This window comes from Hakea prostrata, chromosome 8 (genome assembly GCF_041222555.1).
Source record: "Hakea prostrata isolate BN-2017 chromosome 8, UWA_Hpros_2, whole genome shotgun sequence".
In the NCBI taxonomy this organism is placed as follows: domain Eukaryota; kingdom Viridiplantae; phylum Streptophyta; class Magnoliopsida; order Proteales; family Proteaceae; genus Hakea; species Hakea prostrata.
Window position 1 is genome coordinate 44307368 of NC_142607.1, and position 109015 is coordinate 44416382.

A 109015-nucleotide genomic window follows, 5' to 3' on the forward strand; every position below is an offset into this window, starting at 1 on the left:
TTTAATCAACTCATAGTTTGCTATATATTTTGGACGTCTTTAAAATTTTTCCTAGAATTTATTTATTTCGATAAAAACTTCAAATAACAATAATAATTGTTGTTCCATTGGCTGATTGTATGTGTTGTCATTGTTAGCAACCAAAATACAGTGTGTTCGAAGAGTACATGGCTTGCACTGAAGTGTAGGTCCCATAAAAGGCTTTGGCCATTCACTATATTTTTAGAGGTGATGAACACTCATACAATGGTTTTGGGTACATATGAGAAGATTTAAGTCTTTTTGTGTAAAGCGAAGATTCCTTAAGATGGTGGATTTCATAGGTCACCGCACAAGGATCATGTTAGATGAATTTTTAGATAATTATGCAATTATTTTCTGGGTTCATTCAACTGAAGAAACTTAGTTTATGAAGTCTTCTTTCTGACGCACTTTTTGGATTGTGATTCCTAAATCAAATGAGAAAGTTATGATGTTTATCATGAGAGTGTGTGATATAGAAACAAATATAGGCAATGTAGATATCTGATTAAATTTGCTCTCTGTGATGTTATCTATATTCAGGGGTTCAAAAATTATTTTTAAAGAGTTTGGGGGTCTTTTCCAAAAAAGTTTTATTCTCAGGGAGGAACGTATAATTTTGATAGATTGAATGATGCGAATCTAATGGTTACTAGAAGGACATGGATGAAGATTTGATTTTAAGGGGCGAGATTGATGCGCTTGGTTTTCAAGTGTCCATGACGGAAAAGATTCCATCGCTAGGTGTTTGGTTGGCTGGGAGTATGCATATGTGGTAGAGTGTGAAGTATGACCATAATGATATATCCAGTGTGTTGCATGTTTAAGATAGAATAAAAAAAATTATACTTGAAATAATCTTGTGAGGCCTCGTAAAACTTAAGACATCCAACGGTTCTGATCTCACCCACCATTTTAAAGTGGATATCCAACAATTGTTTGATTAGATTCTTAACAATGTGCTGCAAACCCAGTCTTTCACGAGTGCACCAAGCACATTGAGATTGATTGTCATGTGGTTCGTGATCAAGTTCGACATGGTCTTATTCAACCCACCTCCACCACTAGTGCTGCTCAAGTTACTGACATTTTCACCAAGGCCCTTGGAAAAGATTTATGTCTCAGTCATAGAGGCAAGCTGGGAGTTCTTGACACGTGATGAGGATGATTTTTCATCTTTTCCCTAATTGTCTCTAATTTGAATTCTTTCCATATCATTTCATCCTCTCATTTGAATTTTTTCCATTCATCACTCATCTCATTTGAATTCCTTCAATTCATCATTCTTTACATTTGAATTCTTTCCATACCATCTCATCCTTCCATTTCATCAATATCCTAATTTGGCTTTGGCTTGATTAGGTTTCTCTATTAAATCATTTCCATACAAATATTTCCATGTATTATATTTACATGCAAACATTTCCATGTATTGTATTTCTATGTTTTATATCTTTCTTTTATTGTTCATAATTGCCTAACAACATGGGATATATGCTTTCTATATATTTGAGGTTCTCTCATATGAAATCATTCAACTATTTTTCCCATTGAGATTGTTTCTTAATAGAGTTTGGCCATGCGGTGAAGTAAAGCATTGAAAAAACTGAGTCTGAAATTTGATTATGGCATTTCTAATCATTCTTTGAATATTCAACGATCAGAATTGGCGCATCAGCTTTCACAGTGGAGAAAATACATAATTCTTCATGGAGATATAACATAATCCCGTTGTCAGCTACAGATTGCTACTTGAGGTGTAACTGATAATCCCCGGATCAGTTTCATTGCAGAGGGAAAAGAAGGCTTTCTGGTTGCTAGGTATCTGTGAAAGTCATCACCTTTTCTCATGCAGAAGTGAATGTTCTTTTGGCATTTGGTTGTTCTTCCTTTCCCCCGAAAAGGCAAGCGACAAATCTCAAACTGCTATCTTTTTATGTTTCCATCTAGAAATCTCAAAAATAGTCTTGAATTGAAAATTATATTAATATTAATTAGAAAAGAGTATAACTTAGAAGCCTCTTCTACCATCTACAAGCAAAGTGGCAGGTATCTATGATGATCAGCCCATGGCGAGAACCTTATCACTCTTCTCAGTGATAATTCTTTTAATCGGTTAGATGCTTCAAAAGAGACCCTCTGGTGTTATTACATAAGCTTGTGGAACATGGGACAGCTTTGCAACATCATCTAAAATTTCATGTTAAAATCCTTTCCTTCACCAAATCTTCTGGCTCCCATGATTCTTAAAAAACTTTCAAAGATTTTTCATGAAAATGTTTCAAATTAGAGATAAAATCTGTTCAGAAACCACTGTAAGAATCAGAAACACTTGAGTTCTGTATTCGTGCAGAGATTGCCAATGAGTGAAAAATCGAAAACCCTTTGGAAGTTTCTAACAGTAACCCAAATCTAATTAACTGTGGGACCTAAGGGTGGAGCTGGGCTGGTTTGTCTTGTCCTTGTTGCTTCGCTTCTCTTTCCGAACAAAGAATTAAAGAAATGAAAAACAAAAAACAAAATAAGTAAAATTATATTGGTGGGTGGCCTGTGGTTAGCGGATCAAAAAGTGAAGCATGTGAAAGGTGTGCACTCAAATATTAACACAAAAAAGAGACACTCACCAACCACTATATAGTGGGAAAGGTTAGAATTTGATTCCGCCAAGATTGCTGTCATTTACGGCCGCAACTAGGGCCAGGCTTTTGCAATCTCAAGCCCAATCCTATATGTTTTAATCTGAGCTCATTTCTACCCTAACCCTAATTCAGGGCCAATAATTATTGTCCCTAATCCTAAGTCCTATAGGGCCAAGCCAAGCACATTCCCGCCCTAATTGGGCCGAGTTGAGATGGGTTGACCCTGATTGACCCTATCTTGGCCTTAGCCTTAATTAGTCATATCATTGGACCTAAAATATTGAATGTAAATTCATAAAAAAAAATTAAATAAAAAATAAAAGTATCATAAGTAAACTAAAAATAAAATTTATAGAAATATAAGATGATTCAAGCTCATACAAAATGATAAAAAAGTCAATAAGTTGATAGTGTTGCTTTAAACATAAATAAATTCATACTCCATAATTCTATATTGAGCTCTGAAAGTCTCCCATTGCTTTGGTGATGGAAATTGAAAACCTCTCCCGTTACTTTGGTGATGAAATTGAAAACCACTCCCATTGATATTCTTATTCAATAGAAAAAATCATATTCAAAATTTTATTAATAAGTAACAATAAGTTTTTTTTTTCCTCCTCCAGAAATATCACATTGAAGGCAAAAGAAAGATGTCCATATTCATGATGAGAAGTTGGGTGTAGATTTGTTAGATATTAATTCTCTATATACTATCTTTTATTATTTATAATATATTATCTCGCCTTAGTAAACAAAAAAAAAAAAAAAATCAATGAATTCTTGGAACTAAAAATGCTTAGTTCGAAAAATAAAAATTATCTTAGAAATAATATAAAAAGCGAACTCATAGTCTAATATGATCAAAATGACTGAAGGTCAAAGTCGAGACTTATAGTTATATCAATGTTAATATGAAGATTAGGTAAAAATTAAGTACATGATCAGGGTCAAATTAACATTAAGACTAGAGCCAAAATTAGGTCAGGATCGGGCCAAAATCAGATGGATGCTTACTACATTGGTAATAGGGGTGTCAATTTGTAGCCCGAACCGTTAAAACCGAACCGAATCGGCCCGTTATAGCCCAAACCGAACCTTAATGGGCCATAATTGGGTTGAGGGTAATGGAGCCCGCACCAACCCGAAACCGAACCGCAACCCATTATAACCCGTTTTGTAATTTTACATTAAATAATATTTGAATTGTTATATTACCATTAGGTAGTTGGTATAGACAATTAAAGAAAATAAAGATTAAATAGTCATTTTACTACTTAATGTCAAGGTTATTGATTTCTACATAATGGGTGGTTTTTTTTAATGGAAATTGACCAATAGCAAGTTTGGTTTTCATATAATTTTCGCTTTTGTTGTAGGGATACTCAATTGTTTCTTCTTGTTATTTTTACACACCATAAACCGTTAGTCAACTCGAGTTTAAACCGTTAACTCAAACGCATCAAACCGAAACCGGCCCGAAACCGTTATTTTGCTAATATGCCGTGTTTGGGCTAGGTGTTTTTCAGCCCGAAACCGCTCCAAACCGCACCGTTGACACCCCTAATTGATAATAAATATATAATTTATTTTTATTAATTTTTTACAAAACATGATCATGTTTTTAAAATTTGACACCTGTTAAGTATTCACCCATGTGGATTATAATTAATTCTTCTCTAAGGGTCCAGACTCAAATCAGGGCTAGAATCAAAGCCAAAATCATGGGCCTCTAGATCAAGGCCAACATTAGGCCAAAATTAGGGTCAAGATCGGGTCGATATCAGGGCCAAAATCAGGGCTAGAATTAGAGCCAGAATCAGGGCCAAAATTAAGGACGGGATGGGATGGGCTGGGCGGACCAGAGAGTAATCCCAGGCCGGCCTTGGCCCTAGATCAGGGCCAGAATATTTTGGCCTTAACCCGCCCTTAGGGCCAAAATCTTTAGCCCAAGCCCTATTCAGGCTCAGGGCGGGTCAAGGCCACCAGGGCCAAACTTGCACCCAGGGGCGGACCTATGAAGGGGCCGGAGGGGGCCATGGCCCCCCCCCCCGCGATTTTTTAAAATTTTATGCATATTCCCCAATCCCTTTAATTTTTCCGGTTTTTTCTCTTCCCACATGTGAAATGTCACTATTTGGCCCCCCCCAATATTGTGAACAATTTTTAAAGGTAAAATGATGGGTATAAATGCCATTCCTAATAAAAAAAACTAATTCATCAATCCCTATTTATTTTCCCATCTCTTCTCTCTCATCTTTTCTTCCTATTTATTCTCTTATGTTTCTATAAATGTGGGTTAAAAATCTTATTAGGTATTCAAAAATCAAAATGTTATTTCTAATTAAAAACTAACCTTTAGTCCCTATTTATTCTCTTATCTCCTCTCCTCTATCATCTGTTTTTCCTATTTATTCTCTTCCCTTTCTATAAGCGTGGCTTAAGAAAATTTGGAAAAAAAATCTACTCCACAATTAAATCTCTTTCTCTTTCTCAATTTATTTATTTTTTCTTTTTTTCTCTTTTCTTTTGTTATTCTTTTTAATTTGATTTTATATTTTATATATGTTTCTTTATTTCTTCGGCAATTTTTGTTATTTGATTTTGTATTGTGAATAAAATGTCTATAGTTAGTAGGTAACTAACTACCATTGATTTGCATCTCTTACCTAAAAAAATTTTTTAGTTTACATCTCTTACGAAAGAAAATTTTGGTTTGCATTTAACTTTTTAGGGTTGAAGTCAAGTGTATATTTTTTTATATTGTTGCTTTAATTTTACTTATATTTTGTCGGAAAAAAAAGTATATCATTTTCAATAAGTTATCATTTTTTTCAAATATGTGTGGACCCCACAAAATATATGTGGGTATTTAACTTTTTAGGGTTGAAGTCAAGTGTATATTTTTTTATATTGTTGCTTTAATTTTACTTATATTTTGTCAAAAAAAAAAATATCATTATCAATAAGTTATCATTTTTTTCAAATACGTGTGGGCCCCATAAAATATATGTGGTTCTATTATTTAATTTAATAAAATAATTTAACGGTGGGACCCCAAATAGGAAGGTTACTGGCTTTCATTCTTCGCCCCCCCCCCATATTGCATCCTGGGTCCGCCATTGCCGACGAATCATCAAAAGTATCGCCTTCTAAACCTCTATCCACAGAGGTAGCAAAAGTGATGTCTACATTACGCGTTGGATTTGATTTGGTTTCTTTATAAATTGCATTTTGCACTCTTTCTAAAACTTTTGCGTTCTTTGAATTGACATGTTTGTTCTTCTATTGGTTCCGAATTCTGGACTTTAGTTGATATGGCTAGTGGAACGTACCTTTGGAGAAATTTGGTCTCTTCAAAGCGTTCTAGATCACATTTTCTCCTAACTTTAATCATACTTGTACATGTAGTGTTTGCTAAAGTAAGATCTTCCACAAGTGGTCCAACTTCTAAAGTGAAAGAAAAACAAGTAATAGGAAGCTTCAATAGACGTGAATTGACTGACTTATCAACCACCACAAATCCAAAATAGGTCTTGCCGTGTATGTACATCAGTTGACTCCAATTCAATCAAAACAAAACCAAAGTAGGTCTTCGCCGTGTAAGGGATGCCTAACTGGTTCTACTTATACTTCCATTTGTTTTAGCATTGAGAAGTATGAGTTTTTTTTGTGATCTATCTAGCTTGAAAAAAAATGAAGTGGTGTTTGGCGAAGTGTTTCTGGGTTCTTGTAGTTTTGTTACTCCAATATCATTGGCGTTGTCTTGGATGCTTGGAAGAGGAGCGGATTGCTCTCTCAAAATTCAAAGCTTCTTGCAATTGGAACTGGGATCTTACAGATCCCTTTCCATCATGGGTTTTGGAGAAAAAGAATAATAATAACAGTGGTAGGGGCGATTGTTGTTCGTGGGAGAGAGTCCAATGTAATGCTACCACTGGACGAGTCATCCAACTCTCCCTTGAAGATATAGGCAGAGCACATGGTGAATTATCTCCTCGTGAAGGCATTTGTTACATAAATGTCACCATATTTTCTACCTTCAAAGAACTGCGACACCTCGACTTATCATACAATTGGTTTGATGGTTGGATGGAGAATGAAGGTATACTTTACAGTTGCAGAGATGATGCATGCATGCACACATTGATGGTTAATTAAGTTCACAGATATATATATACACGTAATCTTGTAGGTTTTGAAAGACTGGCTGGGTTGAGAAAGCTAGAAGTCCTTGACCTGTCAAATAATTTCTTCAACAAAAGCATCCTTCCATCGTTGACTGAACTCAAGTCCCTTAAGACTTTGTCCCTTCAAAGTAACAACTTGCAAGGTTCACAGGTGGAAGGTAAACAATCTTGCATGAAGAGAGCATAACAGTTTATCTGGTATTATTCCTAACTTCATTTGTCATGTCATTGTGTGCAGAAATTCTATCTACTTTGCATAACTTGAAATCACTGGATCTGTCTGATAATGCTCTAGAGACCTCTTTGCGAATAATAAAAGGTAGTAACCATATATATCATATACCCTTTTTTTTTTTTTCATTTGGTGGAATAATAGGGCTTAAGAACTTATCGTAATAACTATTAGCACTTGTTTAGCTAATCTATTCACCTCTGAACTCACATAATTTTTTGTAGGCTCGGCAAGTTCAGTTGGAGTGGGTAAGCTTGAGGCTTTATACCTAGATGATAACCTATTTGACAACACTATACTTCCATTTTTGGGTACATTGACATCCCTTAAGACCCTATCCGTTAATAACAATTACTTGGAAGGATCACGTCATATAGAAGGTAAATTAATTAATGTCTCTAGATGTTTTGTTGATCGTAAAACAATATTAATTAAATAATACTAGTTACGTACATGCATTAATTATCCAGAATTGAATAATGAGCAGTACCTAGGGGTACAAAGGGGCTTTTATTAAGCCAAGAGATGGGGATATTAATATACATCAGCAAGAGTCGAACCCACGACCTCTTCACTAAGAGGTGTTGGTTTTACCACTAGAACAGCTCTGCGTTGGCGTACCTATATATGTTAAACGTGCAATAATTACAACACCTAACAATCGTACAATGATTTTGATGGTTCTGTTTAATTTTCTCAATTGGTTCAGCATTAGGTAAGCTGCATCACTTGCAATCATTGGATTTGAGTTCGAATGATTTGAACTGCTCCTCCCTACTTGAAGGTAAAATGATTAGCAATGGATATCATTATTAAAGGTGCAGTACTTATATCAACCATTATTTTGATTATTGTGTTTCTCTGACCTTATGGTGCAAAATCAGCAAATCTTAGTGACTCGCAATCATTGGATTTGAGTCGAAGTTACTACGAGTGCTCCTCCCTAGCAATATTTCAAGGTAAAATTAAATGAATAGTAATGGATATCATTATTAAAGGTGTACTACTTACATCAACTGTTATTTTGATTATTGTGTTTCTCTGGACTTATGGTGCAGAATCAGCTAATCTGAGTGATTTGCAATCATTGGATTTGAGTTGGAATTACATGAGTTGTTCCTCCCAAGCAATTCGAGGTAGGATTAATCTCCCCTCTTCAAAACCAAGTCAACAAAAAAGTGATACTTTATGGTTGCTGTAGTGGTAGAGGTAACTTATTTCATTTACTTTTGCAGCACTATGTGGACTGAAGAGGCTTCAAAAGTTGGACCTCAGTCATAACAATTTTGAAGGGGAACTTCCTCTATGTCTCAAAAATCTGACATCCCTTACAACATTAGATTTTTCTCATAACCAATTCAAAGGAAACATCCCATCATCTCTCATAACCAGTCTCTCATTACTTTCAAATATTAATTTGGGACACAATGACTTTGAGGGCACATTCACATTCCAATCTTTTGCTAACCTTTCAAAACTTGAGGTAATTGACCTTACCAATGCTGGAGACAAATTAGAGATAGGAAGTGATCAACATCTTCCTTGGCCTCCTCTTTTCCAATTGAAGCATCTGTACTTGTCGAATTGCAAGTTTAGCAAACAAATGTCTGATGCTATACAAGGATTCCTCTCTAGCCAATACCAATTAAGAGAAGTCCATCTATCAGGTTGCAACTTGGTTGGTTCTTTCCCGAGTTGGTTACTTGAGAATAATAGAAGGTTAACAGTTTTGTGCCTAGACCATAACTCATTGAGGGGTAATTTTGTCTTACCATCCCATGTCCACACTGCTGCTGCATTGATAGACGTTTCAAACAATTGCATCGACGGACTACTTCAAGAGAACATTGGTAACATTCTTCCTTCTATACAAGGATTGAATTTATCGATGAATAGTTTTGAAGGTGGAATTCCTGCATCAATTGGTAATATGAGTCAACTGCTTACTTTAGATTTGTCTAGTAATAAGTTTACAGGTGAAATTCCAAAGCAGATGGCTTTAGGTTGCAACCAATTATACTTATTAGCCATTTCCAATAATAGATTGCATGGTCAAGTTTCTCCTCCGCATTTTAACTTCACTTCCTTGGAAGTTTTGAAGTTGGATAACAACTCATTCTCAGGAAATATCTTGAGTGGATTATCCAATTCCAAGTATTTACAGGTGTTAGATATCAGCAACAACCGAATAGCAGGAAGAATTCCTAGTTGGATGGGTAACCTTACAATTCTATGTGTACTTGACATGGGAGGCAACCTTTTACAAGGAAACATACCAATGGAATTTCAAACACTCAAGTTATTGCTATTGGTAGATCTTTCTCAAAACCATCTTTCGGGATCCATGGTATCAATTTTGAATTCAACAAGTCTAAAGCATCTCCATTTGCAAGGAAATGATGGATTCGTTAGCTTGCCATCACATTATTCTATTGTCAACAACTCAAACTTGAGGACGTTGGACATAAGAAACAATGATCTATGTGGTGGTATTCCTGATTGGATAGGTGTTGGCCTTACGAATTTGAGGAACCTTTTGTTGCAAGGGAATCAATTCAATGGTACAATTCCAAATCATTTCTGTCAATTGAATCACATACGTTTAATGGATCTTTCCCACAATAGTTTATCTGGATCCATACCACAATGTCTTAATAATATTTCATTTGGGAGGATGCAAGAGATCGAATATCTGTCCGAAACAACAATTGAAATGCTCATCCCTACAGGCTATCGTAGTCATATATTAGAAGAAATAGTATTCACGACAAAGAGTTGGTCTAGGGAATACAAGGGTGACATAATTAATTATATGTCTGGGTTGGATTTAGCACACAATGATTTGACTGGTGATATCCCACATGAAGTTGGAACCTTAAATAAACTTCATGCCTTGAATTTGTCCCACAACGAACTATCTGGTTCCATACCGAAAACCTTTTCCAACCTAAAGCAAATTGAAAGCCTTGACCTGTCCTACAACAGATTGAGTGGAGAAATCCCTTCAGAATTGGTTGTACTGAATACATTGGAGGTCTTCATAGTGGCATATAACAATTTGTCTGGCAAGACACTGGAAATGAAGGAACAATTTTCAACTTTCGACTGTACAAGTTATGAGGGAAATCCATCCCTTTGTGTTCAACTTTCAATGGATGCCTCTTCCGGCTGCTCCAATTGCTCCAATACCTACGGAGAATCAACCAATAACACATCCACAATATCTTTAGCTGCTGTGGACAATGAGTCGGGAATTGACATGAGTGTTTTCATTGCTAGCTTTGTTGCTTCATATTTGATTTGCTTGTTGGGAATTGCCACTATTTTCTATATCAATCCTTATTGGAGAAGGATATGGTTTCACTTCATTGAAGAATGCTTATACTCATCTTATGATATTCTTTCTGATGTTTATCGTAAGTTATATATCTATGTACATAGATTCTGTTTGTCTATCTGGAAAGTCTTATCCAGGTAAATGTTGTTGTAGAACAGGTTATATACAAGTCAAGTTGGAAGACGTTCAATGTAAATACAAATAAGGGATATACTTTACTTTATTTACAACATGTTATTTGTATTACTATGATTGATTGTTAGTATCAACTATTATCCGTAAAAGAATTTGTTAGTATCTAGTTTGCAACCATCAGGTGTTCATTCTCTTCTATTTTTTTCCTAACGTGATGACCTTGTCTGACCTTATGGAACTTAGAGACAAATGTTTCATAAGAATTTAAGAAAGGAGATAAAATGAAGAAAAAATTAATTAGCTAAAACAAAATTTGTGATTTGAACAACCAATGCTGGGAGATCACTTGGTTGGATCTCATATTTGATTTAAGTAGAATGAAGGTTGTGAACAAATTAAGGAGCTGCTTTCTTGTTGGTTTTGTAGTACCCTTCTAACATTGGCAGTTTACTTACCCGATTATGAAAATAGGATTGGACCATAAATTTAAAATGTTCCAGCGATTTAATGCAAAAATGATGCTCTATGATACGAGACCAGAGGAGAAAGTTTTCACTTTTGGCTGCGAAAAGTTACAAAATGCTGATTTTTTTTCTTTCTTTCTTTTAAAGGAGAATCACAAGCATAAGGGGATTCAACTTTAAGGGAGAAACAATCTACACATACCAATAAAGAAAACAGTTGACAAAACTACGTTTACAATTGTGGATGTGCTTCTAGCACAATGGTGGTAACCTCATAGGTAGACGTAGTAAGTCTAAGGAGGTCTTGGGTTTGAACTTTCGTTGTCACACCCCACCCACCGATTCTTGGTTTACCTGAAATAACCGTGGGGTGATAACACTAAGGGATCCGGTTCGAGTTCCATTCCATAACAGAAATACAACATAGCATAATTTAAGAGCAAGAGTGTACAAAAGAGTAGTTCAAGAGTTATTACAGTCTTCCACAAAAGCACACAACAAGATAGTCTACGATACGAGAAAATGTACACAGGAGTTATACAACGGAAGTTATGTTATACGATGTTTTACAGAAGAAAGGAAACAAAGTCTTCCAATCCCATAGAGCAAAAGTTATGTTATATGATGTTTTATAGAAGAAAGGAAACAAAGTCTTCCAATCCCAAAAAGAGTCCCCAAGTCTCAAAGAGACTAGCCTCCGTATGCACAGTCGGCACATACTCACGATGCGTCTTGTAATCGATATACTAGATGCCAGTCCTACGTATGACTCTATCGGCGGCGGACTCTCCAAGTAATATGAGTCGTCCAACTTGCAACAGAGTCTAAAGAAAAGGAAATATACACAGAGGATGAGTTCCACAGAACTTAGTGAGTCTAACATATCATACATCATGCATTCATCATGTACACCATATCAACATGTACAGTCGATAAATAAAGGAATGAACATGAAAACATGAATCTAACACCTACCATGCAGTCTCTATAGTAGACACACTTTAAGATAACACACCAGCCTCCTCTGAGTAGTCTCATCACTCTCCCTCATGGCACTTAAGTTCATTTGTTGGGTTCTCCGCGGTAGTTGGGTCTTGTCATATCAACCATGGCTGGGAATTAGGTCAATACTCTCTCACATCACCATTGGTCTAAGAGCTGGCGTGTGTCAAGGATTTACTCTAGCCCAATGCAAAGTCACTATGTCTCGTGCTACATGTGATCCAAATACCTTTCCTCATGCCTAAGCTCCCTTTTGGTCCGGTATTGTTCTCACCTAGGAATGGTGTTCCTAATGCCGCCTAACCGTCGTCTTTTAGTCTACCATTCCTTAACCCTGTAGTAATCTACATATGCTAGGGTGGATGCCGTCATGTCACCTCACGCCGCCTAACCGCTGTCTGTTGGGCAATCACGAGGCCCGTTCTAACACATGTCACTATACCACTGCATGATACCGTGGGTCTGTTTGATGCACACAGAACCCCATACACTAATATCATGGGTCACTCGGCTTCAATACCCCTGCTGAAAGGGTAGTAACACTCACAGGATTCCTAACCAATGAATCTAGACAACACACCGACCATGAAAAGTGCTGGGGGCATCAGAGGACGGTGTCCCATACCACAACCCCTGATAACCTGAGCCAAGAATACCAAGATAGGTAAACCCCATTTCACAGTCACATACATTTATATGCATCAATCAAGTGAAGTAACCAATCACATAATACATACGATTCACAGTTAATCATTCAATCAGAAATACAATATGATACGCAGGATTATCGAGATTATAAAAGGTAACGACAATTATCATGCAATACTACATTATTCACAGTCCAAACACACAATGATATTACATAATATATGTGATGCTATCCTCACCTGTTAATCAAGAACTCACACGTAAAGCCCCACAAATTTACAAAATTAACAAATGCCCAATACTCAATTAACCTAGCAAATAAACAGGTTAAATTAGATTTAATTCAAGATTCAATTTGAACACAGATCAAATGTGGGTTAACCAAGTATTAATTCTAGTCCAACAAGGTGGGTCAACTCAGCCCCAATCAACATGATTAACTCGACGGCAGCTCACCGAGTAGACTAGGTCGAAAGTGCTCGGTTTCGCACAAGGTTCGACATAGACGTGCACAACGGTAGTGCGAATCTTTCTACGGAGTCGAAAAACTTACCCCTTTACCTAGGCCCTCCAATATCACATTTAAATAAAAATACCCATAATACCTCATGAAATTGGGCCAAAATTAGGTAAGTTGAAGCAGACTTACCTCTTTACGCGATCAAGTCTGCATATTGTGATTTGGCACTATCGATTTGCTCCAACACTTCTTCCCCAAGCTTCTTCTCCTCCTCTCTCTCCTCTCCCACAAGTTCTCTCTCCTTTAAATCCAAAATTCCCGAATTTGGTTCAATTGGGAAAGTTAAAAAGCAGATAGGAGGCGAAATGACCATTTTGCGCCTCCATCCGACCGCCCCAATATCTTCTTCATCCGAAGGCCAATCGTGATGAGCTTCGGAGGGTAGGCACCTTACACCATTACCTACTCAATGGTATATTTTACTTGAGATTTGAAATCCTCTTTCATAGCTTTCTAAGCATACCAAAATTTCACTCTAATGCCTTTAGGAGTAATTTTCTCTCTCCTCTTGAAATCAAATAAGGCGGCCGGGTCTTTCCCTCGATCATCCAAGTCCATAGGTTCAATTTTCGAACTTTCGAGCTCAACTAGGGTGGTCCAAAGGTAACCTCATCATAAACTCCGGGTACACGGACCTGAAATGCTGGGTTATCAAGTTAGGATATTTAGGGATTTCACATTCATCACTTCACAACTTCCCCTCTCCCCCCCCCCCTCCCATTTCCCCTCCCCATTGCCTACTACACTTTAAAAAGTATTTTGGTAATTTTGTATTATAAGAGGTAGAATTGAACATAGTACTACTAAGAGTATATATATATATTCCTTATTTAATCAACTCATAGTTTGCTATATATTTTGGACATCTTTAAATTTTTCCTTAGAATTTATTTATTTTGATAAAAACTTTAAATAACAATGGATAATAACTACTCTCTCAAGCTCATTATATGGAAAATATGCTTAAGAGATTTGGTTTTTTATAATTTAGAAAGTAGTTTGATAGAAATGCTAGAGAACTATGGATATTCACAAATTATCAGATTCGTGACTTATCTAATGAACTGTATTAGGCCTAATATTGCTCTAGCTATTGGAAAATTGAGCCAACATACTCATAATCTTAATAAAGAGCATTGGCTTGGAGTTTAAAGGCTATTTCAATATCTCCCTCAAGGGTACTATGGTTTCACTATAGAGGAAATCCCTTGGTCTTGGATGGACATTATGATGCTAATTGGATTTCAAATTCAAGAGAAACACTAGCTACTAGCTAGTGGATATGTATTTATGCTAGATGGAGGTGCAATCTCTTCAAAATTAATTAAATAATCATTAGGAACTTTTTCTACAATGGAAGCAGAATTCATAGTAACAAAAAAGGTTGGATGTTAAGAAGCTGAATGACTTAGAAACTTGTTTGCAGATATACCTCCGTGGTCCAAACCGATATCACCTATATCACTCCACTCGACAAGTAAAGCTAATATAGGAAGGGATAAGAATAAAGAATATAATTGGAAAAGAAGACACGTCAGCCTTCAAAACAATCTTGTAAGGCAATACATTGATGAATGAACAATTGCAGTTGATTACATGAAATCAAAAAAGAATTTGGCTGATACATTCACTAAAGTTATGCCTACATGATCTTTTAATTAAGTGTCTATGGGAATAGGATTAAGACCTGTGACATAAGTATGTGATGGATATTGAAGCTATATAAAGAAGTTAAATTCTGAATTAGATTCAAAAAGCAAGTAACGAAGTCACTAGATGATTTTTTTGTATTACTATACCCATTTTGGATAAATATAAACTAGTACCACCGTATCGTTGATAGAGTGAGTAAATTACTCTTAATCAAGCATAATTCACGAACTGTGGGGGTGTGCTAGGTATGGTGCACACCTAGTATTGATCCAAACAGATATAGGAAGAGAAGCCACCTTCCATTAGAAGAAATTTTGCATAGGCAAATTTTCTTAAATATCTGTGAGACCAAGATTCAAGACGAGGCCAATAAAAGGCCTACTATCATTTTACAAAGGGTGTGTCAAGAAGTTCAACTAGTTGGATATGAATGGTGGAGTAACCAACTACACCAAAGAGGATAGCTTCAAGAAGTCTGACTTCACCAGTACCATGTATTGTGCCTCATTAGATCTAGAGTAGATTCAAGTCTGAAAGACATTTACAACAAAGTGTCCTATTATGTCTAATATGTTTATTGCTGCTTGGGCCTTTATTCTTTGTATTGAAGTTTTAACCTGTTGGTGTCAAATCTTCCGAGATAGTCGATCACACCAAGCGAGTTTGTTCTTATCGAAACTGGTTGGATCTTTGCTGGCCTGCTTGTAACTTGAAGAAGAACGTTAGAAACGGAGCCGATCATTGTGATCGACGATTCATCTCCGACGGTTAAGTCAGTGAACTTGGATTGAAAGAGCTCTAGAGTTTCAAGGAACCCTAGATTTGAAAGGCTTCGCAAAGAAGGAAAAGTTGGCACTCCAACTTGTGTAAAAATGAAGTGTCTTACTTATGTGTCAATCTTTCTTGTATTTATAGACATTGGACTCTGTCTTGGTTTCATCTGATCCATCGGATATTTTAGTTCTCATTTGATGGTCATGATTCAATTTGGGCATGATATGTAACCCAATACTGACAAATGACTGGACCGCTGGCTGGCCCAGTATGATCTGGTGGATGGGTAAATTTACCCTTAACATGAGCCCCCCCCCCCCCCCCCTCCCCCATCTTGCTGACCAGGGAGGCTTACATCATGCTTTTGATTCAATGTAACGAATCCTTAACCAATTCTATTTAAAAGAATCTTGACTAGCATTTCTTTATAGAGCTCTGTTCTTCCAACAACAAGAAGAAAAATCGAAAACATTGATCTCTCTCTTTGTTTTTGTACCGCTTCTGGGTTGTATTTTTCCTCTAGCTTTGTAATTCATGTGATTACTTTGCTTAGTGCCATTAGGCTTTGTTGGGCTTAGCCCTTCTCCTTGTATCTCTTTCCCTTCCCTCTTTTTTTTCCCTTTTGGTTAATGAATTTTTTCATTTATTCAAAAGAAAAAAAATGCCAATTTTACTGATAAATCGATTGAATTTATCAAGATTTCTCAGATTCCCCCACGTTTTGAAGTAATTTTGAGTTTTAACTTGAATATAAGTCCTTGGGCAAAACATAAAGGAAGTAGAGGAAATATAATGTTCAACTTGATTTTATTTTGGGTGATACCAAGAACCAAGAGTTTGCAACATGTCTCTGAAAGATCAAGGTCCTCTACTTTGTGATTTTTTGTTCTCGCTTTACACCCAGTGAGTATGGGTGTACCACCACAAAAAGTTGGCCTGTACTAATGATCAACTCCTCTTAAGCTGTGTTTGTTTGTTGGAATAAAGGTGGGGTGGGAAAAAATGAGAGAAAATTCTTAAAAAATCAAAATTTTCTTTTAAATCTTAAATGTGTAATTTGTTTGATTGTTTGGGGTGAAAAAATTAGAAACAAACTTTTTAAAATTAAGGAAACTTATCTGTAGCAAGTTAACTTTTTCACTCCAAACCTTTTTAAAATTCTCACAAAATGTGTGGGACTTTGTGAAAAAGTGTGAAAAATCAAAAAGTGAATCTCACAATTAACATTTTTCCACAAAATTCATTCATTTCCTTCTCCCTCACCCCACTACATATAAGACTCACATGTTTTTTTTTTTTTTTCCACTCTACCTTTGCAAACAAACACAACCTTAATAAAGAGGTTAGGGCTCGATTCTCCTTGATGGCACACTTAAATTATAGAAGTTTTTGCATGAGCCCCCTTCGTTACCATTGGAAATTCGACACGGCCCCTTAAAAATTGAAGCCTTATTGAGCCGCCGTCCACATTTAACATAGTCAAGTTTCCATTAGTTTTAACTTTGATTTACAAATTTTACTTTCATTTGATAAATTTATTAGAAATTCTAAAGAATTTTTACATGAGCATCCTCCATTTCTATTGTAAACACTCCACACCTCCCCATAATCCTATAAGCCCCCTCCTCACTCCACACAGTAAGTCTTTTAACTATAAATATGAATTTACTCTTTTACCCACACTTAATAAATTTATAAAAAAAAATCCTAAATAATATTTTTATAATTAATTTAAAAATCCTAAATAATATTTTTAGGGGTAAATATCACTTACCTCCCCTATTAGCTGGACAAATAGCACTTACAAGTGACACCCCCTCTTAGTTGGATAATATCACTTATCTTCACTCTTACCTAATAAATATATCAAACACATTCCCTTTGTTAATTTTTTCGGTTAAATTTAATTTTTACAGTTAATATTTTTCTAAAACCCCAAACTACCCTTAGCTAAAATATTTTTTTATTTTAAAACCTAAATTACCATAATCACCCTAATAGTTAAAATTCAAATTATCTTTAATTATTAAAAGCCCAACATACCTTTTTTTTTTTTTAATAATCATACAATTAAATAACACGTACTACTACCAAGTAAAATTAAAAATGCAATTAAAAAAAAAAAGGTATGTTGACACGTACTACTATTTTGGGTTTTTTGTTAAAAAAAAAAAATGGAATGGCTTAAAAAGAAAGGGTCAGGGTTTAGTTTAATTATAGGAAATATATCCGGGCGGGGGTATATATATTTTAACTAAAGGTAGTTTGGGGTTTAAAAAAAATATTTAACGATAAAAGTTAAATTTAACCGAGAATGTTAACAGAGAGGAGGTGTTTGATATTTTTTAAATTTTTTTTTTGTGAAAAAGTGTTTGATATATTTACTAGGTAAGAGGGGAGGTAAGTAATATTATCCAACTAAAAGGGGGTATAAGTGCTGTTTGTCCAGCTAAGAGGGGAGGTAAGTACTATTCATCCTATTTTTAATGTCACCATATTAATATAGATTAAATGACTGGAATTTTCTCCAATTAAAAAACTCTTTATGATCATTTTATCATCCTATGGTTAATAAGATCATATTAATAAATTAATTTGACTTTAATCAATTAACTACTTATCTTTACTAAAGGTGTGAAGTCATGAAGGGCATTTTGTAAAGTTTTTAATCTTGGAAGGGTGCTGTCATGTTTCCAATGAAAACAATAGAAGCTTATGTAAAAAAAAAATTCTTACAAATATTATTTAGGATTTCAAATAAATTTGTGAAGTTTCAATTTTGAAGGGTTTCACCGAGTTTCCAATTGATTTGAAGGGGTTCATCTAAAAAATTTTCAATAATATATAAAAACCATCTTTAAGATGTAGTTGAGAGGGCATAAAGTGGCCCAGATGAACCGAACCTCAGATTTAAAAAGAACAGTGTGGTCCACCATGTTAGGAAGTATATCAATCTAATGGTAGCAGTTGATATTGATTTTTGAATTTGAGATTAGTTGCCAACTATTAAAATTGACAAATGTAGGAACCAGTTAGCGGCGTATGTTAGTAGAGTCCTGTTTCAGAATTCATAATTTGAAAATCTAACGGTCATTTGGGGATAGGGTTTAACGTAACGATCAAAGTTTCTCAGAACTCAGCCCGTAACGCATCGTCGGAGAGATGAGACAAAGAAAAGATCGAGTCAGATTAGATCAAGCTGCGGAAGAGCAAGGAGAAGGAAATGAAAGAGGGATAGCAGGGAAAGAGTTCTACGCTTGTTACCTCCTCTGCTCCTTGAGCCCAAGACACAAAGGCCAGACCTACATAGGGTTCGTTCTCATCTCATTTCTCTTTTCTTTATTCTCTCCAGAAAACGGATGCTGTTTATTTTTCTTTCTCTTACGCTTCCTCCTGCTTTATTGTGAATAATGAATCTCAGATCATAGTTTCATTGGCATAGGTCTCCGGTTGCTAACCCCCACTTAACCCATAATAAAGGAAAAAAAAGAAAGAAAGCATTGATCACCATGAATTCTTTGGTCTAGATCTGTGGAGTCTGCAATCTGCAATCGAGTCTCCCCCATCTACTTAAATATCTCTTTTTTTTTTTTGTAGCAATCTTTTTTCCGATCACTGCTCTGATTGTTACTGGGTTTTCTTGTCTACGTCTATCTATCCAAAAGCACCATACATTACAGATTTGATAACAGGGAATCAGAAAAATGAATTTATTTGCATGATCTGAAACTTTCTACAGGGAATAGTGTTATCAATAACAAAGAGATCATATTGGGCTACTTTCCACAAATAAGCAGCCATTTTCCTGTACTGGGTTCGGAGGTGGGGTGGGGGAGGGGTTTGCAAGAATCATCTGATCAATGATTTCATCCTAGATGCTCTTGGAAGATTATGTTTATGATTGTTTATTTATTTTTGCTCTTCGGATTTGGTCCATATCAGATATTTTCTATCCGTTTAATGTCTGGTTTTATTGATAACATCGAGTTGTGAAGCTATAGCTCGTAAGTGTGTTCTCCTTTTCTGCTATAAGCAGGTAGACACCTTTTCTAATTAAAAATTGTTGGGGATATTATGTTTTATATTGCGTTGGTTGCTTTAATCTGCTGAATCCTTAAGGCAATTAAAAAGAGGCTGTTGGAATCACAGGTTAATTTGCTATATTACCTACATAGTGCTTCTTAATATTCTTTTAGTGAGGATTCTTATGTAATGAAAGTGAGAGAGGTGTAAGCAATTTTGCTGAATCACATAAATCCTTGTGTGTATTGTGTGATCGCTTGTCTGTTATTCTTTCCCCCCTTTTTTCTTTTGGCATCATTTTGGAATCTTGTTTTCTAGAAAATGGTCTATGAGACAGTTCAACAATGATTTAACTAACAAAACATGCTTATTTGCTCAATTATATAGGTTTACAATCAACCCTCGTCGTCGGATTAGGCAGCATAATGGTGAAATAAACTGTGGCGCATGGAGGACAAAGACAAAGCGCCCGTGGGAAATGGTATTCTGCATATACGGTTTCCCATCACAAGTATCTGCACTCCAGGTTATACATGCTAAAGCCCTAAACTGTTATTGGAAATACTTTGATTTAGTTTGTTTTTAAGCTGTTTCTACTACTTCTGGCAAAACTATCTTTTGCTTCTGTGATCAAAGTGATCCGTACTACTGTTTCCTTTTACAGTATATAAGAGATTTGTGCCATCTATCTACCCATAGATTCAAACTATTCAATCAGTAGTCAGCTGGTTGTTTTATTGGTAGCAAAACAGTAGTTGTATTGATGGGTCAATCCAAATATTTCACTGGATGGATTTCTATTTTGATAGTGAGTGTTGTTATAGTTCCTGCTTGGGTCGATAATCATGATAATAAAACTCACTTTTTGCTGGAGTTTCGATGGTAATTTGTCAAGGAGTGTGAGGAAGAGATGTTATATTTCATTAAGCCACCCAAATCATCTAATGCTCTGCTGTAATTTGATAAGACTACAGTTTCATTGTTTGAAAAACTGAAGTACGTATCTGCTGAAATTCCAGTTTGAGTGGGCTTGGCAGCATCCAAAGGAGTCTTTGGCCGTTAGAAAAGCAGCTGCAGAATTCAAATCCTTATCTGGGGTTGCCAATAAAATCAAGCTTGCCTACACAATGCTAAATCTTCCTGAATGGCAGAGGTAAAATATCCACCAGAAGCTGTATCTCCTGACAACTTATCTATCCAATGCCTAAATTTTCTTTTCTTTCCAACAGCTTGAACCTCATTGTAAACTTCTTCTCAACAAAATACATGAAACACACTGCTGGTTGCCCAAGCTTGCCAGTGCATATGAAAGCTCAAATTTGCCCAATGGAAGAACTTCCCTGCTACATGGAAGCTGGACAAATTTTAGAGGATAATGAAGATGACTGGGAAGCTGAAAATGGATCTGATTCTGCATCAGTAGTAACACTGATGGGTAAAGAAGTTCACAATTTTGCCAAACATCATTGTGGAATTGAAACAACTGCTGCTTATATAGAAACAAGAAGGATAGAAGAAGATAATCATTTTGGAGAGCCCAGAAGCTCCTTCACTTTAAAAGGAGATTACAGATTCCCTGTTTGTTCCGGTGATTTTAGCAGAACCAGATCCCCGAGCACTAAAGAATCAGTTGGAGACGGAAGTCTCAATGAGTGGATTCAAGAGTTTGATGGTAAATCAGATCAGCCAAGCAAGCTGTTAACAGCAGAAGCCGCAGATAATGACCAATCACCATCAACTGATGGTCTTATCTCCTCTGAAGTTGAGATGATAAATTTGTTGACTCCCTCTCCTGTCTCCATTCTTCGATCTTGTCATAAGAGAGCTTCCTCAGTTTTTCCAAAATTTATTGACCTAACAGAGTCACCTGTTTCAATTCACTTATGAAATGTTGGCTATAAGCCTGCTGTTCAAAGAAAAAAATGCAATTTCTGGCTCTGAAATAAGCATTTGTTCCTACTATGTATCGTGTCTAAATTATGAATTCATTTTCCTAATAAAAGAAGTTTATCACCTGATTGCGCTGTTTGGACTGAACAGTTTGAATGGAAATACTTTGTGTTTTAGTTTGCAAGCAATTAAGGAAAGAATGCAGTCAGGGCCTCAAAAAAGTATAGCAGCTTTATGGTAGATTATCTTGGGTGAACAATGTATTCAATGTATGAGTAGATCCGATCTAGATTATCATGGAATAAAAAGGAGAGCCAAAAGAGAAAAGAAATGTAAAAAGAAGCATGCCGAGTCATTTGGTTGAGTTGGAATTATCTAGAAAGAGGAAAGAGAGTGAAAGTTCTAGACAATCCAGGTCACCTGCTTTGCTATTTACCTGTCTACGAAAATTTATCCAGTCCATTTCCTTACAAGGAAATAGATGGAGATTCCCTTCACTCTGCTTTGTTAGGGTAATTTTCATATGGACCCTTGAGGTTTGGTCCATGTCATTTTTGGTCCAGAAAAATAGACACTTTGCATCTGCCACCCCTAAGGTATTCAACAAGATCAATTAAGGACAATTTTTAATTTTTATGACCGAAATACCCTCACATCTTTGCATTTGTTTTCCTCTTCAACTCCGGCTACAATTGATGGGCGAAGTGAAAAGCCAGAGGTAAGCATTGATTGTCAGTTGTTTGATTGTTGTTTCCTCATGAACCAAACCCAACAGCATCTACAACTGCTTCTCTCTCATCTCCTTTGTCGCCGCCATGCCTTTTTAATTCTTCAACTCCGGCGACAGTGAATAGATTTGCAACACCTTTTTTTCCTCTTCATCCGTTTTTGCTCTTTCAGTAACAGTCCTCAACTTTTCAGTTCGCCTCGTCAACAACACCTGAGAGGAGAGCATTGGGGGCGATAGCTATAACAATTTACACAGGCGACTTTCAAAGTGTTCGTCAATCTCGACGTTTCATACTTTGCAACTGTAAAGATCGAGGTTTCTCCTCTTCCGTTTCAATTGCCCATTAAGCTTTCTTTCCCAATTCCCAGTTGGCTTGTTTAAAATTTGGATACCCAGTTATTTATAAGTGCAGGAAGAAGTAGAGATTGAAGCTAAGGTGGTCGCACACAGAGGAAAGCTCTCATTGACCAAAGTAGAATTTAGGAAAAAGAAGAATGCATAGGTGATTGCTTTGGGTAAGCTTTGGGTCTTTGAAGTTAACACCATTCCAGGTTTTCGAACGAGGCTCTGATTTGGGGGTTGACCTGAAAATCACAAATCACTGTAGCATCTTCTGTGATATGTTACCTCTGTCCACACTAATTTTCATGTTTGGGGTTGAGGTTGGACTTGGGATTGAGAATTAATTTGAGTTTGAAGTGTGGATTGGGGTTGAGTTTGCTCGCCCATGGAAGAGAGTGAAACTGAGAGCAAAGATTGAAAGGGGTGTTGCAGGTGGTGAGGGAGAGTTGAAACTTGAGACGATTGATGAAAATTGGGTGTTGGTACTGTTGCTGCGGATGCAGTTGCAGTTGCTGTTGGGTTTGGTTCATGAGGAAACAACAATCAAACAACCAGACGATCAACGCTTACCTCTGCTTTTCACTTCGCCCGGTCAATTGTAGCCGGAGTTGAAGAGGAAAAAAAAAGGCAAAGATGTGAGGGTATGAGGGTATTTTGGTCATAAAAACACAAATTGTCCTAATTGATCTTATTGAATACCTCAGGGGAGGTAGATGCAAAGTGTCTATTTTTTTGGACTAAAAATGACATGAACCAAACCTCGGGGGTCCAGATGAAAATTACCCGCTTTGTTATTACCTGTCTACAAAAATTTATCCAGTCCATTTCTATCCTAGTAGATGTATGACATATGTCCCAACATCACATCAAATGATTGAAATCCATTTATAAATCACATCAAAGTATTGTGATTAAATTTACAAAAAAAAATGATGTGACTTATAATGTGATGTTGGGACACATGTCACACTTCTACTATCAGAAATGGACTGAATATTGGTCTATTGGTCCACCTGGCTACATCATCAATATGGTTGGGTTAGAACTTCTTACCATTTCCTTGCCTATATTTAATAGAGTTTTTTTTTTTTTTTTTTTTTTTTTGGTAATCGCCTATATTTAATCTGGTGATTCAGACTGCTCCCAGAGTTCGTACAATCAAACTTAGAAACTAATTCCAAAGGTTCTTAAAAGATATAAACACGATACACAATTCAAGGTTTTATTGCATAACTCAAGTCCCATGGGTGTTTGGTATTTGATAGATCCTCCCAAGATTGAAGAAAACTAATTCCACCAACCAAAGCAGGATAGAAGTGAACCTTCCAAAAGAAAAACACAATAGGGTTTGGAGAAAGCTAAAATCATAATATACAAAATAAAATAGCATGGGTCTTTGGAGACAAAAGGACAAGTACACACAAAGTCCACATAAATACTATGATCCCAATAAGATAAACATAAATAAACACCACCACTTAAACATAGACCAAGTAACAGAGATAAGAGAAAAAGAAAAGGCCAAAAAAGGGATTAACAGACTCTAGGAAGGCACGAATAACAGAGAAAAGATTCTTCTCCAAATTAGGATGTGCCATGGTGAGAAGTCCTGAAAAATGCTGCTGTAACTGTTGCTGCTCCCACCTCTTCAGAGCATCTTGCCAAATACAAAAACAGAAGTCCTTGCAAAGACAAAGCTGAAAAAATGAAGAGAAAAGCAAAAAGTCAGCTGCTTTTGTTACTGTTGCTGCTGTGGATCACAATGCCAAGCCAAAACCATGTCATTAAGAGCTGGCTTTATCTCCTGTGTTAGCATCTTCTGGTAGTCCAGTGTACATCCACCAGTCTTCTTTAGCTCCACCAAATGAAAAGATGGAGTAACCTCAAAAATCTCTGCATCAATTGAAAGATCACCTTCCGTTCCTTCCTTCAATCTCTCCAATTTCAACAAGCCTCCACTTTTCTTCTTCACCTTCAATTTAAGTGACCTAGCAACTTCCTCCAGCTTAGATATGATAGTTGAGGCAGGCTGCATGGATGTAAATCGTGCTTCCCTCTTATGGGCATTTTCATCAAACAAGCCAGAGAGGTCAAACCCTGCTGAAAGAGCAATAATATCAAAAGCATTCAGATTATTAGGTTTGGACAGCAGTTGCTTGGGCTCAACAGCAACATTACTATTCTTAGATGGGCTGAAAGCTGAATCCACGTCTATTTTAGCCTGTTCATTAATTTCTACTTCAGCAGTTGATATGGATTCCAAACCCTTTTTGAACCAAGAAGTCTCCTTAATCTTTGCAATGGAAATCCTGGTATCTGGGTTGGGATCCAAAATCTTAGACAGCAGCCTGCGTACTTCTGGAGGGAACCAACTGGGGCATCTAAAGTCTCCTTTTCCAATCTTTCTATACATCTCCATCAAATTTGTATCATGGAATGGAAGAAAACCAGCAAGCAGAACATATAAGATCACCCCACAAGACCAAATGTCAGCTTTGGATCCATCATACCCTTTTCTATTGATAACTTCTGGAGCAACATAGGCAGGCGTCCCACAAGCCGTGTGGAGTAACCCATCTTGGCGCCTAGAATCAGCAAGTGCACTCAGCCCAAAGTCGGAAACCTTCAGATTTCCATCCTCATCCAGAAGTAGATTTTCAGGTTTCAAATCTCGGTGGTAAACACCTTTGCTGTGGCAAAAATCCACAGCATTAATCAGCTGCTGAAAATACATCCTTGCTACATCTTCCTTAAGTTTACCCTTGGCAACCTTATCGAAGAGCTCACCACCTTTGGCATATTCCATGACAAAGTAAATCTTGGTTTTGCTAGCCATAACCTCATATAGCTGCACAATGTTTGGGTGTTTAACCAGTCTCATTACAGATATCTCTCGCTTGACCTGGTCAACCAGCCCAACCTTTAAAACTTTCTCTTTATCAGTTACCTTAATGGCTACACTCTCACCAGTTTTAAGGCTCCTCCCATGGTAGACCTTAGCAAAAGTGCCTTGCCCTAGTAATCTCCCTAATTCATACCTTTGTTGTAACACACCCCCTTTCCTTTCCATCCCAAATACAAACACTACAACGTAAGTAGTTATAACCTCCTGCTAACACAACTATACACACAAAGCAGGAGTTACTAGGAGTAAAGAAGTTCAACCATCTTCACAATGATCGTGTTTAAACACGATAAGCTTTCTACGGCTTGCAGCCCCATTGGGCATTCTGGCATGGACAATTTGGATTTCATCGTGGATGAATGAGGAGCGCTCAAGCAGAGCTGCAGGCTCATTGAGCTCACAGAAAGAATTCTTGACGCTCAAGCACATCTTTCAGCATTCCCAGGTGTTTTTCTTTCAAGAAGACTCGTACTGTAAAGAAAACAGAAACAAGTTAAAATTTGACATTCAACTCACCAGCATAACAACCTAAGACCAGCTGCAGATGGTCTACGTTTCAACTTAGCAAACAACATGGACCTGAATGAAGAATAAAAAGTTGATATTCATGTTTCCAGACTAAAAATAAAAAGTATGTACCCAGTACATGAAGCTCCCAACACTGCAGGGTTTGGGTAATGCGTGCAGCATTAACCCCTTCTTTGAGGGGAAGCTGTTTCTTGGTTTACAGATGTAACATCAAAACTTAAACTAGAAGTTATTGTAACCACAGAAGCCTTAACCCCTGCTTTGAGGGGAAGTTGTTTCTCGGTTTACAAATGTAACGTCAAAACTAAAAGTTATGGTAACCACAGCAACCTTAACCCCTGCTTTGAGGGGAAGCTGTTTCTTGGTTTACAAATGTAACATCAAAACTAAAAGAAGTTATTGTAGCCACAGCAGCCTTAACCCCTGCTTTGAGGGGAAGCTGTTTCTTGGTTTACAAATGTAACATCAAAACTAAAATAGAAGTTAATGTCCACAGCAGCCTTAACCCCTGCTTTGAGGGGAAGCTTTTTCTCTGTTTACAAATGTAACATCAAAACTAAAACTAGAAGTTATTGTAACCACAGCAGCCTTAACCCCTGCTTTGAAGAGAAGCTGTTTCTTGGTTTGCAAATGCAACATGAAAATTAAAAATAGAAGTTATTGTAACCGCAGATAAAAGGTGAAATTTATAAATGGAGGAAAAAGAATGAAGAATCCAATAACATCCCAAGTTCAGGATCTAGGGAATAACCTAAATTACAGAAGGAAAAAAAATAGCAAATCAGCTAAAAACATGCCAACAGTTGGATGTACATATTTAAGACCACATAGAACAGGTAATAATGACAGTTTCCTTACAAATCAAGAATATAATCATCGTGGATAGGAAAAAACAAAAGGGTTATGTCGATCGTAGATCAAGATCATGGTTCAGACTCCAGGAAAGGTAATCTGCATTTACATACAAGATGAAACATATTCATCAAAGCATATAGACAGCAAAGAAATATCAAAAAACAGAAGAATAAAAGCAAGAGGAACATGTGAGAAAATCACCAACATTCTCAGCCAATGGACAGAAATTAACGGAAAATCAAGCACGAAATCCAACACAAGCTAATATTCCAGGAATGCAGAATCAAAACTAGTAACCAAGTCAGACTACCAATCCAGTCGAAAATAGGTCAGGATTCCAAATTCATTTTTATGGCAAAAAGTGGAACTTTTAGCAACTAATACAACAATCAAATGGGCTCAGCACAGACACCCACTGCCATGATTGTATGATACCATTCAAAAAGAGTAGAAAAATCTAAACTTGAATATATATGACACATCAGAATATCAGAAATGAACACAAGCTAGCTGAACAAAAATCTAATCTGAAAAAGAAAGCAGAATTAATTCATTCATTTTACAGAATTCAATTAAAAACTCTGGAAACAAACCAGATCAAAGAAATGAAAAGAGAAGATCGAGAAATTGTCAAGCAAAACCCTAAAACCAGAGCACAAGAATTATAAAAAATAAAAACAACAACATATATCCATCCACTCAAAGTTCCATCAGAATAAAATCACAGAATCCACGGGCTGTATACCTTTTTTTTCTGATGGAAGTAACGAAGATCGATCAGGAGAAATTCTTTGAACAAAGCGAGAACTACGAAGAAGTACTTAAAAAGATTCAAAACGCGTGAGCAGAACACAGCTACAGATAAGAAGAAGAAACAACAGCAACGGCTTCCAACAACGACTCTAGAAAATGTGAAATTTCCTTGCCGGATCCTACGTCGGACAGTTTTTATTTCTTATAGAATCTTTCTTTACAAAAGAAAATCAAAAAAAAAAATTTACTTTTTTTTAATTTTAAGAAAAGAATAAAATTAAAAAGGAATATTCCAAAGACAGGATTAGAACGGCACGTAATGCGGTCCCCACACAATGCTTTAAACCAAACGGTCCAAAACTCGAGACCTTTTTTTCAAACAAAAAATAAATAAAAGGAAAATACGGATTACCGTTAGGTCCGGTAAAGACAGTTCTCAGAAACCTCTTCAACCGGTAACACTGGCATCTGTTGATAAGATTCTGTTTTACCGACCTACTTTGGACCTCACAGAACCAATCCATGCTTATAATAAAGATTTTAGGTCTTCATCGACAAATTATTGTATCATTCTTGTTTTGGGTCCTATAATATAATAGTGTTTGGATTTGATTACAAAAATAAATTTGAGTCATTCATTGGCTAATGGTTTTGAATATTTGGATTTGCAACAGATGAACTTATTGGCATTGATCTGGCTTTGAATTAGAAATTATTAGAGAATCGGTCTTAGATCCCACCCCAGAAAACCCCTAGATTTTTAAGATACCTTCATGAGTTGAGGTTTGAGTTTAGGTATATACTAGTGCTTGAAGAGCATGGTTTGGTATCAGAAAGATTCATCTTTTAATATTTTTTTTAAAATTAAAATTTTATATTTTCTTATCCCTTGTTAGTATCGTGTAACCTTATATGATATTGCTCTATATGCGCGAGAAGGTACTGATACTTTGAACCAGGGGGGGGGGGGGGGGGGTGTCCGCCTTTGTCCGTCGCTCCCCCTGCCGGGTTGGTTTTTGTTTTTTTTTGTTGTTGTTTTGTTGCCTTTTTTCTTTTTGGCTGGGGGGCGCCCCCGGCGGCGCGCCCCCCTTTCCCCCCCCCCCCCCCCCCCCTTTTTTTGTGTGTTTTTTGGGGGGTTTTGGGTTTTTGTTCCCCCTTCTATGAAAATCAGTTTCAAAAAAAAATAAGAACGTGATGAATCTTATCTTTTATGAGAATACATGTTATTCTGCATTTGCATATCGAGACAAAGTTAAAAATGGTAGGATGGTGATGGGTTTGATGTCAGAAAATAGAAAAATTCTGGAGATTTCTGGCAATGCGAAACTTCTTCTAAAAGTGAAATCTAGAATTATTAAGACAGATATAGAAATCCTAGTAAGTAGTAACCTTCCAGAGTCAAATATAGAACCCTAAACCAAAAATATAACTACGAAAAATTGTTTGAAATATATTTTATTAGAATTAGAAATGCCAATGATATCTCGCATAATGTAATCTTCAAGACGATGAATTTAAAGTTGTAAGCCATCAGCTGTATAGAAAAAATTTTGAACAAAAAATTGGGATAGATATGTCTCATTTTTTAAAACTTGAGAAAGAGCAAAATATTTTTTAATAAGAACATAAAAAAAATAAATGGATAATTACGGTTGCTCCCTTGTACTTTGATTTTACTACTACTTTATTTCCTTGACTTTTTAAAATTTCTAATCTAACCTTTAACTTTGTCTACAATTACTAATGCCCCCTACCGTTAAACTCCGTTAGTTTATTGATGATGTGGCATCTATATATTTATTCAAAATCACAAAAATAATCCCGCAATTATCTTTTTATTTATTTACACTTTTGTCAAATTATAGTACTACCCTTAATTAACTATGGGAAACAATTAACTTTAAATTCACTTTTCTTTTTAAAAATAAACCACCGAATAAAGAAAAGATGTGATTTTTCTTCTCTAAAAAGAAATCACCAAATAAAGAAATGTAATTAAATAAAACTTAAAATGGAAACTAAAATATTAAGAAATATCAAATTTAATTCAAAGTTGGAAATTGAAAATCACATAATATATGCTGACCATTAATATATATTACCAAATTTTCTATCAATTAGCATTTTATATGCTAATTTGTTGTAAAATTTCCATCATGGTGATAATGAAAATTTTAAGTGGAATGTGAAAGTTTCAACAACCATAAGTATGTGGTCCCACCAAATCCAAAACTAATACTAAAATATAAGATTTTAAAGATATAATTGACATTCAATATAGTTTCTATAAATGAGGGTAATGCAATATTTTTGACTTCTTAATTCTAAGGGCAAAATAGACATTTCATATTTGATGTTAACAGCCACTTAACACCGTTAAAAATGAGGGGGGCAATAGTAATTTCACAAAAAATAGGATTTGATTAGTAATAAAACAAAAGTATAAGGGGGCAATAGTAATTATCCCAAAAATAAATGATAAATATATGAGTCCTATGAAGATAATGCACTGATCTTTTTCTTTCTTTGAACTTGATGATTTATATAGGTTGGTGCGGGAGCTATTAGCAAATCATCATTGCCAACTGAACTAACCCTTTGGTGATATCATTATAATGAATATCGAGTTTTGATGAAAAAAAACTTTCTTTAATAAATTGTGCAGTTAAGAAATTTTGAAACAAAAGATAACATGCATATAATCAAGGTTTAAAGTATTCTATGTTGAAACTTGTTGAGGAATCCGTACAAACACTTAAACGGTTGTTGTAATCACAATACTTGTTTAGAGCTAAAACATATCAAAGGTATTTTCTTTAAGGTATTTAGACACATCAAAATGTGCAATACATGTTCTAATTTGGTCTTCACCCCAAGATCAGTCAGCCCAAACCTTTAAGGTTGCACCCCAGAAATGTTACTTAAGGTGTAATCAGGTTATGTTCACTGCTTAACATAATTACAACAGGTAGAGAGAGAAAGAAAGAGGAGGAGGAAATTTGGTGTCCAAAATGAACTCGAAAATATGTTTATATAGAGCCCCAAAGGCTGTAGGTGAAAGGATAAAGTTGCCTCTCTTTGTAATGGTACCTATTCAGCTCAACTCCCTATAGAAATGTACCTATCTAGCTGACCTCTCTAAAAGAAAGCACTTCTATAATGGCATCTCCACGTCTTCACCCAGCAGTGTACTTCCAGATTAGGGCCCATGACAAAATATATATCTATATAACCATGGCTAGGTCACAATAGGGTATAGGTTTGGTTCATGTCGCACATGGTCCCAAAGTAAATTACATAGGTCCTTACTATATATATAAACGAGATAATCAGCTCTTCTCAGCCCTAATATAGAACTAAAGTTTCCGTTATAAAAACCATAGGATAAAAGACACGATTAAAATATTTATTTATATAAAAATATAAAATAATATTAATTTAAGTTTTAAACATATTTACAACATTCTACAATACAATTTTAATTTATATACATATTGATATGTCTCTCTATTGAATTACACTAAAATATATTGACCAATACGATGCAGTACTCAATACGAGACGATAGGTCTCTTAAAATCACATGCCCATACAATACTTGATATTGATATTTTAAACCTTGCACATATAATCAAGAATGAGAGTTTGAACATGTTTCATGTGTGTATATTGGCATGTCATTTGTCAAGCTAATAGTACATGGGAACGTATACGTGATTCATAAATCATACAAAAAAGTATTGCTTTTTTATAACAGAAGTAATTAATGAGTAATAATCAATGCTACTCAAGAGGGCCTGACATGATTGTGGATTTGTAGCAAAAGGAGAGTTTCATTTGAATAGCATATGTGAAGAGATCTGAGAGGATATCTTGCTTTAACTTTTAACTTTTAGTCTGCTTATCTTATCGTATAAACTTTGCAAAAAAATTTGTCAACATGGATTTAATAGTTATAATTCATCAAGTTTGAAAATTTGAAGAGTTCTCTGGATTTGGAGTTACAGCCTAGCACATCCAACCTTTTTTTCCTAGTCCATGGTGGTAATAATAAATTTATAGTTAAGTTTGAAAATGATAGTATTAGCTAGAAGGTTAAAAGGAAGAAACTTTCAAATCTTACCAATAAAGTTGGAAATGTAATGATATGGAAATCTAACCTACCATATCCAACCCTTCTTTATCTGTTGATTTCACCTGATTGACTATGTAAACGTAATTAGTTCACCACAAAATTAGCATAAAACCTACATCAAGAACTCTTCAATTATCTTCATCAAATAAAGACATAGTATGAAAAAATGATGGTTTATCATAGTCAACCAAAAAAACAGAAGATGGTTTGCATTCGAATATCATTTAAGCAAAAACAGCAAGAAAAAAAAAGAATCTAGATAATGCCCATGAAAAAATTCTACCTATTCCAGATTAATCATAATCGACATGAATTGTCCATTTCAAATTCTCAATGGATCTGCTTTTAGGTTTAATCTGGCTTCTTTAATTAGAAGAAGAAAATTTACAAAATGGATGAAGATGAAAAACTCATACATCATTTATGTTTGTATGTTGTTTTTGAAGTTTTTATCTGAACGTTGATAGCTAACCAACCATATCCAACCTTTATATTGTTTTTAGAACTGTAGGTTTCTTATGCTAATTTAATATTTATTAGTTTTAGGCAATTAAGCTCCACCAAATGTCCTTCCATCATTATCACAAAACAAAGACTCATAATATAGGAAAATGATAATATTTTTCTAGGTGTAAACTGTTGAACTTCAATTTTACTTTCATCTAAAAAAAAAATGTATTTCTTAAGGTTTTTCTCTCCTATTTTATTTGTAGGCTCTATGCAAATGATCCAACATAGAGCTGGTTAGCAACCATTAATATGAACAACTGAATTTTTGAGCTTTTATTCATGGGGATTGATTTTTACTAATTGAGTCACTCCCTTTAGGGTTTCTATGAATTTCTACTCTACCCATTTGGATACTCTTTGCTAAATTCAAAATCCACACTTGACCCATTGGTGACACAACATCAAAGAAGGCTCCTCCCCCATCAAAATCACGATAATCTGATCAACACTAACGAAGCAAAAGAAAATGATCCATGTTGACCAAGAGATTGGGACAGCAAGCAAAAGATCAATGTTTTCAAATTTTCTTATGATCAAAAGGCAAAAAAAAGATAAGAAATATTTAAATTTTATATAAAAACTATCTTGAGAATATAGTCGAAATGCGTATAAACAGGCCTAAATGAACCTCAAACCCCACAAAAAGAAAAATCTACCTCTCTCACGACTATGCTCCAAGTCTACTGGGGTGCTGCACAAAAAATGCACAGCACCATATAACTTATGACCCAGATCGAAACTTGTGTGTAGTTAAATTTTATTGAAAAAATCACTTTCACGACCACAAGTTTTGATTTAGACCATAAAATTTCGCCCCACTTGCCCTAATTTTATATTTGCCACTTGACTTGACTAGGGCTGCAGTGGGGCTTTTTGTTGGTAAGTGTGCTGATTGAAACAAATCATTTCTGATGGTGGTGGTGGGCCCTGTTTTGTACGCCACTCTTCAATTATATTTTTGTCATTTTGTATGCCCCATATATAAGCGCCTCCTAACTGGGGAAGGTACGTCTAGGGTGACCCACCCCTTGAAAATGATTTCTTAATATGGAAACCCACAGATTGGAATGGTTTCCATGTCCCGCCTATTTTAATGTATCAAATCTAACACACTTTTTACCCAAAAAATAATCTGAATTATTGATGGATTTTTTATGCTTTTAGTGGCTTATATTTATTCCAAGAGTTGATTATGATTGGATTTTTTTTGTGGCTTTATTCTTATGAAACTTGGTGGTTGGGCTTGATGGAACTCAAGTTGACCCCTTAACTAGAGTATTGTGGGACCCCATTGTACCTGGACCAACCATGATAGGCTGTTGTGGGTCCACCCAACTAGTCATAATGCATATGAATGATCAGTGCCTCATGCCACTCTTGACATCATATCTAAGAAAATGATGGTTAAATTTTAAGTTTTTGGAAAAAAAAAACTTGTATACAATTTTGTAATAAATTCATAAATTGTAATGCATTATATATATTTTTTAACTTTAAACATCAAGAATAATTAGGTCCACCACCTCTCTTTTTCTACTTATTTCTTGATGAAAACATATTGGAATAAGGGAGAGAATCCTGGAGAATGTCATAACTTAGAAAATGTAACAATAGTATCCAATTCAAACTTAGAAAAGTATAAGAAATCATTTTAAGTTAGTGTTGCGTCCTTAGTTAGGGTATCTGCAGCAAAGTTTGATTCCCTAAGTACATGTTTGAAATGAATCGAGAAAACAGATGCGGCCAACCTATTGAAATCATTGAGTGTATCATATAGATTTCTAAGAGCTGGTGACTTACCTTTAAGCGTGACTTAAGGCTTGATTATCAGTTGCGATCTAGATATGTGGGATATTAAAACTTAAACTCCACTGTAATCCTCTTTTAATAACCAATGTTTATGTAGTGATAGATTCCTAGCCCCCACATCCTTTACCAAAAGCAAACAAAAACTGACTAGAAACATCTCTGGCTATTCCACCAAATCCAAACAGTTTTCGTTCTTTGAAGGAAGAGCCATTAACATTCAACTTAGTGTGTGATTGCCAGTTTATCTCCTGAGCAACATTTTTAGTTAAATTGAAAAAAAAGAAAAAAAACATAATGTGTAGGATAGTTAAAAGAGTCAGAGTCATTTTGTGAGACAAAATTAAGGCAAAAAACTACAATAACAAATCTACGACTTTAGAGTTTTACTTTTTTAAAAACTTTTTTGAAGTTCATTTGAGAGTTTTTTTTTTTTTTTTCCATCAGCAACTGACCTCTCAGCTAGCAGAAGTGCAGAACTTCTACCTCAACTTAGAAGTCTTATTTATTAGTATTGCATAGAAGACTATTTTTTAAAGGACTGTTGAATTTACTGCATCATTTTCTACCTGAATTAACATTCTAGAGACATTATTTATTAGAAATACCTAGAAGACTAATTTTAAGTCCATGTTCAAAGTCTTACAAAATATAAGTGAAAAAAAAAAAAAGAGGAAAGCATGATTATGTAATAACTGTTTGTATGCTTCTCTTTCTCTTGAAACTCAAAAGAGAACTATATTTCAACTTTTCAGATTGCAGTTTAATAAAAGGCCAAAAAAAATAAAAACTTCAGCCTGTAACAGAAATTATTATTCCGCAGAAGATCTCATCTAATGGAGTTAAGACTTCAATGCCACGAATTCGAGATTGAGATTTCAACCAAGATTTAGATCTCAACCGTCAGTTAAACACTTTTAAAAAACGGACGGTCTACGCATTAATTGCATATCACCCAAGCAATTTCCCATGTAATGTAAGCCCAAAAAAAAAAAAGGAAAAAAAAAATTGTGAATAATTCATATCCATAAGATCAAGTGGCAACCAGGATGGCAACTACAGATACCACCAACCTCGTCCCACCCCGACAAAAAATATGGGACAGTTGAGTTCTCACGCACCGCAGAGAGAAAACACATATTTGGAGATAATACAAAATTTGGAAACTGAAAAAGAAATCATTTCATTCAAACAAAACAAAAAAAAAAAAAAAAAAGAAACTGGATAAGGAAAGTTCAGAAGTAAACATCACATCAGCTGAGGCCCTGAGGGTCCGTTCTAATACCTGATTCCCTTGGCAACCTCAAAGAAGTGAGCAACATTTTCTTCAGGTGTCCCTACTTTTATCCCATGGCCGAGATTCAAAATATGTTTACTCTTCCCTGCTTTTCTCACTGTATCATTTATCCTATTGGTGATGAATTCTTTTGAACCAAATAGGACACCAGGATCCACATTGCCCTGAACTGCAACATCAGGTCCCAAACGTCTCCTACCATCTGCCATATCTACACTCCAATCCAAGCTTACAACATCAACACCAGTCAAAGGTAACCTCTCAAGCAAACCTCCAGATCCACTTGCATAAAGGATTAAAGGTAAATCTGGGTGGGTTTGTTTCACTGTATCTACAATCTGCTTCAGATATGGTAGACTGAATTCCTCAAAATCTACTGGGCTGAGCTCAGTTGCCCATGAATCAAATATTTGTACAGCTTGTGCTCCATTGTCGGCTTGATACTTGATATAATTTGCCATTGAGGTTGCAAATTTCTGCAATAATGAATGGAGGACCTGTTGGGAGAAATAGTTGGTAAGTCTCCAGAAACCCACTAGCAAACAGAGACTTAGGCAACAAGATATGGAGGTAATCTTTCTGCACAGAAGTAACATAAATGATATTCCTATGGCATATATTTCATGACTAGGACTACATGAAGAACCACCAAAATGTAATAAATTTGCAGCAACATCCTCTGATGCAAGACAGAAGTCAGTCCATAGTGGTACCTAAACAAGTCAGCAAGCATTTCAGTGATTTATTCTGAACCACTCCCTTCTAACAAGCAAATGAAACAAAAAAGACAACAAAGTAAAACATATGGTGAACTTGGTCCAGAGGTTAAAAGTACCATCAGAAAGAATCTCCATTCACTTCTCATCTTCTTTAGATAAATAATTAAGACTTATTTTAATTATTAAATGTATATTCCTTTCAAATATTATCTTTCTGTTCTTGATGCCAAGCCAGATTAGAAAGAACAGTCTGCATGTATTCTTTCCAGAAAGACAGAATAGACCCCTCACTTAAATTTTGAGACTGCCAATTTTTTCCTTCATACCATGTATCACTGTATACTTGCAATAAATTCTAATTAAAAGGTATCTCTCCTGCAATAAACTCTAATCTAAAGGTATCATTGAATGCCTACAGTTTGTCCAGACAGTTCATGTATTAAAACACAAGCTCATAAGTAAACCACTGTTATGCCAACAATTAGGTAATCAAGTTTCTTTATCAGCTTCGAACAAATATTACAGGTTTTCTAAGTAGGCTTGGAAATACTTTGTAAAAGCCTTGAGAACCGAGAAAGTGTATCCAAGATTTTGCTATCAATTACAAATATCAAAACTGTATTCTCACAACATAGTAGCATAGTTTTCTGTTCAATTTTTGCAGAGTCAACATCTGAGGATATCATATCATTGAATTTGAAAGACAAAACCATGAAAGTCTGGAGAAAGCCAAACAAAACGGCAGATGTACCTTGGGTTGAGAGAAAGCCAGCCTCTTTATTTTCGTGAAGTGTTTTGATGAACCACCTTCCACCACATAGGAAGCAAGAGTGAATGGAGCCCCCACAAAACCCAGCACTGCTGCTTCATTACCTACCTGAGAATTGAAGACGAGGTTCAATATTTTGCAGACCTAAATATCTAACAATGTTCCAAACCATAATTCCAACTTGGCTAAATAAAAGAAACAAAGAACTTCCTTTCTGAAATGAAGAAATGAAAAATAACAGCGCAAGATAACTTCAGCAGGGATGAGATAGCACATCTTTTATAACATCTTAGGCTGATGCATGTGTAAGGGCATTTAAAAACCACCCAATTTATCCTGACAAAAACTAATGAGTGACATTTATTTTCTCAGAAGTGCTAATCAACTGACAATTGCATGATTAAATTTAGATAAATTAGACAAAAATATTGAATAATGTAAGGTCCAAAAGACTTAATAGAAAATGCAAGCACTGGTGGACAATCTAGTACCATGATCTATATATTGATACACAATGAAAGCTTTGGCCCAGAATAAATTTTATCCCAGACAGTTGATCATATGATGTTTTTAACCCATACAAAGGAATATCCCAATTAGAGAAACCAAATGGTGGATATGCCTGCAAAACTCCAGCTATGGTGCTATGCTTTTAATGCAGGACACTGAAGATCTGTCCAATCGGTAACTTTACCATTCAAAAAAGACCACAGAACCAACACCCCGATCATAACCAAAATTCACAACGCCACCCCAAGCTAAGTTCGCAAAAACCGGCGCCTCATAATTATGAGGTTCAAAGTTTGAATCTCCTGGAGGCCAGGGGCAAAGCCCCATATATATAAAATAGTAACCACCCTCCCCCCCCCCCCCCCCGATCATAACCAAAATTCACAACACCACCCCAAGCTAAGTTGGCAAAAACCGGCGCCTCATAATTATGAGGTTCAAAGTTTGAATCTCCTGGAGGCCAAGGGCAAAGCCCCATATATATAAAATAGTAACCACCCTCCCCCACCCCTTCCTTATATAAAGCTACAAATTCCAAATAAAATTTTCGCAAAGCCCTCAGATTTGTTTCAATCCATCGCAGGCAGAGAAGACCAGGATTTTTCCTGCTCAATCAGTCAACAAGCTCATTCATTGTCTAATTGTCTCCCCAAGTTTAACGAAACCCATATTACAAGCATAGCAACATGATTCTCTATCTCAAAAAATAGACATCTTATCTGAGGGCTTATGAAAACGAAGGAGCAAAGCAAACATTATTAGAACTCCACTGGTTGTACATTCAAAATTACAATAGAGATGCACCAATCTAACCTCCTTGCGTAAGATTGTCAATGCTTCCCCAACATATGGAACTGATTCCTCAGGAATAAATTCTCTCACATGATCAACATCAGCTTCTGTTCCAAGAGGACTAAACACGATCGGACCCTTTCCTTTTACAATGTCGAAAGGTATATTCATCCCCGCTAGAGGGGTGAGAATGTCTGAAAATAAAATAACCTGTTACAATACAACCAACATGAGACCAAAAAGATAAGAAGTTGCAATGGTTGACAAGGTGTTCAAACTGTAAGTAACCCACAGGGGTCATCATAGTGATTGATGCAAGAGACAACAATTAATGCCCCTATTTTCTAGTAAAACAAGAATGCAAGGAGCCAAAAAAGATGAATGCTACATGAACGTCTAAATTCCAGCTAGGTCAAAGATAAGTGACTGTGCACTACCTACTACCTACTGTTGGTTTTGTTGAGATCTTAAATTGCAACTGACTCAACAAAATCAAAATTTAACAATTCCATTGCCTTCCAAAATTAGATGACAGCCTTCTGAGCGTGCCCTGTTATCCAAAGGATTACCATTCTTAGTCCCTAATAGTATGTAACTTACAAAACTTAACACCTTCGTGCACTGTCCAGATGGATGAACAGGATTTACCAAATCCTCCTCATCTGTCATATTGGACAGAACAGCCATAGGCTGTAATTGATTCCATTTCCACATGGTGTAACAGCCTGTGCCAGAAGCGCAGTTGCTCAAGCATAGAGGAGGAATTAATGCACACTGATCTTCAAACACTAAACCAAAGATATCCAGATAAATACATTAGGTCCAATTCAAAAGCAGGCCTTTGATTCTTAGTAGTGGGCACAGAAGAGCACAAAAGTCCCTTGAATTTGTCTTCCCAAATCCCGAGGTTTTAGCCTATTCAATTGGTCAGGTTAACTACACCAGCTTAAAATTGAGGACTCAAGTTCTATTATTCTGATGAATCTCAGAAAACATTAGATCCTCTTTTTTGTACTCATTAACATTTTGTATAAAGTGGGTACCCATCCAAGAATATATTGGACTTTTCTTATCAGCAGCTAAATTTGATTCCTTCACAAGTTGGAACACCAGAATTGTGTATCAACTGGCATCATATAGGGTATTAAAGCCACCAAATGATTGCAGACCCTTGAAAAATTCCAATGTCTTGCATCAACATGTTTTAGGTCAATTAGACTCTTTTGATCCCATCTTTCTGGGACTTGGAACTGATCAGCCCCATGGCGTTCTACCATAAACATCATCAAGTAATGACAAAAAGGTTAGATCAGAAAAATATTCTTCTCAGTTACAACATTCCACTTACGTCAAAGCACGTATTTCAAACACCCTACAGCTCCCTCAGATAGAAGCCAACAAATCAGTAACCAAGACACCGTCATCCTTCGTGGGGAAGGTGCAGGAAAGCAAATCCAGAGAACAGGTAATGGTACCAAACTAGCAGTCATCTTCCTCTCCTCCACATAGGCGAAGATTTCAAGATCTATATGCTATTCAAGGTTCAAAAGCTTAGTTCCGACTGGGATTACAATGTTGGTTGGAACCAAAACATCACCAAGATATGGCACAGAACTACAGAGGAGGGTGAAATAGCGACTGAATATGGTCCCTTAATGCAAAAGGCAAAATGTTAAAAGACCTCAAATTGCATGCTATACCATTTCCACCATCGTCGAAATTGAAAAAGGTCATGATCCTAGCATGGACAAAACCTGGCTGTACTGATGTGGATCATTTTGAATGACATGATACAAGGAAAAAAACAACCCGATAAACAAAGTCAACCGGTTGGTCCAGAGTACATAATAGTTCATATTCCCCTACTTACATCCATTTGGATCAGATAATTCTATGTGATACCAACATATAAAATCATGTAAATAGTTCCACATAGAAGCTATATTCACTTGCAAGAACAAGACAAAGAGAGAATTCCTCCACCCCCCCCCCCCCCCAACCCCAAAAAAAAGAAAAGAAAGTGAAACTCTGTTTACTTCGTACTGGAAAATCCACAGTAATGATAGTGTGGTAGGATTAGCCAAACCTTCAACAATGAAGAACTTGCAGAAGGTTTGAGCTGAAAACAACATCATTACCTCATATCTTTTGTGGATTAAAAGCTTGCTTAATAACAAGCCAAATGATGTTCCCAAAACTGCTTTATCCGAGCAATCCTGCTCTGCTCATTTAAGCACAGCTTGCTCTATATTATTAAATAACACAAGGCAAAGACTAATGAAGTACCACAAGATCAGTTAAATATTATGTGGAAACATTCATGTAGGGAGGTATCAACAAATAAGATATAGTTTCTAATAAGGCATCTTACCCCATCAGGTCTAAATACTTTCCATGGTTGGAGAGAGATTTCAACAACAAGATCGACATTTTCTGATCTATCCCGAAACGAAGGATACTTCTCACAGAGGATTTGGTAGCTCTGCCAGAATCAATTAAACAAGACATTAGCCCAACATAGAAAAGAAAGATAGAAGGCAAGTATCATCCCTTTAAATGATAGAATGTGAAAACCTGGGTAATCATGTCAACATATGGATGGCTGGAAAGCTATTCTGGTTTTTAACTGTTTACAATTTTGTAGTAGCAAGCATAAATACAAATAAAATTCATAGAAATAATCTATGATCTGAAAGAAATCTGGAAAAATGTGGACACAATTTTACGAAATCAGAATGTTAGGAGAAATTTCTCATACACCTAGTGTAGCAGTAACTAGAATAAGCAAGTACACTAAGCTGGAGGCTTCTTTACAATAGCTAATTGGGGGGGGGGGGGGGGGAGAGTAGCCAAAATGGTTAACTTAAGAATGGGGTCGGATTACAGAGTGCATGTTATCTGCAGGTGATGTACCCATCAACAAAAACTAAGAGCAGAACATCCAATAAATGTTTGAGGAGTTACCAATCACGCACTGCAAAAATCTCCAAAAAATTAATTTTAGAATCATGTCTAGTAGTGCTCTTTGCCTGGTTATACTTTCAGAGACTAGCCTATAGTTAGATCAGCTGAAGAAACATATATCTCCTTCAAGAACTGATGGAAGAAGAAAAAGTCATTGTTCTAACTCAATAGAGCAGCATGGTCACAATAATATTAATTTAGTTCAAAAGTAATATTCCATAAAGAAAGGGTGAACCTAGTGCCGAAGGCTTCCACATGCATTTTTCGTACAGTCTTACTTCAACATTTTTTGCTGAGAGGCTTTTCCTACAGTCTTACCTCAATCACATAAAATTTCATATCTAATGATTCCAAAAATTGTATTTGAATAAGAAGACGACCCATAGTTGATACAACTTTCAAACAAGCTTAGACAGATTAAGAAAATTTATATGAAGCCAAGGACACATCAATACCCAGAACAGTAACCTGCCTTCATATACCTCCCTGCTTGCCTCATAAGCCAAACTGGTGGTCTTTCAACTTCTCTCCCTTGGACAGCATTTAGCAATAGAGGTTCAGCAGCAGCTGTAGTAACTTTCGGCTCTGTAACAGTCCCTGAAAGGAAATGCAAGGATAAGAACTAAGAAGTTTGACTCCATACAAACCAATTTTTCTTTTTTCTTTTCATTTTTTTTTTTTTTTTTTGCCGGGGGGTGTTGAATATGTTGGATTAAATGTTATATCCCCAATCCAATCCTATACTAGCACCCAATGACAACTTAAAACTTATCCCAAACTAAATGGGCTTGGCTACACGGATCCTAGTGAAGACAAGATAAGGGAAATGAAAATGAACACAACACACACGCACCCACAAAACCAGTATTAAACTCAATTACAGGGGTCAACAATGTGTGTATCCTTTTCCTCCGAACTGCTTTATTTAATGTTATACTTGGAGCAAGGCCTAAACTGTGCATATATTTCCAACCAGTTCTCCTAGGGTCATTTTAGGCCTGCCTGCCCCTAGCTCTTTTAGCACATTCTATCAAAATCAAGCCACTTCTGAACTGAGGCACCCAAAGACCTCCATTGGACATGGCCATGCCACCTCTGATGACTTTCTTGTAACTATAATGATTTCCTTCCTTATATTGTCCTTCTGATTTTGCCACTCATTTGTCAGTAACATATTCATCTCAACTATACTTAGCATATGCATATGTCACTTAATATCCCAACCGGGAACTCGAACTGACAATAAACAACATTCAGTGTCTGCAGGTATGTTACGCAACTTATCTAGAGCATCGCATTTATCCACTTGATTCCCCACAGAAGGAAGACAAAATCCTCCGTTTACTTAGGAGGATAAATCAACTAAATTTTTGTAGAAGAATTTATCTTTAGAAGGATGTCCCAACAACAGAAAATTACAAGAAACGGATAAGGCGAAACCAAAACCAAATGTCAAGGCAAGGAATACTACTAAGATCTCCATAAGCAAATTTAGCATGTACAAGAAACCTAGTTCCACAAATTTGAAAGAAAAAAACAGGAAAGAACTTATAAATGAACAAATTAAACTACAGATTTTATCAAAATTCATGTGAGACTTTCTACCTCCAAGAGAACAGTGGATACTAAACTTTGATCTTGAGCGAGTAGCGCATGTTGATTTGGGAATAAGAGAGAGCGAGCTGAATGAGAGACAAGCGGAGCTACAAGACATTTTCGACCTCTCAACGTGAAGTTTGGATAATCTCAGACAAACATGTTTCGCATCTCCAATTTTCAAATCTCTCGAGTCATAAATCCAAGGCACCGCGGCATCAGCCCTACGTTGGAAAATAGTGAAACATGGTAATTTTCATTTGCTATCTCTCAAATTTAAAAATTTTTTTTTTAAAATGACATTTTACATTTACTTGGCTGTAATATCTTTTTTCACATTTCAAAGCGTAGATACATTCCTCCATGAGTCCATGTCCTAGGAATGGAACTATACGTAGTTGAATAACTTCTTGTGCATTACACCAAACCTCATAAACTTACACATGGAAAAGTTGGTCTAATCACATCTGAAAGCAAAAAAGCATGGCTTCCAAAAAATTATTGAACTCAACAAAATCCGCTTAAACGATCTAAAATAGACCGCCCAAAAAAATAGCATAGAACCAACCCATCGGGTCGACCGTAGACTATGAACTCCTGCACGCATTAAAATTATAAAGTTTCATGTATTTGATCCTGGTAAAGAGTGTTAAAATAGTTATATTGGTGAATAGTGTTAAAAATTTTATATTGTTTAATATTAAAAAACATTGACGTCTCAAAGAGAAGCTTAGTTCTCAATCCCAAAGGCCCTTTCTCATAATTCTGCAATCACAAGAAGTAAAGGGAAAATTACATGATTTTCCCTTTCTTGAACTCTTAGTATGTAGCATATCCTGTTAAAAGATTACTCTTGTAGTAGAATGGATTACTCTACTAGTAGAGAGGGTTTTCTGATACGATAGATAAAAGTGCCAAATACAAATTTATTTTTTTTTAATAAAATATGTCTTAGTTAATAATCTCTGAGGTTCTAAATGGAAATTACCTTCTATCTCCATTTCAGTTCTCAAAATAAAATACTGATCTTAATACAATAAATTACCAACACCCCCTCTTTTCTTTTCTTTTCTTTTCTTTTCTTTTCTTTTCTTTTCTTTTTTGGAGGGGATTAATAGGGAATTCTTGTATATAGTAAAAAACAGAAGAGAACTATTACATATAATATCAAAAAAAGTCGACTGTGATGTGACCTTTCTACTAAAGAGTGTTGGTTATTTACCAGCTAAACCCACCCTTTTGGTGATATACTAGGAAATCTATCAAACAGTCCCTCGTCAAGGGCAACACAGGAGCCACCAAGAGGATAAGAAAGGACCCATTTGGATGAGTTGTAGTGTAAACCACTTTGAGACATTTTGATATGGGCAAAACTATGGAAGGCCAAGTAGGTTTCAAAATACCAACAAGCCTCAGCAACAATAGAGATGCAAGAAGGGATCAGGTACTACATGCCCACTAAGTTTGATGCTTAGAAACACACACCGACATAACAAACAACAGATTCGTACCCAAAAAAATTAACAAAAGCAAATCTAAATTGAAAAGCATACATAGGATATATAATTCAAAAAGTTCATTAAATTTAGACAGTTTCTCCAACAGATACTCGAGAAGATCATTTGAAAGGTTTTCATTAATGGACAAATTCTTTACCTCTATGCACGAAGTGTTCAAGTCTGATGGTGCTAGCCCCTTAGCAATTAGTATACCATCAAGAGCAAAGAGACAAACTCAGACCCCAAAAAAAAAGAGAGCAAGAGACAAAACAATCTAAAGAATCCAAAATTGAAAGAAATCTAAATCTGCAGCTACAAAATTAATGAGGGGTATTCACATTGAGCTATTGTGACTCATGTAATTACAATTCAAACCAAAAGCTTGACAAAAGGCTTTGTACAATGAACAATGTACAACTACCACCTACTGAATTCCAAGGCTAAATAGGATGAATGAAACTGAATCAGAAGATGGTGTCAATTGTTAGCTTTCTCTTAGGTGGGCTTTTCTCTATAACCTGCTTCTGTAGATCCATGAAGGTAGAGCCCTTGTGCGCAAATAATCTTCGAAGATTGATCACTGAAAGCTCACTAAAACTTGCCACTGCAAGGTCAGCTTGAACCAACTCATACCTGCATGTAGGGAAGTGGGAATCAACTATTGAGTAAACAAAGTTTGATTTGTCATTTTCACATGAATGAAATTTCTCTATCGACGAAATCTGAAAAATACAGAACATGGCCTCTAAGTAATTCCTTTGTTCAGTAAAAGGGAAAACCACTGTTTAAATCTAACAATACAAGTGTTTAATATGGATGGTTTTGTATGCAACTCAACTTCAATATTGTCCCATACTCCCATTCACTATCCATACTCTACTAATGTTCTACTAACATATAAGTATCACCCATTACTTTGTAAATCAACCAATTGCAAGTACGAAACCAACAACACAAATGAAAATTGTATTCATATTTGAAGATTTGGTGCAAACAAAAATCCAATAAAAAAATACTTATTAATGATAGATCCGGAGATTTTTCCTAGGAGATTCTATTGATTTATCACATCTAGGGCAGGTGGTCGGGCGGAAAAAAAATTTCTTGCCAACCATGGAGTAAAAAATGGCCGAACTGTCAAACACATTATAGACAAGGACCTCCTGGATAAGCAGTCTGCTAAAACATCAGCTACCCTAGGAAGAAGAATAAAGAACATTCTGTTGTATATGATGTTAGGTGCTTGATATCCAAATATCTTGTAGCGAGAAAAGAACTTCCTCATTCATATCATTTATGCAGGATAAATTCTCTTTGCATTCTGCTCCAGCATAAGGTAATTAACTTAACATGCAACCTTCCAGAATTCCATATCTTGCAGGAAGAGCTTGCCCTTAGTAATACCATGGAAGGAACCACCACTTCATTTAGCCAGGCTCTGGAGTGGTTAGGAGTACGACCCATAGAGGCCCTAAGAGATTTTTAACTCAGTTTTGTCAAATGCCTACTGAGCTAACCCCTTGGGATTGTACCTATTAGATTTTTATTACGAGTTCACCTATATATAATTTCAGTTAACATTGTAATTCAATATGTACAACGCCTTAGGTACTTCCATATTAAACCAAGTAATACGTGAGTGAATGGAAGTCACTGTGAGTAACCACAAAATTTACAGAAAAAATCACTAAAATATTGCATAAAAAGCAAATTGAGATACGTACGCGGGGTGAGAACCAATCAGTCCCACGGCCATCATGGTACAGTTGTGAGCAGCAGTTATGCCTCTTGGGTCATCCTCAAAGACCACACACTTGGACGGCTTCCGGTCCAACTGCAAATATACAGTAAGAGGCACATACACTCCCATTTTAGTCAGATCAACTCAAAACATCACCATTGAAAATTTTTCTTCCATCTAACATCCTTTACACCAAAAAAATCAATTAAATTCAGTAATAAGGTTAATCCAAACTTCAACCAAGTCAATTAGAATCAATTAATTGTGTGTTTCATCACTTAATTCCACCGATGCTTGTACGCCAGTTTCAACTCCATGGAATCAGCATCCACAGGATTGTAGTTCATTAAAAGTTAAATGTTTGGTTACCTTGATCCTGTGAACTGATTCATCTTAAAAAACGGTTTGGTTACCATGATTACGTGACTCCCGGGTTTTTACACTCAGGATAAATTTGGGAGAATCCATGTAATTAACCTCACAACATGAATTCCAAATAATTCCAATTTTTAGAGGACTTCATAATTCCATGTGATTGTTGGTTCAGATGTGAAATAACTGAACAAGTAACCATACGATTAATTAAAAATTGGACTCATGAGTCAAATCCATGGAATTACGTAACCAAATGCACTCTTAAGAATTGCAAGCAGATGATCTGACTTGCACCAGTGATAGCTATCCAAAAATGCTGTCTAGTTCAAAATTTTGGGTGCCTGTGTATTTTGACATGACGTTCACTTTGGATAAAATTCAAATAGCAGTACACAGTGAATTATTTTTTAGGTTGATTATTATTTATTCCTCCTTAAAAGTTTGGGGTCTCAAGCCTGTTAATTTTCTACAGCCAGCTCAGGTCGGCAGGACATGAAACCCCAATATATAAAGTTTTAAATAAGCACAGGATTCATTTAGCTAAAAAGGCAGTCTAGATACCCCAAGGGTATGTTGTGGAACATGTATGTTCTTTGAAATATAATATCATGTAAATGTGTTTGCAGTTTGTAAGACAAAATATATCTTGGAAAAGAAGTTATCCAGGAACGTGAAAAATCTAATACTTTCAAGCTTTTTGGTTAGATGGTCAGAGCCCCAGCCATACCTTTACAGCTGCAGAGAGGAATCTATGAGCTATAGATTCCATTCCATCTTCCTCACTAACAATTGCCTGTAGTCCCAAGATGATATAATAAGTTAGACTAACCCAGACCTTTTGTATATGTTGCATTACGAAATAGCAGAAGTTCACTAAAAATGGACAATGGTATCAAAGTCAGCCCATCATATGAGGTTAAGAGGCTCATATGGGGGCAGGATAGTGGAACGCAATTTGGAAGATAATGTAGTCTGAGACACTAGTTGTGAATAATGATAATTCTGTCTGAAACTCAATAAAAATGAACAGATAAAAGTGGGAAGAGTGGGGTTGAGACAAGACCCAGGAAATCTAGTATCAGAATCAAAGAAGATGGGGGATGAGAAACACAGGCTGTTGGGGTACAATGGTTTTACACACTACGAATATGGTACTGCATTGTTCTTAACAGGCAATCAGGATGCAGAGATGAATACCGAAAGAGCAATCTAACAGTTTTTATTCAACTAGATTATATTCCTCCAGTATAGCATATTCTACTGATACTAAAGTAAGTGATGCACTCTACATAAATGCACAAGCATACATGCCTTTTTGCATTTTCAGTTACATTAATCTAAAACAGAAACAACATAAACAATCATAAGAATTCCATACACTCCAGTGACATTTGTCTCATATATTTCATACTTACAGCCACCTTGATTCCCCAGTACTTCTGATTAAACCTTTATGGCAGAGCTAAAAGGACCATACCAAACTTGATTTGCTAAAGAGATCCATAAGAGCTTATAATCACCTCAATAGCAGCCAATCTGATGTAAAACCAGCTTAAACCAACAAGAAGATGATGGATGGGTACTTCTACTAACTAAAGCTACTTAATGCAGTCAATACTCGATTGGGCCAAGAAAGAACTTTGTTGCAGATAAAACACAAAAAATGGACCAATTTAATCGAGTTGTCAAGGCGTTGTGTAGCACATCAAGATGCCTTATTTTTGGATGGATGCGCTGGTCAGACAGCCTTGTAGGTGTTGCCTTAGTTGTTTATCTCCTCCAGTGTCTTGGGTTGCCCAGTGGTTTGACAACTATGACTTCAGTAGGGGAGTTTTATTTGGTGTGTGCAGACGACTCTGAATGAAAATATTTTTTACACATTACAAAATTGAATATTTGACTATACTTCTAGTTTAACCATACTAGGATTTATTAAAGTTTTATATTTTACAAAAGCCCCTACATTGAAAATTGCCCCTCTATCAAAAATCCAAAATTTCTTTTTACTTGAAGGTGTTGCCCCCTCCCCTTTTCTTCTTTTTTGCTTCTTTGTCGGTGAATGTAAACAATCCTTTCTTACATATGAAGCATAAATAAGTCAACATTCCGTTTACTTAAACAATATGAAGCATAAGTAAAATTAGGTGTTTGTCCTTTTGGCACACATAGGTGTCTGTAGGCAATGGTTTCACACTGAGATCTCAGTATTCAGTAATTCAATATCACTCTGAGATATTGCATTTCGGTCAAGGTGTCTCAGCTAAGCTAGTTCTTAAATTATAGCATTTACAACCTGTGGTTGAAAGTCAAACTCGATTTTAGACATGATTTTTAAAATCAGATAGCGTCATTGTATTCAAATAAAAAAGCTCAAAATCTAGTAGTATTGTGTTCAAAGGCCCAATAGGCTATATGGCAAGTTTCAGACCTAAATTGGGTCAAAAAGCACCCAAGATGATCTACTGAGGTGGCCAACTCAGCGAGATCTTGCCAAGACCTCTGTCGAACTCAGTTTTTGGACTGCCAAGTTGGTCACTGAGACTGAATTCTGGAACCATGAGGTCTCTCACCAATAGCTTTTGTCAGTATTTCACTAACCACAAGGACATCTACTACTTGACTCTTTCACTACATAAACAAAGGCAAAAAAGGATAAGCATTCATTCAATCCTAAAATTGTGGGGCTGGGTTTAGAGCCACTACGATGTACAGAAGGGTCTACTTCCTTCAAACTAATAAATAGTTAAATACAGAGGACAACCACATAGATGGTAGTGGATCCTTGTAGATAAGTAACTAATAATTAGAAACTATTTATTGATATGGTAACCTAATTAGTGACTAGGCTAAAAAACGAAAAATAAAATAAAAGGATCCCCACGACCTTTATTCAGTGGACCAGGAACACACACAGACCATGGGCATGATCTTGCCCCTCAGGGAACTTCACAGAGAAGCTTACAGAAATAGATCAAGAGAAAGTAAAAATTCAAGAGAGTATCCCAAACCTGGAAATATTTCTTAAGGCCCATTTGCTGCAAAACTTCTACCAGATTTATCCTGTCAAGATATGAAACAGCAGCACAAGGGATACGAGCAGTAGAGACAGCATCAAGCCATTCCTCCAATCCGTCGATGGGTTTTGTAAACTGAGGAACAAAGATAGCAATCAGCTTATCACAAAAAAGTTGTAAATAAATTACAGAGACTTTACACCCAGACATATTGGAGGCTAGAGCTCTTACTTCAAGAAGATTCTCATAATATAACTGTGAGAGCCTTGTTTTCAATCTATCCAATTCACTTTTTGCTTTCTCCCAAAGCAAAACCTGAACATATCAACAACTCGTCAGGAGGCACAAAGAAGTGTATTAGCATTGCAATTAAAGTACTTCTCGGATAAACATCAGAAAGAAAAAACAAGAAGAGGGGCATAGTTAAATTCTTCCCTCAAAAAGCACTCATCAAATGATGCCATGGGAAACAAGATCCTTCCTCCATATCCATGTATGCAACATTGAATACATAGAATGCACAAATATTGTATTAATATAGCCCCAGACCATCTGAAATGAAGATTTGCCCTAACAAGCAATGCAATGTCCAATGGTTTCTCAAAACATGGCTGAAAATGAAGGGAACTCCACACCATATGAATTACCCAAACCCTGATCTTTGATATGGAAATCCATTAAACAAGTTGTCCAGGCATGGCCTAAGTGATACGAAAATCCATTAAACTAGTTGTCAAGGCATGGCCTAAGTGACCCACCAAAGCCAATACATACCTTGTTTGATGCAAAAAACCCTGCTTTGGATGCCCAAGAATTGCCCAACAGCACACCTTACTATTATATCAGTTTTGAGACACTTCTCGAGCTTGCATTGATTTGCACCAACTATTTTTTCCTTTTTTATGAAATTTAAATTATATCCAATGCTTTGCCTCATTATCCATTTGTCTCCCATATTAGGTCATTATTAGCGTAATTATATCAAATTGAATTGGTATGGCCTTTACACTGCATATAAACAACAACAATAACAACAACAATAAGCCTTGTCCCAACTAAATGGCCCTCCAATCAGTTCTGTTCGAGGCCATGCTAGATACAAGGCCTAAGCTATACATATCCTTTCTCACCATTTCTCCTAAGGTTATCTTAGGTCTACCCCTAGCTCTTCTAGTTCCTTCAATATGGATTATATCACTTCTCCGTACAAGAGCATTTATAGGTCTCCGTTGAACGTGGCCATGCCACCTCAAACAACTTTCTCTAAGCTTATCACTTATGGGAGCAACTCCCAAACCAACTCTAATATGATCGTTTCTTATCTTATCCATCCTAGTTTTGCCACTCATCCAATTATATAAACACAATTATATAAATTATAATTGTAATGCAGCCGCTTCATCACTATATAGAGTGAAGTAGTTCACTCCACAAATATTTTTATGTAATATTATAAATCCTTTTGGCAAATTGCAATAGAAGATTAAAATTGATAATTTCACTTCTAATGGCATCTTGTAATTTCCATTCTGTGTCTCTGCCCCACCCCCTTCTGCAACGCCCTTTTTCCTGATATTTGCGATCTCAAATCCCAACCCAAGTCAGATAAGGGCTAGCAGTTATGAAAATGAATGATGGCCATCACCTCAAATCCTCAATCCATCAAAAAATACCACCTAACCTCCAACCCCCCCCCCCCCACACACACAAAAAAAAAAAACAGAAATAAACAATCCTGTTTAAAGCTTTTCTTAATAGTCAATATCCCCAGCAGGAGAAATATGAAGATATACACTGCTGACAAGCTAGGTGGAATATGATTCCTCAGGCACAGAGCACGACGATACACAAAACATTTTACACAACTGCCACTTCAAAAATCCCATTTCAGAGTAACATTGCTGTCCATTTAGATTGATGATCTCTAAATATATAGTAGTTATGCATCCTGCAACAAAGGAATCCTCAACAATAAATCCAATGATGCTGGAACCTCATGCTTAGGCAACTGAATCTCCACTACTGTCATTATAGTTATGGCTGTAAGTATGAAATCTGTCATTGCTGTTTAGGTTTCGCAACTTAACATTTATAATTGATATAAGGTGGTGATTAGCAAAATCAAACCTCAGTCTGACATTCGTCAGTATTAGATGAGGAAGCATGTCTAGTAACTCCAATACTCCATCAGTAGTCAACAACGACGACAATGATACTGACAAATTCTGTTTGGAAATAATAGAGATGCAGCAGAAGGGATGGACTGGAGGAGGATTCAAATAAAATGACAGATCAGGGAAACACTCAAACAAGTCCCATTTTTCTTTGCTGGAAGCCTGGAACCCTGTGGCTGGTGGTTGGAAGTTCAGCAGAGATAGATAGTTTGATGGTATAATTGGATGAGAATAAAAGCAACTACCACCAGTTTTGCTTCCCAGATACGCAGATCAAATGAGAAGTTTTGAGGAGAGGGGGGGAGGAACTCCAGCTGGTCACAGTGTGGCATAGTGCTCCTTTACTTTGTGCACAACAACTGCAACATCCCCATGGAAAGATGAAATCCCCAAAGGCATGGCAGTCTTTTCACTCAGCCCTATTCCTGGGTGCAGGGCCACAACTCCATCGCACACAACCTGGTAGTTTTCTCTTTACCTTATGTCAATCTTCTAAACTATGAGACTGTGAGAGAGGGCAGTGGATAGGAGCAGGGGGAGAGAAAGGCCAGAAAAATCAGGGAGGGGAGAGTGGACGTCAGTATCAGATTAAGACAATGGAGAAACAGGGTTTCCCCCCCCCCCCCCCCCCCCCCCCAACCCTCCCCCCCGTTTAAAAAATATAAAAAAATTCAGTGGGTGAACTTTAGCAACCACAGTGACATGAAAGATTACCCAACTGCCATAAAGGGTTTTACTGGATTTCCATGTAATAAAGACACTACTGTATCAAAATTTAAAATATCAAGTATCAACAACAACCAATAAGCCTTTGTCCCAACAAAAAAAAAATTTTTTTTTTTTTTTTTTTTTTTTTTTTTTGGGGGGGTTGGCTCAGGTGGGAGATCTCGCGGATACTCGTTTTCACATGGCGAGACAGATGGAGTCGGATCTCGAGGGGAATCTCGCCCGGATCTCGCGGACTCTTATTTTGCCTTTTTTTTTTTGGCTGTTCTGCGCCTCTCACGGGATCAATCATTCTCTCTTGTTTTATGTTTGTTTTGCTCGTATAGAACTTCTTGGTTGTATAATTATTTTATTCTTGTTGGTTGTGTCTCTTGTGGTTTTGATAACTTTGTTGTTGTGCTTTGTATCTTGCTTTTCTTTGTTGCTTTGGTTCATATTACATTTGTATTCTTGCATTCCCTTCCTCTACTTTCGGTTTCCTTGGGTGCTTGTCTCTGGGTTGTTTCGCTCCGGCCACCCGTGTTCGGCCTTATGCTGTCCGTTTCCCCATTGGGACCCTCCCACCAGTGGGCCCCGAGTTGCGCCTTGTTTCTCGCCGAGATCTCACCGAGTGGTCGGTCTCTCTTTCGGTGGCGAGATCTCTCTCGAGGCGAGATCTTCTACCATGGTTTCGCTACATGGATTCTTGCCTTCCAATCAGCTATGTATGTGGTCATACTAGATACAAGGCCTTACCTATGCATATCCTTTATCACCACTTCTCTTAAGGTTATTTTAGGTCTGCCCATAGTTCTTATATTCCTTCAATCTGGATTATTGCTTCTCCATACAAGGGCATTTAAAGGCCTCTAGTGAACGTGGTTGTGCCACCTCAACTGACTTTCTCATAACCTATTATTTATCGGAGCTACTTCCAAACCAGCTCTAATATGATCATTCATTATCTTATCCTTCCTAGTTTTGCCAATTTAAAGAGTTCACGGAAAAAGCACAATCAACTAGAAGTTAAAATATCTGTGTAAACCAAAGACCTAGTTCTTTTATAGGCTTTAGAGAAGCCCACATCCACCTACTCCACGAAAAGGCTAAGGATTGAGTAATAGTGTTTGAAAATATCTTATCAGCAAAAATATACTAAATACTTCAAGCAATCAATTACTTCCAATTCAGCAGAACTCTCTAATCAATGTATGATGGAAAGTAAATATTTCCAAGCTTATTCTGAATATCATTAAGCAGAATCTTCCAAACACAAGCTTCTTCCAGCCATGACCTCCCCTCTAAATGGTCAAAGATAACTTCATTTATCCTGACCCCACTTATCCTGTCCCACCATACTCCCAATAGGTCATCTCACCATCAGTTGCTTGGCTGACAACATTGAGGAGTACGGTAGTAATCAGAAATTCATACGTTGTTGAATCCTGTATGACATATTGCACATGTCAGGACAACAGAGAAATCTTCCATTCATCCCAGTAAAGGGTTGTTTAAACAAACGTATATGATTTTCCTTGAAAATCATTAATCTTTAGAACCTACAGAGATAGCCCTTTTATTTGCATAATTTATAAGTTGAACAAAAAAATTCAAATAGTGACTGAAACCAAATCAATGTCACAAACCTTTAGCAATACATGATCAGCACCAGCATAAAGCAACGACTTTTGCACATCACTGTCTTCAGCAATCTCCTGTCCTGCAAAACAATTTTAGAGACATATAATGAATAAAGATAGTCTCCATTTACTAGGAAACTAAACAAAAAACTTATGATTAAGTTTGGAGGCACCAAGAGAGAGAAACAGAAGCAGCAAGGAGTCATTGCTCTTTCCCTCTAGTAGTATATAAGGCCAAAGTTCAAATGTAGTCAGGTAAGGATTCACGAAGTGGGTTCAGAAGAAAAATGAATGTACAGAACAGTAGCCAAAGGCCATCTTGGTTAACTAACCCATCAACAACTTTATTTTGGATGATTTTTTTTTTTTTTATTTTTTTTTTTTGGGGGGGGGGGGGTTGGGGGGAATAAATACCATCATGAACTTTACATAGATGTAATATGTTACCTTTATAAACTCCATTGAGAACTTAAAATCAATTGAACAGATCAAAACAACAAAAAGAATGAACCAAGAAAGTAAGGGTTTTGATTTGGATACCAATCCATCCCAGTTCCTCACTCAAATCAACGAACACAGAACCCCTCTAAGTTTTGCAAAACAAACAAAAATGGGTATTGAAGCAATAACACAAAGGCTTTCATTTGGAATTTTGGATAACCCATTTAACCCAGTTCCTTCATCTTAATATATCCAATTTGGTTAGCATCCCTACAGGTCATTCAATAGCATTTCTGCAGAAAGAATTAATGTCTTTACATGAATGTTCTGCTTGATTTCAGGTTCCTGCAAGGTTACGACTGAGACTCATACTCCTGAACATATCAAATTCTCCACAAAAGCAAAATGTAGCAAACACAGTAATAGGATCAAAAGGATGTACTGTCATTCAATAGGTAGCCCCTTCAGGTAATGTAGGCAAGTTTTGAATTTCAATTCTAATTTCTGTGAGTCCCTTGTTGGTGACAATTGGCTAGGGATAACTATACGTTCTTCCTTAGTAGTTCTTAGCCTTTGACTTAGTTTAGACACACCCTTAACCATATGTCTTTCAGTTAGGTCTGGAGATTCTTTAGCTGTGCAATAGTCCTTGTAAATATTATGTCATTAGACCAGTCAATCCAGGATTTTTTTGTTTTCCCTTTTAACTGATTGTTTGGACACTTGCAAACAGGCTATTCTCATTTTTATCTCTTCTTTCCTCTCCATCTCGCCTCTCTGCTTCCCTCCCATTATTCTCACTTACATTCTCTTACTCTTACCTGCAACATCTCCCTCCCTCTATCTCTCTTTTACCCTTTAGCTAGTTGATTGCCTCCCACTGCTTCAGTTTCAGATTGTATATTCAAGTAAAGAATTTATCTTGTGCCTCTCAACAGTCCATCACTTCCATATCTCTCTCTTAGGCTGTGTTTGGTAGCCAAGAAAAGAAAACTTTCAAAAAATTTAAAATTTGAGAGAGAGACATTAAACAATCATTGCATCATCATTATTTTGGTCTTATTCAAAATTTTCTTTTCTTTTCTTAGCTACCAAACATAGCCTTAGTTCCTACCTCCCTTCGGTTGTTCACTCCCATCGGTTGCTAGTTACCTGATCCTAAACCTTGCATGGTTTCTCCATATTTTCTCTACATAATAACACCCATTGAACCCCTCCCCCACCCCCACCCCCACCCCCCAAACTTTTTGTTGCTCCCCTCATTTTCTCCTCCTCTTTATTCCACCACATTAAATTCAAATGCTTTCCTACTTATGACTCATTTATTTAAATTTGGGAAACTAGTTGTTATGATCTTGTATTTGCCATCCTACGTGCTGACAATTGGATACAAATTAAAATCTGCCCAAATGTAGCCAGCAGACAAGGATCTCCTCCATATAATTGGTAGGCCAATGCCCACATGCCAAACAGGATGATCAGATTGGATCAATCTGCATCATAAGCTGTCCAGGGAGATACAACTAAGAAAGAGCAAGCATTTGCACCTTTTCAAGCTAAGAATACACTCTAAGAAATAGGACATACTCATGCATACTGCTCTAAAACAATGGAATGCACTGCTAAATTTCTTGACCACTTTTGCCAAAGATGGACGACTTCAAACCCAACAATATATCATCTTTTGGTTCCATACCACAGCCATCAGGCTAATCACATAATATAGATCTATGTTATAAAATACAAAGGAATTACTTCATGATTTTGTGTTGTTTTGTAACAGATGCAGCAATTTAGAAAGTTAGCACTAATAATCAACCCAGGACCAAGAAGGAGAGATGAAGAAAGAGGGGGAAGAGAAAAAAGAAGAAGGGAAGACCAAACCAGCTTGGGAAGAAGCTCCCTGCAATTCTGGACAAGATCCTTGGGTTGCAGCCTTACAGGCCCTTTATTTATATAAACAGATTACATAGATCTGGACAGAATATTCCATCCACTTTCAAAAAAGAACAGGAAGACTGACAATAGTAACTTCTACAGCTCACTTCAGATCAAAATCTTAATTTGCCTCAACAAATTACATAGGGAATCTGGAAATAAATCAGTGCCAAATCTAACCTTGCGATACCTAGCTTGACACCCAAGTAAGTAAAAATTCAATATTGTTCAGGGAAAACTTCCCAGATTGTCAGATTTTTAAAAAGATTTACTCAATAAGATTTTTTTTAAAAATTTTACTCAAATGAGTTTTATTTTTAAAAATAATTAGCAAATCTCAAATTTTATGATAATTTTTCCTGCCTAACTAATTTTTCCTATGAACTACCCAAATTACCGTCATTTTTTATAAAAAAAGAATACTAGAGACTTCCCACCCCCTAATATAAAGCTCTCAATTCTCAAAAAAAAAATTATATATATAGTGTTAACAACAACAACAACAAATTTATATATATAGTGTTAACAACTAGAACTGAAAAAGGGGGGAAAATGAAAGAGGAATTAGTGAGAATTATATTTTCAAGAGTACATTATTATAAAAATAAATAAATAAAGAAGTAATAATTTTGAATGCTAGTAACTTACTAAAACCTCTCAAACGTGAGAGAATGTATACCTATTTTTTAGGAATTGAATTATGAAAAAAAAAATTAAAAAGGTTAAAAATATAACTGAATATATATAAACACACACACACATATATAAGGATTGAGGGTAATCTGAGTAGTTCATGAGAGAAAATTAGTTGGGCAAGAAAAATTATCACAAAATTTAGGATTTTGTGATTATTTTTAAAAATTGAATCCATTTGAGTAAAACTTTTTTAAAAATATCTTATTGAGTAAATCTTTTCTAAAATCTGACCATCTAGGAAATTTTCTCAATTGTTTAACAGTTTTAATATATCTAAAATAATACTAGCTACAGAAGCCAGGATAAAAATTCTGGAGCCGACCAAGGTTTTGACCAATCAGAAACCAAGATTTGGTAAAAACCAGGTTCAAACTAGGTATATTTTGGTAAATTTTCAAATGTGATGGGCTGGTCAAAACTGGTTGTAACTCAAAATTACCAAACTTGTAGAACCTTGTCGAGGCTGCAGAAATCGGTTCAAATTGGTCAAAACTTGGTATTTGTTGTCAAAACAACCGAAGTTCCTGAAATATTATAGAAACCTGGTATGAGCGAGATTTGTTTCCATGCATAGGAGGAGATGTCCACAACTAGGAGACATTCAAAAAATAAATCAAAGAGGGGAAGAAAAAGCTGAGAAGAGAGGAATAACTAAAATGCTACAACTTAAGCTAAAGTTACGCTATTTTGAAGTTACGCAAGCTATTTTGTGTAATAGAACCAAAAGGCACCAACCACAGGAACAGCAAGCAGGCAAATCAACTTCAGAAGATAGGTGACAGGGTTAACTGAATCAACCATTAGATGACTCAATATCCTTTGAAGCTCAAGATGCTCCCACATTTCAACTTGTAAAACTATGGCTGTCAGTATGTTGCAAACTATAGATGGATTACCCACTCTCTATGCATGTCCATCTATAGCATATCACTGGAAAATAATCTGGCTCTACCAATTTAACAAATTCAAATTCAGTGATGGAGAATGACTTCCCATCCCTCACACCCTGCAGCCATGGAAAGTAAATCCCTTCACCTACAATAGGGACAGTGTGAGACAAAACTAAACCACCAGTGAAATTTTTTTGGGATCATGGAAATGAAACAGAAAGAGAAGTGCTGATAAAAAATAAAAGGTAGACAGAATAAAGAAAAAGGTGAATCAGTTGAATATGCAATATTTGGTAAACCCCCCCCCCCCCCCCATTGTTGAATCACCACTGGGAAAGAATGTGTCCACCAATTGGCTGTCAACTTCTATTCTTGATCAATTCCTTCCCAAGAACCTTACTGAACCGTTAGCGTTTCTTCATGCCCATTGGCTTTAGTGCATCATTACTAATGTGTTTGGTCTTCTTTGCACTGTGTTATACTGCCACAGGTACATTCTTTGCAGAGAGACAGACCATCGTTGTTGCATCAATACACCATCTTCTGGATCTTTTTTATTGACAGGACTAGTTAATCCAAACAGTGAGCTCATCCAGTATTTCCCACAAGAGACTGATGCAGATCTTTTAGTCCTTGGGGCAAGGAAAATTTTACGATCTCTAACATAACTAGTCCAGTAAAAAAGGTCCAAACTTACTTTCAAATTACTCGGGTTTCAAAGAAAGATTTATCCTTTTCCCCCTCCCATTAGTTTTTTTAATGTAGTCAAGATTTTTCAAATTGATCAGCTGGATATCAGAGTACTTTCTATTGGCCCATGGGTGGATTCTATAGATCTTAAGCTTCCAATTTTAGTGTTTGTAGATTTAATGAGCCTAATTAATAAGCCCATAATATAGGGATAATGTTAGCGTAGAAGTTAAAGTCTGCTTGAATTATATTATGATAGTTAACAGCTAAATAGAATTATGTTTTGTTCTTATCTACTTTATTGAATCTTTTAGAATGATTAGGAATCTTTTTTATGAGTCAAATTAGGAATGTTAGAAGGTCTCTATGTTGTAATACACCCTCATCAATTAGAGATTGTTTGAATAAGATCATGATTTTTTACAAGAGTTTTAGTGATGTTGAGCAATGCATACAGGATTGATATCGCAATCCTGATTTCTACTCCTTTTTTCCTCTCAAGAACATCTTCAACATTCAAGCTGTAGCTTAAGAAGATTTATGACAACAGTAAGTTGAATCATCCCCAACTGAAATTCTTCTTCTAATCCTCTAGTTCCCCAACACCTAAATCCCTTTCTGAATTTTCCTTCTCAACAAAACATCCAAAGCCTTATTTCACCATTAATAACCATTCAAGTTCATTCAATTCCTTTGGCTGCCCCATCCAACCATTAGAAAAATATATATATCTCAAACCTTAGTTTCTAATTCATCCATAATTTTCAAACTCAAGTAAGCTGCTGCTCTGAAAAAACTGCAACTATTTTTCTTTACTTCTAGAAGGTCATATGAAAGGTGCTTTTGACAAGAATTTTGCCCCGCCATATCTAACAGTTAAGACCTACAACTATTCTTCTCTACTTCTAGGAGGTCATATACAAGGTATTTTTGAAGGGAATGCTGCCCAGCCATATCAAACAGTTAAAAACTGCTAAAACTTTTTGATCGAGTCTTTTCTAACCCTGAGGAGACTCCACCCAAATTTCATATTCATCCACCCAGTGGGTTGCCTGAAATTACCATTTAACCCTCAGTCCTGCTTCTACAAGAATCCTCCTCAACTAGATATTAAAAAACCTGATTTAGTTGCAACTTCCAACATATAATCTACACTACAGTAACCTGACCACCAAATCTAACCATTAAATCCTAGCTTTGTCCTAAATAGAAGAGACTGAAATTTCAACTGAAATGCCTGTATTTTTTAAAACCGAAACGAAATTCCAATTATTTTGGAAAAGTTATCGGTTTTGACCAAAATTTTGGATGTTTCGACCAAAATTTGACCATTCCAACTTGTTTTTCCTCAGTTTTTGTTGATTTATATCCCATTTTCACTTAATTTCCATTACTCCTTTGCCTTCAAGCACCTCGTTTGCTCATCTTTTGCCTCGAAACACCTCCTAAGCCACAACAGCTACAAAGGAAACTCCGGCAGCAATAGAAAGTGAAGTATGAGCCATACCCAATTGTTCTTTATTTATTTTTGTTTTGTTCATGTCTTAAATGATCTTGTATTGCCTTAAAATTAATATATGTTTAGCCTAGGACTATGATCTATGATTGTGTTTTGCTAAACTTATTTTTTTCTTATTTGCTACCATTTTTTTCATTTTATGATTTTAATAATTATTTTCTAAATTAATTCAAAATACATATGTATATATGATATATGGGCTTCAACTTAATATATGTGAGACACCATCATTTGATCTAGTTGGTCATTTTATTTGGTTGACTTGTTGTATATGTAACCATTCTATCAAACAATTCATGTATGTTGATGATTCTATGCCTGTACTTGTCAAAACCAGTCATTTGTTAGTATACTTGAATAATAAATTTTAGTGGTTTTTGGTGGCAAAATACTAATTCCATTGTGTTTATTATGCTTTAAATAGGTAGGAGGTAGGAAATCAGATGAAATGGACATCATGTAAGGCCCTAAACATAGGGTCAAAATTTCAAAAAAAAAATCATATGTTTCGACCAAAATTCAGTTGAAACCAAAAAATTTCGGCCTTTTCTTGGGTTGAAATCCAATTTTCAACCAAAATTTTTTCCTTGGTCCTAACTCTTCCTCTCAATTAGACCTCACATCGAATTCTTGCTTTCCCAACCTTACCAATTCATCCTAGATCCTGAATTTTGACTCCTAGTTGGTTTTCTACCAACCTTAAACTACATCACTTTTATTCACTGAGATAAGGAACAAGGACAAGAGGGAGGAATTTTTTTAATGCTAAGAATACGAACTACTCGGTGTTCATATTTTGCTTTTAAAGTTTAATACAATATGCCTACACTTCAAACAGGGTTCTAGGTCATTTAAAGAAGGTTGTAACTAGTACACAAGGCTCTCCTCGCTGTGGGGATCTAGGACATTATATCAACCAATATCTTCCTTAATCTCAAAGAAAAATCTTGCTAAAAAGCCAGCAGAGAGAGTTTCCAGCTGGTTCCAACATCAATACGTTGCGGGAAGGGGGAATGATAAGAATGAATAGCGGAAATGGAAAGAAATAAGTAAAAGTGTAATAATACAAGGACTTCGTCCAATAAAAATTATCAGAACAAACGTCCTGCTATTTCCATCCAACTGAGAAGTGATACATACAAAAGTAGGACAACACTCACCCACCCCCAACTGATTTGATAAGAATCCCCCAGGGGGCCCGGGGGGAGGGGGGACAAAGAAGTAAATAATCTCCCCTTCTGTTTCAGAGGTCCCACATCTCAGGGACATTTGGTGTACAACTAAACTGGGTAATGGCCTGGGCAATCAGTCTTGGGGAAAGAAACTTTAGAGCAGAGCAATCAAATATTACACCCGATACTGTAGACCAAGGAAAAAACGACTTTTTCCCTCATTCCAAAAGTTCACATATTATTGGGTAGGTAAAATACACACGTTAAATGCTTGCAATATAATTGTTAGTAAGAACATGTTAAGTTCAAGAAACATGCTAGCCAGCATACCCTCTTCAAAGGCAAGTTGTTTCCAAGTGTTCAGCTTCAGCGCTCGAGTATCCGCCTGAACAGTGACAATAAAATCAAGTAGTGGGTCAAAAATTAAGATAATTAAATATTATGTGATAAACAAGCTATGATGCTGCTAGCAAGCATGTTCCATGTCATGAGCTGTAAATGATAGTCAAAGATTATTAATATATTTTCTCATGTACCTAATTTGCAAAAGGGACCACAGCAGATATAAAGCATGACAAAGATAAAAGAGAAATTATCAGCACTAGTCCCCCCCCCCCATGCAGAGTCCCAGGAAGGTAAGTTTGGAGTCCATCCCAACATTCTAAATTTATGCAAAAAAGTGGCTGCCCAGGCATTTGTCCTTGCAGCCCTAACTTTTAGAATTACTCTAAGCAATGGCCTCCTAAAGCATGAGTGCATGATGATGCAACCACACGAAGAGAAGAATAACTCAATTCCTCGTTCTTTCTTCTCTGTTTTGCAACTGTCTAAATTACACCTCTATCCATATGCTTAAAATTTTATTTCTTCTTTTAATTTCCATTTTATCTTATTCCTGAAAGTTCTTAAAATTAATGGTATAAAAGAGACTTCAAAAATAATTGGAAAGAGACATATCATTATGTCATTACTAAAAGCTGTCAATGTCATACAAAATTTTCAATACACATGCAAATTGGCAGTATCTACCCTTTTTTTTGTCGCTGTGAGTGGGGGTGGGGAGGGGTGTTGGACAGAATCATATTATACTGAAACAGAAAAAAGTTAGGTTACACATTAAGTAACACATTAACTATTCAAGGTCAGAATAAGAAAATCCTTTTCTTAAACAAGTAACTGAGATTCTATTGCAATACAATATATGGTACAACAACAAAGAGAGCCAGATAGATGCAACCAGGCAAAAGCAAGTATATCAACCAGATTACTTACTCAATGGAAATGTTGGGAAAAAAAAAGGATATAATGGATATAACTGCCCAAAACAGAACTTAAGCTTAAGAACTCCTAGTGTGGTTAATTTACCAGCAAACTCGGTCACCAACAATGCTAACCCTCACAAAAGAAATCGTACAAAAATGACATTGATTGAAAATATCTCACAATAGTTGATTATCTCCAGAGTCACTACTAAACTCCTTTGCAGCCCAATTACGAAGAATAGGGAGAGGAAGGGCACTTGTCAAACTATCTCGAAGGTTATTATTTTGGAGAATTTTGCAAACAAACTACACAAATGTGGACCAAGGGTGAACTTCGGGGTTCCCAATTGACTCATAGCCTGACATTCTTCCAGGATCCCATGATATGAAAGATCCCTCTAGGTTCTAAAAATCATTCTGAATTGCAAATTTCAAGATTTCCTGCTTGCGTAATTTCCTAATTGCTGCTCTCAAAATTACATGCTCAGTGTAGATAATCTTTCTCGATTCATGGATCTCTCTAAACACTTGAGAAAGTTTCCAACTTATCGGTTTTGGATGAGATGTAGTTTCCTTTTCATCTGATATGGATAGGCCTCGAATTCACAAACTATAGATTCTCCACTGCACAAACCACCAGTTTACCTACCATTTGGTAAAAAAACTATCGACTCTCACCACACTCATGCTCAACAACAGTTCTTCCCCATCAATGCGACCATAGTAATTTAGTGGGTTCAAAAGATGACCTAAAAGGTTGCAAACAGAGAACCAAATTATTACCAAAACGTTGTCCCAAGAGAAAATGAGACCAAATGCTTCATCCGGCTTCATAGCATAGCGAATCTTCTGCAGGAAACCTTCTTGTAATTTTTCATTCAGAAAATCCTATAAATAAGAGTAGCACACACATGTTAGATACTCCAACATCAAGTGTGAGTAAAACGCAACCGGTAACACACCCACCCAAACACGCACACACGACGAGGAGTTTGTGATTGTAATCACATAAAAAACAGAAAGAAGGAAAAAAAAAACCCTGGATATATCCACTCACCACATCAACTTTTAGAGGGCCGTCTAGTCTAAAAGTCTCAAAACCTTCCCCGTACTCGGCTCCTATTGCCTGATACAAATAAAACTCCCTATCAGAATTTGATTTCATTGACGATAAATCCATCAATATACAGGAAACTAAAGATAGGCAAAGCTATGGTAATAGAATCCAGTACCTCCTCCATGAAAATGTGGTTGGGCGTAATCGGAAACCCATGTTTTGGACAATTTTCATCAGACCCACATGCGCTTCTGACAGTTAGATGCTTCAGTGAGTTCAAGCGCTTCAATCCCTGACGCAAAACACTTGAATTAAAAAACCCACAAGGGGCTAAAGATAAGATAAATGAAAATACCACAGAAGTACAAACCTGTAACCTAAGCTTTGCAGGAAAGTTAGATACGTGAAGACCAAACGTCGGAGGAGGAAGCAAAGAACTGCTGATGCTGAAGTCCATGGAGACAACGGAGATGCCACTACGAAGCTCGTTCGAGCACGGATGGAATTAAAAGGTTACAGAAAACAAATTCGCCTATGTCGTAAAATCAGCGATAGCAGTGTCTGAAGAAGGCATTTCTACCACAAATGGAAGCATTCTAGAGACTCCAGAGTCCAGCCACTACGGGAAACCTGAGAAACCTCCACCTTCTAATCACAAAGGGCTCTCTCTGAAACGGAAATTTTTAATCCATCGAAGTGTGTCGGAAATAAAAGCCGCGAAGTTCCCCGGGCGGGATGAGAACCGGATCGGAGTTGGGCTGAGTGATATCGATTTACCGGTTCGGCTCAAATCGAATCAAAGGCATCGTGCGTAAAGCATATGCCAATTCTGGGCCGAACCAGACAAATTCCGACTAAATCTGATCTGCATCCGAATCCTGATTCCGGTTTTATCCTTTTATTCCAATTGTTAAGGACTTAAGGTGGCTTTTACACAATCTAGGTGCAATTTCATCAAGAATTCTCTAGCACACGTTTAGTGTGGGGCCATACATCTGAGTATTAATAAAATAATTTTGAGTACCCTACATGAATGGTGAAGAAGCATCAGGGAACAGCATGTGCTCCCCCGATATGGAGGTGATTTGAACACGCTCTTGTGCGATCTTCAGATCACTCTATGTGGTATACTTTACACTTAATAGTTGTGATCCTCCTCTTGTTATAATGTCCAATGGATCAGAAAATACCATGTCTCAAGATTTGAGAGACACGCAAAACATTAGTGTGACTTGCATGCTGCACATTTAATGCGTAGCATGTACAGCAAATTTCGATCTCGACCATTGGCTTCACCGTGCTGTGCATTTAATGCGCAGCTCTGAAGCTCGACCTCGCAAAACATACCCCTATGAAAGCAAACAAAAATTCTCTAAAAATGAAGAAGAATTTGCGAACAAAGATGGTTCTAGGTTTTTCTCTAGTTTGATTTCTTTGATTCGATTTAGTTCTCATACATGGGATTCACATAGGATACATTTAACTTAAATTGATTAGTTGAACACATACTCAAAATCAGTGGCGGAGCCACGTTGGGACCGGAGGGGGCCATGGCCCCCCACCCGGATTTTTTGAAATTGTAAAGATCCTTGTTTTTTTCCTTATATCTCTATTTTTAAATGTGAAATACCACTATTTGGCCCCCCTCCAAAAATTAAAAATAAAAATTTAAGATAAAGATGATGGGTACAAATGTCATTCATAATCTTTATCTAATGGTTATCATTAAATCCCTAGTTTTAAGGAATAATAAAAGATTAAATTATAATTAAAAACTAACTGATGATCCATGAAATTCTCCTTATGTATTCTCTCTTATTTTCATTTCCATTTATTCTCTCGTGAATCTCCTCTTTTATTCCTATTTTTTTTCTTTTTTTTCCTCACACGTCTCACAAAATATTGAAGTAGTTAGCAAACTTTGGAATTTTCCTAAATCTTCTCCACATCAAGCATTCACTCTCTCTTTCTCAAATTATTCCTTTCTCTCTCACACTCATGAATTTTTTATTAATTTACCTAATTTTTAATGTAGACTCCACATTAAAATATAATAATACATTCTAACATGGGACCTATAGTGGGTCCCACATTGCCCCACAGGCCACATACATTCGGCCCCCCCAATATTCAATCCTGGCTCCGCCCCTGCTTCAAAATCAACTGTCAATATGTATTAATCATACATGTAATTTCAATGTTGGACAGCACAAACAGCACCAGCTAGGACACAACATTACAAATCATCATTGCTGTACAATTTATTTCTTCTTTATCTATTTTATCTATCCATTGGAGACTTTTTAAGTCTCCTTTATATTGAAAACAGTTTAGTAAAACTACAACTTCAGAGGAGGGATAAGGTGATGAGGAATATCATCAATTTTACCATAGGTTCTTCACCCACTTCTAATCTCCAATATGAACTCATTGGAATCTTTCATTGTCATTTAATGACATGATGGAGATGTTTATCCTGTTTCTTTCCATTTCCATTCATTTCTTTGCAGATGTGTGCAACACACGTTCAAGTTTAAATCCAGTGATTGAAATTAATAATGTAAAGAAATGTCTATAATCCCATTCTTTCTCCTCTTTCCCTCTTCCTCACTTCTCTTCCCTCTTTGGTTAAACCCAGAATTTGTGAGGACGGATAAGGTTATCATGAATACCATTGATTTTACCATAGCCTCTCCACACACTTTGGTTAGCAGTTTCCTATCCCATCCCTGATATCAGCTATGAGCTCTCCAAGAAAAGTCAGATATTATAGCACACCTAGCAAGCATCAACACTTGTATCTGAGAAATTCATTGTTCGAATCTTTCATTGTTGAAAATAATGAATTGATTTCTGTTGCTGCTGCATATAATGAGAACAGAACTGCCATGGAATTGATCTGATCCATTTCCAGAATCCAAGGCTGTGTAGCATTATAAAGCCAGATTGTTTTCAAATTTGTTGCTTAAGAGTGCTTTCTAGATTCCAATGATGCAAAAACAAATGCACCAACACAAGCAATGGTTTATGAAGCTTTTAATCATCCGTAACCAAAGATACACAGCAGGGGTGACAAATCCAATTAAGACAAGAAGCAAAATTCCCATTGCTGATTAAATGTAAACATGAAAGGCTAAGGCAGAGCTGATTCAGTCATTGAAATATGTATATATGATTGCAAAATGGGACTATATGTACCAACATCCCTACAAGCAAATGAAGCTTTAAAAAAAATTTGCCAATTTCACTTGCAGAGAGTGTACCTTAGTCTGTATATTAGCCTGCATTCCTACCTCTACAAATCCTACCAAAAGATGAATAAGAAAGAGAAAGAAGCCTAATGTTACTGTACAATAGCCAAATGACTTGCCTTTGGTAGAAGAGGACACTGAAAGTCCACCCCTTCCACCTGATTTCCTTATCACCAGAAGTAAACTGGTGATTTGCTCCAAAAAATACAAGGTGCTCAAAACACTCCATCTTCCAAACTTCTTCTTATCTTCATGGACGTTTGTCACGTAAAACCTGAATAGACGTCATTCCTCACTCCTGTTTTTTTCACAAATGATTTTTATTTCAATGATGAATCCAACATCCAAAACAGTTTAAATCAAAATGTAGAATCTGCAGGCTACATGAATTTAGCAATTTCATTTCAAATAGGAGAAACTCCCTCTTTTAAAGGTATGATCTACATGAGTCACAACACATGCAAGGCGTTCTACTTGCTCAAAAAGTAACAAAAATCATTTGAGGAATATATGTATTAAAGATGGAACGAATTACTTCTAAAGGAAATACATGATAATCAAAGAACTCCATAGTAGCACCTATGTCCATGTGTAGATGCTTCTTTCCTTAGTGACAATCTCTAGGCATCTTAACAAATGGGTAACACCGAAGCTTTGACACTCATGTGATGATCCACATGTTCATCTTTGCAAAAAATTACCTTTCTAACATTATAATTATATGATTCACAAGTATATCTTCCCCCCCCCCCCCCCCACCCAAAAAAAAAAAAGAGAGGAAGATTCGTAAGTATATCTTCTGCTAAAATGTTTGGGATGTAGAAATTTGTGTGATATCTGCATCACATTTATTTACACCTTTCCTACAGTATTTGATTCAATTTGTAGATATATCATTGTTTGATGTAATCCCACATAATGCTTATCATTGAATGAGGGCACTTATGGTCCGGGCCCTTAGCATCCTTTTAGTGTGTGTGAAGGGGGGGGAGGGGAATGTAGGTGGGTGTCACTGTGTGTGAGAGTTTGAGTGTGTGTGTGTTTGTGTGTGAGAGAGAGAGAGAGAGAGAGACCATCCAGAGCTATCAAATCCCCCAAACTCCAAGCTGCCACAGCCATCCAAGAGTCCATGATCCTAATCATCCAGAAAATTTGAGGGGTAAAGTCAGAAAAATGATAGATTGCAAGCAAACATGGTGGTACAGTGTATGCCAGTGAACACTTGATAGAACAAAAGATATGCACAGACCAGATCAAACTTTTCAACCCTCAGTGAATCTGGCTCGTCATCCCCCTGAAACTAAAACATCCATAAATGGAAGAAAGATGAGCAGTTGTGTCATTCATAAAAGAAGCAAGTCCTAAAGGAGTGAGTCAGCAAAGGAAACATAACTTACCACAACGAGAAAATATCTCAAAAACTAACCCAGAAATCTTACTACAAGACATTAAGCCAACCCATTTTCTTCTTTTCCCTAAAGAACCACTTGGTAAACAAATAAACCACAATGAAGCATCCTTGGACAGACACCTAAAGCCAGCAGTTGGACATACAGATGAGCTCAAATTTTTATTTGTGAATGGATGGGCATTTGGATTGCGTGGCAAAATTGAATGAGATGAGCTGAGGTTGGATGAGACACCTAAAAATGGTATAGAATTGCTGCAGTATTGCCGACCGTTGGATATCTAAAGAATGGTCTGGATTGGCAAAATTTCTACTTTATATCCAAATCATTCATTTAGTCTCACTTGTAATTGTAAAGGGTCATCTTACTGTTTCTGTTAATGCATTCCAGCAGGTACTCTCACATTTAAACCTTAATTGTTCTCTTCTTTATTTTGCCTTTAGAAGATTTTCTTACTTGAATTATGAGCACTTAAGACTGTTGCTAATTCGGCACTATTATCTTTAAATTTCCTCAAGTTAACAGAGCAGACAAAGTTTTGGCTTCCTTACCTTCAAGTCCTCCTCTTCTTTGTGCAAAACTTTGTCGTATGCAGAATTTACCTTTTCAGATTGATGGACAAAGGGGGACCTCTCCTGACAAATGAAGGAAAACATTAACAATTTCATGATATAAATTGGGCCTATCCCTGTAAATCGCAAATGTAACTAGTACCTCCTTTGTCATGTTCTTCCATATCTCAAAACCCTTCCTGTCCAGTACCAGATAATCACCATTATTGTTTTTCCGAAAGCTTTCCCTGTGAAACCAAATCAAGAGCGGATGATTTACAATAAATTCACTCTAACAAGTCATGGTGAAATTTTCAGTTTCAGTTATCTTTGCAAGGAAAAGGCCTAAAAACGATACATTAGGATTCTTTTGATATACCAAAAACAATTTTTTCCAATGCTCAAATAGAGAGATAAGAGAGTACAACACAAAAGGAGAACGAACAAGAAAGTAAGAGTAACGAATATACATGAAGAAGCAAAATGGTGATCTGGGCTGGTCTTCGATGATCAGTATAGCTCGATTCTGCTTCTCGACTTTGAGTCTTTTATACTCTGTTTTGCCTTTACATTCATGCATGTCAGCAAGGACGACGGCATACGAAGCGCCACAGAAATCGCTGTAGAATTTCACGTTAAATAAAATGTAAGAACTAAGAAAGTCGAGTGAGACTTCTCGGTTCTTCAAACGACTTTACATAGTACCAAGAAAAAACAGAGTACAAGCAAGGAAAGAAACGAAAAAGAGAGGCTCAAATAAGCAGGGAAATGAAATGGGTTTTCTCGACAGATCACCATAGTGATGCATAGTATCATAGCTAGAAGATGGAAAATAAGTAATATCAAGGGAATAAAGAAAAGAACCGATGAAGAGGGAAAACGGTTTGGAGCGATAAAAGCAAGTAAGAAGGATACCATTTCTCAAATGCGCTTCCATCCGGGGCACGGCGTAAGCCGTAGACCCTTTTGCGACTTCTTGGCCGATCCGCCATTAAAGCACCAAAGTTGAGCTCTGCAAGACTGCAACTCGTTATGTAACATAGAGCTGTGGAGCTTCTAATGAAGTTTTGGTTTAGTAGTTTTGAGTTTAAACGTTATGGAAGAAAATTTATTTTAATCCCTTCCCTCCAATTTTTCCATAAACAAGATGTTCTGCCAGAGATTTTGGGCGGTAAACGAAAATTGATTTGGGAAATCATCGAAGTTCGAAGGGCCTTGATATGCCAATGAGGTAATGACAAGTGTAAAGAGCGGACTGTGTGAGCCCCACTTAATATCTTGTTGCAGGATTGCCTAGAGATTCTGCGTGCGCAGCGGCGCAGCGGCGCCGTGGAGACAGTTCTGCAGTGATCATTACCATCCCGACACGTTGCGCCTTATACGCCGTTAGATTGTACATCCGATTCATTTTCCAATAAAAAACGAATTTTAAATATTTTCCCATATCCCTAAAACCTTTAAAATACAATTCAATAAAACTAGAAATGCAAGCTTCTGAATGAAAAAAAAAAAAAACCAAAAAATGAAGTTTAAGGAACTTTTAGATTTTATACCTTCGTCTTTACCTATTTCTTCCCTTTCTGGTCTCCTTGTCACTTTTTTCCTCGGTAAGAAATGCTATTTTTCTCAAGAGGTAGCTCAAATTTTAATATATTCTATGAAAATTTGAAAAAAATGTTTAGAAGTTGAGAGAAGAAAAAACAGGAGGGTTGGTGTGGCGACTTGCAAGGTGATGTTATTTTGTTTGTTCTAGTGGTTGTGCTAATGTGGGTGTTTTCGCTTGAGATGCTGCAATTTGGTGTGGCTTGCAATTTGAGCAAAGGATTCTCAATTGGCAATTAGGACTTTACTTGGGGAGAATACCACATTGTTGAGGATATGCTTCACTTGAGATCCTTGTTTCAGGAGTATATTTTGGTGCATGGTGTTAGGGAGACTAATAGGTGGGTGTTTAGCCGGATTGGCAACGTCGGACCAAGAAATCTGTTGGATCCTCTCTCGCCTGCCTCCCAATATGTTGTAGAAGATCTTGTATGATTGGATTTTTTTTTTTTTTTTTTTTTTTTTTTTAAAAAAAAGCCCTTTTCTCCAAAAAAAAAATCAAAATGTTTAGAGGTTGGGAAGAAAAAACAAAGACTTGGGGGGGGTGGGGGGCACGGCCCAAAAACCCACAACCCCACCAAAACTCTTTTTTGTTGTGGGGGGGGGGGGGGGGGGGTGGGCGGGGGTCGGGGGGGAATCTTGGGGTGGCCCAAAGGGCCGTTTCTCTGACCCATATTGGCACAGGAATCTTGTATGGTATGTACAAAGTTATTAGAGTACAAAATGAGCACGCTTTTTTTGTTTTTTTAATAAAACCAAAAGAAAACTAAGCTAAATACAAATACCATATAAGAACATCAAAACCAAAAGAAAGATCACCAAAGGCTCCATCTATTTACGAAAAAATGGTTTTCATTATTTGTCAAAAACAAAATTAACAACATGAATCCTGATGGAATCGAACCATCATACCCTATAAACTTTCTAGGTGCTCTTCCATTTGAGCTAAGGATTCTCACCTACCAAAACCACATGTTGGATCAATCCAAAAGAGTCCCTATTATGAAAATAGCCATAAAATAAATATTTTTCTTCTATGACAAACAAAAGGTTAAGCATAAAACCTATTTCTAGTCATAAAAGAAATATTATTCTTCCAACAGTAGAGAATAGCCATGACTTCCAACAACAAACCCAGTTAAGTTGCACTTCAATTTTCACATATCATAAATGATAAAACCACATCTTTCATGCAACACTTAAGATTTAGAAAGCAACTCATCTCCATAAGACATAAACAAACGATCATTAACAACTAAAACACATCAATATCTTAACCCAGGCTAAAAAAACCATAATTTAACTTGCTAATACTATCTGAAATCAGAACCAAAAATTCAGTACCAGACACCAACATCTACCTAATCTATTCACATAAAGATGAACATTAACACTAAACTAAGACTAACTTTATAGAACGAAAAGACATGGTTGAAGTTCAGAGGAACAACTTGTGCATTCAAGCTACCTTAATCCCAACCACCCCTTCATGAGAGCCATTCAAGTGACAAGAACTGCATAGAAAACATGAACTGATTTCAATTTGAATGATCCTACAACTGACAGGGGATTACATCACTCGGTCAAGAATTTTGGGTTTAATCACATGTTTCTACACCCCAGGAGACAAATATATCTGCATAAACCTTGATGCAGATCCCACCCCTAACTAAGGCTCCTAGACTTGCTGCCCTGCCCTTAGAAGTCCAGTTGAAGCCCCTATGCTTGCTGCCCAGTCGCACTAAAAGTCATTACTGTCCTTTCGGCAGCACTAAACATTTCCTTTTCTTCTTTGCTAAGTAAATGTAATGACCATTATCATTAGGGGTAGGATGATTTTTCATCCTCATCTCCAGCTGTTCCACTTGATGTCTTTCCTTACTTCCATTTTGTTTCTTTCTTGTTTCTCTTGATTGTAAATTGATATTTCTTTATATTTGACATTTCTTCTATTGTACTTATTAACCCTAACAGCATGTATAAAGATCATCCAAAAATTTGAGAAGTATCATGTATAAAGAGCATCCAATTATTTAACTTAGAGAAGTATCTATTGTGTAATTTCATGTCTTAAGGAACAATATTATTAAAAACATAGAGAAGAAAGATAGATTAGACATTCCGCAAGAAGATGATGTTACAGCATTCTATATCTAGATGCTAACTCATAACCATGCAAAAAATGAAGGTTGTGGCTATCTATTTCTGGTATGGTAGTTCTTGTTGCTGGTTTTCCAAATGTATGAGATACCTTGGATCCAAGTGTTGAAGGGGTGTGCCAGAAAGATGATGACATTTACTGGGTTTCTTGTCTGACTAGAGGTTGTGAAAGCATTATCAGAACAGAGGCCTACATCCTTCAAGGGTTTCTTTATATTTTTTTTGTTCTTTTAAGCCCCAAACCAGCCAAACCCAGTTAGCAGATACTACAGTAATTTACCAGTAGGTGGTTTCTGAGAAGCTGCAGCAGCAGCAGCACCACCTTTTGCAAAGTGAGGTGGATCTATAATCAATAATTGAGGTTTCCTCTTATTATGGATCTATAATCAATCTTACAAATTTCTTTAGGATGTGGTACAGTCAACTGATTGAAATTCTTCAGTTTGTTCTCTTGGATAGCTGCTATTTTAAGTTAATACGTTGTCCAAGTTACACAGTATCCTATTCTCATTTTGATTCTTTGCCTACAAAATTGCATAATATTTATAAGTTTGAGATTGCAACATATTATCTGTTCTTTAGAACTCAAGTTGTTTATCTCACTTTCTCTAACTTGAGTGATACTCTAGTATTGGATTGTGAAGCATTCTATATATTGCAGAGATCAAGAACAAAGGGGAGATAACTATCAATGACATGATCCAAGTGGTACAACAAGTTGAAATCCTCAAGGATTTACTCACACATAACCAACTCCACAATGATCAACTCACAGAGTACCAATTACTCTATCAATGTAATGATGTTCTTCTTACACTGTTAAAGGAGGTACTTGACGGCCAAGAAGAAAAAGCTGGTGATGTATCAACTACTTCCAGATCTGTTTTTTATTCGGATAATTCTTCTGAGGGGAAATCTTGTGAAGACAGAAAATGTAGAATTGAGCTTCAAAAGTTGGATGGAAGTTCTAGACAAGAACTTGAAGCTGTCAATGGCCAAGTTGTTGACCAGAAGCAAAGATTGAAAGATGCATATGGAGAAAAGGAAGCTTTGAGAGGAGGTATGCACAAAGCTTTGAGTAGTGTAGATGGGTTGGGGAAGAAATCCTTTAAAGATCTAGAAACTATAGTTGATCAGTTGAAAGATGAGAATTCAAAATCATGGGTTGAGAATGTCAGAGCTGCTGATTTGTTTCAGGTACTGGATTCTGGTCAGGAGGAGAAGATGCCACTGATTTCAAAAAATGCAGAAATTTCAGATACCATGGAACAGAAACAGGAACAGGGAATACTACACAAACTCTCCAAGAGTCCAAGCCATACAGAGGAAAAATGTTTACGGGTCTGTTTTGACATTATGTAGTTGAAGTCTGTGGTTGCAGCTAACCAGAGATTACATGTCCCCGACCTCAATAGAAGAACCAACCCTCCCATCTTTACTGCTACACAATTAGAAAGGTCTCTTTCATTATTTAAGTAGGCAGTTGTTAAAATAACTTGAGGGCTCATATGCCCCAACCAGTCAATAATGGAAGCACAGCTTATCCATGTTCCTTGCCATCAAGAGAATATAGAAGCAGCAAGGTCTCCCACAGCATGCAAGTTTAGAGACTTCAATGAACATCTCTACATACCACCATCCAAGGAAAGTCTCCTACAGCATGCAAGTTTAGAGAATGGTTATCAGAAGTAGAACGCAATGAACATCTCTATACACCACCATCCAAGGAAAAATCAATCTTCAGATAATCAGATATTACAAAGATTTCATGATCATTCAAACTACAATCTTATTCACATAAACAGCACCTTCCCACTACCCTATATAGAAAACCTAAAATGGGGGAAAATAAACTTCACAATACCCTAAAGACATGTTCTAGATTGATTGTTGAACATTTACAAGAGAGGAAAGCAAACACTCTGAAATCAGCAAATGCATGGCTTCCTTTGCTTAATAATAAATATTCCCTCTGCTTTCAGACCAATCTTTTGCTTCCAGCTTTAAGATTCAGACAGCATGGTCAAACAGAAGATGCTTCTCCAACCCCATTATTTGAAGTTGTACATGCATGGAGCATAGTACAGATGTCTGTCATTTCAAGGAATTGCTCCGCATTGTCCATCAACAAAGGCCCATATTCAAAAACTAGCTTCTTGCACTGCCAGAAAAATTGAAATAGCAGACAAACAGATATAAGCAAGAGAAATAAATTGGCTTTTCTGGAAAATTGGTTCATTGCATATTTGTGGAAAGTTGTAGAAAAAATTCCTCTGAATCAATGGATGGACAGACAACCTAGTTGAGGTAACTTATTGGGACTGGAATACATCAAAAAAAATGGCTCACAAAGGTGAATGTTCATGGGAAGGTTTTCAGAATGGATTACACAATGGAAATTCATACTGTCTTTAAAAATGAGAAATTGGCGCACTTGTAGTTGAATAAGGACCCAAATCTTAAAGGAAACAAGAAAGCATATGAGTCCTATGTATTAGTTTAAACAACTCAATCACACCAAATCAATGACCTGTAAAACAGATTAGATACAAGAGTCTTCACCTCCTTCACATAGCTCTCCACTGCATCACATCCCTTTAGAAGAATCTCGATTACATCCAACTGCAATAATTACCAAAGATAAGTGGAAGTGTCAATTAGAAACAGCCACCATATAAGTTGCATCCATTAAAATTTTTATTAGAAGTAATTTTCATTTTACTGACATGTAAAATGAAATCCAGAACTTATTTCATAAAGAGCCTTCACTCGATGAAGCCTCTTTTATTACAAAACAGTAACTTGAATTTAGGCCAACCACAAACTTAAAGCCTCCATGCCACATTACCATTTTCCCCAAGGAACCATCCTCTAAACTTTAATATTTGTTGTAAGGAATTGACCACAAAGCCCTCTATAGTCTAATACAACATACCTAAGTCTTGACCATCAAACCAAATGCAAATTGTTATTTTATTTTGAATGTAGGCTAAACCCAAGGCCTATAAAGAAAATACATTGTTAAACAAAATCTATGCAGATTAGATAATTAACTATTCCAACAGAGAAAAACAGATATGATTAATATTCAGAAAACAGATTTACACTGTCTACTGGTTCAGCAGTCACTATCCTCTTCTTCTTCTTCTTATGAGTGGTCTTCTCCAGCTTCCCCTGCTTCATCTGATTGTTCTGAGGTTTCCCCTTGTTCCCTGTCTTCTTTATCCTTCTTTCTTCTCTATTCTGTCCCCCATTAGTAACCCTAAGAGTACTTGGCTAGGTTTAAAGTATCGATATTGAGTATCATAGAAAGGTGATTTTAAGAAACAAAGTTTTACTCACTACCAGCTAATCTAATGGAGGTACAGAATCACCAATATGACATGTTGAATGAGCTCTCACAGAAAACATGCCACTTCACTGAGAGATCCATAAGCCTCACATCTTTCAGGCCCTTCTTATGTGTATTTTCCAAAACCTGCAGCATCAAAGAAAGCTGAACCGACTCTCAACAGCTCAGATTCCTCGAGAAAATTGACACCAGAACCCTTCAACCCCTTGGCTTCATGAGATCTGGCAAGAGCTCTGCAAATACTATTTTGTCACAATCATGCAACAGATCCAAAGCTGTTTATTCAGAGATGGAAAAAGTGCTTCCTACTATCTCCAACAATATATCAGATTCCTTTCTAGAACCAAATTAACTTATAATTATCCCTTTCTTATCAAAAAAGGGGAAAAAAGGAGAAAAGCTTATGATAATCCCCTTCGATGTTCCTACAACATGACCTTGACACCTAACTATCTCAAATCCCCCTAAGCCACACTCCATACTCTGAACTAGCGGAATATCATCGATGTTGAAAACAATTATTAGCCTTAATTATTACTTCCCAACAGGAATTTTTTCCGTTTCTCCTCCACTGTAAGATGTCTTTTTTAAAGCAATTACAGTATACACAGAAAGGAAAGCTATCTACAGCCAACGAGAAGAGTTTTACTCTGAAAGTCTCATCCGATTATGTAGTTTGATGGGTGTTTGAGAGGCGAAACTAGTGTCCTTTTGCAAACTAAGGCAAATAGCTTCAAATATTTGAACATGATGGAATGGCAAAGACTGTAACATACTATGAGTTTTGTACAATATCGGTATACAAATGACGACTTAGAATCAAATGAAATCACACACAAGCAGACACAAAAGGAGGTCAAATATTGGTGGAAGTTCAAGCATGCCTTATTAAATTCTTTTTCTTCTGGATCAATCCAAAAGGAAACTGGAAGAAAAGGGTACAGTGGAGAAATAAGGAAAACCAATTCCAGCATCACTACATTCAGAAGTAAGAAAGAAAAATATTTAAAGAACAAGTTTATGCAAGCAAATACCTGTGTGTCTGGATCTTTCAACTTGTCCATGATTTCTTCAACAGCATGATGACACAGTGTGCAACTATCTTGTTTCTGTTCTGGAGAAGCAATTAACTCTTGGTCACAAAGATCCACTTTCACACAGAAGTCCTCTGGATTTATTGTGTCAAGCTCCATGAAGAAAAGTGGGGCATAATAGTCCACTAATGTGATGCACTGCCCAAAAAACAGATTAACATAACAGACAGAATGTAAAATAGTTCCATGAAGTCACTAAATGTGAACAGCAAGATTAGGTTTCAAAATTTCCACATAGCATCCCCAGACATCAAAAGTCCTACATTCAAGTTTCTCTGGGGCCCTTCCCTGTTAACAGGATTTTCAAAAACACTAGCAGCAAAAATAGATGCCTGCTATAGCTCCTACTAAGAATACATTGAGGCAGATTATCCTTTTTATGGGCAAGAGAGATCACTGTCTGGTCATGTAGTGCCTGAACCAGCATGAAGGCCAGTGAGAGTGCATGTGGGGCCATCATCTTAGATGCAATTTCTATTTCATGGGTGGCAAAGTGGTACTTATACTTGAATTTGTGTCTAGGCACAAAAGCCACATGACAAGCAGCATACTTTTTCCCATAACATGAAATTTGCCTTGACTTACCCATTCCATGTAAGGCATATTGAGGCAAGGTTAACTTAATATTGTGTAACATATTCATCATAACGAATCAATATGCATGCTCATATGTTTCTAATCATTAGAAAAAAATTCCTACGCTATTGAATCCCACTTGTATCTATGACAATCAGGACAAGGAGAGGGGAAAGTGAAGGTCATTTCTGAATCACTCAGACAATCTAAAGTTTTGGTTCAAGATCTCTGTATCCTATATTCATACCAATAACATTGTCTATTTAAGCAATGAACTCCCCCTGTGTTATCATGCCTACCACTTGCATTGGCCATTTGAATCAGACAGGCAAACATTCAAGAATCCAAAGCAACAATTTGTCAGGATATGCAGAAGAAGCTTCTGTTGAAGTATATGCAAGTCTGGACTATTTTACTGTTCATGTTACTGTTCACGTGAACAGTAAAATAGTCCAGACTTGCATATACTTCAACAGCTTCAATTTACAGCTAAGAAATAAAAAAATAAAATCAGCAGCACATATAAAATAGTTTATTTCACAACAACGCCACAATGAAATGGGATTGATGGCAACCTGCTGCCTGAAGGTGGGCAACTTATGGCAGGCAAGATGAAGATCCTCAATGACCTGTTGCTGGGTCTTGTTTTCACTAAGATACTCTACTGCCTGAGCAGTGAACTTCTCACACATAGCACACACTCTTTCATCTTTTACAGTTGTTGAGGAAGCTTGAATCTTGCTTTCAGGTACCTCATAACTCATCTGCTGACCTACAACATGAAGCAAATAGTCATTAACTCTTTTTTTTTTTTTTTTGGCCAGATGAGTAAGTCTCTCCAGGAAGAGTGAACATGCAAATCTGATTAGAACAAGAGAATTATTACAAGATCTCAAACTCCTCAAACTTAACATGTTCAAAAATCTCTTATCCAAGTTTTTGCCAGCTTATGGAGGATCATTGCCAGCACGTTAAACAATATGCAGCATTGTTAAATCTCATCTACAACTGGAGGCACAAAATATGCAAGTGAAGACAAAGTTGAAGGCATGAGGTTGGATGATATAGCTGTTTATTGGGCAAGTACAACAACCATAACAGCAAGGGGGAAAAAAGGAATAGAGCATACAATCCCTTAAAAGACATTTGGGGCAGATAAATATAGTTTGTTATTACGTAGTAAAGATTTTGTGGAATTTTTCTGATGCAGCACAACCAGAAGTTACTGTTTATGCTACAGTAACGTGAAACAGTAACTTAGGAGATAATTCTTCGTATTTGGTGGCCCCTAAGTCCAGCTTGCAAGGAGATAAAGTAGGAACTGTTTTCATGGGAGTTTTGGAGATAGCTTAGGATTTTGTTATTTATTTATTTGGATAATTATCTAATTAGATTTTTTATTCAGGAAGAATATCTAGGATCAGTTTTTTAGTTAAGTTTTTAAATTCCTACGACTCCAACCATGATCAGTGTTTTTGCTAGTTTTAAATTACCAAGAGTCCTATTATAGTTGTTTTCGTATTGAAAATGTCTCTTTTACTATTTAAGCACTTGTAATCAGCTTATTGAGGATGGAATATAAAAAAATGAATTGAAGCTTTAGCTTTGTGTGTTTGCAGCCCCTCTGTCTCTCCTCTTCTTACTTTTCTTCTTATGAGTGTTCTTCTCCCTCCTTCCCTTCTTCAAGTCTAGTTCTTCTCAGATTTCCCCTTCTTTTCCCTATCTTTTTTAACCTTATTCTCTCTATTTTGTCCCTCATTATTTTCTCTTGATTCAATGCAAGAAGAATAAACAAACAAGAAGACTAAAGATGATTCATGAACTTGGAAGTTGAAACCTTCTTGAACAAAAGATGAAAAACACACTAGTGAGTTTGAAGGCATACCTGAAAGATCAGAGATCATTATGGCCCTAGCATCTACCCAAGTGGAGCTGATGGCCAGTACAAGAACAAACAAAAGCCCGAATCTCACACCCATTATGCCTGCAGTGAAAATTAATTAAAATCCAACTAGAACAATCTCATTTTGGTTAAGCCATTTAAGCATCATGGATCCTTTTCATAAATTTACATATTGTCAGTTCTGGCAACAAGACCATTCTAAAACTGACCAACAGACATAAGACTCTAATCACTGAGAAAGTATAAAGATAAAATTATGGGCATAGTTGTCAAGGTGGCAGGCAAAGTGACCATGGCAGTGGAGAGGGTCAAAGAAGCAAGAGTTCGGATGCCTTGATAACTATGATCATATGGGCACCAATAAGATTCATAATTGATCTCAATACAAATGTATAGGCTATCTGCCAAGAATTAGTTCATATCATAAAATCCAGGACAACATTTAAAGTCAACAGGTTTTCAGAAGACGTTCTCATCCCCAAATTCAGGAAGAATATCAAACACCTAAAACTAGCAACTGGCAAACAGGGTATTAGGATTTGGTAACTATAGCTCATGAAAAAGAACAATAAATCTTATATAGGAGTTCCAGAGCTAAACCTTCGAAGACAGCAGCTATGAGAATAGAACTCTGTTTTGGAAACTCCTCCGTTGATTGATCCAAGAAGAAGAGTTTTATATTTATAATACTTATCTCTCACAATCCTATCATGGTACAAAGACTAAATAACACAAGTCCAGGTCTCGTATGATTTGTTTGAATTTGAATGGAAACTCCTCCGTTGATTGATCCAAGAAGAAGAGTTTTATATTTATAATACTTATCTCTCACAATCCTATCATGGTACAAAGACTAAATAACACAAGTCCAGGTCTCGTATGATTTGTTTGAATTTGAATTTACAACAAACTCTAGTCTTTATCCTTAACAGAAGCAAGAAGGGGGGGGGGGAATGGGGGAATAAAGTCTTTCACAATCCTATCATGGTACAAAGACTAAATCACACAAGTCCAGGTCTCGTATGATTTGTTTGAATTTGAATTTACAACAAACTCTAGTCTTTATCCTTAACAGAAGCAAGAAGGGGGAAAATGGGGCTATTCCACTTCGAGATTCATACCACGAAAAAACAAATCCCAACCAAAAGCAGCCGGGCAATAGTTCAAATATGATACTGACAAGACAACAAGTCATTCTACTGTACTGAAACACCATATGAATACACAAACACAACAAGAAAGCAGATAAATAACACCAAAAACACATACCCAGAAGCTAGGTTGTTCTTTTTTCCCCTTTCCGGCCAAGAGGGTAGGAGATTAAGAGAGAACTGATTCAATATCTGACCAACATAATGGGTTCTCAAAAAAAAAAAGTTTAGAAGGAAAAATCCAAGATTGCGTGGTTTATACTTCAGATTTTCAGTACACTAACAAAAAAAACTCAAAACGAAATCTTTATCGATTTCAGAAGAAGAAAGAAATTGAGATTACCTGGGAAGAAGGGGATCTGTTGGTTGGCCTGGAGGGAGAAAGCGAGACTGTTAGGTAGATAAAAAGCTCTCTATCTTCCGTGTGGGTTTGGATTAAAGACCACCTCCCAATTTTTTATGGTTGCGATCTGTGACTGTGAGAAGACAAACTCAAAGACCAGGAGCAGTAATTGCAGAAACTCACCAAAAGGCACCGATCATGTTGGAGTCACTGGAGTTTTTTCTAATTCCATTATTTACTTCCGTGAAAAACAAGGAAGTTAATGTCAACTTCCGTCCTTCTCATTCGTCGCCTACGAAGAATGGTAGTTGCAGAAGACTGGGGCAAACTTTTCTGACCCTCAGTGAATCTTCTTTTGCCAATAAATGCTTAGCAGTCTTTACGTCGAACACCCCAGTTTTGCATCGATATTATAGAAATACCCCCAATAATGTAAACCTTACACTTAGCCCCACTTTCTCAGATACCGTTTGTCCGTTTAGTACTATAACTAAATTTCAATTGTTGATTGAAAGTTGAAACTCTAAATATTTTTGAATATGATCAAAATGCCCTTAACATGTTAAAAAATTTTAGCCATCCTCTTTTTTCAGAAAAATGTCTAAATGCACAACCCTACCCTTGAAAAGATAAATCGATCGTCCCTGAGGACCATGACTAAGCTAAGAAGGCAAATTCGCGCATTATTTTCCGGGAGGACTAATCTTGATAAAAACTAATCTTGACTTTTATCGTGGATTATGCTAAATCAAATACATTATTTTGACCTAAAATTGACATTATTTGAGAATTAGATTTAACGTAACTGAGCCATATCCGCTCTTCCAGTGACAATAACTATGTAAGAAACCATTAGTAACTAATGATTATGATTATTTTTACATGAGAAAAAATTGATGCATACTTAAATAAATGATAATACATGAATGGGGTGAAATTTTTGGATGAGAGGTGATTTATAAAAAAATAATAAAGAAAAATCTAGATATTCTTTTTTTAATGCATGAATATTGCATAGTGAAGTTAGAAGCTAGCATCTGGCTTCCCAATTCGCTAATTATAGTATATGACCGAATCTTTAAGATTAAGGACAAAGATGGTTTTGTCTTGTTAGCCCACCAATTAAAAAAAAAAAAAACACAAACCTAATAGAGAATGTATAATTCGTTTGAATTTAGAAAGTAGATTATTTATGAATCTTATTAAAAAATGAATTTTGAAGCTGTCAAATAAAAAATTGTGCTTCTCTCATACTTTTATCATCATCTTTAAAAAATCCATTGTCTACCAAATGTTAGGGAAATAAATCAAATTATATGTCAACTTATACGTGCACGAGAGGATCACATAAACATATATTTCAAAATGATAAGTTTAAAAATCTACATCATTATCTTTTGACAATGTATTTTAATAATTTAATATAATTATTGTGAGGGTAATTTTCTTCTGGACCCCTAATGTTTGGTCTAGTTTAAATTTTCTTTTGCATGTGGCTCTCCTCTGGCTTTAAGAAATGATTAAATAAGGAAACACTTAACAAAAATAATTAATTTAAAAATTTTTGTGACAAAAATTCCTTTGTGTCCTTTGAACTTCTTTTTATTATTTTAGTTTTAATTTATTAAAATAGATAATATAAAAATACCCTTCCGATCACCCTCTTCATCTCTTAGCTTCTCATCTTCTCCTCCTCCACCTCCAGTTCCACCACCACCACCATCACTTGCAATTGCGATTGATGAACCAACAACACTAGAATCGCCAACAGATTGGACAGTAATTGAGTAAACCATCAAAGCTAAGCCATCACCTCATAAACTTCGTTGAAAATCCCCCAAGCAAACCCATGTAACACCCCCGAAATTCCTTCAAATATCTGAATGGACACCAAGGCTTGTTTGCAAAGGAGGGGTGTGAAAAAAGAGGTGGAAAAAGTAAAATTCTACACTTTTTTCAAGAAATTTCCCACACCACTTTTATTCCAGCAAACAAACGCAGCCCAAGGTATGTGCACTTATGAACCTCAATCACTAGCATCCTGCCTCGTCACCCCAAGTTGCATGGATCAAAGAATTCCATTAGCAGGTTAAGAGAACTCAAACCTTAACTACAGTACCAGTTCTTTCCCCAAGATGCTACTATCACCAGGTTAAGAGAGCTCAAATCTTTGTTTCAAGTAATAAATTATAACTAATAATAATAAAAAGAAATCCAAGGACTCAAGGGTATCTTTGTCACAAAATTTATTAAACTAACTATTTTTGTTAAGTATGTCCTTATTTAATCGTTTCTTAAAACCACATGAAAGCCATATGCAAATAAAACTTAAACTGGGCTAAAAGTGACTTGGACCAAATCTCTGGATATCCAGATGAAAATTACCCTTATTTTAAACATACACAACTAAAGATGGGTAGAAAAGTTCATTTTCTTTGTTTATCTTAGGACACACCAATTGACAAAAATTAAACAAGGCCAACATACATGTAGGAGATTTCCTTTTCCTTTAAATTATAATTATATTTAAACATTAAAAATAGGAATAATTACTATTGTCTCCTTGTATTGTAGTTTAATTACTATTTTATCTCCTATATGTTTTTGAAATTATTAATCCAACATCAAACTTCACTTGTAATTATTGTGAGTGATGATGTGGTAATTTTTATTTATTTAAAAATCTCAAAATAATCCTACAATTTTATTCTACCTATTTATACTTTATATTAAATGAAATTATTACTTTAGTAATTAGAAAAAAGATTAACTCTAATTAGGTAGCTCCTTATTTTTTTCACTTTTTTATATTTATTTTTCAATTTGGTGTTACTTTCTTAGTTTTTGTTTTTAAGTTCTTATTTCTATTATATTTTCATTAATTTACTATCTAATTTGGTGTTGTCAATTTTAAAAAGTTCATTTTCTTAGCCAAAAATAATAATTTAGATAATATATTTCTGGAATTCAAAATAACAAAAATAGAACTTTAAAATTGGTATTTGATATGATAATTTTATTAATTGAGGATAATATTGTATTTGACTTTAATTTTAAAAAGACAAAATAGACATTATACATTCAGCTATGAAAGTCTCTTAACACTGTTAGAACCGAAGAGGACAATATTAGTTTTCATAAAATGTAAAATTATTTTAATAATTAAATTATAATATAGGGGACAATAGTAATTATCCCATAAAAGTATTATTAATAAAGTCTACCGAGGAGTTGCTAAATATCAAATTTATTTTTAAGAACCATTATTAAATGGTCGTTTGGAGCCTTGAAGATCTGTTTCCCTCTTTCTAAAGATGATACTTTCATATGATTTTAATATTCGAGCCGGTGTAATTGCTTGTTTTTTTTTTTTTTTTTGGTAAGATAATTGCTTGTATTGACATAAAAACAGTAGGTTCACCAGGAAAAGATGGACAAACAAAAACATTTAGGAAAATTGGTGACAAGCGAAGCAATGACATTTCAAAACTATGTTAAATTGACACTCACTTGTTTTTCTTTTTATGTCAGAACAACAGTTTTTTAAAAGGTCATTTATATTAAGGCAAAAAATATGTATACAATTAATCTAAGTTAAACAAGGAACCAAACATTCTTGGCCCGCAACATTAGTTGCACCCACTACACCCAACCTTACTGTTTCTGCTCTCAATTAAATAGAGAAACTAGGGAGAAAACAAACTCCACTAGGACAACATCCCATAATCATATCTAAAAAGCCTTAGAACCGACATCTAGGCCTCCCGGAGGAAACGATGAATATATCCGTTAACTATATCATTCTATATCTTACAACAAAAAATAACAAACTGAGGAAGAAAGAATTTAGAATTCCATTTTACTAGGGACAACATTATAAACTCACAAAAAATTGAGGGCAATATAAGCATTTTGTTAACAAAGTGCACTATTGAGTAAATTTAAGAGACACTATGCATGAGAGGGGGAGTTATTAATAATTTGGCATAATTTCAGGGTGTTCACGCATTTCACCAATTATCTCTGGGCGTCCCTAAAATTTTTTCAAAGCATTATTATAAAGCAAGACATATATTGGATTCGTTTTTTAAAAAAGCAACAGAGGAAAGTTTAATGATAAATGGGAAGATGATGATAGTGACAATGCGTGTGTGGTTGCTCAAGTGAAAATGTCAAACCCATTTCAACTTTTTTTGTTTTGGTAGAAACCCATTTCAACTTTTGACATGCAAGACTCCAAGAATCCCATTTCAATCATCCAATCTGCAAATCATAGATGTGTAGCAACTAAGACAGTGATTTCTTATCTTTTCCAATTGTGCTGGATATACAATAGCCCAGACATCTATAAGATTATGCACAAGGTTCTGTTGCTATCCAAAAAGCTAGGATTTCTTTGTACTTCCATAACATGTATTCGTAAAAGAATCACAAGAAGTAGTAGTTGGGTAGAGGCAGAGGATGAAGAACTCCTTGTTCAGATATGCTCATATTCTAATAGAAGTTGTAGTAGGGTCATACAATATATGGAAGAAGGATCCCTAGAAGTATCTACATGGTGAATTTTATCATTCTTAAGTGGAGGGCAAGGGGGTAAATTTGCATCCTGCAGCTGGGAACAAAGTATATGCTGCATTTCAGAGCTCATAATATATTATGTTAAGTAGCATACAAAACAATTATATTTTGTACAAGTAATAACCAAAATATTGAAATCCATTGTCCAATGAATTTCCAAAATACATAATAAAAACAAGATAATAAGAAGAAAAGTGTTTACCTTAAAGGAACAGTCCATTCATTCAACCCAAGACCACTCCCATGCAGTCTGCTCAGAGTGGACAAGATCAGGTGTTCTTGAAAACAATCTTGAGAATTATATATTTATACATCAGAATTTTGTTTAAGCCTCAGAGAATTAACCATATGATAAGCATCCTCACAAACTAGAACCATGACAAATAAGATGTAAAATACAAACAAGTAAAAACAAGCAAAACACAATTCAGAACAGGAAAAGAAATAAAAAAGAAATGAAAAAAAGAAGAGTTAGCAACATAAGAAAATATATTCACCCTCACATTGCTTCAGGGTAGGAGTTTCTCTGCTTCTTCTTCTTACTTTTCTTTGTCAGGAGGAGGGAGAACCGTGCAAAATTAGACTTCTTCCGCTTTGCTGAGAATTGCTTCTGACCAGATCTATCCTTTTCAATCTTTAGTGAAGGAGAAATAACCCCATTAGTTTTACCAAGCATCTGACCCAGTGACACTTTCGTTTTCTCCGTGATGACTTCTGCCTGCCCCATCCCAAGTTCTTCTCGGTCAAACAACTTTCTACTCAGTATTTGCCCTATTGAGAGAGTAGGCCTTAAGACAGGCTTTGATCCATCACTAGCCAGGTCCAGCCCATTGACATCAAGCAGCCGAGAATCTTTCCGATATACAGCTGAGCAAGAATTCTTGAATTTGGTAGTGTTATGCACGGATCGCCTCTTTTGACCATGCTCTGATCTCATTTTCCGAAGAGCATCTTCAACAGCAAGCTTCCCTTTATTTGCAGCCTCTACTCTGTTTAAAGCCTTTTCCAGGGCTCTTTTACTCATTCTAACTTCTTCTGTTGCTTCTTCAACCTTCTTCAATATTTCCATCTTAGAGACATTAGCTTCATCAACTTGATTCATAGCATCTACAACCTTCCTCCTTGAATGTTCTTCAGCTTCTCGCATTTTCTGGGCTAGGGATGAGTATTCTTCAAATGAAAGAGTTATTAGGTCAGACTTCTGAAGGGAAACCCCAGATGGGCTCTCACTTTTTGATAGAGCTTTTATCTCTGCCAGGGCAACAGCTTCACCTGCTCTAGCTGCTTCTTCCATCTTTTTGGCTGCAATCCATCTGATCTCAGCAGTCTTAATGCTTATTTTAGTCTGCTCAATTTCCGACATTGCCCTCATTACTTCAGATTTTGCAGCTTCAGCCATTTTCTTAAACTGTTCAGCCTCCAAGCTTAATTTTTTAAGCTCCATTGAAATCTCTGTAGGATCATCAGAAAGAACTTTAATTTCAGCATTTGTGGCAAGTCGTAGTTTCAGTTTGGTTTGGTTTAGCTCCTCCTCTAAAGATGAAATCCTAAAAGAATTAGAAGTTAGCCTCTCACGGGTCTTCTCTAATGAGAGTCTCTCCTTCTCCAGTTTTTTGTTTAATGATTCAACAGACCCTCGTATCTCAGCTATATCATTTGTTGTTCTATTAAGATTCATCTTTGCCTGCTGCAGTTCCATTAATATCAGATCTGGAGATGAACTGGGGCAAGGGCTCAAACCAACAACTGAGTTCTTATTGCTCACAAATGTACTTGCTTGAATTTGCTTTTCCTTTTCTTCAACAGGAGGACATGTCTTCATTTCGTCCAAATCTATTTGCTCACTCTGTGTCTTCCTTTCAGATGATTCTTTCTGAAGTTGCAATTTCAAATCTTCTACAACCCTCTTTGTTGCCTCAAGTTCTTTTAAGACATCAAGTGTTTCCCGCTCTTTCACAATCAAGTCTTTCCCCAAGTGTTCAGTCTGTTCCTCCACTTTTGCTATGTCAATCTCTTCAAGACCCTGATGCTTACGAAAGAAAGATCTTATCAGAAAACATGAACAGATATAATAGTAACGACTAAATATCTATGTACCCTTCTTGCATTTGCAACCCACCAACACTAGATGTAAAACTCGGTTCAAGAAACTCGCACAATTTAGAGAAGCCCCAACGAGGAAATGCATAAAAATTCTCAGGATACATGATTTTGAATTCAGAAAACAGATTAGGAGCGAAAAACAAGAACCCACAAAAAGGATCCATGAAATGGATAGCAAGCCACAATAAGATGAATGTTTCGAAATTTTGAAAATTTTGAAATCAATTAATATGTAAATGACTAGATCTCGACTTGCCAAAAGCTGAAACAACAAAATCCAAGAGAAAAGTAGGAAAAATAAGCATACAATGAGAACAGAGTTGCTATTTCCAAACATTAAACTAGCACAGAAACAGTAAAGAAGGGAAACTATGGAGATTTATGAGTGAGTCCATGGTTAAAACAAAATAAAGAGATTACAGATAATAATCACAGTCAATCTTGATTGGTTAAAAGCAAAACCCACCTCGGCTTCCATGAGTCTATGATGAGGTCTCCAAACACCACTGCCACCGAAAAGATTAACAGCTTCCTTCACCGATTCAAACGGCTGTGAAGTGTCAATCTCCACTCTTGAAATGCTCTTCTCCCCCGCATTCTCCGGTGCTACTGAATCGACATTGGAGTTGGCGTCTAGGGTTTCAACCTTATCCGAAGCAGTTTTAGGGCTAGAATCTAGGGTTTCAGCCATTACACAGAAATATTAAGAAAAAATTTCAAAATGACTGAGAATGGGAGTTAATGGTCACTAGGGTTTAAGCTTTTCAAGACAAAGAAATGCCAAATCTAAAATTCACGGCGATTATAGCGACGATGATGATGGTTCTTCTCAAACTGGGAAGGAAAACAAAGCAAAAAGCACTAAAAACGCGAAGGTGTTTCAATTTTCAAAGCAGTACAAGAGGGAAGCCTGAAACTGACTGAAACGACACTCGCTGAACCGGTGGTCAATAAGAAAGAGAAAAGAGAAAAACGGATTTTTGTTAGATAATAACGTGTTATTACCAAAATACCCATTCAATTGGGAGGGAAACCCTTTCGGAAAAAAATTCTACTGGATCCCACTGATTTCTCCTGCCATGTGTCGAATTTTTAGGCGTCCACGTTGCGCGCTGATGCAGCGGTGGCTTAAGCATATTATCCGCTAATCTTTTTTTGGCCAAAAAAAATAAAAAAGAGGGCCGATAATTGCGGATTAGCCGTTTGTGACTTTTTCAGTGTTTTTTTTTGTGACGTTTGGCCTAACGCTTCTCTCTTTTACTTTTGCGATACTTTTCCACTCACGCGTCAATTTGACATGATGAGGTTGGTGAGTGGTAATCGACCGTTGCAGTCTTATGTGGATGAAATCTTGGGCCGGCCATGTAGTGGGCCCATTAGCCCAAAGCTGGACTTAACCAAATGGAGCCTAATCTTTTTGGGTCTGTCTTACTATTTTATGTAAGGGTTTCGTGTGGGCATATATTGGCCCAGAAAGGCCCAAAAACTTCTCACACAGTTGCTTCACCAGCTCACTGAAAGTGGACACCTATGATTCTAATGAAAACTACTAATTTTTTTCAAGGAAAATTTTCAAAGCCGTCCTGAATTACCCCTAAAATTAATGCCATCCCTAATTCAATATATCAATTATACGTCCATCACTAACACCATTAGTCACCATTAATTATTTATTTATTTATTTTCAACATTACCCTACGTGGCTGTTTCCTAAGGAAAGAATGTGAAAGGAGAGAAAAAATAAAAATAAAAGATATATACACCGCTAATAAATAATATCCAAATTTCCTTAAATACCCTTATTTATTCAATCGATTATACAGTTAAATCACTAATAAATAATATCCAAATTTGTAATTTTATTAATAAGTGCAATCATAATAATTATTAACAAATAATGACTAATTTTTTTCATATTCCCAATGTAACCGTTCACTTCCCAATTTATCTCTACAAAGTAATAATCGGAGGAAGGAACGTAAGCTTTGCGAATATACAAACTACCATAAATGCAATCCTTATGTACAAACTACCATAAACGCATATCACTAATTAAAATGAAGAGAAGAAGGTGGAAATCAAGATAGAAGAAGATGAACAAAAAAGGGAAGAAGGTTAAACGAGGAATCCATGGATGAAATAAAGTGAAAATCAAGGAAACATGAAACTGCAACTTCCGTCCTCTTCTCTCCCCCTTTAGGATCACACCTCTTTTTCTCCAACATCAAACATTCCTCTCCTTTTTCTTTTCAAAGGCGGCATCTTGTATTATCAAACCCAGATTAGAAGTTGGTAGGTTCCATACCAAGGCTCGAAACGAAGGAGATGGAGCTGTTGTTAGAAGATGCACTTTAAGGTTTTCCTTCTCTCTATCCTACTTTACTCCTCCATTGACTCAGGAGTTTCTTGATCGCTTTATCCCCCAACATCAAACATTCTTCTCCTAATGAAATTTGTTGGTTTGATCGTGATTAGGGTTCATGTCCGGTTTTATCAAACCCATATGAGCTGAGACTTGTTGGAGAATAAGATAGAGTTTCCAAGGTTGATCTCAAAGGCACGATGGAGTTGTATGTTAGAAGATGCACTTTAAGACCGCGGGTGGGTCTTTCCTTCTCTGTACGTGGCTCGCTTTAAAGAGATTATCTTTTTCAAGAGCTTGTGGTTGATCGCTCTATTGCAATGGATGATCACTCTTGTGCTACGTTTCTCTATTGTTGGTTTGATCGTGATTAGGGTTTGTGTTCCAGTTTCTTTTACTCTGATAATATGAACTAAGACTTGTTGGAGAATAAGATAGAGTTTCTAAGAAAAAAACATTGAGTCCCAAGTCACCGTTGGGTCCAGGGAGATGGATAGGTTGTCAATAAGTGATTGGGGTGCAAGTCCCACATCGATCGATATCAGCTTGTTAAAAGATATACCAAATATGTGGGGTTTTAAAATAGCATGGGGTGGGAAAGATATAGACGACTAAAGAGCTTGTGGAATCAAGTTTCCTTGATTCAAGGAAAAGTGTTAGTCCCAGTCTATCCACCCTATTGCCCCTGTTTCTTTTTGGGATTTAAAGGAGTAAGATCTCACTTTTTGTCAAGATTTTCCCACCCCACTTTTATTCCAACAAACAAACTCAGTCTTAAGTACCATTATGAGTTCATGATGCTAATATAAATTGGTTCAAACCAAACTGTTGCTTTTCTTATGGTTGAAAAAGGAAGTCAGAAAGTAATACAAATTTATTTGCTTTTTTATATACCTAGCTCAAAGTTCATTCGTTTTTACCTTTACCCAATTTCCTATTATGGCTTAAATCGATCCGACGCCTTTTTCGAAACAACCCCTTTTTTTCTTTTGGAATTAGGTTTATATGCTCATTTACTCGTGATTTGGCTATCTATCTAGGTTTGAATGTTGTAATTTCGTTTTTGATCTAGGGAGATTTGGGTTGAGACTAATTTGTAATCCAACTTTTATTTATTTGCTAAATTGATCTTTGTTTGTACCTATATAATGTATACGGAAGCCAAAATAAAGGCGGGAGTAGTCGCTTTTGGAATTTGAAGCTTTCAATGCAGTTAGGGTTTGAGAACTGTTTTTCCCCTTTACCCTCTGTGATCTTCATGCATTGAAAACTTGACTTTCTAATGGATACAGTCATACCAATGTTTCCTTTCAAATTAGCTTTCTTGTTTCACCCCCTTCTGGGCTTGGAATTGCTGAGATGGTCTGATACCTGATTTCCCCCCTTTCCTGTGTGAATATTGTTATACTAACCTGCTCTTGTCCTCACCCAAAAGAACGGGGTAAATTAGTTGTTGAATCATTTAATTAGTAATTTCCACTCAACTTTTTTGATTTTCCATTCAATTGTGACCCCCCCCCCCCCCCCCCCCCCCCCCCTTGATAAATGTCGTATGCTTCTTGTTCTTTTATTGTCCCTATATAATAGGCCCCCTTTATGGACGCGTTTTTTTACCTCTCGTAAAGATATTGCCTATGTGTTGTATAGAAGAAATTTAACTAAGAGCCTCTCTAGAACTGACGATAGTACAGTAGCAAACACAGAAACTCAGGTAGGATAGAATATGGGTTTTGGTGATTTGAATCATAGTAATAGGTTAAAACCAGGGTTCAATAGTTGGATTTAGTCAAGTTAATGATGGGAAAGCTACAAGAGAAGGTTTGGGTTTTCATGAAGCAGTTTGATGCTGAATTTAAGTTAGTAAACTAGGGTTAGTGTTTTGGGTTTTCAGATATGAATCTTTTGTAAGTAACTAGCATTAGAATGGTTTGATGGGGATGACACTTGGATTGAGGATGGAGTTGTTGAGTGGACCAACATGGATCAAATTTGGTGAAGATCAGGCTAGATATGACTGGACAAAAATCTTCTTGAACAACACTTTGCATATGATCTTCTAGAAGATGGAAGTAAGAATTGGAGAATAACTCACATCAATTGAAGAACAATGAAATGTTTGCTTAAATTAATCTGTGAATTTACACAATTTCAGCAGAATTGATGCTTCTTCAACAGACTTAATTGAACTAGACAGCTTAGAGGAACTTGGAGAATTTTAAAGAGGAGATGGAAACTTGATAGCTCTTAAAGGGCTGAACAAAACTCAAATAAGTTCACTTATTCATTAAATTCTGGAGAGCTACTTTGGGGCTTTTACATATTTATAGCCTTTTGATAGAAGAACAGGAAATAATATTTCAGACACTAACTAGGACTTAAACTAGGACTCCAATTATTGAGAAAGGGAAAGGGACTCATAATTGCTTTAAGATTGGTGTGCACGAGAACAGTAACTCTTGATTCCTATTGTAGTTAAAAATCTAGAGATTGATTAAAATTGAACAACTAAGAGGCTAATTGAAATTTATAACAACTTAAACCTATGCATGCAATTTATGGTGCCGGTGTAGGGAGGTATGTGGAGGAGTGCCTTCAGTTGAGGTTGTTTTAACCTTTTTAGGCAGCTGAATTACATCTTTGTGACAACGTCTTATTCACGGTCTTATCTATATTTTGACATAGCAATATTATACATGTCTTTTTATTTTGACTATTTTGTTTTTCTCTACCTCCCATCGCAGTTCAATATCACAAATTCAACTACTTGTTGCCAGAAAAAGCTTAAAATTGGTGACGACCAGAAACTGTTAGTCTCTTTTAATCTCATTTGAATTTTTCAATTAATTCCTGTAATCGATGTGCATTTGCCGTTGAGCCATGATATACCTTGTTTATTCATTTTTTAGACATCTAGATCTTATGAACAGATTTTTGCTGCATTGTATGATCTTTTTCAATTTTTCTCATCCCCTAGATCTATATATTAACTATATTATTTTTGTGAATCTATCTACTTCCAATTTTGTATTTGACTATACCATATTTCTGGCTTATCTTGGGTAGGTTTGACTTTTTGGGCATCCTCTCTTTGAATGACTGAGTCATATCTTTTGGTAAGAGAGCCAACCCTCCTCTTGCTGTTTGGTTCTGGCAAAAACTTTGCTAAACACCTTCTCTTCTAAATCAATAACCTTTCCTCATGCATAAAAGGTTACTGATTCTATGGTGGATGTATTGCTGTTATAAATAAAAGAGATGCATGTTGTCAGTGATTTGCGATGAACGACATCATGCACCCATGTGAAGTGGCGTGCTGCTGTGGTGATTCTATTACAGACCCCCTAAGGAGATGGGCATTCCAAAGGCACGTTGGTGATGAAACAAACCGAGGACTTTGGTGACTATGCTGAATCATATCCGGTCTGCTATGGTTTCATCTTCTCTTCTTTCTTAATTTTTAAATTTTTTTCCCATGTTGTTATGAATTTATCTCTTTAATAACATCTCCCTATATTTGCCCAATAGTGGGCCTTCCAAATTAAAGCCCATGAAAAATGGGCTTTTTGGATCAAACCCTAAAACCCAAGTCCCAAGTCATATGAAGATATAATATTAATTAATATGTGGTAACCATAGTTCAATCAAACTAGGGTTCAACTTAGGTTCACACCATTACCATGTGGGTTGGTCCTTATCACAAAGGTAAGTAACATGTGTGTTTCTAAATATAGACCAAATAATCAGCTCTTTATTATCTATTTCTTTTTGCCACTATTGATATTGATACCAATCATAAGATTGAGAACCCACTAGCCCAAGGAGGATGGGAGAGGGGAAGGGAATGATATGGTGGGAATGGAGGCTTGACCACTAATCTCCTTGGACTTTATGCCTCTAAATAGAGGTTGTTAGTCATTGTGCTACAAACACATCCACTACTCCTTATTATCTAATGTAGGACTAAAGATCTCGGCAACAAAAATCATAAGATAAAAATGAAATAAATAAGGAAGATGGGTACAAATAGGGGCACTTTACAAATAGGGGCAATTGCTTCACACCTGACTGTGATAGCTTATTTAAAAATAAATAAGGAAGAGGATACTTTACAAATAGGGGCACTTCACAAATAAGGGCAATTGCTTCGCACCTGCCTGTGATAGCTTATTTAAAAATAAATAAGGAAGATGGGTACTTTACAAATAGGGCACTTTACAAATAAGGGCAATTGCTTTGCACTTGACTGTGATAGCTTATTTAAAAATAAATAAGGAAGATGGGTACTTTACAAATAGGGGCAATTGCTTCATACCGGACTGTGATAGCTCTCTCAATACCTTATAGGAGCTTTGTAATTAGTGGCTGCCTTCTCGTCGCGTCAACCTTTTTCCAATGCGTGGAGCCCCAATAAGGAAGGTTTTAGTGGCCTATCATAGGGTCAATAATGCTAATCCCTTTTTTGTGCTACTCTTAGGGTGGGAAGAAGGAAGAGATTATTCCATACGGAATATATAACCAAGTTTCAATATATATCAACACTTAACTATTATTTCTTGAAGGCCATCTCGCCGAATCTCATTTATACTTATTTCTTGTTAGTGTTGATTCCAAATAAAAAACCCTATTACTTTTATGACACGCAATCCCAATTTCCTCTTTGAAAATTTTAAAATATACTCTTACTCAATGAATGAAAAGTCACATCACATAAGTCACACGTTACACTTCATTATTACACACCTGCAAAGTAAAATCTAAAAATTAATAAAATAAAATGAAATATCCTGCAAAACGTCTCAATCAATGCTCATGTTTAGTTTAATATTTTTTTTCTTTTCACTTTTAGAATCTCCGTGGTTCTCCATAAACCACGTATGTTGCACAATGTAAAAACCAAAAACATAAAAACTTATTTGAACTTCAGAGTTCAGACTTGAGAGATGACACCTTGCTTGTGATGGATCAGAAGAAAAAGGCAAAATGCATTTTGAGATGTTAGCATTTTCTTCATTTTGTTGCAGGGATGAAGTTTGGTGGTTTGGGACGAGCTCCAATGAAGTTCTACTTGCAACTAAGACAATAACAAGAAACAGAACCCAGCATGGATTTCACCAGATTTCGGTGATCGGCGGCGACTACCATATTTCTTTCCCTTTCTTTCTTTCTTCTTCTCTTTCAACGGCCATTTTCTTGTGATTCGCCGGAAAATCAGGGGAAATCGTCGATTTTCTGGCGATATTTCGGCACTTTTCGCTGAATTGACGGAAAATCGATGATTTTCTGGCGATATTAAACTAATCTTGTTTTGCCCCCTGGTTTCGTGGGGCGAATAGACTTCAAAATTAAGTTCCTTGTATATAACCCTGCTTCAACATATATCAACACTTAACTATTTTTCTTGAAGGCCAGGTGTGTCATTTATATATTTTTTTGTATAGGATATCTGATTGATACATTAGGTAATTTAAGGAGTGGCATTAACTTTAGGGGGTAACTTTGGGGTGGGTTGAAAATTTTCCTTTTTCTTATGTATCGGTGTAGCTGATGGTGATACTTGCCGCTAGACCCAAGGAGAATCAAACTCTTTTTTTTTTTTGGTAATCAATGAGACTCAAACTCTTGATCTCATACTATAGGATCTCGCTTGGGTAGTGCGTCTAATGTGGTGGTGCCTATAGTGCCCATTGTTGGATGCACATCATGTAGAATTTATCAAATCTCACTCAAAATATGGTTAAGTTAGTTTTAAATAACCGATTTTTTACTAAAATTAATTATATGTGCACTTAGTGTTTTGAACTGTTGGGTTTTAATGAAATCCATGTGGCACTTATCCAACGGTGAATACCACATGCACCACTATGTCAGACACACTATCTAAACAAAAAAATCCCATTCTATGAGGCGTAGGGGTGGAGCTACTAAGAGGCCAAGTGGCCATGGCCTTGGTCGGCCCCTCCCAAGTATCCCTAAACTTTCTCTTAAATTTTTGATTCCTCTTAATTAAAATTTAAATCTTAAGTTCTATTAGTTGGGTGATTAGAATTTCAGTAATTGATTTTATCAATCTAATCATAAACATTGATTTTTTTTTCTACTTAATTTATAAAAGTTGATTGTTTTCTCCATATTTAGTGAATAGACTTCAAAGCTAATTTTTTTCTTATAATTTCTCCCACAAAATTTTCCAACCTTCTTTATTTCATGTTTTTTCAAAGTCTTAAATGGTAATAAACGTACAATTTTAACCCTTATGCTTTATTTCAATATATTTTAAATAGTTTCATCTATAATTGTATTATTTATGTTATAATATTCTTATTAATTTACTTATATTTTTAATGTGAACCTTACGTTTGAATATGATAAAATAATTCAGAGGTGAGACTCATAGTGTGTTCCACATGGCTCACACAACATGTGTGGTGAAAACACATTAGTGCTCGCCTGACAGGGAGGTGATCCATACTCATTTTTCGCCCCCCCCCCAAATGTTCAATCCTAGCTCCGCTCATGATGAGATGTTGACCTTCTACTAACTAACCTTTTGAGATTAATATGTCCATTTGCTTATCCTAATAGAGATGGTCAAGTAATTAAGATCCCTTCACAATCTTCTTTTCCTTTTCCAAAAATGCACTACGCCACTTCTCCGGAAGTTTATCCAATCCATTTTTGACAAGGAAATGGACAATTAATGTCCTTGTAGATGTGTGATGTGTTATACACTACATCAAAAGGTTGAGATTCATTTGCTAATCATATCAAAGGGTTGTAATTAAATTTTAAAAAAGGTTGATGTGACTTATAAATGGATGTTAATCTTTTGATATGATATTAGGACACATGTCACACATCCACAATAAAATGGATCAGAAATGGATTGGATATTAGTCCCCACTTTAACCTATAGTTCTACCTTGCCCTACCAACTCCACCACCGGTGCCGCCCATCCCTGCGCCCAAACACTTCTTCCACACTCCTCCCCCTCCCCCCCATGGCATTGTGGTAAATGGCCCAAAAGTTCTGGTGAAAAAAGTGCTTAAATCACTGAAATGGGAAAATAATAACAAAGGGGAAAGGAATTAAGGAAACCCAGTGGTGACCACTTCCTATTGAATTGAATTTGGTGGGCCTGCCAGTGTAGGTGCTTCACACTGCCCCACATAGATACATGAGCCCAAAGACCCCGGCCCACAAGCCACTGCATTTCAGCTCCAGAGCCCAGAACCCCAGGCCCACAACCTCTCTGAACATAAAAGTTCAAAAGCCCAGAGCTCCAGGCCCAAGCTTCATCTTTTAATTTCTATGGACCACTGGTCCACTGCCTGGTTAATTAATATTCCAAAAATGTCCCCATTTGTTATTTATGAGAATTTATAAGTTTTGAAAAGCCAATGGCCCAAAATGAAGTCAAAAATGGGGCGGGAATGGCACGTGCCTCAAAGCATATCACACGTGAATAGTACTAACTGCCGATGATTCCGCATCAAAGCACGTTCCAAGATTTGACTTAAATAACGCTTGAGATCCTTCCATTTCCGGTAGATTTCACTTTTTATATCCAAGAGTTCTCTAATTTCAATAAGAAATATTAATAAGATATGACTTAATCGAATAAGATAACATTAAAATTTTAAAGGTCGATTTAAAAAAAAAAAAAATGAAAACAACTTTAAAAGTCAACTTGAAATGAAGTCAAAGGAAGATTTTTTTTTAACTTAATTACAAAATTTATTGTCTTAATTCCTACAACTACTCCCACTTGATTGTGCCATTACATGATGGTATTGTTCTTAATTGCGATATATATATATATTATTTTTTTGAATTTAAGTTGCTAATATGAATTGAGAGTTAATGATGCCAAACGACAAAGAATTGAGATTAAATAGAAGATTTGATTGATAAAAAAGAATCTCTCTCAAAATGTTTAACAAGAAGAACAATATTCAACAGCCGTTAAAAGAAGCACAAAATAAAGTTTTAAAGGGTTCTAATTAAACATTATCCGTGGTCTTGTCTTTGCCGTGACTATCCACCATCTTTGGTGGGAGTGTAACATGAGAAGGTGGACTTCCAAATCCCGATCTCGAGATATGATTTGGAATGCCATCTATTTTGATGTTTTTTCAAGACTTTGTTCTCTTCCCCACCTCCTGTTGCTGACTCTCCAAGAAATAGGCCAATTGTTAGTTATTGGAGTCTCTCCTCAACTTTTATGTCCTCTCCTTGACTAGGACTCTCCCTTCCCCCTTCTTTCCCCTCTACATATGTGCTCTTGTTTGCTTTTAATAATTTAATTATTTATTCATAAAAAAAAAAAACATTAAAATAGAGTTAAAACAAAAATAACAAAATTACTAGAATACCACTAAAAACACAAAAAGGCCTAGAAACCCATCAAAACACCTCGAAACACGAAAAAACAATATCAATTATTGCAACACAGTGAGTCTTGTTTTTGAACTCGTTTCGAGTAACCTGTCAAGTTTGATCCCAATCGAAGTTTGGGACCTTAAAGTAACCTAGGGGCATTAGGTATAAAATGCGTATCTAGAGACTGTATAGTTTTTTGCAATCTCTTCACCTTGTGTCCTTGGTTCAGCTCTTAGGGGTGAAGCCTTGGTAATATACTAATATGGTTGGGGTTGGGAAGAACATTTAAATCTGGTTGCTAGAGTTAATTGTACTGATAGATTGTTTAGAGCTTAATAGGGAAAGCAACTCGTGTGCATACACTCTATCTCGGAAGGCACTATCTTTGGTGAGCGAGATAGTCTGGCCTATTTCCTCTTCTTGGATCCTCTCTATGATTGAGTTGGACTTCTCGACTGTAACTCATTTTTCTCTTGATTGAATGAAGTTTATTACCCAAAAAAAAAGACTTTTCACTGGATTCTATATCACCCAAGTCATATTTCATATTGGGATAACGTTATACAGACTTTTTATGAATCTGGATCATTACCCACGACGAGGAGCACAGAGGTGCTCCCCGAAGGTTTTTCCACCACAAAAATGGTGGGCCCCACATTGAAAAATAAAAAATAAAAAAAACTCCCATCACCACCCCTGGGCCCCCTTTTTTTGTGGTGGTAAGCCGTCGGGGAGCATAAAGTGCTCCCCGAACAGAGTCGCTGATCCGAATTCACTTTTTATGGTTAAGATCATTTTGTTTATAACGATCCAATTCCTTCTTTTCATCCATCTATGTATAAATTTTTTCCATGAAATATTTTAATTGCCTGATTCTTTTGCCGTATGGGCAATTTAATTGTTATAATTAAAAGCATGACTCGTGCCATATGATAAGATGCATAACAGCCACGGCCGTGCATGAAAGCGAGAGGGGAAGGGGGACTCACATGGTCAAGTCGAATTCAAGTACAGAGTTGGATCCTCTAATAAATGGTATTGGTTGATGACTTTAATGGTTTTTTTTTTTAACAGACACTTGGCATGCTATATAACTCTTATGCAGACCACCAAACCGGAATGAACCGTTTGGCTTGATACATCTCGTCTTGACTTAGTTTGAGGAACTTGGAAGAAACCAGTTGGTGTATGCTTCCCAGGAAGTGACTCTTCCTTGAGGCCACCCTCATGATGCTCCCACATGGAAATGAGGACATGACAGTATGGACGTTTAAAAAATATCGCCATGAATATTACTTCCCGGCAAAAGTAGCGGGAAGATGGAAGACAGCCTGTGTTTGGTTACAAGCACATCTGAACATTAATTCAACATTTAATACCGTGCTCATATACCTCAAAGTACTTAATGCTCATCATGGGGGTACTAATTCATCATAATCTTCTTGGGACTGTTTCCTGATGATCTGTTTAAAGTTTAAGGGTGGGCAAGTCAAATCAAAGAAACCCTTGGCTTCTTTAGGAAGATTTGGGCCTTGGCTTCTCCACTAAGCTTGGTGTCACAATCCATTCAGACCCTCTATTTCACATATGACAATCTAGTGATCAAGGTTAGTCTTCTTAAGAGGGAGAACAAGAAATCTGCCTATAAGGGCAAAAAATCAAGATGGATGAAGGTAAGCCAAGATCATTCTTACATTAACTCTCCTACAACTACCCAAGAAATCTAGAATTCTTTGGGCATTAACTCCTCACAAAGAGGAATTATACATGCTATCCGGAATTTGACTAAATCATCTGAAGTTGCATCCCATTCATAGAGGCGACTCACTCTCACAATTTTTATTTTCTACAGATAACTGGTTTGTAGACTTAAGTTATCTTTGAACCAACTCATGAGAAGACGTACAGATGTAGGAACAACAATAACTAAACTCCATGATTTTGTAATAACAGATTGTTTATTTTTTGAGTTACGATTAACACAGTGAATTTAGTGTAGAGAAGGTTTCATGCACAACCTTGCATACAGAATTCTGATCAAGATTCTCTTTGAAAACAAAACTTACCCAACTTTCCAATCACATAATAACCATTAATTTGTTTTAATGTCTGGGGACAGATGAAAAGTAATTGGCATGGGGTTGCTTGTGGAAAGCCTTCAATTCACTTGTACTCTCACTTCTCTGGTCATCAAACACACTGGGTTTAGTCAATTTAATTTATTGGGAACTCCAAATGATGGCAAAACTAATATGATTCATGGCAACTCCAAGCTGATGCCATTTTAATTGCTTTATTCTTCCTTTGTTCTTGGGTCATTAAAAACAAAATCTTGTATTTTCTTTTGTCCCCACTAGTGTTAATTTTGAGGCTTGTAAAATCGTAAATGAATACTATGTATCATATGTCCTTCTTAAGAAATATTTATGTTGATGTGCTTGATTTGTTCATGTCTTGAAAATAATATCTAAAAGCAGAAGCAAAATTGGGTACCTCTTTATTGATGGTGAATCTTAGTATCTGTTTGATAATTTATCAAAATCTTTATGTTTTGAGAAACATTAGAAACAATTTTGAGTATTTTTGAAAGCATAATCCTTTTTGTGGGTATTTGATAAGACTCCTTCTGGAAGCAGAAACAATATATTAAGTATTTTTGTAATAACCAAAGGTAGAGAAGATGAAGCACATGGACTCTTTTCACAAAGTCAAGGGCTAGGGTTTCACCAAGACAGAAGAATTGTGGTTACTAGAAAAAAAAGAAGATGAAGAACCAAATGATTCCTATTGTTAGGCTTGAAGATGCAATAACTGGAAAAGTTCTATCGCAATATGAGAGAGTTTTAGCAGGGTTTTATGTTTGCGATGCCAAAGTCCATGGCTACACCTCTTTAAAATTGTTTCACTTAAACCCATTCCTCACTCAACTTTTGCTTTTGAAAAAAAAAAGAAGCAACCACAATTTCAAAACTGTTTTCAAAGTAGAAATTTACATATATTTCAGTTTTTCTTGCAAAAATCACCATAAATTGAACAATTTTATCAAACGGGTCCTTTTATCTTTTATGAGTGATAGCTGTTAAAAGTCATGAGTTAGGGTTAGAGAGACATGTTTTAGGTGATAGGAGGAGAGAAAACATGGGAGACTCAATTTTACGTGGTTCGGTTGATCTCTGCAACCTACGTCCACGGAAATGTGATTTGCTTCCTTGAGATTGACTATAGTACATATTACATATTTATAGTTACAACAGTCCTATTCAACATTAATCTTGGACTCTAACTCTAGAGTTTGAATTATTCAAATTATCTATTTGTATTTGGTATGAACTGTGTTTCTTGTGTGTTTGAGTGCAACTTTGAGTTTGATCAACTTATGAATAAGATGTAAATCTGCTGGAGTCTCTTGAGTAGTTGAGTTTGAGTTTGGTTCTTCAAGTCTTGTACCCATGGAAGTAGTTGAGTTTGAGTGGAGTTCTTGAAGCCTTGCACGCATAGAGTAGTGGTGGCTAGGGCAACCCTAGATTCAGCTAGGGTTGCCTGTGATTTCCTTGTTTTGGCCCTCAGACTACGAAAGACCATTATTATCTTGAACAATAGTAAACCAACTTGTTAATGGATCAATAATCCAGTTGTGAAATCCGTTGTCCCACGAAGGTAGAGGATTAAACTCCCTTCACATCCTTCTACCATATGTTTAAGAGGGGTTCATCTTTGATCTATCTTATTAGTACTTAAAGATTTAGTGAGCTTTCTAATTGTATAATTAGAAGAGTATGAAAGAAATACATTTCTCTACTGCTGGGGTGCATGATGTAGACACTAAATACCCTCGCAGTAGGGTAGAGAGAGGAAGAGAGAGATCAATAAGTTGAATGGCTTTAAAGGTCAGCTGCCCACAACCCCCCACTAGCAGAAAACAGCTTTTCACAGGTCATATGGATTACGGACCACTTCTAGTAGCCTTCTTTCCTTTCTCATTTATTATACCCAACACCTTCCTTCTCAGAGAAGTCCCAAACCTAACCTTCTTTCTCAACAAATTAGTGTAAACCTTTACTATAACTAGAGAATAGAATTTCACTTAAAAAGAGATTAACAAACAGACAAATTGCAGCAAAATCCTTCTGTTTTTCTATTTGGAAGAGCTCTTCATCAATGGGTCACACTTGTATGTTCCTATCTACTTGTGCCATCAGTGACCGTCCAATTAAAATTACTTCGTTTGGTTTTCCATTAATTACATTCTCTGGATCTGTAATTAAGGAGATCCATGAAGCACACTTTACAGAGAGAGAGAGATCAGTCCCTATCATCCTTAATAGGCGGTCATCCTATTGCAGGACATTCATAGTATATTTCTTGATAATTTATGGGTGTTCTGAAACATAAAATCAATGAAAAATTGAAAATAAAACTGAGATATCATTGTAAGTTTCACCAAATAAAAAAACTTGATTCCAATCTATTTAGTCAACATTAATAAATGACCATGTGTATCTCTTATAAAATATATAAGATGTGATTATCTAGGACTCTTAATCCAAATAATCTAAGAAGAGAAGACCACTCAGTGCTTATTCCCTGGTTTTGCTAGGTGGGTCTTCTTGCTCTCTTCTTCTTAAAATCTTGAGCCATCATTAAAGTCCAAACCAGATACTTCATCTCAACCCACATCAAAGCAAGAGATGCGCAACAGAAGCATGGAAGTTCCCCAAAAGTCTCTCCAAATCAAGGAGGATGACAGGTTCTTCTCTAGGCTTCTAAGCAAGGAGAAATCCATGGCGAATTCATCCTTCAGAGTCTACTATGGAGGTGCAGCAGGTGCAGTTCCATTCATGTGGGAATCTCAGCCTGGTACACCTAAACACAAACTTGCAGAAACCTCAATTCCTCCACTCACTCCTCCTCCTTCTTTCCATTCTCTTTCCAGCAAAAGATCAGTGAAGAAATCTTCAAAATCCAAACTTTTGCATGCTATATTGCCAAAACTTTCTCTGAAGAAAACCCAGCCTTCATCACCACCACCGCCATCACCATCACCTCCATCTTCATTGTCTTGGTCTTCATCATTGTCTTCTTCTTCTTCATCATCATTATCATCTAACCCAACCACTCCTTCCAACCTACGTCGTACCCACAGAAGAATCAAAACTTCTAGGTTATCCTTTGATTCCAAGGGAGATGATGAGTATCAGGACTTTGGATATTCTACCCCAACTTTCTGTTTTGGTATGGGTAGAGAGAGTTGTGCCACTCCTCTCAATGGCTGCAACTCTATGATGGTCATGAAGAATGCTTTCTTATCCATTGTTGGCCATCGATCTGACAGAGGTACTACTGTGTAGTTCAATATTACTGTTTATGTTCTTCTCCGTTGTTCTATTTACTTCTTTGTTTGCTGTAAAATGGAGAGACAGAGAAAATGCAATGGGAAGTTGTGGAAGTAGATCTTAATCTTGAAAAATAACAGGATTCATGACAGGATGAATGCAATACATGTTCTTTAGTCTCCATTATCTCTTCTTTTTTTTCTTCTTCGTTTTCTTCTTTTTCTGCTACTTCTTTCTTTGAGAGAGGTAAAGCTTAGCAAGGATGTACATTACTTGGATAATGACATGCAGGGTTCCATGAAAAGTGATTATATGAATACACCCTATTTTTAAAAGGCTAGCTTGAACTATTACTATCTAAATTAGCCTTTGTTCAAACCAACACCAAGAAATAAAATTGAAACACAAACAAAACGAAAATACACACTAAGATTTAACGCGTTTACACACTAAATTTTTATGTTACATCCACAAAGACTTCTACTAAGTAGAAGAAGAAAAATAGAGATTTCTCAACCAATCGCTAGAATGACATTAGATTGCTTTCACCCAAAACTGCAAAAATCTCAAATCCTCTATTTCATCATAGATCTCTCGGATCAAATTATAATCTAAGTTGCCCACTAAAATATGTTGAATCACAATATAACATCTTCGGGAAGAGTGGGATAGGTGTGAAAACTCCGGTACTTCTGCTGGCAAAAGAAAAATCCCTTTATGGAAGTTCTACACTTCTACTTCTACTTCTACATACCGGGCTAATTGCACCTACTTTCCACTGTTAGAATGCTGATTTGAGGTTTCACCGCCGACAGGATCATTGAATTCAAAGGAACGGTCATTACTAAATTTGGGCTACCCTCTTATCACAAGGACAATAGACCAGAAGCCACCGAAACTGATTTACAACTCAGAAACCTGCAATCCATCATTACTATAATTACTTGGGTTTGGCTATAGAATCCAAGTTAAGAATCTATCAATCAAGCATTTCAGATAACACTACTCATCGGTTTCTGGGTTGTAATTACTGCTGGTGATTAATAAATTTGTGGGCTTAAGAAGCTTGTTGAGTTAATTTTAAATGCTCATTAATATTACAGCTTCGAGTGTTAGTTTTCTGGGGTTGAGAGAAGAAGAAACGCAACATATTAAATACTCAGTGTGGGGTCATGGACGTATTGCGTTTAATCAGATCTTCGTCTTCACATGGATTCTGAATCTGACTTAGTTTTTTTAATGTAAAGAAGAGAGATGGTTGCAGGTTCCATGTCTCAGTATATTTGAAATTGCATGGAAGCTTGTTTAAGAAAACGCATCTTTCTTCCCTTGTCGTTACCCATTTGAACAAGGAAGCAGGAAAGCAGGAAAAAGCCATTGAAGCTTCATGAGGCCATTAAATTAACCTAAATTTTCATGCAAAAGGACAGTTTCTGCAGTTAATAGTTAATACTACCTCTTATATTTGCATTTAATTGCTTTGCTATCTATTACTTCTCAACTGTGCCCCATAGATTCAACAATTATTATGCTTTTTAATAATTGAAAACACGTGCCCACATATGGATGGTTGTCTTGTCTTTGGGTCTACTTCGATCCATGATTCAAACGCTATCTCACCAGTTAAGATCAATCAATTGGTTCACCAGAATCACCAAAAAAAAAAAAAAAAAAAAAACGTTAAGATCAATCATGTATTATATTGTCTATGGATATCTGAGTTGTTGGCATTTATTATTAATGACGATTGAGATAATCTAAATACTCCTTGGAACTGTAATCTCCTCACCTTGCCGATGGAAAGAAGATATAACTTGTTATTGAAACTCCCTAGGTATCTCTCTTTAGTGCCTCTTTTCTGAAGCCAGAAGGCTTAAGAAGTAAAACATGATCTTAATTTCTAACATCCCCAGCCCAGAAAACAAAGAAAAGAAAAACATGTTCTTGAGGCATTCCTTCCCCTTTACGCATTTGGTAACCAAGGCCAACTTCATCCATGGTATACACAACTTTTACTAAAATTTTACGACAAATATTATAAATATAAAATGACCATCGATTTTATTCAAGAAATCTTTCCATGACCTTGTATATATGATCAAAATTTTTATTTAATTTGTACTAACATGTTCTATATATATAATAAAAATCAACTAGATAATGCATGGTAGTTGATATAGGTGAGAAAAGCTTGACTTAGACTAAACTAACATGTCTTTCATGTAGCCAATGGTTGAGTCATCAGTCGCCGAAAAATTAATGAGGAGGCTTCATCCTCAATACTAGACCTAATATGGTTGACTAGTTTTTTTAATTTCGCAAGTGTAAAAAATATCTCTAGACCTCTTATATATTTGATACTTGGCACATTCAAAGATGATCTATTTCCTTGTAAAATATTGCACTCTTTTTGTCTTTTTAGAATAACATAATTGTTTTATTAAAGATAATAATGTATGTTATATCTATACACCAAAATTATGCATGCATAACAATGAATCATTTATTTTATGGAAAAAAACAGGAGACATCATTTGATAGTAATTTAATGAAGTATCATTATATGATTTAATTTGCTAAAACATGTCACCTCAATGTTTCTTTGGCGGTTGATTATTTGAATTGGGATCAGCTGTTGTCATCTCCAGCCTATTTTCTCATACCACTTCTGTTTTCAATTTCGTAGAAATTCAGTTATATTCTATACAATGTTTTGGTGGCTCTTGGTGTTACAATAGGGCATCAAATCCAGTTGTAGCCCAAGACCATAAGGAACAGCTTCTTAATATATTTGTTTATTTATTATTATTATTTTTAAAGTCAGTCAGTGACACATTTTTATGTCATATTTCACAAGAATTTAAAATTTTGTCCCACAAAAAGTGTATAATTTAATTAAAAAAACAAAGTAAACAACATTAAGCCCGTTATGTATACGATGGCTTTTATTTATTTATGGTGGAGAATTTATTTCAATTGTCATTGTTCGTAACTTTGAATATATTTTTCATACATAGAATAGTCAAATTGTTTAAAATTAGCTTTGGACAAATAATGATAAAAAACGCTTCTAAAAAAAATTTGAAAAAGATAATGACACAGATACGACATTCATACAATTTAAGTATAAGGCTCTACTTTACCCTTAGCTTTGAGAGAATTCAAGCTCTTGACCTCATACCATGAAACATTGGTTTTCAGTCAATTGGACAAATCATTTGAAATTAAAAATAGAACCTAAAATTTGATTGTAGCTCAAGATTACAAGGAACAATTTCTTAGTATTTTTTTTCTCTATCAGTTTTTAAGCTAGTGACACTTTTTTAAATCATATTTCAAGTTGGTTTAGAATTTGTCCCAAAATAGTCTATAATTGGAAAAAATAAAATAAAATAAAATCGGCAACGTTTTGGAGAATTCAAACCCAGTGATTAAGCCCGTTACGTATGACGGAGACATGACGGCCATATAGTTTGGGTCTATAATAAGATTCTTCCCCATGATAAAAGACTTAAGAGTCCAGTGTCGAACCAGGCTTGGTTGAACCAAGAGTTAAGATCCTGAACCACCTGCTTGGCTGGGCTATTTTCGAAATTTTCTGACCCAATTCAATTAAGTGGGCCTCCATTTATTTCGATCAGGCCCAGAGTTTGTATTGGCAACTCTGAATTGTAACTCGTAGCCAATTTGGTTCAATAGCAAATCCGCAAGGCTTAGTAATCTCCCCGAGTGTGGATCATCTTCCCTGATAGGGAGCATAGAGGGCTCCCTTGACGGCTTTATATCCATAAATACATAGGGGCCCACAAATGAAAATACTAAAATCCATCACCAACAACCTCTGGGCCCTCCTGTAGTCTATGGTTGAAAGCCGTTGGGGAGCACTCTATGCTCTCCTTCAGGGAAGACGATCCATACTCAATCTCCTCACCTTGCCGTTCATGGAAAGAAGATTAACTTGTCATTGAAACTCTTTAGGTATCTCCTTTTGGTACCTCTTTTCATGTTGAAGCCAGTAGGTTAGAAGTACAACATGTTCTTCAGACCCTTTAGGCATTTGGAAACCAAGGTCACTTTCATCCATTCGGCATACACAAACTTTACAATAATTTCATAACGCAATTATAAATATTGATTGATCTAAGACATAATACTTCTTCGCAAATGATCATCATCCACAAATCTTTCTGTAATGTGGTATATATTATCAAAATTTTTATTTAATATGCGTATGATGTGTTGTGTGTGTACTAATATGTTTTATTTATACGTAATAAAAATCGAACAATCAATGTGCCATGCATGATTTAAACGCTTGTGGTGCAAAGGAGAAAATCAACTAGATGACGCATGGTAGGTGATATTTAGGTGTGAAAAGTTTGACTTATAGATTAAACTAACATGTCTTCCATAAGTAGCCAATGGTTGAGTTACTAGTCATCTTGATCACCCCAAAAAACAATGGATTATATGAAGAGGCTTCGTCCTCAATACTAGTTTTTTAATTTGGCTAGTGTAGAAAAATATCTCTAGATCAATTTATATTTTGATACTTGGCAACATTGAGAGATGATTGATTTCCTTAATGTTGCCTTCAAGAGTTGTTAAATAATTTGTAATTATCCAGTTTTTGTCTTTTTAGAGTGACATAATTAATGTTTCTACCAAAAAAAACTGACATAATTCTTTTAGTAAGAATAATAAGGTCATTTTATATGTATACACACAAATTATGTATAATCATGACATAATTTATGTTAGAAACAAGAAAAAAGACATCAATTGATAGTAATTTAATAAAGTATCATTATATTATTTAAATTGCTGAAACATGTCACTTCACCGTTTCTTTCTTTTGCTATGATAAAGATATTTCTTAAAAAAAATAAATGATGATGACAAATTAAGAAATGACGTTCATATAATTTAAGTATAAGGCAGTGTTTTATCCTTAGTTTCGAGAGAATTCAAACTCTTGACGTCATACTATGAGTCATTGATCGTTTACTAATTGAACAAATCCTTCAAAATTTAAAATAAAACTGCAATTCGATTATAGCCCAAGACCACAAGGGACAACTAGCTTCTTAATATACATTTTTTTTCACTATCAATTTATAAGCTAGTGACACTTTTTTAAATCACATTCCAAATTGGTTTAGAATTTGTCCCGAACAGTTGTCTATAGTTTAATTAAGAAACAAAGTAAACAACAATTTGGAGGATTCTAAACCAGTCATTAAGCCCATTACGTATGGCTTTTATTTATTTATTTATTTATTTTGGTAGAAGGTTTTTATTTAATTTTATTCCAACTG

At 36.1% G+C, this 109015-nt stretch overlaps 8 protein-coding genes across 9 annotated transcripts; 2 read left to right on the plus strand and 6 right to left on the minus strand.

Moving 5' to 3' along the window:
• Positions 1-6259: 6259 nt before the first annotated feature.
• Positions 6260-10616, plus strand: LOC149008084 (receptor-like protein 13). Its single transcript, XM_089167399.1, has 8 exons — positions 6260-6762; positions 6853-7005; positions 7086-7166; positions 7304-7459; positions 7789-7863; positions 7964-8038; positions 8138-8215; positions 8315-10616. Exons 1-8 carry the CDS (start codon positions 6354-6356, stop codon positions 10555-10557), a joined length of 3270 nt encoding a protein of 1089 aa, XP_089023525.1. The 5' UTR covers positions 6260-6353; the 3' UTR covers positions 10558-10616.
• An 8024-nt stretch (positions 10617-18640) lies between these two features.
• LOC149008085 (uncharacterized) lies at positions 18641-21745 on the plus strand. Its single transcript, XM_089165022.1, has 4 exons — positions 18641-18923; positions 20023-20161; positions 20655-20788; positions 20865-21745. The coding sequence occupies exons 1-4, from the start codon at positions 18775-18777 to the stop codon at positions 21520-21522; spliced, it is 1080 nt and encodes a 359-aa protein (XP_089021148.1). The 5' UTR covers positions 18641-18774; the 3' UTR covers positions 21523-21745.
• Positions 21746-23944: 2199 nt separating this feature from the next.
• On the minus strand, positions 23945-27829 carry LOC149008086 (CBL-interacting protein kinase 18-like). Its single transcript, XM_089165021.1, has 2 exons — positions 27631-27829; positions 23945-25973 (listed from the first exon to the last, which is right to left on the minus strand). The coding sequence occupies exon 2, from the start codon at positions 25665-25667 to the stop codon at positions 24336-24338; it is 1332 nt and encodes a 443-aa protein (XP_089021147.1). The 5' UTR covers positions 25668-25973; positions 27631-27829; the 3' UTR covers positions 23945-24335.
• Positions 27830-35290: 7461 nt separating this feature from the next.
• Positions 35291-42943, minus strand: HEME2 (Uroporphyrinogen decarboxylase). Its single transcript, XM_089166106.1, has 6 exons — positions 42746-42943; positions 41613-41737; positions 40548-40658; positions 38198-38386; positions 36857-36982; positions 35291-35883 (listed from the first exon to the last, which is right to left on the minus strand). Exons 1-6 carry the CDS (start codon positions 42852-42854, stop codon positions 35368-35370), a joined length of 1176 nt encoding a protein of 391 aa, XP_089022232.1. The 5' UTR covers positions 42855-42943; the 3' UTR covers positions 35291-35367.
• Positions 42944-44515: 1572 nt separating this feature from the next.
• LOC149008088 (Haloacid dehalogenase-like hydrolase (HAD) superfamily protein) lies at positions 44516-64212 on the minus strand. The gene is made up of 11 exons (XM_089164981.1): positions 63920-64212; positions 63725-63841; positions 63550-63618; positions 63276-63380; positions 61561-61615; positions 53891-53964; positions 49597-49680; positions 49360-49500; positions 47079-47144; positions 45960-46069; positions 44516-44868 (listed from the first exon to the last, which is right to left on the minus strand). The coding sequence occupies exons 1-11, from the start codon at positions 64004-64006 to the stop codon at positions 44700-44702; spliced, it is 1077 nt and encodes a 358-aa protein (XP_089021107.1). The 5' UTR covers positions 64007-64212; the 3' UTR covers positions 44516-44699.
• A 2494-nt stretch (positions 64213-66706) lies between these two features.
• Positions 66707-69817, minus strand: LOC149008089 (HMG-box (high mobility group) DNA-binding family protein). Its single transcript, XM_089167317.1, has 7 exons — positions 69676-69817; positions 69231-69380; positions 68924-69008; positions 68761-68844; positions 68050-68100; positions 67874-67935; positions 66707-67098 (listed from the first exon to the last, which is right to left on the minus strand). Exons 1-7 carry the CDS (start codon positions 69750-69752, stop codon positions 67086-67088), a joined length of 522 nt encoding a protein of 173 aa, XP_089023443.1. The 5' UTR covers positions 69753-69817; the 3' UTR covers positions 66707-67085.
• A 4394-nt stretch (positions 69818-74211) lies between these two features.
• LOC149008090 (uncharacterized) lies at positions 74212-81282 on the minus strand. Of its 2 annotated transcripts, none has more exons than XM_089165694.1 (6): positions 80942-81282; positions 79430-79528; positions 78120-78316; positions 76909-77106; positions 75085-75144; positions 74212-74683 (listed from the first exon to the last, which is right to left on the minus strand). In XM_089165694.1, exons 2-6 carry the CDS (start codon positions 79521-79523, stop codon positions 74546-74548), a joined length of 687 nt encoding a protein of 228 aa, XP_089021820.1. In that variant the 5' UTR covers positions 79524-79528; positions 80942-81282; the 3' UTR covers positions 74212-74545. The 2 variants fall into 2 exon arrangements, with proteins under 2 accessions (XP_089021820.1, XP_089021821.1); XM_089165695.1 differs by lacking the exon at positions 80942-81282 and adding an exon at positions 80717-80915.
• Positions 81283-84849: 3567 nt separating this feature from the next.
• On the minus strand, positions 84850-88568 carry LOC149008091 (WEB family protein At2g38370-like). The gene is made up of 2 exons (XM_089166911.1): positions 88089-88568; positions 84850-87542 (listed from the first exon to the last, which is right to left on the minus strand). The coding sequence occupies exons 1-2, from the start codon at positions 88311-88313 to the stop codon at positions 86019-86021; spliced, it is 1749 nt and encodes a 582-aa protein (XP_089023037.1). The 5' UTR covers positions 88314-88568; the 3' UTR covers positions 84850-86018.
• Positions 88569-109015: the final 20447 nt, after the last annotated feature.

What these genes read in the sequence shown, in the direction of transcription:
- LOC149008084 (XM_089167399.1), top strand. Translation starts at nt 6,354, where the DNA reads ATGAAGTGGTGTTTGGCGAAGTGTTTCTGGGTTCTTGTAGTTTTGTTA. An exon ending in CTCTTTGCGAATAATAAAAG is followed by an intron (nt 7,167 to 7,303) that starts GTAGTAACCATA and finishes AATTTTTTGTAG; the next exon opens with GCTCGGCAAGTTCAGTTGGA. An exon ending in AGGATCACGTCATATAGAAG is followed by an intron (nt 7,460 to 7,788) that starts GTAAATTAATTA and finishes CAATTGGTTCAG; the next exon opens with CATTAGGTAAGCTGCATCAC.
- LOC149008085 (XM_089165022.1), top strand. Translation starts at nt 18,775, where the DNA reads ATGAGACAAAGAAAAGATCGAGTCAGATTAGATCAAGCTGCGGAAGAG. An exon ending in AAAGGCCAGACCTACATAGG is followed by an intron (nt 18,924 to 20,022) that starts GTTCGTTCTCAT and finishes TCAATTATATAG; the next exon opens with GTTTACAATCAACCCTCGTC. An exon ending in CACAAGTATCTGCACTCCAG is followed by an intron (nt 20,162 to 20,654) that starts GTTATACATGCT and finishes CTGAAATTCCAG; the next exon opens with TTTGAGTGGGCTTGGCAGCA.
- LOC149008086 (XM_089165021.1), bottom strand. Translation starts at nt 25,667, where the DNA reads ATGGAAAGGAAAGGGGGTGTGTTACAACAAAGGTATGAATTAGGGAGA.
- HEME2 (XM_089166106.1), bottom strand. Translation starts at nt 42,854, where the DNA reads ATGTCTTGTAGCTCCGCTTGTCTCTCATTCAGCTCGCTCTCTCTTATT. An exon ending in TATCCACTGTTCTCTTGGAG is followed by an intron (nt 41,738 to 42,745) that starts GTAGAAAGTCTC and finishes ATTTCCTTTCAG; the next exon opens with GGACTGTTACAGAGCCGAAA. An exon ending in AAGCAGGGAGGTATATGAAG is followed by an intron (nt 40,659 to 41,612) that starts GCAGGTTACTGT and finishes TGATTCTGGCAG; the next exon opens with AGCTACCAAATCCTCTGTGA.
- LOC149008088 (XM_089164981.1), bottom strand. Translation starts at nt 64,006, where the DNA reads ATGGACTTCAGCATCAGCAGTTCTTTGCTTCCTCCTCCGACGTTTGGT. An exon ending in CTGATCATGTATTGCTAAAG is followed by an intron (nt 49,681 to 53,890) that starts GTTTGTGACATT and finishes TGATATGTTCAG; the next exon opens with GTTTTGCTTTGGGAGAAAGC. An exon ending in TCCTCTCTGCAGCTGTAAAG is followed by an intron (nt 46,070 to 47,078) that starts GTATGGCTGGGG and finishes GTATATTTGCAG; the next exon opens with TTGGACCGGAAGCCGTCCAA.
- LOC149008089 (XM_089167317.1), bottom strand. Translation starts at nt 69,752, where the DNA reads ATGGCGGATCGGCCAAGAAGTCGCAAAAGGGTCTACGGCTTACGCCGT. An exon ending in GGAAGCGCATTTGAGAAATG is followed by an intron (nt 69,381 to 69,675) that starts GTATCCTTCTTA and finishes GAAATTCTACAG; the next exon opens with CGATTTCTGTGGCGCTTCGT. An exon ending in TCACCATTTTGCTTCTTCAT is followed by an intron (nt 69,009 to 69,230) that starts GTATATTCGTTA and finishes TTGGTTTCACAG; the next exon opens with GGAAAGCTTTCGGAAAAACA.
- LOC149008090 (XM_089165694.1), bottom strand. Translation starts at nt 79,523, where the DNA reads ATGGGTGTGAGATTCGGGCTTTTGTTTGTTCTTGTACTGGCCATCAGC. An exon ending in TGCCCACCTTCAGGCAGCAG is followed by an intron (nt 77,107 to 78,119) that starts GTTGCCATCAAT and finishes TTTTTTGGGCAG; the next exon opens with TGCATCACATTAGTGGACTA. An exon ending in TGGAGAGCTATGTGAAGGAG is followed by an intron (nt 74,684 to 75,084) that starts GTGAAGACTCTT and finishes TTTTTCTGGCAG; the next exon opens with TGCAAGAAGCTAGTTTTTGA.
- LOC149008091 (XM_089166911.1), bottom strand. Translation starts at nt 88,313, where the DNA reads ATGGCTGAAACCCTAGATTCTAGCCCTAAAACTGCTTCGGATAAGGTT. An exon ending in ATAGACTCATGGAAGCCGAG is followed by an intron (nt 87,543 to 88,088) that starts GTGGGTTTTGCT and finishes CGTAAGCATCAG; the next exon opens with GGTCTTGAAGAGATTGACAT.